The 141,916-nt window shown below is 40.7% G+C and overlaps 13 protein-coding genes across 15 annotated transcripts in view; 10 read left to right on the forward strand and 3 right to left on the reverse strand.

The window, feature by feature from the left end:
- Positions 1–10,603: 10,603 nt before the first annotated feature.
- Positions 10,604–15,640, forward strand: foxn4 (forkhead box N4; the record flags this gene model as incomplete). The annotated part of the gene is made up of 9 exons (XM_079221609.1): positions 10,604–10,683; positions 12,929–13,095; positions 13,729–13,844; positions 13,926–14,036; positions 14,134–14,261; positions 14,388–14,484; positions 14,581–14,788; positions 14,900–15,298; positions 15,390–15,640. The coding sequence occupies 9 exons, from the start codon at positions 10,604–10,606 to the stop codon at positions 15,638–15,640; spliced, it is 1,557 nt and encodes a 518-aa protein (XP_079077735.1).
- On the reverse strand, positions 13,070–37,481 carry acacb (acetyl-CoA carboxylase beta; the record flags this gene model as incomplete). 3 transcript variants are annotated; one of them, XM_079221607.1, is made up of 54 exons in its annotated part: positions 13,070–13,194; positions 17,376–17,520; positions 18,292–18,428; positions 18,714–18,884; positions 19,019–19,173; positions 19,303–19,415; positions 19,526–19,703; positions 19,794–19,929; positions 20,716–20,812; positions 20,903–20,999; positions 21,080–21,200; positions 21,305–21,448; positions 22,351–22,461; positions 22,544–22,664; positions 22,769–22,866; positions 22,997–23,266; positions 23,356–23,478; positions 23,562–23,717; positions 23,845–24,048; positions 24,198–24,353; positions 24,499–24,714; positions 24,801–24,842; positions 25,263–25,319; positions 25,418–25,525; positions 25,625–25,721; positions 25,836–25,976; positions 27,122–27,145; positions 27,773–27,891; positions 27,977–28,066; positions 28,164–28,277; positions 28,433–28,546; positions 28,633–28,757; positions 28,857–28,945; positions 29,041–29,141; positions 29,234–29,422; positions 29,504–29,650; positions 29,834–29,968; positions 30,053–30,203; positions 30,279–30,424; positions 30,508–30,589; positions 30,683–30,786; positions 30,894–31,044; positions 31,709–31,872; positions 31,958–32,119; positions 32,228–32,398; positions 32,491–32,700; positions 32,786–32,896; positions 33,020–33,129; positions 33,232–33,330; positions 33,433–33,514; positions 33,650–33,759; positions 33,866–34,004; positions 34,113–34,245; positions 36,937–37,481. In XM_079221607.1, 53 exons carry the CDS (start codon positions 37,479–37,481, stop codon positions 17,394–17,396), a joined length of 7,293 nt encoding a protein of 2,430 aa, XP_079077733.1. In that variant the 3' UTR covers positions 13,070–13,194; positions 17,376–17,393. The 3 variants fall into 3 exon arrangements, with proteins under 3 accessions (XP_079077733.1, XP_079077732.1, XP_079077734.1); XM_079221606.1 differs by lacking the exon at positions 13,070–13,194 and having other exon boundaries at positions 16,387–17,520; XM_079221608.1 differs by lacking the exon at positions 13,070–13,194 and having other exon boundaries at positions 16,387–17,520; positions 24,198–24,349; positions 24,495–24,714; positions 36,937–37,133.
- A 2,409-nt stretch (positions 37,482–39,890) lies between these two features.
- On the forward strand, positions 39,891–55,056 carry pole (polymerase (DNA directed), epsilon). Its single transcript, XM_079221906.1, has 48 exons — positions 39,891–39,961; positions 40,543–40,678; positions 40,756–40,836; positions 40,943–40,987; positions 41,070–41,162; positions 41,317–41,471; positions 41,557–41,701; positions 41,784–41,864; positions 41,960–42,067; positions 42,144–42,254; positions 42,723–42,808; positions 42,898–43,017; positions 43,153–43,285; positions 43,377–43,490; positions 43,601–43,813; positions 43,903–44,010; positions 44,126–44,254; positions 44,340–44,442; positions 44,582–44,728; positions 44,833–44,978; positions 45,185–45,333; positions 45,493–45,585; positions 45,966–46,268; positions 46,424–46,619; positions 46,807–47,021; positions 47,579–47,681; positions 47,785–47,865; positions 47,945–48,067; positions 48,253–48,462; positions 48,653–48,865; positions 48,961–49,104; positions 49,203–49,343; positions 49,448–49,601; positions 49,778–49,884; positions 50,123–50,299; positions 50,418–50,641; positions 50,811–51,031; positions 51,158–51,362; positions 51,476–51,649; positions 52,003–52,128; positions 52,719–52,848; positions 52,946–53,150; positions 53,231–53,362; positions 53,524–53,717; positions 53,846–54,046; positions 54,139–54,264; positions 54,696–54,785; positions 54,898–55,056. The coding sequence occupies exons 1-48, from the start codon at positions 39,894–39,896 to the stop codon at positions 55,018–55,020; spliced, it is 6,882 nt and encodes a 2,293-aa protein (XP_079078032.1). The 5' UTR covers positions 39,891–39,893; the 3' UTR covers positions 55,021–55,056.
- Positions 55,057–56,807: 1,751 nt separating this feature from the next.
- Positions 56,808–60,335, reverse strand: p2rx2 (purinergic receptor P2X, ligand-gated ion channel, 2; the record flags this gene model as incomplete). The annotated part of the gene is made up of 12 exons (XM_079222425.1): positions 60,190–60,335; positions 59,500–59,635; positions 59,311–59,382; positions 59,150–59,225; positions 58,962–59,058; positions 58,217–58,297; positions 57,917–58,070; positions 57,634–57,764; positions 57,440–57,530; positions 57,298–57,363; positions 57,119–57,196; positions 56,808–56,906 (listed from the first exon to the last, which is right to left on the reverse strand). Exons 1-12 carry the CDS (start codon positions 60,327–60,329, stop codon positions 56,808–56,810), a joined length of 1,221 nt encoding a protein of 406 aa, XP_079078551.1. The 5' UTR covers positions 60,330–60,335.
- Positions 60,336–61,033: 698 nt separating this feature from the next.
- On the forward strand, positions 61,034–72,105 carry pes (pescadillo). The gene is made up of 15 exons (XM_079222995.1): positions 61,034–61,090; positions 61,302–61,381; positions 62,104–62,257; positions 62,569–62,678; positions 62,839–63,010; positions 63,144–63,233; positions 63,489–63,605; positions 63,961–64,038; positions 64,765–64,854; positions 69,846–69,976; positions 70,134–70,259; positions 70,647–70,831; positions 71,101–71,231; positions 71,318–71,485; positions 71,712–72,105. Exons 1-15 carry the CDS (start codon positions 61,067–61,069, stop codon positions 71,784–71,786), a joined length of 1,731 nt encoding a protein of 576 aa, XP_079079121.1. The 5' UTR covers positions 61,034–61,066; the 3' UTR covers positions 71,787–72,105.
- A 1,364-nt stretch (positions 72,106–73,469) lies between these two features.
- On the forward strand, positions 73,470–77,101 carry gal3st1a (galactose-3-O-sulfotransferase 1a; the record flags this gene model as incomplete). Its single annotated transcript, XM_079222191.1, has 3 exons — positions 73,470–73,599; positions 75,643–75,794; positions 75,952–77,101. The coding sequence occupies exons 1-3, from the start codon at positions 73,594–73,596 to the stop codon at positions 77,099–77,101; spliced, it is 1,308 nt and encodes a 435-aa protein (XP_079078317.1). The 5' UTR covers positions 73,470–73,593.
- Positions 77,102–80,819: 3,718 nt separating this feature from the next.
- Positions 80,820–88,795, forward strand: lztr1 (leucine zipper like post translational regulator 1; the record flags this gene model as incomplete). Its single annotated transcript, XM_079222648.1, has 19 exons — positions 80,820–80,971; positions 81,077–81,139; positions 81,211–81,267; positions 81,369–81,448; positions 81,552–81,660; positions 82,118–82,201; positions 82,287–82,344; positions 82,457–82,596; positions 82,695–82,896; positions 82,999–83,109; positions 83,278–83,370; positions 83,470–83,565; positions 84,311–84,485; positions 84,597–84,766; positions 85,673–85,956; positions 86,464–86,613; positions 87,133–87,238; positions 87,364–87,444; positions 87,884–88,795. 19 exons carry the CDS (start codon positions 80,820–80,822, stop codon positions 87,998–88,000), a joined length of 2,328 nt encoding a protein of 775 aa, XP_079078774.1. The 3' UTR covers positions 88,001–88,795.
- A 2,250-nt stretch (positions 88,796–91,045) lies between these two features.
- cldn26 (claudin 26) lies at positions 91,046–91,702 on the forward strand (the record flags this gene model as incomplete). Its single annotated transcript, XM_079222237.1, has 1 exon — positions 91,046–91,702. The coding sequence occupies one exon, from the start codon at positions 91,046–91,048 to the stop codon at positions 91,700–91,702; it is 657 nt and encodes a 218-aa protein (XP_079078363.1).
- A 6,744-nt stretch (positions 91,703–98,446) lies between these two features.
- On the forward strand, positions 98,447–107,799 carry aifm3 (AIF family member 3; the record flags this gene model as incomplete). The annotated part of the gene is made up of 20 exons (XM_079221636.1): positions 98,447–98,477; positions 101,603–101,816; positions 102,561–102,670; positions 102,763–102,872; positions 102,974–103,018; positions 103,106–103,202; positions 103,327–103,439; positions 103,727–103,813; positions 103,930–104,021; positions 104,109–104,239; positions 104,979–105,094; positions 105,192–105,263; positions 105,649–105,712; positions 105,844–105,920; positions 105,994–106,111; positions 106,221–106,319; positions 106,522–106,597; positions 106,762–106,866; positions 107,622–107,642; positions 107,757–107,799. 20 exons carry the CDS (start codon positions 98,447–98,449, stop codon positions 107,797–107,799), a joined length of 1,821 nt encoding a protein of 606 aa, XP_079077762.1.
- Positions 107,800–109,085: 1,286 nt separating this feature from the next.
- LOC306740630 (uncharacterized protein) lies at positions 109,086–121,165 on the reverse strand (the record flags this gene model as incomplete). Its single annotated transcript, XM_079222859.1, has 14 exons — positions 109,086–110,288; positions 110,827–110,914; positions 111,240–111,352; positions 111,459–111,630; positions 111,822–111,967; positions 112,644–112,742; positions 112,848–113,008; positions 113,094–113,234; positions 116,224–116,278; positions 117,097–117,190; positions 117,970–118,081; positions 119,522–119,658; positions 120,711–120,908; positions 121,026–121,165. The coding sequence occupies 14 exons, from the start codon at positions 121,163–121,165 to the stop codon at positions 110,235–110,237; spliced, it is 1,710 nt and encodes a 569-aa protein (XP_079078985.1). The 3' UTR covers positions 109,086–110,234.
- Positions 121,166–125,621: 4,456 nt separating this feature from the next.
- slc2a11b (solute carrier family 2 member 11b) lies at positions 125,622–130,352 on the forward strand (the record flags this gene model as incomplete). Its single annotated transcript, XM_079222860.1, has 12 exons — positions 125,622–125,690; positions 125,809–125,907; positions 127,251–127,411; positions 127,511–127,635; positions 127,755–127,884; positions 127,996–128,144; positions 128,479–128,666; positions 128,831–128,941; positions 129,478–129,579; positions 129,707–129,782; positions 129,888–130,015; positions 130,158–130,352. The coding sequence occupies 12 exons, from the start codon at positions 125,622–125,624 to the stop codon at positions 130,350–130,352; spliced, it is 1,533 nt and encodes a 510-aa protein (XP_079078986.1).
- Positions 130,353–133,774: 3,422 nt separating this feature from the next.
- rbm19 (RNA binding motif protein 19) lies at positions 133,775–140,328 on the forward strand (the record flags this gene model as incomplete). Its single annotated transcript, XM_079221830.1, has 24 exons — positions 133,775–133,810; positions 133,898–134,080; positions 134,163–134,276; positions 134,499–134,528; positions 134,948–135,161; positions 135,537–135,790; positions 135,876–135,935; positions 136,043–136,121; positions 136,238–136,309; positions 136,421–136,630; positions 136,712–136,842; positions 136,980–137,107; positions 137,233–137,329; positions 137,829–137,939; positions 138,064–138,264; positions 138,366–138,435; positions 138,524–138,660; positions 138,761–138,821; positions 138,986–139,065; positions 139,151–139,206; positions 139,376–139,492; positions 139,600–139,705; positions 139,797–139,917; positions 140,013–140,328. The coding sequence occupies 24 exons, from the start codon at positions 133,775–133,777 to the stop codon at positions 140,078–140,080; spliced, it is 2,736 nt and encodes a 911-aa protein (XP_079077956.1). The 3' UTR covers positions 140,081–140,328.
- A 651-nt stretch (positions 140,329–140,979) lies between these two features.
- plbd2 (phospholipase B domain containing 2) overlaps positions 140,980–141,916 on the forward strand; it is a gene marked incomplete at its 5' end in the record, with an annotated part of 4,055 nt that continues 3,118 nt past the window's right edge. The window contains 4 exons of the mRNA XM_079222861.1: positions 140,980–141,182; positions 141,341–141,434; positions 141,516–141,674; positions 141,777–141,877. Coding sequence (XP_079078987.1) covers positions 140,980–141,182; positions 141,341–141,434; positions 141,516–141,674; positions 141,777–141,877 — 557 coding nt within the window. The remainder of the gene's footprint in view (positions 141,183–141,340; positions 141,435–141,515; positions 141,675–141,776; positions 141,878–141,916) is intronic.

Below are 141,916 nucleotides of genomic sequence, written 5' to 3' on the forward strand. Positions count from 1 at the left end.
CAAGATTCTCAGGCAAATGCAACTGGAGAAATGCGTGTTTGTATAAATGTCTCTATGGGGGAGGACGGGGCTGAAAAAAAGCTCCAGAAAAAGCACAAACATGGTCCCTGTAAGTTCTATTGAAATAAGAGGTCTAGAGGTCCTATGTGTCTTTGAAGCAAAGCTCTGTGATTGTGCAGACGAACAGACAGAAGCTAATGATCGCTACAGAGCACACAGAGACCTTGGCTGGCAGCCCGCAGTTCGCTAGAGCTGACACACCAACCAAACACAGCACACTGTGCAAATGGACTCGGGGAGCCCAAAACAGCGGCACATTTAAGAGGCATAGTGGGAAAAATTCCACCAATCTGTTTTGCATTCTCAGCACCAACACTTAGACCAAAGGTTTTCACAGCTTTTGTTGGTTTTGTATTTTTTTCTCTCTCTCTTCTTTGGACGCAGAAGTCCTTTGATTCTCAACTCTCTCTGTAAAAACATTAAAAAAGATAATCCATTGGATCTAATTGACACAAAGCCCTCCTCCCCTTCTCCTCCCCCTGCCTCTATCCTCCGCCTATGGCCCTCATTTCTTCTGAGAAAGGCCAAGTGTTTTTGTCCTGTAAATACCACGGAGCAGAGACAAAAAAGACGTCTTTAAAATGCAGTCTACAATCCATTACACATATTCCCCCTGCATATCCATTCAGTAATTATTCATTAGAAAACATTTAACGTCACAGTGAATTTCACACTAGGCAGTCGAAACACAATAGAGGAGATTTGGCCTATTTTGGGGTGAGGAGTTGGGGAGGGGTTGGTTGTACAGAGGAAGGGGGAAGGCGAAGGAGGGGGCAGGAGGGGAGCAGTATTTGTCTGATCTGAGAACCTCTGAAACGGGGCCGTCTTGAGACAACGGGACAGACTAAATAGTGCAGTAACGGTCTGTGCCCCGCTGCTTGCTGTGACACTCATTTAGTGTGCCCCGAGGGCGAACAATAGAGGCTTGTTCTTAGCAATCCTGTGTTGTAATTTGGACTTCATTACTTTGCTCACACGGGGCCCCATGGAAGGATAGAGGAGGCTAGTCAGATGAGAGTGTTTTTTTCCACCTGTCAGCCCCGCGCCCCAATGCTCTCGCCTCTTCAACAATACCCCTCACCCCGTGTCCCCACCAATAACCCTCACCCGACCCCCTTCCCACAGACCCCAACCTCCTAGCCACCTACTTTAAGCCAATGAGACAGGTGAACAATATCATTGAAGCAACCCTTTTTTGGACGTCAGAATCAATCTGGCGATGTGATGGTAGTGGTGCTGGTGTGGGGTATCTGTGACACCCCCTTTCTTCATGGGAACAAACTTCTCTCGGGGCAGCACAAGCAGACAATATGCTGGGACAGCGTGACTTAGGGATCTGCCATACAGTATTACAAGTAATAACATGAACAGATAAGCTCCTGTCAAGAGGAGGATGAATGAATTTGGGGGTGATGATAATGCTAATGTCTAAGGTTTTCATTCAGTGCACTGACAAAATCTAAACGGCTGCTGTTTTCCATTCAGGTTGCCTTTGATGTCCTGCAGGTATTTGTTTTTAAGGAAGCTGTCTGCAGCATGCACAAGTGTTTCTGCTGACACTGTGCTGGGAAGGCTGAACATTAAATGGGCGTTCTCACTCCAGAAGGACAAGGAATACATAGCTAAAGAAAGCACTTGACTATAGAAAAAAAACGTTTCATATTATTTGTAGCTTTATATAATACAACCCAAATGCACTGGGTTGTAATTCTAGTTAATTAAACAATCGTTGGCCCAATCACATGCACAGCGGAAGGAATGATTATGTAATGAATCCACTAAGCCTTTGTCAGATCAGGTGAATTGCTTTGCTACCTCAGAGCACAACCTATTGTATTTTAATTAAGAGATTGTGCCTCATCTTGGTCTAGAGTGTCAGTGTTGCCTGAGACAGGATGACCTCATCTGCGTGAGAAATAGCGGTAGCTTTAGACGAGGGCGAGGGAACTGCTGCTAGGACACTGCAGTTTACCAACAAAGTAACAGGAAAGTTTATCTCACGATTATCTCTCCGATAGTCATATTTCCATTTTTAGAGCCTTATAACTGAAACGTTTTTACAGTCACTATTGTAGAAAGACTTACTATGGTTTGCCGTTTTTAGAGTTTAGTTTTGAACGGATAAAACAAATGAGATAAAACTTGTTAATTGAGTGAGGTGCTGGTAGGCAAAATATCATTTTAGCTTTTGGGAACTGGCTCTCAACACACAACTCACAAACATAAATTCCAACTGAACTGTCAAACGTCCTGTATCCAATTTAAAAAACTCTTTGACAGCACCTGATAATAATAATATAATATATATGACAACAAAGCTGGTGACAAAATGAACTCATTACAACACAAATTAAAACTCAAACCTGCATTTCGGAAGTTGTATTATTCTGCTGTCAAATGCAGTTTTTCAAAGAGGATCCAAACTGTAAAAAAAAAAAAAAAAATCTCTCCAGAGAATTTAAACATGAACAGCGTGTCCTCCTGTGTCTGCTTGCATGAAGACAATCAGTGGACCTAAACACTGGATTGTTGACAGTTAGTTGGCAAAAGTCCAGCTTCTATAATACTATTAAAAAACATATTTACTGTCCCCTGGTTTTTAGTAGCTCATTTATCCAGTATGGTGCAGTCAAAGTAGTGTTGGTGATGCTGCGTGGAGGCCTGTGTGCACTTATGCTCTTACACATCACCCTGACCAAGGCTCACTGTGGCCGGTGCTTAATCATTCATGCCATGGGAGGTGGGTGGACAAGGAGATCTTACTCAGTGCTTACCTGGGTATCTACTGCTCTACTGAGTGTAACATAACAATACAGAAACAAGATCCAAACCACACAAGTCCAACCATCCCCCTTTCCCTCCCTTTCTCCTTCATCTCTCTCAAGCTCCATTACATCACTGCAACAGTGTAAAAGCCCCCAGTCTCCTTCTTCCCTGCTGGCACAGTCTAGATCGGGTTACTGATCTTTGATTAGATAGATACATTACAACTGATCACCAACTGCTTTATTACTCAGTATAACAATGCTGGTCAGGGGAACGCCATTGTTTTAATAGGCAGACAGAGCTGCCAGTGCTTAGAGCTTCTGTAAAATGCTACTGGGTTGATGCCCAAATGCAATTGCATGTTTTGCTTGGGTGGAAACAATTATCAACTAGTCCTATTTACCAGATATAGACTGTGGGCATAAGCCTGCCGTTGGCTGCTTATATTAGCTGGCAGTCTCCTCCCCTCTGGCTATTTGCACAAGGGTACTGTCGTTGCATCCTGTGCTGAGCGCCGCCTAAAACGATGCGATCGGTTTCAAGAAATACCTTTTTTTCCCCATACCAGTTGATAATGTGAAGAGCTAGACATTTCTTTAGCGCTGTGCACAGTGCTGTGGAGATTGGTATGGCCATGTGAGACTAATTATCAACTAACAATACCTTCAATTCAAGTTCATCCAGTATCATTCAAATGTCTATGCCTATAAGTATATCATTATTTTTTGTTTGATGATGAAGAGGTGACAGGATATGAAGGTAAGGAACGATGGAGAATGTCTGGTAACAAAGGTCCTTGGTCGGACCTGAACCAGAGACTGGGCAATTTGTGGTTTGCATCTTTAACCCAGCATGTCTCCTAAACCTAAAAGGTCTAATGTGGGGGATTTAGGGGGATTTATTCGCAGAAATGGAATATAATATTCATAACTATGTTTTCATTAGTGCATAATCACCTGAAACTAATAATTGTTGTGTTTTCACCAGTTTAGAATGAGTCCTTCATATCTACATAGGGAGCAGGTCCTCCTCACGGCATCCAACAGTAGCCCAGAACAGACAAACCAAACACTGCCTCTAGAGAGGGCCTTTTACTTTTTTAAGTTTTCTGACATGCCTGAAAGGGAGGGGTGAGCGGCGGAGTATCCAATGAGATGCAATCTGCAACATCACCGCTAGATGCTAATATGCTCACAATGCTAACAGATGTTTACCAAGTATAATGTTCCTTATGGTAGTTTAGCATGTTAGCATTAGGGCTGCAACCGGTTGATTATTTTTTCGATTAATCGGATAAAAAAATCTTTTTATCAAAAAAGCGTTCATTTCCAACCCTTTATTCAAAAACAGAAGTGACAGTGCAAAACATCTTCAGAAAGTGCACAAACAGGTTGCTCCTTGAACATCCCTGAGCTGTTAATTTAAACAACAAAATGGACTAACACTAAAAACATACACATCTATGCTTTACATCCGCCAAATGTGAGCCCTTTTTACTGTAATTGATCCCTCCAGAGGCTGCATTTAGCATACCCTGCTTTATCAATATGTATGAAATACTGGGACAGAGGGAAGCTGTACTGCTCCATATAGAGCATCCTCTTCCTTAAACTCTTTCATTCTGGGTCTCTTATGACCACGACGTCACGTTGTTGGCTAAGCCCAACTACGCGATCTCAGAAACGCTGGCCGGCCAGTTGCTCTGCTCCGCTCTTTTTTTTCTTCTCCGCGACTTATTGCCCGACGTAATAATCGCGCGACACAACGAATCGATAATGAAATTCGTTGCCAACACTTTTGATAATCGATTTTTACCGATTCGTTGTTGCAGCCCTAGTTAGCATGCTATAATTTGATAGATTTCAACTCGATGCTCAATCTGCTGACTTACTGACTCACTTGCTGAAAGTACTGAGCCAAGACTTTGTTTTCATGCTATTCGTATCGATAACAATAAAACATAAATGCCTAAACATATATTTAATTGGAGGATTTGGTTCAGGAATTCAAATTTCTTGTGAAGCAAAATGGCCATGTCTTAAAGTAGCTGTGCCTTGTGGAGAGGGTGGGAGTGTGTACTCCTGTTACCTGGCACGCTCCATTAGAAAACACACAGTCCTCAAGGTAACACAGGTGTCCATTTGCTCTGCTCCGGTGACCTAAATGTGAGAAGGGATCAGGTTTCACTCAATATATGGATTGATTAATGCTTGGAAAGCTTTCAGTCAATTGTCTATGATGGTGACCAGTTGAGTGTTCATCAACACATTTGAATTATTCACTCCAGAAAAGTTGTCAAGGTTACCTCTGCCATCGCCCCACCTCTCCGCCTGGCCCAGCAGCCCAGCAATGCTTGTCCAATCTTAACAAGCTTTGTGCTACCCACTGGGCTCTGATTCAGCACGAGACCCGGCAAATCCAATTACACAGGAGTCAGAGAGGTTGATTTTCCCATTATAGATTCCATGCTGAGAATGAGAGCTGATGATAACACTCACATCAAACCACTACTGCCCCCTCTCTCTCTCTTCTCGCCTTCTCATTTTGTTTTCATTTCACTGTTTCCCTCCCTTTATTTCTCCCTCTCTTCCTATCTAATTCCTCTTTTCCCAAAGACCTTCTTTCTTCCCCTGTCCCTTTCTTTGGATCTATCCTTCTTTCATACTCCATTATTCAAATTTTTCAGAGCAGCGTAACGAAGCCCGGGCCCTGTCATCATTACAGACCCAAAATGTGGGTGTCAGTGAGGTTACTTCATACCCAAAATTTGACATTTCTTTTTACTTATATACAATGTATGTCTTGGTTAATAGACGAGAAAGATATGCAGCAATTATGTCATTGTAAGTTCTTATTATGTCCCATTTTGATGTACTGTATATTTAAATAATGCTTTGCATTACACCTGATTTGACCATTTATTCACCCATCACCTGCTTACATGCCAGGAATAAAACATTTGTCAGCTCAAATAACCTCTGAAAGGTCATTGCAGAAACTAAATGCACAGTAATTCAGACAACTTGACTTAAGAGTGTCTGAGTGTCATCCTTAGGGGACACAATGTGCCTGCTGTGACACATAAAAAAGTTTCTGAGAGCTCTTTTGGAAATGAGGCTCTTTTAAACTCAATTGGATGTGGAAAAGAAGAGGACTTTTGCTCCATCTTTACCCTTTAGGGCACTGAAAAGGACTGACCTTGCCTCAGGCCAGAGGCTTTGGTGTTGACACAGGTCACTCAAAGGTCAACACCATTGACCTCTCTAAACCTTCAATATATGTTTTCCTGTGATCCTGCAGGACAATAGAATCATGAAGTCCAGCAGTCTGTCCGGAGAATTTAGTAGGATTTTTGGAGGAGAGAGAATGGTATAATAGGACCTATACAGGGACATTTAAGCTTGACAAATATTGACCAATACCCTGAAAACTCATGGTTTTGAAGTCTGGCAATGGATAAAGAAATATATTTTAAGTAAAACTTGTTATAATACAATTTGAAAATACTCCATCGGAATTAATAATCCTGCATACAAAAGTACGTAAGAATTATTTGCAAAACATACCTTAAGTATCAAAAGTAAAAGTATTCATAATACAGAGAAATGCCCCCTTTGAAAGATATATTATTATACATTATTTGTATATTATTAATATAAGTACTATAGTAAGTATTTTAACTATTTAATATATTATTGGACAGAATAATCTATAACAATACATCATATCGTATAAACTGATCACACATTTTGTAAAAAAAAATTGGTCAAAGGAAAATCCCTCTTTGAGTTGTAGAAGAGTACTATAACTAGAACTATAAAGTAGAATACAATGGAAATACTCACAAGTTCACCCTTATTACACTTATTTTGAGCAGCAGTGCAATAACAACTGTAAACTGCATTACATTTATGACATTAAGTGGGCATCTACAAATCACCAAATAAAACCAAAAACTGTTGACATGGCTAAATATTGCAAGGGAGTATATGTTACTTCTTTTTTGTGATTTGAGGGAACTGGTCCTTTAATACAAGTGTATTATATCATAACTATACCAGTGTTGACCTGCACTTAAATTATTTTGCTGTTCTATTTCAATTTATGTTAGCACACTATCATAATACTGTATCGAAACAAATCCAATCCCTTATTAACTATACATTTGAAAGATGATAGAACAACTTTGATCATTGTTATGTCATGTCTTCCCTCTGTGAAGGTGTAAATACCCCGAAACCTGTTGTAAGTCGTCTCAGACTGACTGGCCTTTGACAGGGCAACCGGAGGCCTGACATTCTGCTCTGTCCTCCTCGTTGGAGCTTCACTGAGAAAACAAAGTCTCTGGCAGGACACTGATGCTGTGCCTTGGCTAAGCATGGCTGTCAGCAGTTTCCTCTGAGTGGCCAGAGGGTCACTCTGGGTGACACCTTGTTCTGGGGGACACTGTGTCTCTGCCTGCAGAGGAGATTAGAGGGAGCGAGCTGACCTCGTTCTCAGATGGGCTGATGTGTTTTTAGTAAACACTTGGTGCAAGACAAAAACACAGGCTACAAACACAGGCCAACCCTCAGGCGGTGATCCCATTGTTTCCACATTACTCCTGAACAGGCATGAGCGAGGGGGGCCGTTCCTGTGTGTTCCTGAGCTGCAGTGAGTCCTCGTGCTCGTTCCTGAATGCATCACACAAGCCATTAGAGTCAATGCAATTGACTTAATGTTTCTAAAACAAATACTCAAATAAAAAGATCAATAAATAAATAGCATTTTACTTTTTAATATCACCATTATGCTAATATTGACTAAAGGCATGCACAAGGACAGAATAATAAAAACACCTAACAACAAAAGATATACAGTAGTTTTTTTAGAAGCTCATGTGGCTTTAAATTGCATAACAAATCATGTAAAGCAGAAAGAGGAAAACTCAAGAAACCTTTACTGGCCAAGGGGAACTGATGACACAATTAAAGTAAATCTTCATCAACACTTACTGTGAGACCCTTAGCTGTCAGTGAGTGAAAGTTAAAGGTCCCACGGTATGTCTAGTCAGTTGCTGCCTGAAGTAACTAGTGCATCAGTAACAAAACACTGCAGAACTGTATGTAAAGGGGTGTGGAGTGCTCTGACGATAGGGAATGTTTTGCATTGTTGCTTAAAACAATACTAAAATTATTAATCATTATAGTTGACGATTATTTTATTGTCAATCGACTAATTGTGTCAGCCAGTTGGATGTTTTTTTTTATCCAACCCCTTTTGCAGGCACATACACAAATTAATGTAGGAATTAATTGTTTTCAGGACCTGTGGTATTTTTAGACTGTGCAGTGGTCATCCTGCTACTCCAATTATACCACCATCATCATCATCCTATTCTTGACCAGTTGCCTTCCACACACAGTATGAGCACACAGATCACAACCCCGCGGGCTTTAGGACCTTCAGGATCTGCTCTCTGAGGATGGTCTTGTTTTTGTCCGTTACGTTCATGCATGTAATCATTGATTGTGCCTATTGTGACAGGCCGATTTACCATCTGTAGGGTCCCATGGGGCTGATACTGCTGCAGTCACTGCAGTCTCCCTACAGACTTCAAGGAATTCCCCTTTAATTTCCGGCTGCAAATTTTAATCTCCAACAGATTTCCCATTTAATAAGTCTGCTATGAAAAAAAAGACCATACCTACTTGTGTCATCTCATTCAGAGCTTCAGACATTTTCACTTGTCGACTTATTCTTGATGTCCTATCGAATCACAAGACAGGTGCAACTGAGATATTTAAATTGGAGGACACCCCAATAAATGTTTCGTTAACCAAATAATGTAAAAATGTAACTTTTCCTTTGTGGGGAGTGGACCCCTGGAGTTCCCATAAGGACCCCTGGGGTGCATGAATTCCCATCTAACTATTTACTCTCAGAAATAGATATTTTATTGTCCTGCATGGGGAACTTTTTTTTAATAAATACTAACGCCGAGAGCTGCTTTTCAACGGTAATCGTCTTTTTGCATACAAAGATACAAAGATGAATCCTCCATCCTCCACCTGGGTGGGTGGGGAGTCAATTAGTCTATCCTTAAAATGTCAGCTCTATCAAAGATGCTTTGTGTAAAACAAGTTATTTTCCATTGTGCATTTCACTCAGTTTTTTTTTTCTTACACTTCATCTTAAGTGAGGAAGTGGAGAATGTGTGATTTCTACTTGCGCGCACGCACACACGCGGCGCGCGCGCACGCACGCACGCACACACACACACACACACACGCACACACGAGAGTGTGCCTTTGCCGCCTCCTGCTGCAGCCTGCCAGCCCCCTGCCCTCCCTACGCGCCTCCCCGGCCCTTTTTCCCACTGCTGAGAGGAGCAGGACGCGGCCACAGCGGCGGGAAGCAAATTAAATACAAGCACTTCCCTTGAAGAAGAAAAAAAAGTTCACACTCACATACACAGATGCCACCACAAGTAGCGACTCACATCGTTTTAGACCTGATCGAGGGATCTTGCTGGGGATAACCTGACAGGAGGAAATAGTGGAGCAAAACGGATACTTATTGTTGATTCTTACTTTTTGTTTTGGTTTAACACAGGTGTTTTTCCTCCCGCTTTTATTGCGCTTAATCTGGTTCGATTTTTTTTCTTTTCTTTTTTAAATACTCTACTACTACTTTTTTTTTTTGCCGTACTTGTCTAAATAGCATCAACACAATTTAGGCCTGAGCTCATGTATTTTGTGTTTTATAAAGTTGTCTCTGTGCCACTGGAGATACACATGACGGTGTAAAACGGACAGGGAGCCTCCTTCTATAATCTCATATCTTTAATCATCTTATAATAAGAGGACTACAATGACTGGATGGAGTACGACCTGATTTGTAATGCAGCAAACTTGTTGGAGGAGCGCACCACGATCGCACCGTGATACATAGTCCCCCCAAAACTGAGAGAAAAATACAATCTCAACATCTCTACTTCTGCACTTGCTGTGGGAGGTGTGCATGGTGTCGCTACTGTTGACAGGCTATATGCATTAACTGCAGCTGTCAAACTCATGGGATCCTCCTGCCCCCCGAGCGACTGGGAACTCTGTTGAAGTCTCCACTGCGCATGTCTGAGCGCTGGACAGCTCCAGAGAGGGAAATTTAAAAACGGTTTTTGGAGAATCAAGTGCAACACAGCGAAATACAGTACGGGACTCTCGACCGGCTCACACGTTCTTCAATATCATCCAAAACAGGTGATTTTTTATTATTATTTCTCTCTTTTAGCATCATAGTCTTTGTAGGGTTGTTAATTTCTATGAGCATATTGGCATTTTAAGGATTTTATTTACTTTAAAAATAATTTCTCTGGAGGCAGGCTAAATTACATTTAAACCTTAGCTAATGTGACCAAACTGTGATGTAAAACAATTTGAATGAATGCTTATTGACAGTGTATATTATTATATGTATTTTCATGAAATGCAATTAGGGGATCAAAAAACTTTCAAACTGTAAAATGGGCTTAAGCAACAACAAAGGCCCACTGATACTATGATTACACTATTCATTTGTTTTTGTGTTTAATGTTTATTGAGACTTACATTTGAGTTTGAAGTGCTTGCTTTCTGTGGAATAAATCATGTGTTTGCACAATTGGAAGAATATTATTAGTATTGTGATCATTACTTATACATAGCTTGTTTATCTCAGTTTGAAGACTCACTGTGGGATGACCTAACGTGTCTTCATTTTATTTATTGTATTGCAGTGGTACCACATATCCCAGGAAATGATCGAAGGTGGAATTACATCCAGGATGTCAGGAATCATTGAGAATGCTGGGCATCATCCTTCTCCACAGGACTACAGGTAAGACTTGTGATTTTAAATATGTTCAGTTATATTAGGGCTTCTAGCGCTAAACAACTTAATTATTTTTGTTTTGCATTTTGTCAAATATATGATGCCTCAATAGATAAAAAAGCCTATTTTGATTAATCAAACCCTTTAAGGTGTTTCCCGAATGGTCACGGTACAAGCTGTCTAACCCTACTACGTTTAAAAAAGGTAGATGGACAGCTCTTTTTGTGCATGGGGGGTTTCATGGAAAAGGAGAGAGAGAAAAAATCCTGAAGAATAAATGATTTTCAGTCTGAATGGATCTGTCAGAAACCATCAGCTCTGTTTACACTCCCGCTGTCGGCACACGGAGAGCCTGAGCCTCTTGGCCTGCCGGCTCGGGGGGAGACGGGCGCTCTGGGTCACCAGTATGCACAAGTGGATCCCAATTAGAAAAGGAGGGAGGAGGGAGAGAGGAGGAGGTGCAATATTTAGTGTTGTTAAACCTCTGGGAAGGCTTGGATGATAAATGGAGACACCAGCTCAACATGTTTTGCATCAGTGAGCAATTTATATGCTAGAGAGAGGAGGGGAGGTGGGAATATCCCCATGTAACATCTCCCCTCCTCTCTCGAGCATATAAATTGTATTAGGTCATTTTAATGGAGAATTTCAACCTTTAGTAGATTTATGAAACTAAGAGTATAAGAACAGCCATAGCAAATATTGTACATAATTAGTTTACTTTATGCTTTCAAAAAATACTTAACAAAAGTGGAAAAAAGTTGCTTTGACATTCAATCAGTTATAGACTCTCCAATTATTATGCTTCAACATTATTTTCTACAGTTTGTCAGAAGTGAACAGGCGGAGAAAAATAAAAAGATTGAGAGTCAGTTTCACAAAAGGACCACTGAACTTCACAGCTCCAGCTGTGAGATCTTGCCACACTAACAAGCAGGGTGTTAAACTTCAAAATGCCACCTGCTGCAAAAGGATGATCACTCTAAATCATTTCCTGGCGCATGCAAGGTGTTCTGGGACGTGTGCTGCTGATTTCTGGCTGCAATGATGTCACTTATTCAGACAGCAGACACAGAGCCCTGACCTCAAACTACATTTGCACCCCCTCTCTGGCTTGGGAGGAGTGTGATGGTTGGGGGTTGGGGTGAGGATAGAGGCTGGAAAGGGACAGGGAAGCAGATGGCATCCTATTTGTCCCTCTTATGTGAGGGCTGTCATTCCAACAGATTAATGCAAGGGCTGTGTAAAGAAAAGAAACGACAGAGACAATCAAGGAAGGGTCTGGGGAAGACAATAGAGCCACGTGCCACTGGGCAGATTTGTCGTTTGGGACACAATAGGTGATCATTTTTCAATAGACAAGGCCAACTGTTGCAGGCAACATGTGCTGCTGTCCCATGTTTCAAATGCTCTCATGTGTTGTTTACTTATGATTCAGCCAATGGTGAAAGGGGAGACTCTGGTCACCTGACACAGGGTTGATTTTTTTATTAGGAGATTTGGTTTGTGTGTGTATGAGTGGGGGGGGGGAAGGAGGGCTCCTACAGACCCTAACTGAAAAGTAGGTGTTGTCATAGCGACCCCAATTACTAAACCCTTGCACAGTAAGTGTGTGTGTGTGCAGGGGAGACTGGAGAGGATTCAAGAGGATTCCTCTCTTTTATTTTCTTCCTTTTTGAGACTGGCCACATAAAAGACTGAAAGGTGATTGGTATTGGCAGTGCGCTGGTTAAACAGAAATCCAATTTTTAACAAAGCATTCATAACATTGTGGGGTTAAAAAGCATTTTTAGATGAAACATAAAATACATCAAATTAAATTGTTATTTTGCATTTATTTTATTTTTTTAATATATTTTTTCATCGCGATCAATAAAGCAGACAAGTATTAATGGGGAAAACAAAGTGCCAGAACTAGAAGAAAAGAAAAACAATCTCAACAGATGATTTACTGTGAATGGAAAGCTTGTTTAATTCCCTCATTGTTGATTAAAACTGTCCCTGCTAAATAACACTTGTAGTTAATCTACTTATGGTAAATCCTGGATGGCATGGCTAATACACGGCCTCACTGAGCAGCTTTCATCTCTGTTTGCCCACATTCAGACCCATTGCAATGGTTTTGACTTTGAAGGACAAAATGTTCTATCAAGTGTTTTATATTTAAATTCCACTTGGTGTGTGTGTGTTTGAGCTGACAGCCGTGTTTAACCTCCCCCCTCTCCCCACCCCTCCTCCTTCTCTCTTGAAGGCTTCTGACCACGGACCCCTCCCAGCTGAGGGAGGAGGACCTCCCTGGGGATCTGCAGTCTCTGTCATGGCTCACCTCTGTGGATGTGCCCCGACTACAGCAGATGGCTGATAGCCGAGGCCACAGTAACGGGTCTTCCCAGGGCAGCTTGTTGGAGCAACAGACAGGTGAGAAGACAGGGAGGGGACATTTCAACATTCAAAAACCGCACCATCTCTGTGATTGGATAGATCAGCACTGGCTGGATTCTTCTGGATTTTTGGCCTCTGCAAATAAAAACACAGTTTTATAGCAAAAGATAATGACCAATGACTGATAAAATATTGATGTTTTTGTCATTGGGAGCTGTTCTTCACCATAGGACAGATTAATCAATTTGGATAGTTTTTTATTAGTTTTATTTATGAATGTTTGCTCATCTTAATACTGTGCTCAACAGATTTAGAAAAACAGCATGACATAATGAAAGTGTTTCTTAAAAGAATATCCAAAGACCTCATACTGAATTTAATTGTAAATTACTTTCAACTCTGTCTCTGTGAAGAAAGAAATGTCAAAGTCAGTAAATGGTACGCTTCCTATACGTGGTATTTCTTTGGTGCCATCAAAAAACCCTAAACATTAAGCCCCATACTCCACTGTATGCTACAGCCAACATCTTCAAACCCAAAATATCACACTATAACTCTCTGGATGAAAATAAAACCAGCAAGAGAAAGAAGAAGAAGAAAAAAGATCTGATGAAGTTTTCAGTGAACTTTCAATGAATCTAACAGTAATCTGGCCATTCTTTCTCACAGCTCAGCTGAGTAACATGTCTGCGATGACAGCGGGTCAAGGCTCCATGCTCCACCTTCAGAGCAACATGCAGCACAGCCCTCTGGGAATCAGCATCATCAACACCCACAGCGGAAGTGTGAGTTTAACAGCAATGCAAAGAAAAATTGTCTGTGTTATGTATTATCTGGTTGATTGACAAATATCATCTGCTTCACAGATGTCTCCATTCTCCATGAATGGGCTGCCGTCTCCAGGATACCAGTGCCCTACCTCAGTCTACCAGCCAACACAGCAGCACGTCTACTCTCTGACCCAAACTGGACAACAGGTATCAAACTCTCAGCTATTTTTTGTTGGTTAACTGGTTGAAATGAATTAATGCAAATTATAAAGTTCCTTAATATTGTCTCTTTTTATTCTTATAGTGTTCAACTGGTGGGCTGTATAGCAATGTCTCTTTCAACAACCAAAGTCTTTTCACTCAACCTCGACTGGCTCCACAAGACCAGGAGCTGCAGCCCAAGTCTTTTCCCAAGCCAATCTATTCCTACAGGTAAGTCTCACTTGTGGAGATAAAATATAATAGCCACCAAATCTCCTGAATTACCTTTAGTGTGTTTCACCTTCTCTGCTTTGAATTACTCTCAAATAAATGTTCTTTTTGGTGACTTCTTTTCAGCTGTTTGATTGCCATGGCTCTGAAGAACAGCAAAACTGGCAGCCTCCCAGTCAGTGAGATTTATAGCTTTATGAAGGAACACTTCCCCTATTTCAAGGTATTATACTCTATAAATATGACAGAGAAGGACTAAAAGAGAAGGTGCGTGTAGATAGAGAGTGTGACTCATTATAAACCACTTCTCTCCTTGCAGGTTGCACCTGATGGATGGAAGAACTCAGTCAGACACAACCTGTCCTTAAACAAATGCTTTGAGAAAGTGGAGAACAAGACGAGCAGCTCATCCCGTAAGGGCTGTCTGTGGGCGCTGAACCCTGCCAAAATTGACAAGATGGAGGAAGAGATGCAGAAGTGGAAGCGCAAGGACCTCCCAGCCATCCGTCGCAGCATGGCCAACCCTGGTTAGAAATTAATTCCGTTAATGGTCTACTCCTAAAAAAAGGGAACGAGTCTTCCAAATCTGACATCACGTTTTAACTTCACTTAACTGAACATCTTTGTTTTTCCTGCAGATGAGTTGGACAAACTGATCACAGACCGCCCGGAGAACTGCAGACGTAAGGCTTTAGAGTCCGGCATGACCCGTCTGCCCAGCTGTCCCACTGGCCTCACGCTGCCCGTCTCAGCCCAGATGCAGCCTCAGCCAATAGTCACGCTGTCCCTGCCCTGTTTACCCATGCACCACCACCACCACCACCAGCTTCAGGCCCAGCTCCACGCTCAGGCCCGTCTGGCCCCCATGTCCCCTGCCCCGGCCCAGACTCCTCCCCTCCACACGGTCCCTGACATGTCCCACAGTCCACTCACCCAGCACCCCAGCAAGCCGCCGGATGATTTCTACAGTGTGCATGGTGATACACACACAGAGGTGGATGCACTGGACCCGAGCATCATGGACTTTGCCCTTCAAGGTACATATATAGGTGTGTAAGTGTTTTTTGTTTACTATATAATCAAAGTGTTGTTCCATCAGAACACTAACCTCTCTACCAATCTGCACAGGTAATCTGTGGGAGGAAATGAAGGACGACAGCTTTAACCTGGATGCTTTGGGTACCTTCAGTAACTCACCCCTGCGGCTATCAGACTGTGACTTGGGAACAGCCAACCTCACTTCTGTCTCCACTGGAGCGAACATGCCGCTGTCAGATGTGCAAGTGACAGGCCTCTACGCCTCCTACACCTCCCAGGACCACCTGTCTTCCCAGTACATGGGCGCGCCAGCCAACAGCAAGCCCATCGCCCTGTTATAAAGCAGCTGGACTGTCTCCTGCAGAGTGTACCCGATTCATTTAACTGGATATCTGTGGACGCCAACTGAAGAAACCTGAGGTCGAAGTCTGATTTCTTTTGTGTTTTAAACGTACAAACCACACAGCTCGTCTACAGTCATCTGGGAACTACTTGGAAAAGGATGTTTGAACATCATTTCACTTGCAACCCACAAGAAAATTGCTCCTTAAGAACTAAAACTGCTGATAAGTAAAGACGTGGCTGTAATTGCTCTAAAAGTGTGTAAGACTTATAATACCTAGCTTTGCCGAGCAAAGACTTAAAGCCTGTATGAGAACAAAGACGATATGGAGATGAACATGTAAGTTAGCATCTGCCAATTTGTCTACTGTTCTCTCTGCGTTTAAAGGCCCTCCCATACTGTAGCTCCCCATCTCTTGTCTGTTGTATTGTGCTAGACATTATTGCTGTGATGTTTTATTTATATTTATGAAAAGGCAGCTGGATAAGGTGATGACTCTATCAATCTTTTGCTGTATATATTTGAATGTTTCAAATTGCTATCTCCACAGAAAAGCTTTCTTTCTTTCTTCCCACTTCATCCCAAAATGCCAATGTGTGCCAACACTTTGAATAATCCAGACTTTACACATTATTCTTTTACACAATGTGATTAACATGCCTCAAAGTCAGATGTATATTATGTTCATTAATTTGATCATGATACAAATCAAAGGGGTGAATAAAAGAAGTTTGTTTTGCCAAAAATATATCAGTGATATTTATTAACAGTCTTCAGTAGAATACAAGACACAGGACAGAGTTTATGTACATTTACATTAAATGTCACTGTTTTGATCAGAGGAGAGGCAAATTAAGCCATTGCTTGGGAAACCACTTTGGCGATTATTGGCCAACCTGAGTCTTAATAAGTACTGCATTATATCAAAGAAATACCCCAAATAATTAAAGAAAAGCTCAGAAGTATTACATAAAGTGTCACAGTATCTCCTATCCTTCTTTACATTGTCTTTGAACACAAAACCCTCCAGCATAGATACACATAAAAAGACATTAAGTGTCAATGAAAAGATGGACGGCTGGGTTGGACGACTGAGTCCATAATACAATTTTTTTTGTATGTCTTCTTCTGTTCTTGATTTACATTTCTACATTACAATACTGGTAAAAAATATTTTTTTATTCAACGCAAAAATATATATTTTTTGTTTGTTTTACTTGAGAATAGATCAAAGAATTGATCAGTTGTCCGAACTACATTCAATTCTCTATTTAACATGACAACAACCACAATCACAACCACCTAAATATTGAGTCTCCCACTTCATGAAGCTCGCGCAACTCTGGCCTCAATTGACTGAACAGACCTAGTTACACAGTCACACTATTATGTGCAAATACAGCCCAATGAAATGTGCGTTACAGTCATAGTTTGTGAATCAGAAAGTTCCTGGACCGCGCAGCTGAAATGACTGACTGTTTACCTCACAAATGTAAAAGACAAACTCTTTGTCTACCTGTCAATCAAGAGTGGAACGGATCACGATGTCCCTGCAAAGACACCATTCAACAGCAATGTTTACGACAGTCAGAGCACTGTAGTGGTTATGGGATCGCTGAGGAAAAAGTCACTTTGTGCCCCAACTATACCCTTAAAAAAAAAAAATCCCATCTCTTTACCAATGCAGTACAATCAACTAGAGCATTGTTTTTTGCTCTAATTAATAACATAACCTGATAAAGCTCTGCATCTTAATCAGTGCTGGTGCTGTCCATAGTTGTAAGCAGATGTGAGAGCTTGGCCCTCTGGGACTGAGTGATATTCTGGCTCATGTGGATGATGCAGTCCATGGCTACGTCTGGGTTGGACTCCACCAGGCTGGAACACAACAAGGAGTAAAGCTGGAGTAATGCAGAACATGCAGAGATAGAGAAACTGTTCTGAGCTGAGCTGCAGTATATTCTGTTATTTCTGCAGCAGAACATATGACTTTCATGCATCTCAGTGAGGTCTCAAATATAGGATGGACTCAACAGCTAAAATATGTGAATCTCTTCGGTTTGTTTGCCATGAATGATTTAGGATTAAGCTATCTGGTCAGTGTAGCTGTAGTGTTATGTTCTTCGGGCCATGAGAGCTAAACATGACCAAACCGATGGAGTGATTGTGACTCTATTGGCTCGTACTTTATCCATTTATGTTATTACATTACATTTCACTGACGCTTTAATCCAAAGCGACTTACAATAAGTGCATTCAACCACGAGTACAAACTCAGAACAACAAGAATAAAGAAAGTACAAATTCTTCAAGAAGGTCAAACTACAAAGTGCTATAAGTAAGTGCCATTTAAGTGCGACTAAAGTGCTACTTTCTTTATTCAAGGTATAGTCGGAAAAGATGTGGTTTTAGTTTGCGGCGGAAGACGTAGAGACTTCCTGCTGTCCTGATGTCAATGGGGAGCTCATTCCACCATTGAGGAGTCAGGCTTATGTCCACAATGTAGCTTTGTAATGTAACATTCCACAGCGAAAATCATTTTCAGATTCATTAAGATGTGACATGTGGCTTTGGCAGTGATAAGATTATTGTAATAAAAATAAGCCCACATCAATAGGTCACAAAATGTGTGTGAGTGTGTCTGCATACCTGCGGATGTGTTTCAAAGTGTTTTCTCTTTTCAGGTACTTGATGTTCTCTCGGATGCCTGATCGTACTCCATCCTCCTTGGTTAAATGCTTCTCGAGCCACTCAACTACTACTTTGTTATTATCCCAGAGGTAGGCCTGGAAAAGCAGACAGTCTCTGATCAGCTTTCACAATAAAGAACTCAGAAACAAAAGCAACCACATATTTTCAGGCCAAGTAGAAAGATATATTAGCTTTTTAAGACTTACAGTACGCAAGTGTTAATAATGCTCATTGTAATTAACAAGATGAAAAAATAGGATTACTTGACAACAATACTGTCACGCAAAAATTCTCCTATGCCCATAAAAAAAAAAGTTTTATAAATTTGTTTTCTTTGCAGAATTCAACTCATTATCCCAACAGCTGTCTCTGACTGTCACCTTGACTGCTCCTTCGGTTTCAACAAACCAGCGTCGAAGCATGGACTGCATGTGTCCATCACTAAGGTCCTTGTTGGCCTGCAGAATCTCACACTTCACCACCTGCTCCAACAAGAGCCGACGCAGACGCCAGTAGAAGAAGGTCCGCACGTTCTTCCAATCCAAAATATCCTGTCAAGAGTAGCATTACTGCCTCACAGTCTCATGTCTTTTTACACAAGTTTATGTTCTGCATCTACTGTTCTGCATCTACACACACATATTGCCAGTCTTAACATCAGAGTGTTCATAAAGTGCACACTCACAGTGATGACACCCTTCTCCTGCATCCTCCCTGGGGTGTCGTGGAGATCTGCAAACTGCACTGCCACCTGGTGGTAGATGGGCAACAGGAATTCCTCCCTGGCTTTGAGCTTTAACTCCAGCTCTTTGCACTGTGTGTCAGACAGCTCTGGGGAAGCTGATGGAAACAGAAGTGAGGGATTGAGCTACTCAAAGACTTGCCAGTAAGGTTATGAACATCCCAGGCATATGGAAATAAAAAGGAAAATCAATTGGTTTAGTGAGTTGAACAAGAAATAGCATTTACCAAGCTGCTCAACCAGACTAGCATAGACTGAATCTAGTCTTCTCATGGTCTTCAGCAGATCCTTCCTCCTAAACTTGATCTCCACTGTACCCTCAGCCTCCAGCACACCACCTCTGGACCCAGAAAGCACAACAGCAACAGGGAGACAAAAGAAAGGCTGGTTATTCTCACAAACACACCTGCTGCTTAGGTTGGGAACTCAATAGAGTATTGCTTTATGTACCTGCTCTCCCTGTCTGCATAGAGCTCCATACACAGTGGGTTGATGGTGGGGTCTATCACCACCCATGATCCTCCTCTCAGCTCAGCATGTGGTGGGATGTACACCAGCACCGGCTGATGGAAAGTACGCAGAGCGTCCACAATGTAGGCGCCAAACTTTAGTATCTGGTCATACATATCTGGAAACAAAATGGGAATAATAATAATTTTTTTTAAAAACTCTTGAATGTAATACAGTCTCTCTGTAAAGTTCAGTATGCATCTGTTACCTTTCATTCCACCAGAGAAGCCCCTCCAGTTGGCAAACACCATGAGAGGAAGATGTTCACGGTTGAAGTCACAAATGGCCTGAGCCGTTTTAAAGGCTGAATCTGGAAACCACACTTGGCCCGCCTGCTGCAGAACCTGACATTTACACACAACAACATGAGTAGAGGTTGTTGAAAAATAAGCGTATGTGACCTTGTGAGATTTGTACACATCCGGTAGAAGGATAAGTCATTAGAACATTTCCCGATAAAACTAGACAGGGTCTGTCTGACAAAATGTCAGCTAGATCCTTTAAACAAACATGATGTGACTTGCCAAGGACATTTAATGACCGGCCAAGAAGTCAACTTGACCTGTACAAGAACGCGGGAATATGAGGTAAAGTAAGAGATATTAAAGTAAACATCTGTCCAGATCGACTTGGGTCGACTTGCTCAAATCTGATTGGTGGAGGTATATAATTCTAATTTCTAAAGAACTTCCTCAGTATAAATATACCAAACTATAATAAAAGAGAATCATTTTAGAAAGTGATTTCTGTCTGGAGGCAGGAAGCTGCGCTAATTCGAGGACTCTTGTGAACTTTTGTTACAGAATTCTAGTGAGCAGGAATTATATGGTTTGGAAACCACATAACTAAATAGCCCTCACGACAGCAACCATACTGACATTTTTATAGTGATAATAATATACCTGGTCATATTTTGACTTTAGAAAATAAATAATTAAATAACGAATGACCAAACCGACTGATTGACTGAGACCACAGACTGCAAATGACCATACAACCCAGGTGGCTTTGCGTGATTATGAGCTTTTGACGTGTTGATGGCATGTTTGTGTGAAATCAGGAACATTAATGTCGCAGTGTGATGTGATGTAACCCGTTTAAATCATAAACATGTGGTGACATTTACTCACTTTAGATTCTGAATCCAGATTTGCTGGATCAGCTGGGACCGTGAACTCAACTGTCCGTGTTTCAACGGCAATGACACCAAGGGGAATTCCTCCTAACCTGTTTTAATTCAACAAAGTTATTAAACAATTTTACTGTGTGATTTAATAAAAGCATATATATATAATATTTGAGTGTAGACAGGTTTACCGCGCTCTGCCCACTACCACCGTCTGAGCCCAAGACTCCATTATCTCCATGAACGAGCCATGGTCGAAGAATCCACTCTGCCAGGCACCTCTCACCGCTAATAACATTAATGCAGACAAAAAAGACCATTAACCAGGCTGATTACTGAAAAGATAGCTTTCAGAGTTGGACACTCACTGGGGTGAGGTCTCCCAGCCAGCATCCAGCGGGGGTTGTACGGTGCTTTCGTAGGAGTATATTCTATCTCTCTGTCCACTGGATCTGTAGTTGATATGACAGGCACAGGGGAGTGTTTGTTCTGGAATGAGAAGAGGAAGAATAGTTAGTGAGCTGAAGGGTCGGTCGGATACTTTTATAGACCTAAAAGTCCCACTACATGAACTTTCACATGTTCAGCGAAACCTTTGGCATGTAGGAGAGCCACTTGAGGATGGTGAAGACGCCCTCAAAGTCATCTGGCACGGTGGTGTGTGTGACTCCATTGTTGTGCATGATCTGGATCCCTCCCAGCTGGTTGTTGGATGTATAGACCTGTCTGCCCAATACCTGCACAGAAACAGAAACCTCAATGACACGGTCAGGCCATTTAGAAAATGGATCACAAATCAGCGGGCCTGCAACATTTAATTTATTACTGAAGTGTTGAATTAATAATAATATGCAGATACAATATAGTTTTTTGGGGTCCTCCTCTCACTCTCAGGTGTTCACCCAAGTCTGTTCTTCAATTAACGGTTTGCCAGTAGGAAGATACAGTAGGCAAAAAAACTAGGCTAAACAGTTAAAATGTAATTAATTATGTTGCAAATACAGTAATTGTACAAACCACCAGATGGCATGCATAACAAAATATCCTTTAACATCCCGGGAAAGCACATTTCTGGCAAACAAACATCCGGAGCAAACCCTGACAGACCCACACCATCGGAAACAGCACTCGGGCTTTGAAAACAATTTCTTCCAGTTCCTTCATGTGATGCCATTGGGCACAAAAATACTTTGTTTCCCCAGAGACGAACATTGGGAAAGAGACGACCGTAAGCTGTCAGTGAATACTTTATTTATTAATTTTGTAGGTAAATCATCTTCACAGCAAGAACACTTGGATAGTCTTATCTAAATCATTAGTTTCTAAAAGTTGTACAATAAACAAGTCCCCAAATTATTTTCCTTCCTCAGTTCATGCGAATGAGCCTGAGATGGAGCGGCTGGAAGGCGGGGTTAAAAGAAACGCTAGTGTCGAACATCCTGGTAATTGTATACTCAGTCAAACTTTTGTTTGCTTCATGCACCACTGAGAAACTTTCATACAAAGATTGTCTCCAACGCTGTCTCCAATTCTCTATTCATGGACGAACCAGATCCAAACAAAGGTGTTTATTTGTAATGACAACACTTCAAATATTTTCTATTCATCAATAACAATGGCATTTGTTAACCAAACTAACCTTGTTCAGAGCACCTGCTCCAGTCAGGATAATGTGAGAGTTTTCCACCTGAATCACTCTCTGTCCCAAACGGACCAGATAGGCTCCAATTCCAATAGCGCGACACGTCACCTGTAAGAGCAGAAAAAGTGACTCACACGATAATGTCCCAGAGGATCACTTTTACTAGGAGAAATCAGATCCACATTCTTACCATACTAATTGTAATAATCTCATCATATGCCTGAGAGGATTCTCCAGCAATGGTGCCAGAACCACGCAGGTTCTCAACCCCGAGACCTTCGTCCTTCCCGATGATATCAGTGATGATGTACCTGTACACAGTGATAAAGACCATAAAGCACCAAATCTCTATTATCCCACAGACACAAGTTAAGGGTGTCAGCCTAAAATCAGCCAAACTGATGATTTGTCGCACCTGGACTCTCCACCTTCCTCTACATGGTGACAGTGAACAGCGTTGGTGGAGCTGATACGAGTGTAGTCCTGTGGTGTCAGGTAGAGGTACTTGATGCCCTGCAGGGAAATGGAAATAACTTGTGATAAGAAATGTAAAACCACACATACATATTGCTCCACTATTTCCTGTTGTCAGTGCCTCAACTTGTATAGTGTAAATATTAGTAGAAACACATGACAAGGTCACCTTGTAGAGGTCAGTGGGGTCAATCCAGGCCACCTGGAACATGTGTTTGATCTCTTCAGCGAGGCCAATGCGTGCTCCACTGTTGGCTGCAACATAAATGCGGGGAATGCCGTCGGTCCGAGCCAACTCAGACGCCCTGAGGAACAGCTCATCCTCTTGAGGACCAAATGAGCCGATCATGTGAGTGATGTCATTGCAGATGACAATGATTTCTCTGCCCTCTGGGTACTCTGGAGTCTTCATCTTCATTCTGAAGGCAACCATTCCCACCTGGTGAAGAATTGGTTTTAATGAGTATCAGCATCAGCACACTGAGAAAGCATGAAGTGACTTGAATGCTTTAAAAAAAAAAGTCCTACATCATTGTCTCCAGGCAGGCGGTTCATCTGCACAAGTCGACCTTCAAGGTCCAGAACCAGCTCGGTGCACATCAGCACGTCTTTTGGGTATTTGTCCCCTGGACCCCACAGCTTAAACAGTGCCTACCGGAATATTTTAAGTAGGATTAAGACATTTTAGGAAAAAAAAAAAATGAAATAAACCTAATTCAAAGAGTTAGCAGTACCTGTCTAAACATCTCAGGGAAGTCATAGACGTATGTAGTCCCGAGGGATTGAGCCTGGAAGCGTTTGGCCTGCAGCAGGTCTTTGGTCACATAGGGAGTGCTGATCAGCATGCCATGCAGAGGACCCTGCTTATCTCTATATGACTGGAACAGGATCTGGAAAGGGAAAAATAAAACTATAAAACAACCACACAGAACACATCTTCTGCTATATACCACATATTTTAGTTACAATTCTTTTCACACAATGCTGGAAGGGGCAAACTCAGTTCAGTGTCCTCACCTGTCCAGAACTTGGGTTGGTGACCTCCTTGTATAGACTGATGTCCAAGTAATAGCCAGACTCATTCGTGAGAAACAGGCGGACAGGAATGGCATTCCCGGTTGGTGTCAGACGGATGTTGATCTTCAGCTCCGCCTGCAGGACCCGCAGCTTCCAAAGGCGGCTGCCGTAGCGCATCACCATGGAGCGAACAGACTCCTCAATCTGAGGGTCATAAGAAGAGGACAAAGACCACTGAGAGATAAAACTGGTATACACAAAGAAGTCATATAAATGTCTAAGTAATCATAACAAGGCATGCAATCATAAAGAATAATACTTGTAGTGGTAGCTTAAACGTGCTGGACACTGACTTTAGAGGGGTCCATAATGACAGTGGGGACGAAGTTGAGGAAGATGTGGTTGCAGTCTGTGCGCACACCAGTGTTACTAAAAGCCACCTCCAACTCATCCATGGCCTCCAACAGAAGACGTTCTCCCTCATTTTGAAGGTATTCAAAGGAGGCTTCCTGGTTGTGTATAAAAAGAGATTTAAATCACCCAAAGCATTGCCACTAACCAAATATTACAAAAAATGTCTTTAATCAAGGAATTACAAGCATTTCACATTGGGTAAAAAGTCAGAAAGCTGTTATTTCCAGGTGCTCCACTAACCTTTGTAATGAGATCAGAGTGGCGGATAATAGCTCGTATGAAGAAGCGATAGTCTGTGACTTCAGCTCCCTCCTGAACACGAGCAGCACCGAGGTACAGCTGCATCTTGTGGTTGGCACAGGGAACGGCTGTCAGGTAAAAGTTCCTCATGCGATTGAGCTCCAGCTGAAACGCTAAAGCCGGCTCCAGATTACGGTAAATACGATCCTCCAGGAACTGAGGAGAGACGCATTTCAGCTCATTAACTAACTGCGATCCGATTATCAACTCTACAATTACAGGTTTTATGAAGAAGAACTTACCCCATCTCTAGCTCTGAAAGTGAAGAACTTGGGGAATTCTCTCTGTTGAAATGACATTAAAATTAAAATAAGTGTATTTACACAGTAAATGTGTACTTGTTTAAAGCAGTTATAATGGGAGCTTTACTGAACAAAAGGAGTGCAGCCATGGTCATATACTTGGATAAAAAGATTTGAACTGCAGCATAATCCGGCTTTACCTCTAATTTATAGATAATACAATAATTCACATGGACAGCTATGAGAGTATCTACATTATTATGGTATATATTGAGTTACATTCTTGAGTAGCCAGCCAGAATCATACATGCAATAGGGGCAACAACATACAGTATAAATAAATAAAAATGTAATTTCTAGTAATAAAAATGAATATTAGTCACTTATTTGCTTTCTTAAACTATTAATTAATGACTAAGTTACCAGTTACATCACAGTACCAACTACATTGTGTGCTTTTACCTTCTGTGCAATCAAAAATGTGATTCGCCTGATTCCATATTCAAAGAGGACAGCTCGCTGTAAAAAAAAAACATCATCACCATTTTTGATTAAATATAAAATAAACAATATCTCACATTCATAAGAATCTGCCTCGTGTTAAGAAGCTAGCTGACCTTTGACTGGGCAAAGGCGGTGCAGGCTGTAACCAGGGCATCATCGTCTTCTGTGTCTGCTGTTTTTATGGATACGTTAATGATGTGGATCGGGTTTTCCCTCGTGTTCTGTAAGGGATGAGGGAGAACTCGGTGGCTTTAGTGATACAGATGAAAACATCCTTTGTATTGATAAGACAGTGACTCTTACACACCCACATCGCTCACCTTGAAGTCCTCCTCAAACGGACTGGAGCAGGACTCTGAGAATGGAGCACTCTCCAAGAGGGGTTCTGCAAAGCTGGTGAGAACTTCATCAAAATTCCTGTAAGAAAAACAGAAACACATCAACATGCAACTTATTTTTGATTTGATCTACACATCTTTTCCAATTATACAGAAGAGAGAAAGAAACATCATAATCAAGTTCAAAAGGGACCTTTTGAAGTCGTCGAAACACTGGAAAGCCACCATGGCACCCATGCGCTGGCAAGGGGGAGAAAAGGCTCCTTCCAGAAAGAGTTCACTGCTCTGCCGCCTCATTATGAAGTGGCTTGATCCACTCACTGGCACGGGAACCCTGAAAGAGACACAGAGGGAGTAAGAGCAGGACTGACCCACTGAATGTTCACATTGAGAGGTTCGTTTAAAAAAAAAAAAAAAAAAAAACACTGAACAGCCAAGAGTACAAATATGCATACAGGGACGTGTGGTCAGGGGAGGCAGAGCAAATAATGGTAAAATAAATATGAATATTTCCCTACTCATCTTTGCTATAAATGTAATTTCTGTATGATTCCAATGATTTTTATAATCTTTTTATAAACTTTTAAAATGAAAAGAAGATAAGGAGGACTTTTACAAGTAAACGTAAGACCTTGCATACACTGCAGTAGGCTATACAGCCTATTTTTATTGAATTAGTATGAATTGTAGAATTGCGATGGCAAGTTAAAAGCACACTGAGGGTGCAGAGGAAATGCGCTCTTTCTCTGAGCCGCTATAAATTGGTGGAATCAAATATGTACCTTACCTATGTGTGTGTAAAGAATGCTGATATTAAATATGAAAAACAACAAGTAGTCAATATGCAAGCTGCCAATTGAATGGTGATTTAAGCTACTCTATTGGGTTCATATGTTTGTAAATGTGACTCTGAAAGAGTCAGCACCTGACCAGCCACGAACCTCACCGCACGTCACTGATGCATACAGAGAGCAATTCAAGCTGCAGTCGGTGTTCTTATGTATTTGACAAAAAGCCAGTATGATCACCCTCATATCTAATTATAACTACACACAGTTGATGGCCATATGTAATGTATTGAATTGAAAGAGATTATGCATTGTTGTTATCCAGAGCAATTGTTACTATATCTGATTGGGAGTTGCAAATCAAGAAGTCTGAAGCTTTAGAGTACAGGCTCTCCATTCGGCAGCAGTCAAAAAAAAAACCCGGCTTGAAGTTTCTAAGAGGAACATGGAACAAATAAAACATATGAACCTCTCAAAAAGCTCAGTATTGCTAAGCAACAAAGAAACATATGAAGAAGCTCTGCTAAAAAGTGAATTAAGAAGGACTTGTTAGAGGAGTCCTTAAGCAAATGTCACTGGTTTCACAGGATAGAAGGAAAGAAGCAACACAGCACATTCTGCAAGCATTGCTGTGAGACATACACACGATCAGGTAGGTGGTCTGGCTGGTTCGGGAGGAGCTTTACTCTACCTGTTGAGAGTAGGGTTGCTCCCTCTGAAATCAGATGATTGACAGGCGAGTATTAGCAGTGGATGATCAAACTGTACCTCTACCTCAAGGCATTATGATTAGATTAAAGCACTAAACAAGATGCTGTGCACAATCACATTCATGTCCAGTGGCTAAAAGCATTCTGCATTCACTATTAGCCATAAGCAGTTACAGCAGCAGCGTATAGCCTCTCCACCTGCACCACTGAACAGGATAAATATTCAATGCATGTTTATTGATCTATCAGGTCAGTGTGATAATGAAGACTGGACGGATGACGTAGCGTAAAATAATGTTTTGTAAAGCCTGGATTCATCCATAAACAGGCACAAAATCAAGTATTATTGTATAAAAGCCCCCACACACTGTGACAACATCACAGCCTCTGACGCTGTCTTGACGTAATATCTGTCCAGTTTTGGAAGTGGAAGTGGTAACAATGTGTTATTTAAAGAGTCTTTTGAGTTGTAAACATTCATGCTCCCATTTATTGCACTCTGTTTATTGTTAAATGTTTATTGTTAAATGTTAAATGTTATGCACCTCCTGCCAGGACAAATTCCATGTATGTGAAAACACACATGGCAATAACTGGTTCTGATTTGAGTTCAGTGAAGCATTCATTTTTACCTGTTCGGATGTGATGATGGCAGCATAAACTGGAAGTCTACAGCGCATGTTCCATCCTGCAGCTGGTGATGCTGGATGCTATTCAGCTCATAGGCGATGTAACCTCTGCGCACATACACCTGAGAGTCCAGACAAAACCAGAGATTATCACCATTTAAGAAATAAAAATGCATATGAAAGAAGGTGTTAATACCGTGACCGTACCTCCAAGGCAGCCATGCAGACAACTTGGTTGGCGTGATAGAAGAAATTGGGCAAAACATCAAAAATTGAGGTTTCAGAGAGAATAAGTTTCTGTGCCAAAGAAGAAGAAAAAATATATTAATTTGATATTGAAGCTGCTCCAGCAAAGGATGATTACAATTAAACGTTGCCACACAATGAGACTGACCTTCAAGTTTTCTGGACAAAACTGGTGGCCGTACATGTCAATGGCTGACAGGAAGATGGACTCCACCTGGTTGTGCCTCAGTTCATATGATGGTAAATGGCACGCAATCAAGACCTATGGCACATTTAAAATTATAATATCAAATCCATACAGATGGAATAACCTTAAAAAGATGATGCTCTCACAAAAGTATCCAACTTGAGGTATGCAGTCTTTCAGCGTGATTGAACACATTTTAAACAAACATAATAGTATTTATCTGACATTACCTGTCTGGCTCTCAAGGCAACCTTTGAGTTCTCCATCTTGCTAAGCTGTGTGAGCTCGTTCAGAATGGCCATGAGCTCATCTGCTAGCATGGAATCCCTTCCACACAGTTGGTCCTACACAGTGTACAAAGTGTCTTTCACTAAAACTTTAGTGTTGAGCATTGCTTGCCTTTAGTGTTGTGGCAGTGTTGAGGCCTTACTATGAGCATTGTGACTAGGATGTTCTTCTTGGAAACCTGGGCATGAGAGAAGATGTACTCCAGCACAGGGCTCATGTCAGGTTTGTGCTGCTGTCGCAAGTTGATAACACACTTGTCATAGTGAGCTGTTTGTGAGAACAAGAGTACAAATATGCTAGCTATGACAAACAATCCATGGTTATGAAATAAATGTACTCATCTAGAGTTCAATGTATTAATTTCACCCTGTTGAAACTGTATCTCCACTTGCAGGTATCTCTTCAGCAGATCAAGAACCACAGACTTCATGTAACCTCGAATTCCACTGCGGTACCTGGACCAGCCACATTTCGACATGTATCAATCAATGTGATATTGTTCCATGTGTTACTGCTGTACAATCTGTATCTGACAAAAAAGGAAACTAACCTTTGCACCAGCTGAACAATACTCTGAGTGTTCATGAAGAACACCTCTCGGTCAGGCTTCCTCTGCAGGGTTGCTGCATGGCTGTCTAGAATATTTGCAATCTGGAATAAACAAAGAGAAACATCATTAGATTACATCAAGAACTTGCACAACTGCAAACAGCAATATGACACCGCACATCGGCGTCACTCACCCTTTGGCTCGGGAACTGGCAGAGGACAGAGGTGATGTTGCTCGCGTACTGAGCCATGACTTTACGGATATCTTTCTCCACACTGGGAGGAATGCGACTCGCCACGCTCGTCATGATCTCCTGGAGTTCCAACAGCGGCAGCGAGGGGTCCCTGAGGGTCTTCATCAGGGTGTCTACCCACTGTTTCAGCTGCAGACGTGAACATGTACATATGATTAACATCGATGACATCATTTAAGAATCTGTCGAGGCAGAAAGCCTGCTGTGTACCTTGCTGGTAAAGAAAGGCTCTTCAAGGCAGTAGCCGGCCATGACTTTCACCAAGTTTTCCAGCACAGAGTGAAACACCTGGTGAAGCTTTTCACCAACAATGGGCAGTGGTTGCTGCGGTGGCAATATGGCCGTGTTGAGCTCCACCTATGACCGGAGGTGAAAGCAGGAAAGAACAGAATACAAATTCAACACGGGCAAAGGTTACAATAAACACTTTTAGTGAGTAAATAAAAGGCCTATATTTTACACTTTTTAGCCAAGAACTGAACATCACAACAATATTATAGTGATTACTAGACACAATTAAGAGAACACAAATTAATTTACCCGATGTATACTGCTGGGGTCATCCAGCTCTACATGTGCCACCACGCAGCCAGGCTCGAGAACAGCTCCAGGTCTCTTGACAAAGTGAACACAACCAGACTGCTGCACTGTCAACGTCATCACCATCTTCATCACCTGAAACCGAAGCGCAAAACAGCCAGTAAATACAAATACTGCATGCCTCAAGAAATCTATTTTACCAACATGTGTCACATTCACCTCAACCTCTGCATAGGTATCTCCTGAAAAAACATGGCCTCCATCGTCTAACACGTACTGCAGCAGTTTACCGGCAGTGGGCGACCTCAGGATCGTGGGATCCTTCTCCTTCTCAAATACACAAGTCTTGTTCCCAACAGTGACGCGATAGCTGTGGGGGATGAGGTAATTAATAATCAAACAAACGAAGAGATGAAACTAGATCGACATATTCAAGAGCTCTTGCCTGTCCACTTCCTCCTTCATGTAGGTGATATGGCTGCTGCCGTCATAGCACAGCAGGAGCCCCCCATCACTCAGCCTGTGGACGTCTATCTCAATGTTGGAGTCGTTCAGTATGATGACATAAGTGGTTGGGGATTGGCGAGCAACCTGCAGGTAGCAGAAGTGATAACGTATTGATTAAAACAAAGAAGAGTCACACAAGCAATGTGTGAAGGGAATAAAGCAGATACCTTGAGGCAGAACTTGACTCCTTCATATATTAGGTCCACATTGACAGAGTTGAGGAGACTGGCTGCAGGCAGTACTTGGCCTCTATGGATGCAGTAGTTTTTAATAAGTAAAATATATAAACATACAGTGAGAATTGTAGTGAGACATTAATAACAGGGGACTGTGTCGACTGACCTTTCCAGTGAATGCAGGTAATCAGACATGCTCTTTTGGAAGCTTGCATCAGCAACATGCAAAGCCCCACAAACAATACCCAGCATGGTATCTGGTCTCTCTGCCTGTAGGAGGAGCATGTAGCTTCATGAAACAAACAAACACCCCCAACTTCAGTGACCAATTACTTAGCCGTGTAATGATTTGTGAGACAAGGTCATTGGTCTCCTACCTGCACTTTCTCTCCAATGAGACGATCCAGCCAGCTGGTGTCGATATCATTGTTTCTGAAGCTTTCCGTCTCTAGTAACTTAATGAGATATTCAACCGTTGTCCGGAAGTCACCTCTAATGGACAGCTCCTTCATAGCCACCACCATGTTCCTGAAGCACATGGCAAACATGACAGCTGATTTTTTGAATGCTAAAACTTCATATTATATTATATAGAAGTCAACCTAAATCCACCACAAATAAATTGCATTAGTTGTACAAGTATATTGCACAGATGTCTTCTAAAATTGCATTATAATAATAATACTTTAATTTGATATAGCACTTTTCAAAATGCTCAAAGACGCTTTACATAGGACAGATACAAACAGAACAAAACAAAAAAATAGAAAGACAATGGAGCAAACAAAACAAACAAACAAAAAGAAAACTGGAGAAGCTGCAACGGAATGAGCCCGATAGTGGAGGGTAGGGAGCAGGGGTTAGCAGGTGAAGGGTAGGGAGCAGGGGTTAGCAGGTGAAGGGTAGGGAGCAGGGGTTAGCAGGTAATGGGTAGGGAGCAGGGGTTAGCAGGTGAAGGGTAGGGAGCAGGGGTTAGCAGGTAATGGGTAGGGAGCAGGGGTTAGCAGGTGAAGGTGAGTTTGAAGAGGGGTGCTATACTATTGGCCAGTCATTGCAGTTTTCAAATAATTGTATTACATCATGTGCAGTTACATCATCATTAGAGCGTAACTGTCTGTTGCCACCTGGAAGCTTTAATTGTTCAAGATTAGATATCAAATAATCATTGGTACTAAAAACAAAAGCGGCTTACGAGATGGCTTCTTCGCGGTTTTCTCCCCAGGAGAAACAGTGTCCAAACTGGGAATCTGCAAATTCATGGAGGCCTCCAGTTGCCCCCACGCTGAAATAACCCCAGACATTTTTACTGCTGCGGAAGTTCAGCTCTTGTACGGTGCCAGAACTGGGCTTGAACCCCTGGGAGAGAGCACAAGGATGACGAGTCAGTGTTGCAAATCAAAAGAACAGAACAAAACGGTGTGTTGGTGAAATGGAGCTCTACCTCATCAGGGTTCTCACTGGTGATCCGTGCAGCTATGACGTGTCCTCTTGGACTTGGCATGTATTCTGGATTCTCAAAGTCAATAATGTTGTCACCCCACGGAGTTTCTCCATAAAGCAAGCGGATGTCCTTCATTCTATGAAGGGGGATGCCCATCCCAATCTATGATAGATGAAACAGTTAAAATGGAAGGATTGGAACCGGCAATACCGGCTATAGTCACATAGTAATTTTGTTCCAAAGGTATGATTCTTCTTCTTTTTGTTTTACCTGAAGCTGGGCAGCTGGCAGGTTTACATCTCCGATCATCTCTGTACAGGGATGTTCCACCTGCAGGCGAGGATTCAGCTCCAGGAAATGGAAACTTCCATTTTCAGAGTAAAGATATTCCACAGTACCTGCGCTTACATAGCCCACCATCTTGGCCAATCGCACAGCATACTGGACCACAAAGAGGAGACCGAAGGTCAAGTTTTAACCAGACAAGTGTCCATTTAGTGGTGAAATAAATACATGCAGTGATGTAAGCTAACCTGTTCCATTTGCTCGAATGTTGAGGAAGAAGCTATGGTGGCAGGAGCTTCCTCTATGATCTTCTGGTGCCTTCTCTGGATGGAGCAGTCTCGTCCAAAGAGAGAGATGGCGTTTCCGTACTCATCGGCCAGGATCTGAACCTCAAGGTGTCTGGCATGCTGAGCCAGCTGCATGACGAAGATAGGTGAGCCGGGTACCTCTGTCTGAACCTGCACTCAAAATAACAAAACAACTTAGCTGTCAGAATTAGACCAAATTAAACTGTGTAAAAAGGGGGTGTAAATCAAATCAAACCTGTCTAAAGAGGCTTGGAAAATCCTCAGAACTTTCAACTTTCCGGATACCCTTTCCACCTCCACCTTGAGAGGCCTTGATGACAACAGGATAACCAATTCTCTCAGCCCCCTGCAAAGAAACACCACATGAAATGTAATTTATCAAAAAGATTCTTCCATAAAGAGAATAATAATGTGGGTGAAAAAGAACACATTTTTAAGATATTAATATGACTTTGTTAAATATACTCACTGCTAGTCCATCATCTACATCAATTACACAGCCTTTTGAGTAGACCAGCGGAGGAACACTGATTACATTGCCCAGAAACTGGTCGTCTTCTTCCCAGTCCACTCTCAGACCTGCAGCAGCACAACACACATGCAGAGAACATGAATACACTGACAAACACTGCGCTACTATACATTATGTGAACTAAGACATTGCAGGAGGAAAATCATCACCTGATCCGCTCCATGGTAGTGTTGGAATGTCAGCACTCTGAGCCACAATAGAGGAAGCCACCTTATCCCCGAGTGCCCACATGGCCTTACTGGACGGGCCTGAGAGGAATACAGTCAGTGAAAAATGAGATCTGAAACCAGTACGAATAAACAAAATTAAAAATGATGTGAACTTTCTGTGGTTTCAAACAAATTTTTTACCTAAGAACGTTATTCCTGCTTTGTCCAACAGCTCAGGCAGTTTGGGATTTTCTGAAGCATGACCCCAACCAGCCCAGACAGCCTGTTCATAGTGAGACACACAGAGGGAAGTGTTAAATGTCATTTACCAGACGTTTATGAACAGGTAGGCAAGGTCAAAGGTCAATAGAGGTTACAGACCAGAAAGAACAAAAAAAAAAAAACAGACAAAGAGTACCTGCACTGGGATTCTTTTCGCAATGTCAACTATCAGCTCTACGTTGGCGTAGTTGTTGTTGTTGGGCCCACCGGGTACAGGCACATAATGGTCTGCCATTTTAATGTATTCTATAAAGGAAACAAGCAACATGTGATGATACGATTATGATACTATTTGATGGGTGATATCTTCTGCTGGGAAATACAAACTGATAAGTGTTGTGTTCACAATGACCTGCATTAGCTTTCAAGTCTTCAGGGGTAACCATGACAACAAAACGGATGGTCCTTTCATTACGAAACATTTCGTAGGACCAGCGACGAATGGAACGCATGCATTTGACTGCAGCTATGCCATTGTTAGCAATCAGCACCTGCAACAGAAAGAGAAACACTTGTGTAGCCTGAAGAAAGACAGAAATGCTGCAATGGTCCTTCAGTAATGAAATACAGAGATAAAACAAAAACAGGGAGGACTTTACTTTTTCGATGACGCGGTTGCCACCAAACCGGGTAACAAACTCTGCAGGAGAGGCCACGGTGAAGTCCCTCTGTAGATCCATCTTTCTGTGTTTACGTCCTTTTTTCATCCAGTGAAGACCAGACATGCTAGGCCTGGAGTGGAAAGGTCATGGTTAGTTGTATCCTCTAATTACACAGCACAACACGATAACCTGGGTGTATTCCGTTCCACATAAAAGCTGAAACAAATATCAAATAATCCAAGAACCTGAACACAAACTATACAGCAGCAACAACAAGGGAGCACTGAAAATCAAAAAAACCCAAGTCAAAGTTCACTCTCTCTCCTCCAGTCCATTTGTTCCAAATAACAACGTACAACTGCTCTTAATCAACTCACGGAAAAAACTAACTATTTATGACAGAAAATAGGCACCTTTTTATCTGATGTTCACCAACAAAAAGAGACAATAGAAAAGGTAAACATGTCATCAGCCTGATGCATTCATACAAACTTTACCACAGCCCAAACACGCAACAGGGTGGGTCCAGCAGAAGTCATGAGTGATAAAACATATATTCAGAAACATTCAAAAAGATCACAAATCAACAGGCAAGCTAGTTTTAGAGATACCAGGCAGTTTATTTAACTATGTTGACATAAACCCAAATGATCAATAGAGTTAACTTGAGTCTCCATGTGTTTCTTTGCAGGGTTTTACAATCACACGTTACATTTCTAGGTTACTGATCATCTCATCTGGTTTACTGACATGTGGACATGTTTGAATTCCTTTATAATTTAAACAACACACATAATAGGAAACATTTTGAACACATTTTGATTAGGTTAAGAACACAAATACGAAGCAACTGTTCCATGTTTTGCAATAACTTAAGATAAAATTACGGACCATGCTTATCAGCGGCCTGGAGCCGTGTTCATTCCAAAGTCTCACTGCAATTGCAACGCAAGCCATCTCATATAAATTCTGTCCCATGTTGAGATATCACTGAGAAACACCTGTGTTGCATCAGTAAACGATATTGTGAAGTTGAAGTGCAATTTTGTCCGAGCCAATATGAACTTTAAACCTAACTCCGGTGCTGTTCTGTTAATAGAGACCGCACCGCTATTTAGATAGTTTTTTAACCAACTTTTGCAGCTCTGCATCACGCAGTGTTCCCATGTTTATACACAGTCTAATCTTTTTCCAGAATACGAGGCAGAAGTTCATTTACACACGTACTTTACCAACCAAAGAGTATCTATTCACAAACATGACGTAGTCTTGTTGGCTTATTTCTTTACTGCTTCATAGTTTTTGTGGTCTTTTTAACACTTCCCTCCTCGAGGGTGCACATTGTCGGAGTGTTTTTGTTTTCTCTCTTCTATTTCCTCAAACTTATGTGTGCCATAAAAGCTCTATTCAGTTACATAGTAACAGTAAGAGCACAAACGTGATCCCCCTGTTCACAAATAAGTATGCAGAAGTTGTTCCGGTATCTATTCTACTTTCATACAAAGTAATTACCCACGGTTCCTTTTTTCTCTGGAGCTGTAACATAAAGCATTTGACACATGCACATAATAAACTATGCAGCAAAAGTATCAAATTACACAGAACGGAATCCAACTTTAAATAGCACTTACCTTCAGAGACATGGGAACAAGTTGAGACCCTGACAGTTGTTTCCCTCCATTATATAGTATCCGTTAATGCCTTTTAGTGGGGAAACTAGAATAAAATAAAAAAACAAAGCACCCTCTACAAAGTGCTTCCTCTCATGTGCCCTTCTCCCCTCCCACATCTGCTGCAAAATATTCTACAGATCCCTGTGACAGATCACAGACTGCTTCTTCTAAATATACAAAGAGGCAAGGCTGACACAGGACACAAGTGTTTTGTTTCTACTACTACTTCATTTATAAAAGAAAGCAACAATTATCCAAGCAAAATCTGGAGCCAAAGTTTTTGGACCTGAAAAGGCTGAAATCTTTGTACACACATGTACAAAAAGATTTGTTTTCTATAAAAAAAAATAAAAATAAAAATGCGATAAAAATATTTCTCTGAACTGCAGAAAGATGCTTCTAAGGATTATATTTGGGAGAGTAAATTATCTTACCTTGTTCTCCTTCATGATGCTTTCCACAAGTCCTGCTCGCACACATAGCTTTATGCATTTGGGTAAATCAATCCAACTAAGCATGTCAAACGGAGCATGTTGCTGTGTGCACCAAAAAACCTGAGTGAAGGTTTTTTAAGTGTCTTTTGTTAGCTGTGTTGTAACCGAGAGTCACACCATAGTTTTCAAAGTCGTTTTTGCACAAGCCCTTGCTCCATTAATAGAGCTGGGGGGTGTTTGACATGCGACAACAGCACAGGTCAACGCCACCCAGTCAGGTGATAAGAAACAGCTTGTGGAGGCAGATCAAGTAGGAACAAAACGACACGTCACCAACGTGGCCACGTGTTTAACCCACATATTTTGAGACAGTAATCCTCTACAAAGAACTTAAAAAACAACTCTGTTTTGTAATATAATTACAGCCCACCCCCCCCATCCCCATTAATGAGAACTAAAAAATGTGGGTCCAACCCGAGGCCACGTTGGTGACGTGCCGTTTTGTACTTGCTCTGTCTCCACCAGCTGGGTCTTACCACCTGACTGGGTGACCCTCAGACAAATATTTAGCGCGAGAGAGATGCTTCCATGTTTATGTCACATGCCAGAGTTAAAACTTCTAGACAAGGCTTGTCACCTTTGTGGAGTGATGAAAACATGCCCGACCCGAGACAGCTGACATTCAATCAATTCTTTAGAAACAAGGTTACTTACTTCATGCCTGAGGGGCTGGACTGTGGCACTGCAGAAGACGCCTGCTGAGTAGAGAATTTGGGGGCGCAGGTTGGGGGCTGAGATGCACCACTTGGAGGTTTAGTGACCAGAGGATCCTCGTCTGAAGAGTTGTCCTCCGATGCTCCAAGAATAAACCTAAGGCGTTCCCTCGCCTCGGGCTCTGAGCTCAGCATTGGCACCTTGGTTTTGGGAGGTTTCCGGGTGTTCGTTCGCAATGATGACTTTTGTGAATTTATCTCAGAGGATGCTTGCAGAGCCTCAGTTTCCACTGTTTTAACTGCAAGACCCCCAGAGGCACTGCTGGCCTGAGGACTGTTATCCTCATTGTGTGTTGAGGAATTAGTAGGAATGAATGGGGGGGATAAGGGGGATTGTGCAGCGGGCACATCTTCCTCGGCTGCAGTTGGACCACAGCCAGACGGAGATTCCTCTCTTTTCGCGGGCATTGCTACCGTTTTGGTATTAATCCTCCACAATATCAACAATATCCATAGGATTAATCCCAAAGCTGCCAACTGGAACATTCACAGACCTCCTCCTGAGACTGCAACAAGAGAAAAATAGACATTATATGACACACAAGAGATGACAGTAACATCTACACTTCATCACATCAGTGAGCCAATTTAAACAGATCATTATGGGATATCTCTCTCACCTCACATGGTAATAAGAGCTTCAGCTGCATTAAAAGTGACTGTTGACTGATACATCAAATACATATTATATTACATTATTATATAAACAGTGACACCATTGTTGTCCACTATCGAGCATTGACAAGTTTATTTTTCAACAGGAAAATGTCTCATTCAGTCTTTGTCAAAATTCACTAACAACCACTTTCAAAGGCTCCTTATTAAAAAGGTTTGTTCACGATAAGAGTTGAAGTAAAACAATATTTAAATACATAATTTCTCAGAGTTATGTATTCTCAAATATCAATGTAAATCAGTTGGATCTCAATTAAGTGCCTTTTTGTGGTAATGCTATGTGGAATATCTGGCTGTGCACTATTCTAGTCTAAAGACATTACTTTTGAGGTGATCAGAGGACAGAAACCGTCTCGGGACAGAGGCATGCTGGGTAATTTGAGATTAGATCCGTGGGTTACTACAACTTTAACAACACTATCTTCAAATCAAGATCGCTATGTTGAACTATACCAGTCGGGTCTGGCACGCTACCTTTCCAAGCCAGTGTCCAGTAATCAGCCTGTCTGTAACAGCTGCCATGAGAGCCAAGTGCGGCTGCTTCATATAGGCTAAAGGTCAACACTGAGGGAATGAAGGGAGAGGAGGGGGAGGCACAAACACACACACAAACAGTATTAATGAGCATCTGAAGCCACAACAATAAATACATAAAAATGAAGGATAAAATTAATATCTGTGTGAAACACTTTTGGATTCCTTATGTCAGGTTGAATCTGTATTTCAAATCAAAATGAAACATATATTAAATCAGAAATGAATGTGAAAGGGACATTCAATACAGAAACATGGAGGCATTTGTCCTCTGTAGGCACTTTGACTTTGACTGAAACAAAGAAAATGCTAAGCTATCACTTTTCAGATGAAGCATAATATTCAAGACCATTTCTTCAGAAGAATAGCATTCAAAAGTTTTCATTTCATGCGTCATATTTGTTTTAAACCTTTGGAAGCCAGTAGTTCTTACAGTACTGATCATTTACATCAAATACTAGTTACTCCACTATATGATAAAGGAAGATAACGGGAGTGGTTACTTTAGCTCCATACTGACCTCACCCGACCGTAAAATGTACACAAAATGTCACAGACTAAATGTAGGCTCATTACCTCCAAACTTAGCTAAACACAGACAAGTGTACTGTTCTTTTCTCACAATACACTATAAACGTAAGTGAAAGACAAAGCAGGATGTTCAAGGAAGTCAATTCGGAGAAAATTGGCATTTAATTTTTTGCAAGACAGGAAAATCCACCTGTTCTGTTAGATCAAACATTCAGTAAATGTTATCAATGACATAAACCTCGGGTTTAAATTATTTAAGTTAACTTTTAAAAGCGGTATTCAGTTGTAAAAACATATTATTCTAATGAGTCTTACCACTACAGAAAACAGGCAGCACTGCTCTGTCATTGTTGTTGTTGTTGTTGTTGTTGCAATAAACACCAAGCTAGTGAGTTAGCTGACAGCCAAACCACTTAACGGTAACTCTGAGTTACTTTGATTTAAGCTACATTCTTCAATGTCTACTACTCAAACTCCGCACAACGTGAGCTGCACCGCTGTCAACGGTTTTACAGTTTAAATAATGTTCCTGACAGCAGTAGGAAATAATGCCACTGCACCTACCTGCAGTCCCGTCTCTCTTTCAGCTTCCCACCACGGTCCACAACACCACCACCTTCCTCCTCGCCAGGATGGTAAACATGTGCAGGGAGGGGTTTCAAGCTCCTCCCAGGAAGAAGGAACCCCTCCGAAGATCGTGTATGTAAACACGGTCAGGCTGTGGTTAAAAACAGGGCGAAAATAAATAACTAATTGTTCGGTCTACAAATGGCAGTTGGTCCCTTGAAACTTCTGCATTGTTCAATTAAAATGGGATAAATGACAGATGGCAAAGATTTCCATGACTTTTAGCTTTTACGTTACCACTAAATCAGACCGTAAAACGGTTCTCCATTTTTGGTCCGAGTGATTTATCTTCATAATACACGATATTTGTTCTTCTTCTCTGTGCTGCTCTCGCGGCAACTCCGAGAACGCGCCAAAATAAGAAAACACAAGCAGCGTCAGTGACAGCGACAGCGACGGAGAAACCCGCAGGTCGACCCTTTGAATTAACGTCAAAATCGGTTTAAATGCGGCTTTGCTGGCACGCTTGTACAAACTGAGCGTGAGTTAATTTTATTTCGCCGTGTCGCAGCCGGCAGACCGCGACAGAAGATGGTATGGCAGAACAGTGGACGGTACAAATCGGCGCGAGGACAAAGTGGAGGGGACCAGGAAAACCAGTGAGTTGATTCCCCGTCTCATTTTACCGTATGCTCCCTTTGAAAGGAGTCTAGACGGACACAGTAAACTCTAGTGATACTCATTATATGACCAGGGTTCTTACGGTCATGGAAAACCTGGAAAAGTCACGGAATTTTAAAATGGTCATTTCCAGGCCTGGAAAAGTCCTTTAAAAAAGTCTTGGAAATGTGTTATATTCATGTGTTCACGACGTTCATGCTTTTAAAAGAAAGACTCTCAAAATATAAGCAGGCATCCATGCAGGCATCTATACAGGCATCTATATAAATCTTTATTTTTTTAATCAAGCTATTGTCTCTCATTCATTTGTGTCATTTAAGGTATACTGTATGCTTTGGAATTATCATAGTTAGTTTAAATACACTTTCTCACTTTTTCATGTTTACACTGAGATTTTACAACATGATTGGTCATGGATGGAAATTTGGTTTAAAGTCATGGAAATCTATGACTTTAAACCAAATTTCCAATCTCAATGGAAATCCATTGGTCAGAATGTGTATGAACCCTGTATGACATGAGCAGCCCGTTGTTTAAAGTATCTGTTATGTGTGTTTAGGGAAGATGCAGCCGCGACGTCGGCCCTCAAGCGGCTGGAGCAGATTCAGTTCACCGACGAGATGGATGCCCGCTTCGGTTTCGACAGGATGAAGGAGCCGGGGGAGAAAACGGGCTGGCTGATCAACATGCATTCTGTAAGTATACACACACACCGTGTCATATCTGGCCTTTTGAGTGTCTGATCCTGAACGAGACACTTTTCTACTTCTAGGCTGACATCCTGGACGATGACAAGAGGATGATCAGTGCTGTGGACTATTATTTCATACAGGACGATGGAAGCAGGTTTAAGGTGTGTTGGGGGAACATTATGTTGTAATAACATAATAATGTGCATACACCTCACAGCCTTTTCCACTGCTGTAACATGTCGATCCTGATGTGTATCCTGTCTGTAGGTGGCCCTCCCATTCAAGCCATATTTTTACATTGCTACTAAAAAGGTAAGACTGTGTTTGTCATTTGCTTCTCATGCCATTTAATCCTTTTCAACAACTTTTTCCTGAAAGACAACTTTACTTCCAGAACTGTGAGAGAGAAGTTACCTCGTACTTGTCGAGAAAGTTTCAAGGAAAGGTGGCAAAGCTTGAAGTTATCCCCAAAGAGGACCTAGACCTGGTGAGAATTTAGTTTTTAGTGTCTTTTGCCAGCGTTAAAGTGTTTCATATATATATATATATATATATATATATATATATATATATATATATATATATATATATATATATATATATATAACTAAAATAAAAGTGTTGTTTAATGTTCTCCTCAGCCGAACCACCTAGTTGGCCTGAAGAGAAGCTACATTAAACTTTCATTCAGTAACACGGACGACCTCATGAAGGTCAAGCGTGAGATCACCCCGGCAGTACGCAAAAACAGAGAGAGGGAGCAGTCCAATGACTCCTACACCTCAATGTTATCAAGGTACCATCCGTCCCATTAGTTTATAAAAAAAACTGTTATTCCAAGTTTAATATTGATCTGATGACACCTTTGTTGGTTGTTTCAGTGCCTTGTCAGGTGGCAATGTGAACTCAGCAGACGAAGTCGGGACGTCAAGGAACCTTTCAGACCAGTTGGACAACATCGTGGACATGAGAGAGTATGATGTGCCCTATCATGTGCGATTGTCCATCGACCTCAAGATCCACGTGGTAAAGAACGGTTCCTGTCGTCCCGATGCTCTAAAAGATACAGATGCTTGTTGTTCTGATCTCGACTGTCTTTATTTCTCAGGCTCACTGGTATAATGTTCGATACAGAGGCAGCGCTTACCCACCAGAGATTGTTCGGAGAGATGATCTTGTGGAGAGACCAGTATGAGTATTTCATTAATGATGTTGCAACATGGGATCTTTCATTAATTCAGCGACTTCAGTAAAGCTTTGTTTTTGTTTTTTGTTCTTTTTTAGGACCCTGTTGTTTTGGCTTTCGACATCGAGACCACCAAGCTTCCACTCAAATTCCCGGACGCAGAGAGCGATCAGATTATGATGATCTCCTACATGATTGATGGACAGGTGAGTTGTATTTCTGATTTGTATTCGTATTAATGTATGTATCAGTGTTACTAACGTTGTGTTTGCTTTTTTTTAGGGGTTTCTAATCACAAACAGAGAGATTGTCTCTGACAACATTGAAGATTTTGAATTCACTCCCAAACCTGAATATGAAGGCCCGTTCACTGTTTTCAACGAGGATGATGAGGTAGATGTACTAGAGTGTCATCAAAGATTGAAACACTTGAAAATATATAATAAATATATATAAACGCTCCTATTTTTCACAAGTTCAATTTAAAGATCTGAAAGACTTTTTGTAGGCACTCAAAGGGCTCATCTTTACCAAATTTCGGCCACAAATTTGTTTAAATCCAAGTTAGTACTACTTCTTTGCAAATCATAGTTCAGAGTGCTGAATACATAAGTGTATTTTTTTCAAGATGAAACAGCACATTTATAATGGTATTTTATTGTGACCAGCCAAGAGCACACTTGGGTAATAGTGATGCTGTTTAATCGGCAACATGACCTTTTATTTTCTGATCTTTTTATTCCAACATATGGGAAATGGGAGCGAAAACAAAAGTGTTGCATTTATATTTTTGTTCAGTGTAAATATAACGCTCTGGTTGCATTAGTGTAATAACATTTGGTGACCTGACTTTGGCTGCAGGCGGCTCTCATTAAGAGGTGGTTTGATCACGTTCAAGAAACCAAGCCAAACATCTTTGTGACCTACAACGGAGACTTCTTTGACTGGTGAGCCGTCATTTGCTGTTTCTATCAAATTATTCATATCCTTTGATGTTTGTCGCTCAGCTCACTCACTGTGTTTCGACTCTTTCAAGGCCTTTCATCGAGACCCGGGCTTCGCTCCATGAACTGGACATGTACCGGGAGATCGGTTTCCAGAAGGATAACCAGGGAGAGTACAAGTCCAGTCAAGCCATCCACATGGACTGCTTTAGGTTTGCACCCCTCTGACACTATTTAAATGTGTGAGTGCAAACTCTGTGTGGTTTACGTAAACCTACACAGAGATTTGTTTAAATGATTTAGATTTCCTAACATCATCCTCCCAACCTGCTTCTCTTCTGTGTCAGGTGGGTAAAGAGAGACAGCTATCTGCCGGTGGGAAGTCATAATTTGAAGGCAGCAGCGAAGGCCAAACTGGGCTACGACCCAGTGGAGCTGGACCCGGAGGAGATGTGCCGCATGGCAACTGAAGAGCCACAGGTACACGAATGGACTTAGTTTTTACAGCTCCGGAAATAGAGAATAACATTTTTTTTTGTTGACTTTTTTCTTTCTCTACTTTTTTTCTCAGACTTTAGCAACCTACTCTGTGTCAGATGCCGTAGCCACATATTACCTGTACATGAAATATGTTCACCCCTTCATCTTTGCTCTGTGCACCATCATCCCCATGGACCCTGATGAGGTTTGTCTTTTGTGTGCATTTGTAAAAAAATAAATATGTATATAAAAGGCTAAAATAATAATAAATAAAAGATATAATGCATTTTTAAATAATCATGTATTTTCTTCCAGGTGCTGCGTAAAGGTTCTGGGACTCTGTGTGAAGCTCTGCTCATGGTGCAGGCCTTCCACGCAAACGTTGTCTTCCCCAACAAGCAGGAGCAGGTCTTCAACAAGCTGACAGATGACGGCCACGTCATGGACTCTGAGACCTACGTGGGCGGCCACGTGGAGGCGCTGGAGTCAGGAGTGTTTCGCAGTGACATCCCCTGCCGTTTCAAGATGGTACTTCTCAGTTCAATTTACAGCTGATTCTTCACTTCACTGCTTTCTGTTTGTTTTAAGCGTGACAGTTTGGTCTGGTGCATTGACAGAACCCGGCTGCCTTTGACTTCCTGCTGCAAAGAGTTGAGAAGACGATGCGGCATGCCATTGAGGAAGAGGAGAAAATACCTTTTGAGCAAGTCACCAACTTTAATGAGGTATACTGGCTTTTCTTTTCTTCCTTTTTAGTGTGTTTCTTTTTTGTTAAGTTTCTCCAATTTGAGCATTGATTTTTACAAGTTGGAAGTTCTAAAATATGATTTATCTTCTCAGGTTTGCGAGGAGATTAAAAAGAAGCTGACTTCCCTGAAGGAGGTCCCAAACAGGATTGAATGCCCCCTTATCTACCATCTGGACGTTGCGGCGATGTACCCCAATATCATCCTCACCAACCGCCTGCAGGTAAAAGAAAAGTCCAAAGCTATACGCACTGGATGAAAAATATAGAAAAGCATGAAATTCAAACCTTCATTTTCTACTTTTACAGCCATCCGCGATGGTTGATGAGGCCACTTGTGCTGCCTGTGATTTCAACAAGCCTGGGGCCTCCTGCCAGAGGAGTATGTCCTGGCAATGGAGAGGGGAAATCAGTAAGTCATTATTGTATACTTGTGTTCTTATGTTTACGACAAAGAACTGATGAGTTTAAAAGACTCAACCTGCAGTGCATCTACCGTGTTCATGTGGAATACAGTAAAAATAAATTCACACTTTTCCCTCCGTCTGCAGTGCCTGCAAGCCGCAGTGAGTTCCACCGCATCCAGCAGCAACTTGAGTCTGAGAAGTTCCCACCGTTTTTCCCCAACGGTCCACCTCGGGCCTTCCACAATCTGAACAGGGAGGACCAGGCCAAACATGAGAAGAAACGTCTGGCAGGTACTCTTCTTTTCTTGCCTTTTTTTATTTTCATTAGGGGTATATAAGCATTCTTAATTACTGGTTACCAAACCATAGTTTGAGCCATGTTGTCTTTGTTTCAGACTACTGTAAGAGGGCCTATAAGAAGACACACGTCACCAAGCGGGAGGAGCGAGTCACCACCATCTGTCAGAGAGAAAACTCCTTCTACGTGGACACCGTGAGAGCTTTCAGAGATCGGCGTTACGAATTCAAAGGACTTCACAAGGTACATTTTGGTATTTACAGTAAATTAAATCCAAATCATCCTCATATTGTATGGTATTTTCAATTCATTACATATTTCTATACGTTATGAATGATTTTTTTTTTCTCCTTTCTGACAGTTAAACATTTGTAATTGCACTATGTGCTTGAAAGTCTTCTTGCCCATTAAAATGACTCGCTGTAAAGTACTTGCTACCTTTGCTCAAGGTGTGGAAGAAGAAACTGTCAGCAGCTCAGGACAGCGGAGACGCTGCTGAGATGAAGCGCTGCAAAAACATGGAGATCCTGTACGATTCTCTTCAGCTGGCTCACAAATGTATTCTGAACTCTTTCTACGGCTACGTCATGAGGAAAGGGTAGGAGTAAACTACAGTTTTCATCAATCAAATATATTCTTGCTTGCACTGTTACATGAGCTCTTAAGCCTTCGCTGCCGGTGAAATTGGGCATTCCTGAGTGATTAACGGCACTGTGCTGCAGAGCTGATGTCTGTGCTGCCTTCGTGTTTCCATCAGGGCGCGCTGGTACTCCATGGAGATGGCTGGCATTGTGTGCTACACTGGAGCCAACATCATCACTCAGGCCAGAGAGCTCATCGAACAAATAGGGTGAGCGTCACACCGATAATGAGATACCTCATCGCAAAAATTACCTCTTTGGTCAGCTCCAACTCAGGAAAGATGGAGCTGGAAAAGATCCACCGCCTTGTTTAACAAACGTATTATCAGCAGTTTCTTGCCAACATTTGGGCTTGTATCCAGCGCCTGCTGTATCGTTCTTGTCTGACTCTTTTGCTCCGATCCCATTTACTTTAGTAGCAGATGTTGTTTGTATTGCGGGCCATATTACAGTTGCATGACTGAGTTATCTTTGAATAGCGCGTTCTTGCCTGATGAAATCACCAAACTTCCTAAAATGTGAATTAAAAAACAATCCATTTCAATTTGGCACTCACCACGTCTGTCCCTTCTACTGTTCTGCGACTCAGGAGGCCCCTCGAGTTGGACACTGATGGTATCTGGTGTGTCCTGCCCAACACCTTCCCTGAGAACTTTGTGGTGAAAACCAGTAATGAGAAGAAGTCCACGGTGACCATCTCTTACCCGGGGGCCATGCTGAACATCTTGGTGAAGGAGAGCTTCACCAACGATCAGTACCACGAGCTGATCGATCCTGCGTCCCTCAATTACAACATCAGGTCGGAGAACAGCATCTTCTTTGAGGTGGACGGACCGTATCTGGCCATGATCTTGCCTGCCTCCAAGGAGGAAGGGAAGAAGCTGAAGAAAAGGTAAAGCGCGAGAGGATTCTGTTTTTCTGTGATTAAATGTCATATTAGACTGTCCCATCTGGCTCGGATGGATTTTTTACCAACGTTGGTGAATGGTCACAGTTCAATTTAAAATGTTCCATAGTTATGATTGAAGTCTCCTCTGTTAATTTTAGGTACGCTGTGTTTAATGAAGATGGCTCTCTGGCTGAGTTGAAGGGTTTTGAAGTGAAGAGAAGAGGAGAGCTCCAGCTCATTAAGATTTTTCAGTCGTCAGTGTTTGAGGCTTTCCTCAAAGGAACCAATCTGGATGAGGTGTACGCCTCTGTGGCCAAAGTGGCTGACTACTGGCTAGATGTTCTGTACAGCAAGGTAAAAACCTGTGATCAAAATGTATAAAACAACATTCTAGTATTACACGATATTCACATTATGCTTTCAGACATGTTTTGTGTCACTTAGGTTAACCAGGCCTTGAGCAAATATTTGAAAATAAGTATTGTATGCAGAGAAGGTGTTCTTAACAAAAGCTGATTTATTTATTTCATTGGTTTTCCAGGCTGCCAACATGCCAGATGTGGAGCTGTTTGAACTGATTTCAGAGAATCGTTCAATGTCCAGAAGGCTGGAGGACTACGGAGAGCAGAAGTCCTTGTCTATCAGCACAGCTAAGAGACTGGCTGAGTTCCTCGGAGACCAAATGGTGAAAGATGCTGGTCTGAGCTGTCGCTATGTCATCTCCCGGAAACCCGAAGGTTCGCCTGTCACTGAAAGGTGGGACAACAGCTCTGAAAATACACTTTTATTACTCAAACTCTTACACAAGACGTTCTTTAACATTGTATAACTTCTGTAAAATGTCTACCCGTTGATATCAAAGTCACGATGTGTAAGCAGGTTGAAAGCGTGACAGATTCTAGGTGTGAGTGGCTGTTTGTGGTCTCCATGGGTCTTTTTTTTTTTATGGTGGACATTTCGACTTGTCGTATTAGGAAACGTAGAGGTGTTCCCTTGTCCATAAGTGTCCCGGTTAGCCATGATGGCAGTCATGAAGATACAACTTCATCCACATGCTTTAGCCTGGCTTCTCCCGGTTTTTCCATCTCTAGCTACACTGTAAGTTGTCCAATAAGGCCACAAAATGTCTAAACATGTACAAAAACTACTTAGTTGAAAAAAAAACACTGCCATGATAATAGATCTGATAAATTTTCTGATGTTGATGGATCAAATAAAATGATGTCAGATGGTAAATGTTTGTGGAGAACAAGCACTTCGTGAAATAAACGCTTTGTGTTTAACACTCATTGATTTGTGTCTTTCTCCATCAGAGCCATTCCTCTGGCCATCTTTCAGGCCGAGCCCAGTGTGAAGAAACATTTCCTTCGTAAGTGGTTGAAAATGCCCAGCCTGCATGACTTGGACATCCGCACTGTGAGTTTGTAAACAAACATTTTATGGACTTGAATGCACTTCCTTTAAGTTGTCTTTGTGAATTTACTCTGACATTAAAATGTCTGTTGGTGGGCCTTTTCAGATTCTTGATTGGAGTTATTACATAGAGCGGTTGGGAAGTGCCATCCAGAAAATTATCACCATCCCTGCAGCTCTTCAACAGGTAAAAATCCAACACATTTCATTAATCTCAACCTCTACCCTTGGCTGATGTATAGATAATAATTTAATTGTGTCATCAGGTGAAGAATCCGGTACCCAGAGTGAGGCACCCAGACTGGCTTCACAAGAAACTCCTGGAGAAAAATGATATCTTCAAACAAAAGAAAATCAGCGAGCTGTTCACCAGTGAGGGCAAGAGACAGGTTTGTTCACCTCACAGCTAAATGTTCTGTCAAACTGTCAACACAGTCTGATGTCAGAAACCCGAGGGATGTGCAGATGTTTACCAAGCTGACTTTCCTCTGGTTAGAGACTGTGTCTCCAGCCACTAGCACATCCTGTGCCCCCAATATGCACCGTTTTTTCTGAATGGCCTCTTTTCTCTCAGGTGGCCCATCAGCCTCTTGAAGCAGGCCAAACTGCGGACATAGAGGACTTTGGTAGGCCAGCCAAACCTCTGCAGCCAGCAATCCTCATCAGCACCAAGCGTAAGCGGGCCTCTCAGGGAGAAGACAGCCAGGTGGAGTCTCAGGATGTCGAGCTCACTCAGTCCTGGAGAGAGATTCTGGGGCCGCCCCCACCTATGGGAAAGACACGGGTAAGCTAACGGCAACAAGCACAAAGTGTTGCCTGTTGGGTCAGATGATTCCTCTTCTTCAGGAAATATTCTAATATTCTTATGCCGTCTGAACATATTGGACATGACACAGATATTTTGAGACAATTTGTTCTCGTATTCCCGAAGATATATTGCAAAACGTTCAAAGAACGATTGTGTCTGTATACAGACGGAACGGCTGGTGTGGCTGCGTTACCATAAGAAGAAGTGGGAGCTGCAGCTGAGACAGAGGAAGGAGAGAAAGAAGAGGAGGAGGCTGCTGGATGGTGAAGCTCAACCCGTAGGAGGAGGAGTGATCAGAGATGGCCCCACCACCGGCCTGGGAAGCTTCCTCCGCAGAACAGCACGCAGCATCCTGGACATGCCGTGGCAAATTGTGCAGGTGAGGGAAAGTCACCCCATTATCATCCTCAAGTCAGTTTAACAAATACCAAAATCCAAAGAAAATCCTCTAATCTTCTCACTTGTTCCTCTCAGATTGCAGAGACTAGTCATCCTGGTCTGTACAAGTTGTGGGCTGTGATTGGAAATGACCTCCATTGCATGAAGCTCAACATCCCTCGGGTCTTCTATGTCAATCAGAAAGTCCCAAAACAGGAGGAGGGAGCCACGTACAAAAAGGCATGCAATAAGAAAATGTAGTAAAAAAAAAATGCATTTCCATTTTTTAAATTGTGTCTCATTAAAAAGGTTGACCAAATACTTTTTCCCGTCTTCAGGTGAACCGCCTGCTGCCTCGCTCCAACATAGTGTACTACCTTTATGAGTACTGTGTACCAGAGGACATGTACCAGGAGCACATCAATGAGATCAACGCTGACCTGTCTGCTCCGGACATTGAAGGAGTTTATGAAACACAGGTATCATTTATACACCTCCAGGAGGTTTTCATAACCTCACTCATGATGCTTTTTGTGTGTGAGTCCAGCTTGTATGTTATAGTAAACAGAATGCTCTCTTTCAGGTCCCGTTGCTGTTTCGTGCACTGGTGCAGCTCGGATGTGTGTGTATGGTCAATAAACATGTCGTGAGGGATCTGGCGGGCAGGGAGGCTGACACGTTTGACCTGGAGCATCTGGAGAGGAGGTCTCTGGCCCAGTTCAGCTACCTAGAACCTGGTAAGACCCGCCTAACACTGGTCATTTTGAATTGATGTTGCGATGATCTTATAGGGATTATTGTTTTTTTTATTGACCATTTGCCTAATATTTTGCCGTTTAATCATGTGATCCTGCACATTAACTTTATCTGGAACCAGTTTTACAAGGTGGTGTTATGTTTCCGCTCTTCTCAGGGAGTGTTCGCCACATGTACCTGTATCATCACAGTCAGGGTCACAAGGCTCTGTTTGGCCTCTTCATCCCCTCTCAGCGCAAAGCCAGCATCTTTGTCCTGGACACAGTAAGAACAACATGTTTATTTCTTCAACATGTCTTTATTTCTTCCAAGGTCATCGTGTTGCCGTTTTGACTCCTGTCAAGTGAGGTTCCTCCAGTGCCAACAAATGCATGGCGTCTTTAGCGAAAGCTTAATCGTAGATTTTGTATTTACCAAAGAAGAAATAAATCCGATATCGATGTATCCTTTTCCAGCTGGCAGAAAACAATCCTTACGGTCTGTCTTTATTTTACCTCCCAAGGTCAGAAGCAACCAGATGCCCAACCTGACTAACCTCTATACAGTCGAGCGCATTGCTCTCCTGGAGAAAACGAGCGAAGAACTCCTGCCTCCAGAGAAACACAACTTTGAGGTCCGAGCTGAAAATGACGCGAAGGCTATTAACCGCGCCCTTCAACGCATACTGCTAAACTACAAGGTAAAACACACTGGAGCGATTAAAAGACCTAACTATCTAATCATTACATGCACCCATATTGCTACTTCTGTTCATATGGCTAAATCGTTGATGTTCAAGTGTCTGTTGCCGTTTACAGGAGGAGCGCCGCGGGCCCACCCTCATCGCGGTGCAGTCCAACTGGGATTTGCGGCGGTTGGCAGCAGGGATGCCGGTGCTTGAAGAGTTTCCCGTCGTTCCGGTACATGTGGTTGATGAGATCAGCTATAACGTGCTGGACTGGCAACGGCACGGTGCCCGACGCATGATCCGCCACTACCTCAACCTGGACAGCTGCTTGTCACAGGCTTTCGACATGGCCAGGTACAAACCACACACTGCTAGCTCTGTGGATTTCATCTTCTCTACCAACACCCCAGCATGCTCTCTTTGTCGTCTAAGGAAGTCTATTCTCAGTTTGGAATTTGTGCTGACAGCATTCAGATTTTGTTTCAGGAAACATTTGAACTCATCCAATGTCTCTTGCTCTCAGGTATTACCACTTACCTGTGGGGAACTTGCCTCAAGATGTGTCCATCTTCGGCTCAGACTTGTTCCTGGCAAGACATCTCCGGAAACACAACCACCTGCTGTGGCTTTCGCCCACAGCCAGGCCCGACCTCGGAGGAAGAGAGGCCGATGACAGTCGCCTGGTCATGGAAAGTGATGACAGGGGCTCTGTGGAGATCAATGCTCAAGGATGCTATTCCACAGGTGCTCACACACCAGGAACACACTTAATCTGCGTCCAAGAAGACGCAAAAGCTCATAAAGCAACTGTATATGTTATGAAGCGTCTTTCTCTGTCTTTATGGACAATCTGGTTTCCGTTTCTTTCAGTGTGTGTGGAGTTGGACTTGCAGAGCCTGGCCGTTAACACCATCCTCCAATCACAACATGTCAATGACATGGAGGGTGGAGCTAGTCTGGGGGTCAGTTTTGATGTGATCCAGCAGGCCTCATTGGAGGACATGATGTCGGGGAACCAGGGAGCTAGCGCTCTCGCCAGCTATGATGAGACTGCTCTCTGCTCCAACACCTTCAGGTGTGTAAACATCTGTTGTATATGACTATTTAAACCCACATGCATATCGTCTAACAATACAGGTGGGGCAAGGAAACATATCGTGTTTTAATCACCTTGTATTGTATGAGCAGGATCTTGAAGAGCATGGTGGTTGGATGGGTCAGAGAGATCACGCAGTACCATAACGTGTACGCAGACAACCAGGTGATGCACTTCTACCGCTGGCTGCGCTCCCCCAGCTCTCTGCTCTACGACCCCGCACTGCACCGCACCTTGCACAACATGATGAAGAAGGTGTTTCTACAGTGAGTGCCACATCGTTCTCTATACTGCAAAAAACATCTATTGTTTATTTTGTCACATATGTTGTCATAGTGGTACATCTTTTGTTTGATGTATCAGCCACCTGTGAGGGCCAAACTATTAATTTAGTTTTTGATTTGCTGCGCTGTCCTTGAGCTGTCAAATATTGTTGTCTGCTTTTGAATTGGATTAAATTTGTGATCACTGTTGGGAATTGTAATAAAATGGTGTGAATTGTGATTCTAATCATGATGCTTGGATCTTTTTATATATCGCATTGATATATCTCTACCTATTATATGCGTAACGGCAACACTGTCATTGTTTGCTAATCATTCTCTTATTCTGCTGTCAGGTTGGTTTCAGAGTTCAAACGTCTCGGCTCTACTGTGGTGTATGGAAACTTCAACAGGATCATGTTGTGCACTAAGAAACGCAGAATAGATGATGCCATCGGCTACGTGGAATACATCACCAACAGGTCAGACATTTACCCTCTGGAGAGAGGGTGTATAGATATTTGCATTATGAAGGAATGTAATCACTAGATTTATGCAATTTTATACTTATAAATGTCATACTTATTAAAGTAGTCCATATTTGTGTTAGGTTTGTCTTCAGTAGTTTGAAGTTAAAGTCGGAACACTAAAATCAGAAGAAAAACATAATTACCCATTAGAACAGTTAGCTGTTACTCATAGATTGTATTGCGGTCTCCATCATGGGAAGTGAATACTGTAAAGTAAACCTAAAAGTGGAGAACCGTCCATTAGACTAATGGTAGGCCAATATATAAACCGTAAATAGTGTATCTTAGGGAGATTTTGGTTACTGAAATATTGCTATGGTTAACACCAAACGTTCAGCATTAAAGCAGCATTTCTGAACTTAATCATTTTAACTGTTTGGCAAATATTGCGAATGAGTATTACCTGTGTTTAAATTATTTTGAAAGTACAGTAGTCATCCCTAAAATTTCTCAAAAGTTGTTTTTGTTTTTTTAAACCTGACTTTTCAGTCTCTCGTCATATTGTAACTGAAAAATGACCTCCCTGGCTGTTTCTCTTCTAGCATCCACTCCAGGGAAATCTTCCACTCTTTGTCCATCTCCTTCTCCCGATGCTGGGAGTTTCTGCTGTGGATGGATCCATCCAACTACGGCGGTGTAAAGGGCAAACTGCCCTCCAGCATATGCGGAGAGGTAATTTTAAAACTGTAACTTCTGCCTTACAATATATTTGCAATGTTTATTGTAGCAAAAGACAAACTCATTCCTCCATGTTTTTTCTTTTTACCAGGAAGCAGCCAAAAAGAAGAAAAATAGCCAGGTTGAGGGAGGTGTGGAAGGCAGTGAAGATGAAGACGAGGATGAAGCAGATGTTGAGGAAGATGATGGTGACAGAGAGACGGAGGTGGAGGAGTTGATTGAGAGCAACTGGAACATCATGCAGTATCTGCCCCAAACTGCCTCCTGCCAGAAATACTTCCTCATGATTGTTTCCGGTAAAAATACATCTATACTCAATTGATTTTTTTTGGTGTTCTCTTTCTACCAATTCTTACGCACAAACTTTCCACGCCAGCTTACATTGCAGCGGTCTATCAAAGCATGAAAGAGGAGCTGAGACGGAACGCTCCTGGAGCAACGCCAGTCAAAAGACGTGGCGGCAGCCAGGCTTCCCAGCAGGCCGTGGGGGATTTTAGTGCTCTTCCTGGTAAGATATTTTGGCTACTAAAGAGTTCCCTTGTGTTTTACAGAAACTCCATATTACACTCATTAGAGTCGCCACAGACAAGTGTCGATTGCACTTATACACTTTTAATTGTATTTAGATCGATTTCCTCTCAGATGAAATGTTTTTTCTCTCCCCCACAGGAATGATCTCCTTCTCCCAGGAATATGTTGCCAATGAGCTGACACAAAACTTTTTCACCATCACTCAAAAAATCCAAAAGAAGGTGACTGGTACCAGGGGTGTCAACCAGGCCTCAGAGATGTTCCCCGTCCTGCCTGGATCCCACCTGCCACTCAACAACCCAGCACTGGAGTTTATCAAATATGTCTGCCAGGTATATTACTAAGTACTCCAACTTACAATATTACTAAGTACTGCAACTTGCAAAGCTTTTTTTCACTTGTTGCGTGACGTCATGATTTTCCTTTCACCGTACGGCAATTCCATCGTTTGTCTGTCCAGGTCCTTTCCCTGGATGCCAACATTGTGAACCAGGTGAACAAGCTGAAGAGAGACCTCTTGCGTCTGGTGGACGTCGGAGAGTTTTCAGGGGAAGCCCAGTTCTGTGACCCCTGTAGCTCCTACATCCTGCCAGAGGTCATCTGCCACCACTGCAATTTCTGTCGTGACCTCGACCTTTGCAAGGACCCATCTGTGGCACAAGTGAGAGGAGGAGCATTAATATGCTGGCATAATATTTAACGCTGTTGTTACTCCTGATTCCAGTTAGATAAACCGTTATTGCCTCTCCTCAGGATGGATCGGTTTTGCCTCAGTGGTTCTGCTCCAACTGCCAGGCACAGTATGAGACTGAGTGTATTGAGATGGCTCTGGTGGAAGCTCTGCAGAAGAAACTGATGAGCTACACTCTACAGGACCTGGTAAGTGACACTTATGTGTGTGTTTTTTTTATACAGAATAAATTACTAACTAGATAACAGTTTGAGGGTTGTCCGTTGTCCTTCATGGTTAATATATACACCATGAACTGTAATGTGTTGTATGTCACGCCCCTCTCTCTCTCTCTCTCTCTCTGTCCATCCATCCATGTTTTCTTTCTGTATATACAGAATACTGTCACTATCAAATAAGGCAAATGCAAAAGAAATCTTTGTAGAAAAAAACAGCTTATTGAAAAGGGATTCTCTGTTGTAAAGATTTAGTAGGGCAGTAATCTTATTGGTACCATCAGTATCAAAACAATCATTTAAAATGTTGATTGAAGAATTCATTCATGGTCAAAATATGTAATACAACACTTAATAATTTAGCTGAAGCTGCCTCACTGCTAAAAAAGACTTTGTGATTTTAGGTGTGTACAAAATGTAAAGGAGTGAAGGAAGCAAACATGCCTGTGTACTGCAGATGTGCCGGAGACTTTGACCTCACGTTCCCAATCAAGGTTCCTACTCTCAAATTCATTACATCAATTCAATTTAGTGATAATATCATTTGATTCTTCCCATTTTACGTTGTTCTAACAGCTGTTTTTGTCCCCCTCTTCCTTTTAAAAGAGCCTATCTGAGCAGATCACAGTGTTTCGCAACATCGCGTCCCACTACAGCATGACCTTCCTGAAGGAGACCATTGCCTGGTTGCTTGAAATGAGCCCACAGATCAAGCAGAATGCTCAATGAATGTGACCTCCAACCCTCCCTACTAGGCAACCACTTCTCAATCTGGAAACAACTCTAGTCGGACACTTTTTATGAACTTGTTCATCTGCCTCGACGATGACTGATTGTAATCAGAATAGGTTTAAAGAGAAATATATGGACTGTATATATGTTTTAAGTCTTGATTGTGCCATAAAATTATTTCATTTTGTGACTGTTAATAAATATTGTGTTTTAACTGTAAGGAAATCTAAATGCTTTCATTGCTCAGTTATTTTACTCTGTGCTGTAGAAATGCACTGCAGTTCTGCCTCAAATGAACAAGCACAAACATCTTGAGTGCCATTGGACCTTCATTAATTAGCCATCACGTATTTCCTCCCCATTTGGCTGCTAATGTGTCGGTTGTGGCTTGTGACCTGAACTACTTTGACTTGACCCCGTCCATTTATTGGGACTACTCACAGAGCAACACGAAAAACACATGTCGGATGCTAGATGCTTTATTGCAAATTGCTTTGTTGTTAATTTCAAAGATAATTTAGGTTCTCCGGTTTTGAGTTTTATGTTTGAGAAGGTATTTAGAAAATCTGAACCTTGAAGTCCGACAATTTTCACAGTGGGGATATGACACGATCAGGTGTTTCTGGCTGGTTGTGAACTTTGCTTTTACTGTTGCTGAATGTGAGCATCTTGTTCACTGAGCGGGTCTGGATCGTGATCTTAACCCATGCACGTCCTTCGCTGTAACCTCGTTACCCCACAGATGACGTCTCCCAGACAAGTAATCACATTTCAGACTGATCTCAGGCACAAGTAGATCGGCTCTTTAGAGCGTCTCACTGACGATGATGTACGTGTAGGATGACGGACAAAGAAGCACTGACTTACTGCCATTACATTTTCAATTGTTATTAAAAACATCTTAGAACAGACAGCCGTTATTGAGCTTAGCTCTGGATTTGATTAAAACAACCACTATGTTGAAGATGGATCATTATATGAATTTGCAGCTCTTTACAGGTCATAAACAAATTCCAAATGGCATGCGACTGTATCGTGCTGCTCCATCCATCATGGCAGATATCGATCCATTAGACCTTTGTCTTAAGTCATTTTTCACCACTGACGTTTGTATTGCTCTCAGGCATCCAGACGGATTCACTCTTCCCACAATCTTGTTAGAGAAACCATTTCATGGGAAATATCAGTGTTATTTGATTACTGCTCATTGCTCTCCTTGTGTGTCTCCGGGCTGTTTCCTCCTGTATCTATCGTTATCCTGAACACAGGAGGTTGAAAGACAAAGGAAACGAATCAGAACGTTATGGTTCTTCAAACATATTTTAGTTTGTAATAATGCAGATTTATAAGAGCAGAGGTCAAGGTTTCATGATATAATAGTATAGTAAAACCCAGTATGAACGTGAGTTGATAGAAGACATTTATTGCACTGAATGTCTACAATACACTGATAAAAATGAGCATAGTTTGTAATGTTCCTCAATACGCCAATGTTAATGCATGTCATTTCAAGTGAAAGAAACAATTAACTTCATTGTCACACACGACATTAAGGTTTGAAATGATATATGAGCTGAATCCATTGCACAGGCAGAGACTTTGAGATGACCAGCCTCCTTTGTCACTGGTACTCTGTCAGTTCATTTCCACTGACAACAGCATGGTGGCCGCTGGCAGCCCATAACTGAGCTGCTGCACCTGAGGAACCACTCAGAGTTGCTCACAGTCAGCTGATGTCCACATCGGCAGGGGGGACTGAGGGGACTGAGGCGACTGTGACAACGTTACAGGGGTACGCCATCTGACAGGTCTGAATGGTTTGAGCCGAAGCTGTTGATGTAGCTGAGTTCTGTGGAAAGAGGCACTGCGGGCTCCTTGATAACCTGTGGAGGACACACATCCTTCACTTAGTGAGCCAGCATGCATTTCAACCATCAATAGTTTTACTATAAATGTATTCAAGTACATTATTGTTACCAAATGATGTACATGAATACATTTATATTTGTGAAAATGGATTCTTGAGCTCATTTTTTAGAGATATTAAACCTTTAATGAATGTGTTGAGGTTGAATAAATGATGCCTTTTACTCACCTCATCAAATTTTCTATCACTATAGACTTCATTCTTGTCAATACAATTCAGCAGGATCCAGTCACAGAAAAGGGTACACTAGAGGGGCGACATGAAAAGAAATATCCGATTGTTTTGCAAAGAGCGACAGCTTTCACTTTAAAGTCTCAAGATAATAAATTAACATAGGGATGACTCACGATCCCAACTGAAGTCATGGCAGTCACCATGCTGATGATGGTTGGGATGGGACTGAATTTACCAGCCTGAAAAATAATGACATGTAAATAGCATAATGACAGCCACAGTACAATGGAAATAAATGACAGAGTTTCCACTTACATGTCCATGAACTATGACATCCAGGCGGATGCCGTAGGCCTTGATGAGTGTCCGAAACTCTACCCCATCCTTACTGTAATATTTGGCGAACCTGCACAATTACACAGCAATTGTAATGGTTAAGGCTGGGACAATTACCAAAAGCAGCTTAAAATGCTGAACAGAAATGGTTAGTGTTGGGTGTTGGAGCTCACCTGTAATAGTAACCAGAGTTGGCCTGATCCTTCCGGAGATCAAGACGACGGAAGGAGTATGTGGGTTTGCAGTGGGAATAATCCAGATCCAGGTTACATTTCCAGTTGATGAAAACCCCTATCACTCCTCCCTGAACAACAACACACAATATCTCTTCTTAAGCTATACTACATTGTCACAAAGTAGGCCATTTTTAACACATACGTCTTTAAAATATCATAGCATATAGTATGCATTGTTTAAAATAAGACATCTGGGTCTAAGAAGACATATTTTACTCACAGTCTTGCAGAGCTCAGTGAAGTTCTCCTTGGCTTCAATTGCGATGTAACCCAGCTTGAAGTTTGGACAGTAGGGCTCTTTCTCTTCATGATAATGACACTTATTGAGGTATTTCTGCATGCCACGCTTGGTTGACGCACCTTTGATATTTCCCCTGCCAAGGACAAGAACAGGAGCTCTTCTGAATGTCTGCAGCTCTCTGTGGCTGTGTGTTTGTGTGTGTGTGTGTGTGTGTGTGTGTGTGTGTGTGTGTGTGTGTGTGTGTGTGTGTGTGTGTGTGTGTGTGTGTGCACACTCTACCTCTGCACTTTAAATCTGGGGAAGTGGATAGAGTTCCTGATGAACACTGTGAAATTGATGGCCTTCATTAGTGGTGGTTCTCTGTTGAAGACACCAAATAATCAGAGGAATCTTGTTTCTTCCATTATCAGTTGGTTTCAGTTTAAATGTTTACCACCATTTTGTCCCCAAATGCCTTTTCTGTTGTGTCTTTCTCTTTTATTACAACAGTTTTTTTCATTGTTGATTCGGTAATTCAGTCAAAAAAAAAACTTTTACTCGTGTGGACTATGTGCATGTTGGTTACTGTGCTGTACTTCCCGATTGGGGACATTGATCTTTACTTTGTTTCGACCATCTTACTATTTTGACAGCAAGTCTATACTTTTGTGAATCCCGTTACTTTGTTTGGCCCAACCATCCATTGGTACTTGGCACAGACACCCTAAAACTAGGGCCCATCATCCATGGATCTAACTATCATTTGTGCAAGTGGTAACAACCTTTTTGACTTGCAACCCCCCAAGCTTTGTCTTGTGAACTCATCATTATCTCACAGTTGTACACTCATCTGCATAGTGATGCGAAATAAATCTCTTGAATAGTACAGTATTAATATAGCTTTGTAATCTTTTAAGGTTTTACTTATTTTGTTCATAGTTTGAGATATGTGAGGACTTTTCTCCCATTCCTTTTTCCTTCGGATTCTTTAAAACATGTGCTTGAACGTTCAACCGTGGGGAGGATTATCTCCCATTTGCCTTACCTTACTACAGCATACTCCTCAATAGGACACCAAGTTTGGATCTCACAGGTTTTGAAGGTGTGGTTGTAGTACTGAACACATCTGCCAGTCCTTTTGCCTATAAGAAAGTGTTTAAAACAGCTACAAAATGTGGCAAATACAGACCAACAAAGCTTGACCAATGGTTTTGTGAAGAGTAAAAGCAGTACCATGGCCATCAAAGTCCACCTCATCCTTCACACAGTCAGAGTCGCTCGTACAGTTGGCATTGGTAACATTGAAATACTGAAGTGAAATAAGACCCATTACAACATTGTATGTTCTTGCATACTAGATGTTATTGTTTAGAAAGCTTTTGTTGACCTCTCACCTCTGCGCAGTTTCCTTGCTTCTGATTATAGGTAACTTCTCGTCTCAATATTGTACTAATCACATCACCACCCTGTGAGGAAAATGCCACAAAAATACTATTAGTCGGTAGGATTTACTCTGGCGTGAGGACACAATGATGTTGCCAGAGACTTCCTTGATTGTTTTGCAGCATTTATTCTGGACTCACCTCTGAGGGTCGAGCATACTCCACAGTGTCCAAGACCTCATCGCCATGAACTGCTGTGCCTTTCATGAGCGTGTAAACTGAGCTCTCTGGTCGAGTTTCACTATCTTGGTAGGCTTTCTCACTTATGAAGACATACCTTCAGGATGGTAGAGCAAACAGATGCAACATCACATTTTCTGTCATGACGTTGATTTGTATTGGAGGTATCAGATTACTCTGGCTCTGTTCAGCCCTCTATGCCAAGAGAAGAAGAAAATCTGATGCAATTCAATCATAAAACTAAAGTCATCTAATCTAATAAATAGCTTCGGATTTGAAACAATGACATGATAATCATATCTTCACAAATTCAAAGTATTCTAAATTCAAACAACATGTATACTAATGGACATGGAGTTAAATTATTTAGCCCATCAATTGTGTCTCCATCATTATGTGGTTTGTTTGTGCAGTTAATTGCAAATGAGAAGAACATTTAAAATCACATTGCAATCAGTATACACTCATTTTTTTCACAAAAGCATATTACTGACAAAAAACAATTGTATAGTTCTTCAATCCTAAATGAAGCATTAGAACAAACACATGATAACAAAATATGAAGGAAAATTAACAAAGTGAAGTTACTAAAGCCTTTTTAGTTACATAGATTGTCGTTTTAGCATGCAAGTACACAAACATGAAGCTTACCAGATGAAATAGGTGCTCACAAGAAACTGAACGCTTCTGTATATGACTCCAAGAGTTTTGTTTTTAACCACCATCACCTTTGGTGTCTCATAGTCCCAGAAACCAAGAAAATAGTCCTTTATAAAGTCACGCAGCGCCATGATGAATTTATGAATATGAAAGTCTAAATTCTCTATAATTCAGTCTCCACGCTCTTTTTCTTACTCTCTGTTCCTGCTCAACTCCAGACTGCATCTCTATCAAGCATCCCTGCCACCAGCAGAGAGGGAGGGGAGACGGGGTGGGGTTCAGCTAGTTGAATCATGCATTATTTCACATCCCTTTATTCTGATGAAAGCTTTATGTTGTTTATTAAATCATCATACTTAAAATCTGAATAGTAGAAAATATGTATTTTATTATGGTATGATTATAATTTGATACCCAAGATTCCTTCCTCATTGACAGTGTTTTTGTACATCTTGTAATGAGAAAAACATGTTTTTTAATGACATTTTTAAGTAAAGAGGTAAAATGGAACACCAAAGTATGGTTTACATGTTGCATTACCTTGTCATTTGCAAGTGTCTTCATCATTTCAAGTGTTGATTGTAAAAATTTATTTTACAATCAACACTTGGGACTATGAGACATGGATGTGCGCGCAAGCAGTACCACAAATCAATAGCAAAAGCGAGCATCTTTTTTAAAGACAGGCGGACAAACGGGCCACCCCACAGCTGGGTCCTTCACAGCCTTCTCTGCTCATCTGCGCATGTCAAACACGTGCGTCTGCTTGGCTTGGACATAGCGAACGTTGTGTTCCCCTCTTAACTACGCAGTTTGTAGACAGTGCTATTACTATTTGTATACTACTTACTATAGATACTATCTGTAAATGGGAGGTATTCAGAAGAAAAAGGTAACAGTTGTTGTCAGGCTCAGGCACGTTAACTCACTTAGCAACGTGGCTAATGTTAGCTAGTTAGCTAACGGAGTTTGTTTTTCTTAAACGGTAACGTTTAATCTGTTGGTTAGCGATCAGCGTTTTAGGTCAAAGCATTTAAATAACCCGACTATGAATTCAAGTAAATTAATGTATGTTAATCCGCTCGTCTGTCCTTGTTTTCTAGTATGAGAGGGGCTCAGTCACCAACTACATCACCAGGAACAAGGCTCGCAGGAAGTTACAGCTGAGCCTCCCAGACTTCAGGTAACCTTACTGTGTTGATTGTATTGTGTAGTTGGACGAAATTGATACAATCATAATGCACATCATTTGATACACACTCATTTCCCAATGTATTTGGTACACATGGTTAACACGAGGACAACAGTTCTGCAACATTCTACCGTCGTTACGGTCTATATGTTTATTTGAACATGTCTCTGAAAACATTACAAACTCAACTTTATAGACTTCAAAAAGGTAGGATGTAGTGTAAGGCTGTTCAGTCAAACTGCATAGGTTTTTGCTCTGTTGCGTCAATAAAGGAAGATGTATTCTTACAATTACTAAATGTTGTGAAAATGTAATGGAAAAATAATTTATTGACAAAATAACTAGATGGACATTTGTGTTTGAGACCAATCATGTGAGATGCCATAAAACAGGCATTACTGATTTGCATTCTCATACAACCAGAGTTGTGAAGGGGGTTTTAACATGCCAAAAAAATCTCTAGATTTAAAATTATATATATATATAATTTTAAATCTAGAGAACATCACAATTTATAGGCTGAAACCAGATTCAATTACATTTGTTTGATAATGAGTCATCATTTTTAGCCTTTAAATGTTGTATCCTAACACATTGTCACAACACCTAAACCTACTCTTTATTAAGCACATAAGATTGTTGAGAATTAGACTGGCAGGTCACACCCAAACGGCAGGCATGTCACAGACAAGTAATCTTTCTCCAATTTTCAGGCGACTGTGCATCCTTAAAGGCATCTACCCTCATGAGCCCAAGCACAAGAAGAAGGTGAACAAGGGATCTACGGCCCCGAGGACCTTCTACCTGCTCAAAGACATCCGCTTCCTGCTGCATGAGCCAATCGTTGGCAAGTTCAGAGAATACAAGGTATCACATTCATATATTTCCTATTATTCCTATAATTATATGCACATGCTTGTGAGCAAGAGTTTGGAAAAGGATAGTAATTGAACTGTTTAATTTAATTAGTGTTGTCAATATATTACTTTCTATACAAATAAACAAATAATTTCTCACTCAATGGAAATCAGTCTTAGTCTTTTGAAAATGGTCAATTTCTGCCTCATAATTGTAATTTGTTCTTTGTTATAGGACGTTCTTGTTTCCCTGAATTTTCTCTCTCCAATAATGTTAGAAAATAAACACTGTCTTATTGCCATAATATTTTATCCAAACAGGTTTTTGTACGCAAACTTAAGAAGGCTTATGGAAAAACAGAATGGTCTGCTGTGGAGAGGCTGAAGGAAAACAAGCCGGCCTATAAATTGGACCACATCGTCAAAGAAAGGTAAGGCAGTTTACTATGCTATTTGTAAAAATAAAAAGTCTGCATTTGTATATATTTTAAATTACTAATTAATTAATTCCATTTTATAATTTTTTTTTAGATTAATATATAATAATAAAAAGTTCAAGCATGTCCTCACTGCTGCTCCTTTTTGTGGCAGGTACCCCTCCTTCATTGATGCTCTCCGTGACATCGACGATGCGCTCTGCATGGGCTTCCTCTTCTCCACCTTCGCCCGAACAGGAAAATGCCACGTTCAGACAATCCAGCTTTGCAGACGCCTCACTGTGGAATGGATGAACTATGTGATTGCATCCCGCTCTCTCAGAAAGGTGCCACCTGACACAGCACAGCAACCATCTTTATTTGTTTTACATAAACATAAAAAAGGGCGGTTTAGTGATATGTATTGAGTTCATTGACCTCTGTTCTGTAAGGAACTAAACTCTTGTCTGCTCTCGACAGGTTTTCATCTCCATCAAGGGAATATACTACCAAGCTGAGGTGATGGGACAGCTCATTACATGGCTGGTGCCATATCAGTTCTCCCATGATGTAAGTGAATGATGAAATACCATCCTTATTGATTATGCAAACATTAAACAGTGACTTATTGTTAAAGGATTTCACTGAAGGTTGACACAGTTCTGATGGAGCAGAGTTACTCTTTTGTGTAAATAGCGGCTGTTAAAAAGAGTTCAGACTTCCCTGAAGTCTTTTTGTGCTCCAAGGATTAAACATTATTCTTAAGTGTTTGCACTTGTGTTCATTAATTTTACCACAAGTTAAACTTTTTTCTTTTCCTTTCAGCACCCAACCGATGTTGACTACAGAGTAATGGCAACTTTCACAGAGCTATACACCACTCTGCTGGGCTTCATCAACTTCAGACTCTACCATTCCCTCAACCTGCTCTACCCACCAAAGGTATCTTGGACTCTGAAACAATGTCAAGGGTTTTTCTCTATACAGGCACTTATTATTTTTAACGCCTTATTTATCTTACAGTTAATTGTCGGTGGTCAGTATGGACAACATTTTTGTTTGCAATAATTGTTACAATATTATAGTTATTGTTACTCAAATGAACTAAAAATGTATGTTCATCACATTAATTCAAATAGTTATATATGGTCTAAAATATAAATATTGGGGAGTATCTCAAATGTTAATGGTTTGGACTTCATAACCGTTTTGCTGCAGGATTAAAGGATTTGTTGCTACGTGGTCAGTCACCTGTTAGTATACCTGCACTGTGTTGATGTAATCCCTCTTTTTGCAGTTGGACATAAAAGCCGAGTCGGAGCTGAAGGAAGAGGATGATGAGGACTATGCCATGAATTCAGAGAGCTACCTTGAGGTGAGGCTCCTTATCTTGAACCATTTAAAGGATCCCTTAAACCACTCCCTCTTACTTCTAGTGGTGTTTTTTTAATATCCATTTCCTACATTTTACTACTACTATTTTACACCTACAATTGGATGGATATTGTTTACAATTTTCATTGCACTTACAATGGCATGTAATCACAGTGGAGTAACCAGGACATTATTTCTGAAGAAACGCACTGCTCTGGGATTTTAGAATATCTTTTTTAAACTGAGAAGTAAAAAAACTAAATCCACTCGCCTCCATTCTATTGGGGCAGCTACTGTGAAAAGATTAATACTATGATGAAATATTTACATTGTCTGTAGGAACTCTGCCTTGTTCTTTATGATAACATCTAGTGGTTTGATTGCATTTCACTGCAAGATAGGACATCCATTAAACCCGATGCAAAGCGTGTTTCTACACACCAAGGGCATTTCTAGCAGCAATGGCAAAATACATTCATTAACTGGACACTATTGTCCTTCCACTTCCCCACTAGTTTATTTTGAAGTGATAAGATAATAATAAATAGGGTACTACACTTCTGGACATTATCAAATATATTATGTAAACTTTTAGTATTGCAAATAGTTGTTTCTTTAACTAAACTGTTAACTTTTCTATCTGGTTATTCACAGTAATGTTTAAGTGTGCATGTAAATATCAAAATTAGGGATTGTTGAACTAAGCCGATATTTTGTTGTTGTGCAGAAACTGTCCGCCCTGAGTACCAGTCTTGCACGGGTGGTTTCCACTGAAGAGGAGGAGGAGGCTGCACTGGACAAGTTCCCTGACGAAGAGGTAAGAAAACATTACACTAAATCTGATTTTAGTATCAGTATCTTATCTGTTGAATAGAACATTGATGTCATGATAGCAGTGGCGATTCTAGAACATTTTACATGGGGTGGCAGAAGGTGGCAAGTTGAAATTCAAGGGTGGCATCTCTCTCACTCTCACTCGCACACACGCCTGGTGTATATGTATTTATTTATACAAATCCAGATAGTGAAAACAGACAAGAGCAATGTCATGCCAAGATTCTAAATATTGTTACAAAAAGCCAAAAACATATATATGTCTTTTTTAATAAGACTTAAAACACTGTCATATTACATATATTTACATATTCAGCAGCAAAACAATTCAGTTTTATTTAATTTCACAAACAATTGATGTATATTCAATTCTAAACAGCAGGTCATGGAGCTAAAAAAAGAACAATACGGCGATTGCCATGTTCGACAGCAAATCGTCTCACAAACTCATCCAGATCAAGACACTTAGCACGTGCTGACTCTATACTAAGTATAGCTAGACTTGACAATCTATTCTCAGCCATGGTAGAACGTAAGTGATTCTTGACCAGCTTTAGAGTTGAGAAACTCCGCTCACATGAAGCACTGCTAACGGGTAAAACTACAGCTATTTTACACAAACGATGTAGTTCAAAGAAAACAGTCTTAATGGGATCCAAAAAAAGTAATAGTTCCATGAGACTAGTCGGTTTCTCCTTTTTTGCTGTTCTATCAACAGTCTCTTAATCTGACGCAGTTCAAGCTTAACATCTTCTAAATTTGTCCCATAGGAATTTGCCAACATAAGAACAGCCTCCTCACTGAGAAAGCTAGAACTTGATGGATTAAAAGCCTCTATGCCTTTCATGATTTGACAGTTCATTTGGGAAAAACGCCTTTCCATCTCTCCAATCATGCAATCTATTATGGAGTAATAGACTTTAACTCTGAAAGACACTTTGCTATCTGGTTCTGTGTGCTGTCCTAGAGTGGATGTAACAACACTACACTGTAGTTTACTTGCTACCTGTCTTGCTCGTTTACAGGTGTGCTGTGATGTAGGGATGCTGTTACTTTCACTTATGTTGAGTATTTCACCCCAGACAGTCTCAAATGAGGCTCACTACAATATTCTCTGAGAGTCTGTTGGAGTGTTTCTGCCAACTCAACGGCTTTTGTTAGGTCAACTTTTGTTGACTGGAGTGTGTCTGACAAAAATGTAGATTCACTTAAAATCTTTCTGAACCCTACAAGACATCCAATAAAATTAAGATCTATCTGATGCAGAATTCCTCTGGCCTCCACAGCTCTATCTGGGTTGTCTTCATGTGAAATGTCTTCAAGGACACACACAATAGCAGGCAACCTATCCATTACATTCCGACAAGCTACATACCGGCACGCCCATCTTGTATCACTAAGACGCTGAAGCTCCCTTGGTCCAGCACCTTTAAACATCTCTTGTTGCACCTTCAGCCATTCATCATGAACATACGAGCCTGACATAAATACATACAGACGTTCCAACAAAGAAAAACACTTTCCTGCCTCAGATACAGATTTCACACTGTCCACTATCACTAGGTTTAAACAGTGTGCACTGCAGTGTACATAAAAAGCATGACTGGCTACATCCCTTATTCTAGCCTGTACACCTGAGTGCTTCCCGCTCATAACGGCTGCTCCATCATAGCCTTGCCCGACTAAGTTTTCTTTGTAATTCAAGTCATGCCTCTCTAGACAGTCAGTTTTTTTCTGTTAAACCTGCAGCATCCAGCCTTTCTGCTTCCTGAAATTCTAAAAAGCTCTCATGCACCATGCCGTTATAAAAGTACCTAAGAACAAAAGACATTTTTTTCTTCTCTTTTTTTATTCCATCTTTGGTTTAATCTACTATGACAGAAAATTGTTAACTTTCTTTGACCTCTTTAATAATCTCATCCCTGACCATCCCTGCTAAAATGCTTATCATTTAATTTTGAATGAGGCTGCTGGTGTATTTGGCATTCTTGGCTTGATCTTCTAATCTCGTCCTTACTAACTGGTCATGTTTGCTTATGAGTTCTAAAATCTCAAGGAAATTGCCCATGTTTTCTGAGTCAGAAGACTCCCTATGACCGCGCTGGGCAATATTCTGGGTTGCTGTCAAGTTATGGCTTTGGACCTATCCGCCTCCCCACTTGATAGGGATTGGTGCATCTACCCGGATTTAAACGGGGTTTCACTCAGAATGACGACAATTTTTTCCTTTTTTCTTTCTCCTTTTATTCTGGAATCAAGCTACTGCAGTCATTTTCATTCGCGCCATACGGCAACGAAAGAGGTGAAAAACCTTTGGAGGGAAAACAGAAAACCCCCATTTCAAATATGCCAGCAAAGAAATCTTTCCAATTTGCACCCGTGCACAAAACCTACCTTCACCACCTACAGATCCCCAGCTGTGCTTCCACCAACATGTACATTGCAAACAATATAACGAGACACCAGACAATCAACCTAAGACAAACTCCCCATTTAACCCCAACGATATCTGTCCCAAACAATTCACCCCTGCACAAGTGAGTGAGCGCGCTGCGGAGCCCCATGACGTCGCTGACACTCCCACACTGGCGGTGAAAGTGAAAGTCAGTCAGTCAGCGTTCAGAATTTGCCTCTTACCGGCTGCCTCTCCGGACTTGTCGATGCCCCGTTATTGCCGCAGATCATCTGCTTTGTACTCTCTCTTATTTTTTGTAAGACACAGTATTTCACCTATTGTTTTGATGTATTTTTGATTGTCAATTATCTATTTTCTGCTTCCATCAATACTACCATTGATGTGTTTTTGTCCTTCCTCCTTTTATTTTCTTCCCATGCAAGCATTGCATTGACATGGTGCTCAGATTTAGCATGACGACAAAATCCACGATCCTTAAATGTTGCTTTTTTCCAATTAGAGTAACCATGACCATTTTACTGACGTAAAAACGCTCTTGAGGACATTAGGTAGAGAAAGATGCCTACAAGGATAGCAATATGCTGCATCTTTAGAATGCGAGTACTGAAGTCATTGATGTTCTTGGTACCACTCTACGTGGAAACTTCTCCAAGCTCCACCCTGGAGAGTTCTGGGGAATCCCTGCCTGCTTGGTTGACTTGGGCTGTCACTTCAATTTTTTAGATGTATCTGGAACAAGAGAAAACAGGTTAGAACAATTTTACAGTGAAAATAAGTTGACGTAATTCCTCTACAGAAATCACACTGATTACTTTGTTTAGGTGTACTATGGACAGGGTAAATACCTAAGTGTTTTGTTTATAAAAAATAGCAATTGCAACTATATAAATTACTGTTTTATCTCATCTGAGACATACCATGTGGACCTGTTGGACTGATTGTGTCCTCTGGGGGTTCTGGGCTGTCTTTCTGTGGCTCCACCTCTTCAGTCTCCCTCTGGTTGACTGACCTTTTCTTGAAAAAAGTCCTGATGTCCTGACCTTTTCTCTTCATTTTGGGCCCTGAAACTGCAATATTACTAGTGGTTTAGTTTTAAAGAGGATCTGATATCTGAATAGTGCCATCAGTTTGATTTATAATTAATTTAGTGCTTGCATTTGGATGGTAAGTTAAATAGGCTATGGTCTAATGGAGTCCATTAGATGTGTGTTAACACTTGCATTTAGTTGTTTTCCAAGTCCAACTTTGCAGTTTTCTTTTCTTTTTTAGAGAAATCATTCAGAGCCCACAGCACAAAATGTTCATGACATATTTCCCTTCATAATGACAAATACTTTTCTAAATGGCCAATTGAATTTCTAATTAGATTCAATGGCTTGTTCTGTATGTATTAGGTTATCACATACAAAATAATTCATACCAAAGCTAGACTAACTAGCTAGCGAAAGATAGGGTGGACAAAAGAACGCACACTTTTTACTGTTACTGAGTTTACTGTAGGCTACATGACGGAGTACCTTTTTAAAAACAGCCAGAAAAGGGCTTTTTGTGAGAAAACGGTTAGTGGTATCTAAAATCTGATTTCGGGAATAGTTAGGTTACATACGTAAGGAAAATAAAAACTACTATAACATTTTCTGTCAGTCCACCATACTGTACTAAAGACATTGGTTAGCTAAGCTAACAGTGGCAACTTTAAGGCTAGCAAGCACAAGCAAGCCGTATAGCAAGCTAGCTACTGTATGCTACCGACTTTCGCAAGCTAGCAATTAAATAAACGATTGAAATTACAACGGAACTGTCTATCACATATGACCACCCATCACATTTTCTTGATTCACAATTCAGCAGTACTGTACCTTCTTTCATCACTGCAAGCCTACAGTAGGCTTGTCTCCAGTTTGTTTTTGGCTTCTCTCCCTCTTCGGGAGATGGGCAACCACGGGCAACCACGGGCAACCAAGTGAGCAAAGCGGACTCATGGACTCAACCATTTTACTTAAAGATTTTAGCTTTAAAAGTTACCAAAGAGATCAACAACTTAAGTAGCAAAAATATAATACCATTCAATAAATGTATATTATAGGAGACACTTCTGACAACCGGGGTGGCAAACAATTTTTTAGGGTGGCAGCTGCCACCCCGGTGGTTTCGCCACTGCATGATAGTGATATAAACAGTTGACAAACTAATTGGTCTCTGAAGGCAGAAGTGAGGGTTCACATGTTTGTCAAAGCTTCTAGAGGTGTGAGACTGGGGACTACAGCTTCATGTTTGGTTGCCACGGACGAGATTATTATCAAATTGGGAAGCTTGTTGTGCCCAGTTCCAGTTGTTTCTCAAATTGGCAACTTTTCAAAAGCCCAGAAAATATCGGTTTGCAGATATGATCTTCCCTGAAGCAAACACATGTCTTTAAAAAAAACAACTTCTGTAACATGTGGACAACATTCAGTCAGACATTGCGTAACTGTGACTTCAAAGAACTTCACAAAAACGATGGCTTTTTAATCCTCAAGCCTTTACTAAACATGTTTTCTTTTATTGCTTTTTGTCAGGAGGACTTGAAAAAGATGGAAGCCAGGGAAATGGAGCAGAAACAACAGGAAGCTCAGAAAAAGCTTTTTGAGGGGCTTAAGATCTTCCTCAACAGAGAAGTACCCAGAGAGTCACTGGCTTTTCTCATCAGGTGAATAAGCAGTACAATTCTGCAGTAAAACTTGCAGAAAAATCAAAGGCTTTTTTTTTTTTTTTTTAATAAGAAAACATTTGTAAACCATCCATATAAACCTCAACCTGATGCACAGCCAATCTTTTATCTTCTGCGTGTTGCTGTTGCCTTCCAGGTGTTTTGGTGGTGAAGTGTCCTGGGACAAGTCTGTTTGCATTGGCAGCGCATACGAGGTGACTGATGAGACCATCACGCATCAGATCGTTGACAGACCCAACATCGACAAACAGTATATCAACAGGTAAAAGAAGGTTTTTCTTGACTTCCAAACATGTAGAACACATCACACCCTTTTTTTTTTTTATATAGCGATTTGATAAACCGTTCACTTCTATGTCCTAAATGCAGGAAGTCTCTGATTAATTGTGCTCCGCTTAATATTACCATACCCTTTACAATGCTTCCTTTTAGAGGCGTCTCTCCGCTCTCTTTCCTCAAAGCAACTCTGTTCTTTATCGTGTTTGACAGACCCTGTCCTCTTTCTTTATTCCGCTCTGCATTTTCAAATGGTCACGTCAACTCCATCTTGTCGGCTAACTCGCGCACATATTTCTTTAGCAGCAAGGGAAATCCTCTCCATGTATAGTAATGAGATATGCAAGATTTACCATGAAACTATTTGTTTTAGGTATTACATCCAGCCCCAGTGGGTGTTTGACTGTGTCAATGCCAAAATCCTCCTGCCTGTGGAAGACTACTTCCTTGGAGTGACCCTGCCACCCCACCTCTCTCCCTTCGTGGAAGAGAAAGAAGGAGACTACGTGCCCCCTGAAAAACTAAAGATCATGGCCTTACAGCTAGGAGAAAAACCTGGTATGAACCCAAGCATTTCTCTGATGTATCCTCTTTCATACTGTGCTGTGCTATTCCGTTATTAATGAAACCTCTAAAAACAATAAGCCACACCTGTAATAACGGGTGCATCATAGAAGAGGAATACATGGGAAATCTGTTATGTTGTGTTTGATATTTGTGACTCATTCAGATCAATTTATAGAGTTTTGATGATAAAAGATGTATTATAGTCATAATTCAGAGACCATTGAATCATCATTTAACATTTACACTTTCTTTCATCACAGCCCAAGAGGAGGAGGAGGAGGAGGAGGAGGAAGAGGAAGATGACTCTGAAGAAGAGGAGGAGGAGGAGGAAGATGAAGAGGTAGATGAGAAGACTCTGAAGAAGATGGAAGAACAAAGATCCCAGGGCAAGGTAAGACACAAGTGTCCCTTTTCCTTGCCATCTGTTTTTAGAAACCGTTTTTAGAAACCTTTCATTAACGCTTCTCTCTTTTTCAGTCTCTGCCCGTCAAAGTGACGGCAGGGAAAGTGAAGGTTGACAACCCAGCACGCTTGGAGCAGGAGGAGAAGGCAGAGGAGAAACGTCTGGCCATCATGATGATGAAGAAGAAGGAAAAGTACCTCTACGACAAGATCATGTTCGGAAAGAAGAGAACAATCCGAGAGGTTTGTTCTATTTTATTGATTGAATATGGAGTCCCATTTGGATAATACTGTTTGGATGGATAACATTCTTACAATTTTAACAATGGATCTTCTATTATCAGTATCTGACATCTTATCTTGTTAAACAGCATTCTATAGGGGTAGTGTGTAGAGTATATTCAAGTCCAGTGATGACCCCGGAGTTCACTGACTTCTAAAATGTCTTTCTGCTTTCATTCTCTTACAGACTAACAAGCTGACTGCCAAGAGGAAGGCCCACGATGATGCTGAAAAATCAAAGAAGAAAAAGACCAGAAAATGATTCATCTGATGATGTGGCAGACCTTGTGTATTTAAATTCTTGAGGTAGAGAGTATTACAGGTTAACATGTCCTAAAACCTGTAAGTGCATGAGGGAGCTTTGAGTGAGTTCCGTGCACTGTGATGTGCATTGGTCGTTGCATAATTTCAAACTGAAATGCAGGATGTGGGATATGCTAATTGTGTAATTATTATTTTAACAGTGACTGTTTGACCGTATGTTTGTATGAACTATTCTACATTACACAAGATATTTCTTACATTTTATTGTATAATCTGTACTTTAAACTGTCTATTAAAGTACAACTGCGAAGTGTTAAGCTTGTTACTTGTATCTTACAAAAGTACGATTTCTTACTGGCTTTGTTAGTGTGTTTTACACATTGCACCCCTGGGTGGCATATTCAAGATCAAGCAAGCAGTTAGTCTTTACCTAGCAGATGAGTTCCCGTTGCGTATCTCTTCCTACAGCTGTGTAGGGATCAGAAAAGATACTAAAATAATGTGAAAATACAGTTTGTCCCAGAAGAATACAACTGTCCAGTGGGCACTGTGCCGTTAGTGTGTTGAGGGATTTGTCCACACGTGAACAGTGGGTGTTGATGACGAAGGAGCATGGGGCCCTCTGCCCTCTTGAGATGCTGCTGTGCTCGTGGTGGGCCAAAGGCCAAGCCAGTCATGCCCCGCTCTCCTCAATCGCCTCATTCAGTTTGTATCACTCCCTGCCTTCTCTCACCCTGATCTACATTCCACGCATGCCCACCCAGTCCGGTCCTCAGCCTGGCACTCTGGGTGCCTGCGGGCTAAGGCACACCCTGCTCAACAAAAGCAGCAGTGTCATGGCTGAGCATGTGGAGTGTGGGATAAGCAGCACGAATCCTGCACCCCTTCCAAGAATCTGGGCTCTCAGTGAGGAGAGGGAGACGGTGCACACGTAATGGATGAAACGTTATGACCACACACTGCTGCATCCTGTCTGGCAGAGCCAGATGGACTTGTTAATCAGGCTTGAATGTTCATTTAATTCTCTTGAAATGTCTGCTGTCTTGCACAAGAGATTGCCTTGATAGTGGCACTTTAACAACTCTTATAGCTTGCAGGTCAAAAAGTTAAACTATTGATAGCTTTTACTTTACATAAAACTATAGGATTAATCATTTATTAATTTAAAGTGACAATCCATGCTGTGTAGGCTCAGTGTGTTTTAGATAACTAATCTGTCCATAACTCCTGTATACATCCTTTGTATAGACAGATTGCTTTATTAATAAGCATTTCAGACAAAACAGGCAGAGTGGTTTTGGTCTTGTGGCACAATTGGAGCCTTTGTGCGTTTTATGCCATTTTCACTCCACCTATCAGCTTGCAGCTCAGACTCCAGTGTCAACAATCAATAGCCCTCTGTGTGTAATCACAGAATGGCGACTATACAGCCTCTCTCCCTTTCCCTGTCTCGCGCCCCTTTTTCATGCTCTGACAAGTGCACGCCCCTGACGGAGACACTGACGTCACAGGGACTGAGATGAGTCTCCCTGCAATATCTGTTTTGAAGAATTGAAAGTTCAGTGGGAGGCGGCAGGTGCTCATGCCGGGAGGAGGAGTAGCCAGACGAGTGAGCGACGTCGCACTGCGCGTGAGATGAAGGGAGCGCGGGACAGTGCCGAGTCTGAACCAGTATGCGTATTTCAGATCAGACATAACTGCTGTAAGAGGGGGGTCAACTTTAATTAGTCATATGGGACGGGATGCAAAGGAAGAGGACCATGCAGTTGGACAAGAAACGCTTACATTAGTTTCTCTTTGGACTTATGAGGGTAAGAAATCCTACTCCAGACTTATGTTTGAATTGCTATCTATCGAACATTATGTTGTGCTTTTTAATATTGATAATGGTCTAGAAAAACCAGATCGTTGATACTTCCAACACTGCCAGTTATGTTAATGCAGCCAAAGAAAACAGTAGAAGATAATCCTAACTTTACTTTTTAAATAATATCACTCCTGATCCACTGAGTTTATACCAGAACAATACATCTGAGAGTTTTGTGTGCACACCCATAAAAGTGCACACCCATAAAAGTTCAGGATCAAATTGTCTTAATGATTAATAGGCTGCAGCACATTTCATTATAATAGGAGAGAGAAAACAATGTCACTGAAAATTCACTCATTTGCAGGCTGAACCGTTCCACCTGAAACTAGCCTTGTCCTCAAATGTCTCGCAACAGAGTGGCTTCTGATGGCCGAGAGAAAGGGCTCTCACATGCCTCCATAATAGTCCCTTCATGGAGTCCAGACAAAGAGCAGAAATAGCCTTTTTAGCTGTTTGGAGAGTGATGTATATCTAATGCTCTGATAATAAGATTGAACTAAAAATGTAACTCTACACTAGGACCAAGGTGCACATAGTAACTCTAGTCAACATGAAGGCTGAAGAATTCTATCTCAGATAACCCAAAGCTGGACTGAATCAAAAAATTAATAATAAATGACACACCGGACACCAAATGAAGGACTTAATACTTAAGGCTAGGCTGGGATTCATTCTGGATCTCTCAAAAAGTAAAAAGGCTACAGTGACTATTCTTTGTGGATTCATTAAACATGTTAAACTCTTTTTTTACGAACATTATCATGGAACAAAGTATTGTAACTTCAGTTGCTGTCACTAAAAGGAGAGAAATTCCTTCAAACACCATATCAGATTGTAGGCAACACACCGAGCTCCAAACACAGAAAGATACAAATTAAAAAAAAAAAAAAACGTGCATTTGGTTGAATTTGAATTATTTATCTCTCCAATTATTCTCCTCACGTCCACTCAGATTTATCTTGTGATCCTGTGGATGGGCCAGATTCAGGTAGCAAAGACTATTTATTTTCTGTTTTTACAGATTTTACTTAAACCGAACTGCATTTCTTTCTCTGGCAAAACTACATTTTTCATCAGAGTTTTTGCTGATAGAAATTGTAAAGAAAAAGGGGGAGAAAATCTGGAGAATTAAATAAAAACACTTCAATTTCAATGCATAGGTATTTATTAAGTCTAAACTCAGCAGTAAAAGCTAAAAACAGTGCACTTTCTCAAACACTGCTATCTCTGTATTAGGGTCCCAATTAATTTACATAATGCTTTAAATTCCAGGTGGTCAGGGTCACTTTTCTACCTGTGTAAGTGAGTCAGCAGGAGGCTCGCCTTACGGCAGACAGCAGGGGGGAATGCAATATCACTTTCCACAGTTATGCATTATTTATTTTATGGGGCAGCTGAGTAACACTGGGTCATTGTAGGCCACAAGTATGTCATTTTCTAGCTCACCATACATTCAAAGTACACCCTATGTTTAAAATGTTTTTGAAGTGGACAAACAAGAGAAATTAGGTGAAACTGAAACTTAGGTTTAACTGTGAAACTGTTTCAAACACACTGAGAATGCACCTCCCTGTGAGGACCATTACTTGTCCACCTGATGACAGCACCAACAGAACACTTACATCACCATGTTGATAATTCAACACCACACTGTTATATTACAATGTTATGCTATTGCATTGGATTTCTTTATAGTTGTTTATGTTATTTTCATGTTCATGTCATTGTGTCTACTCCAGCAGAAACCGGAAAACAAAGATTGTAATCTGTAGGGTCACTTTATACTTTAATTTATTTCAAAGTCATCATGTGAATAAATCATTCAAAGTGGTGTCATTGTGTCCTCAAAGCTTGCCTTGTAACAGAGAGTACATAATACAGAGGTTTTACTGTATATACTTTGAGAGTATAATAATAAAATGTCTGGTAGAAAATGTGTATTATAGTGATAATGATGATTATGATGAAGTTCTGTGTTTTTAAGGTAATCCCTTTGTTCTGCTGGACCATGGCTGGCAAGCCAGGGAGGCAGTGGAGGTCCATGTGCAAAGGCCTGGTTCTGGGTACCCTCCTGACCAGCTGCACGATCCTGCTTTACTGCCTCTCCACTCCGCAGATCCCCTTCAGTCACCTCGAGTAAGCACTGGTGTACATACGATCTAGAAAACACAATGTAAAACAAGCAGTGGGTCAAATTTCTTAAGCAATTTTTAAGCAATGTGTTTGGGGTTCTAGCCTCTCAACAGTGATGGTTTCCAGCACATTCATCATCTGAGTGTTTTCCTCTCTGTAGGGTTCCAGTGCCTTACTCCTGTGCTCACCGTCCATCCCAGCTCCACCCTAAACCAATCACAAACAGCTCACAACAAACCACTGGCCAGACCTGCTCTCCTAAAGTAGATATCATGTTCATGAAGACCCACAAAACAGCCAGTAGCACCCTCCTCAACATTCTTTTCCGCTTTGGTGAGAAGCACCGACTCAAATTTGCCTTCCCGAACAGCAGAAATGACTTCTTCTATCCGTCCCTGTTCCAGCGCTCCCAGGTTAAAGACTACAGACCTGGAATGTGCTTCAACATTATCTGTAATCACCTGCGCTTCAATGCACCCGAGGTGACCAAGTTGCTACCTGTAGACACTTCCTACATCACTATTCTGCGAGACCCCGCAGAGCTTTTTGAGTCATCATTCCACTACTTTGGCCGGCTGGTGCCTTTTACCTGGAAGATAGCAGGTGATGACAAGCTGACTGAGTTTCTACGTGAGCCCCATGACTACTTTGATCCAAAGGGCTTCAACGCTTTCTACCTCAAGAATCTGCTGTTCTTCGACTTTGGACAGGACAACACTCTGGAGCGGGAGGATCCGCAGGTAGAAGAGGGAATCAGATCCATCAGTGACCGTTTTCAGCTGGTCATGTTGGTGGAATACTTTGAGGAATCACTCATCCTGCTCAAGGATGCCCTCTGCTGGGAGATGGACGATGTGCTCTTCTTCAAACTCAACGCCCGCAAGGGGTCCACTGTGTCTAAACTCACACCTGAGCTGAGGGCCAGGGCTCTTGAGTGGAACGCTGTTGACTGGAAGCTATACCAGCATTTCAACCTGACTTTTTGGAAGAAAGTTGGTGCATATGGATGGCGGCGAATGGCTGAGGATGTGGCAGAGCTTAGGAGAAGAAATGCAGAGATGACGTCCATCTGCATTGAGGGGGGTCGAGCTGTAGAGGCTGGCAGCATCCGAGAGACAGCCATGCAGCCCTGGCAGCCCATCGGAGAGAAGTCCATAATGGGCTATAACCTGAAGAAGAATGTGGACAAGGCACATAGCAAGTTGTGCCGAAAGATGTTGATGCCAGAGCTCCAGTACTTAACAGAGCTCGGGGTGAACCTGTGGATCACCAAGCTGTGGGGCCGTGTCCGAGATATCATTAACTGGTGACTTGATTGTGAGCAAGAGGGGTCAATTCAACTCTGACAGACTGTATTAAAAGAAGAGGAGTCTGACTGTGTGGCTGATACAGTGAAAGGTTACAAGGTTTATGTTACATTTCAATCTTAAGACCTGTCCATTTTGTTGAAATGCATCCACATTGACTTGTTTGCATTTCTTATGATTGTGCGCTGTAATGTATTCGATAGGTGAGAAAATAAATACTGTAGACCTCACAATCTACAATACTGAACCAGTTTACAACACACAGATGAGGCTTAGTATTGTTCTCAATATTTGTGAGTTAATTTTCAAAAAATGACACGTTCTTACTCTGAGCTTGTTTTAATGTAGCAGATGAGTGAACAATGAAGGCCAGGGCTAATTATGTGCCAATTTTAATGGAATAAAGACAAAAAGGCTGTCATCCCTGCCAAATTTCAAAGATTGTTTGAAGACACGGAGAGAATGCTACTTTGCTTTGAGCTAAATAAGGTCAAACTCTTTGATGTCTATCTCCCAAAGTTAAAACAGTTAAGTTTTAAGGGACTGATAGCCCCCAAAGTAAAATACAGATGTGAAAATTGTGAATGTAAGAACTATACCTCACTTTACTGTCTAGTATGGAGGACAACATCAGACATACTTTTCTTAATAGGGGAGCAAATACAGACCTTTCTAATGGCGCCCGTTTTTACTTGTCATAACGGTGAAAGCACATCCAGGTGTAAGTAATAATGCTAACGATCGCTCTGTTCCCAGAGCTGCTACATGTAAATCAAATGTAGAAAAGGTCACGAGAAAGGGTCTGAGCAATAATATGCAAAGAAATCAATAAATTAAAAGTACAGCACTATGCAATCAATGATAATAATAATTTCCATATTAATTTACTTGTCGTTAGTTCTTAGAGCATATTATACATTTTGCATTGAGTTTGGTGCTCTATGATGTAACATTTTCGCTTCTTTGCAATTCTGCTGATATCACTTCGTAAACGCTCCGAGCGTTCGCCCTTGGCAGGTGTCTAGCATGTTTCTGGCTGGTACATTGGTGATGTGGTGAGACTGTTGCATAGTGAGCCACGCTAATCATGTCTAGAAGGCACTTTGACTGCCTGCCAGTGTTAAACACCACCTACATGTGTTTACACAGCTTTGTGACTACAGTGTACAGAAGGGAATAATTACATTGAGAAAGATATACATGTTTTTCTTGTTAATGCACTGTATTACTCATTTACTTTTTAATATGCTTTCATATATATATATATATATATATATATATATATATATATATATATATATATATATATATATTATGTGTTGTGTTTTGTTTGACCTGTTATGAAATAATAATGGGTTTAGTTATATATTCATGTATCTGTAATTTACTGATTTTGTCCTCCATACATTTCTCCATTTTTTTTCTTGGTAATTAATGATAATCGTTTTATCCTCAAAATGAAGTGAACATTACATGTAATATTGCAAATATGTAGATGTTTGTGATTCATAAACTTGACAGCTTACTCTCAATTGGTGACTGTTTCATCCTTATATTACTCTATGTATAGAAAGTAGCAATATTGTTATTAGTTATTTGTGCATGAATGTATATGGCATCCCGACAATCTCATATTTAAATATTCTTATATTTAAATGAATCAGCAGGTCCCCTGCGGACGCATGAATTAATTACTGTTGGATTACTGAAAGAGCCCAAGGAGGAGTGAGCGTTTCATCTAAAAACTGTATAACCACAACAATGTAACACTGTTTGGATACAAGGATATGTTACATTATTGTATCATATTATCTATTGGTCTATCACTATGACAAACCTAAACATATAAATACTAAACTCTAAGTTTGAACCTGTACGCTTGACAGACAGGCCGACCTGTTCATTGAGAAACTTCTCTAAAAGACTATAAATTAAAGGTTACAAATTGGGTTTCAGAGTTATCTACTGTATAGCATTGTGTGGCTGCTTGGTTGAGCCAAGGCATTCATATAAATGTGTGCAGATAAACTGATCAAAACAATAGGTATTTTTCACAGTAGACATTTTGTCTAGTCATGATATTAGTGTTACTTATAACATTAATGATGCGCTGTTCAATTCAAGTGACCCAATAAGCTGTTATAGTGGTGTTGTGATACATTTTTCTTTAATTTTTAAGACTCATTTAATTATTTACACGTGTGTTTTTTCCTACTGTTTCCTCGTTGAAAAAAATACATATAAATGGTTCCTCATACAAATATCTGTGCGTCTTCACTGCAGTTTTGTCTATTAGTAATTTTTACAGAGATGTTTTGACTTGATCATACTGTAGCAGGAAGAACACAGGTGGAATAATGTTAACGATGGCTAAGTGAGATGTGAGAAGACATTGTTTTCTTTTAGTTCATCAGCCATGGGTCTGCCATGAGCTTTAGTGAGCTCAGTGAAATATTTGTTGCTCACAAATAAGAGAAAGCTTGTGTGCTTGGAGAGGAGTCAAAAAGTTAACACTCCTCTTCACCTGCAAAACACTCCTGATCAGGGAAACGACATTTTGAGTGGCTCAATGTTTTTTATATTTGGTTTGAAACTATTCCACTGATGATGACATAATACATCAGGATAACTCTCATATACATTTAGATATACATTAAACATGCACATGCGCACGCACACACACACACACACACACACACACACACACACACACACACACACACACACACACACACACACACACACACATGCTTTAACCATGTCCAAGATCAAATCAACTACAAAGGCCACAATATATTTTTCAAATATCTAAAGATGGAATAGAACATTTAGTAGCATGAATGTATCAACATCTAATAATGCACCCTTTCTAAATGGTGTATTAGTTGTAATACTTCCTCTATAAGTGGTTAATAAATAAAGATTTTTTAAATAATGACATTTGTGTTGACAGCCTGTGAAAACACTTGACCGATTATTGTCAAAACCCTTTGTAAGAGATATAGATCATCCAAATGTGCCTGATGAGCAATGCATGTATTAGACAAGGAGAACCCGCATGACCCTAAATATCTTTATCAACATGCATAACTGCTGACCTCATAGCTTGTTGGAAAAATAATAACTTTGTGACCCTTTATTAAAGCCTACAGACGTTTGTATCGTGTTAAACTGATATACTTAACGGTACACTTTGTTTTTTGGCGATGAGGGTTAAATGTTGCTGTTTTTTATACAGGAAGTGAAGTCCTCACCCGTCTCGCGCTCGGGGGCGTGGTCGGCCGATTTATTGACAGCGCTCTTGTTTTGCTAGTTGCACGTTAGCCTTTGTGTCGGGCGGCTTGTTGCGGACTCATTCACTCCGTATGTTTACTAACTTAGCTGAAGGATTGAACCGGATACGAGAGACATTGTTGCGTAGCCTTGGTGTCTGCCGGTTGACGGTTAGTTAACTGTTGCTTGTTGTGCGAGACGTCTCTCGTTAGCTCGTCAGCGAGCTATGCTGCTAATTTTAGTTTTTAGCATCGCGTGGAGCGAACGCTGAGAACGAGGAAGACCGCAATCCTCTCACGTGAACAAAGAGATTTCAGTTTGATCTAAAGGTTGATATACCACTCAGATACATGGCCGCGGGAGAGCTGACCTTTAGCGATGGCGTCGGCTCCGGACGTGTCTGCAGATGAGTGGCCCTGAGAGGAGATTCAGCTGGACGAGTTCAACAATGTCCTTAAGATCAACCAAAGTGGCCCCGAGTGTTGATTTTGATCACAGTTGTTCCGACAGCGTGGAATATTTGACGCTAAATTTCGGCCCATATGAGACCGTTCATCGCTGGAGAAGACTCCCTCCGTGTGATGAGTTTGTTGGTGCAAGGTAACATGTTGACAGATGAGTAGGTGCAGTTTACCTGACTTCCACCGGCTTGATCTGCATATGTTCCTCATGGTATTCATCCCGATCTTCGTCTGCTCTCTTCAGGCGCAGTAAGCACACTGTTGTGGCATACAGGGATGCCATTTACGTATTTGGGGGAGACAATGGGTGAGTATAATGCATGCTTCATACTTATTGTCCCCACAGGACATGCGTTTATATTTCCTGTCACCCATTAGAAAGAACATGCTGAACGACTTGCTCCGTTTTGATGTGAAGGACTGCTCGTGGTGTCGGTAAGTTTGCAGTGATTCACGATTTCCACGTTAAATACGCAATTAAATGAGTGACAAACTGTGATATATGATGTCTTGCCTTGGTATGATATTTACTACAGAGCCTTCACCACTGGAACTCCACCTGCTCCCAGATATCACCATTCAGCTGTTGTGTATGGCAGCAGCATGTTTGTTTTTGGTAACTTTCTTTATCAGCTTATGTTCCTCAAAATCAGCCATTCATGCTGCACATGTAAATAAGGTGATATTGATGCTATATTGATGGACTTGATATGTTTCAGGGGGCTACACTGGAGACATCTACTCCAACTCAAACCTGAAAAACAAAAATGACCTTTTTGAGTACAAGTTTGCCACAGGGCAGTGGACTGAATGGAAAGTGGAGGGGAGGTAAAGTGTTTTTAAAGATCTGTGTTCTAGGATAGCTTTTATTTTACAGCATATCTCTGACTAATTATTTTTAGCTTGTTTTCTTAAACACATGTTATATTACATTATACATATTTATTCGTGTTTTTATTTATTTATTTTTGTAGTAAAAACATCATTCATTAAAAAGCACATAATCAGCTGCAGATTTTCAGTTTCTTAAATTTAAGCTTATTGAGAGCTTTCCTTTGTGCAAGATGGCTGTTTTAACTTTACATGGCAGGGAATAATGTTTTCTTCTTTTAAATGGAAACAAAATTACTTTTGGGATGCATGATGGGGCATAACATTGATTTGGAGATCCGTTCAAATCAACCTGTTCCTTTTCAAAACATTATATTTTTGGTTTGAATCTTTTAAAAAAAACAGCTAGTTGAATTTGAGAATTCAGCCCTCCTAACCATTGTCTTTGTTTCAGCTTGCCAGTAGCTCGGTCTGCACACGGGGCCACAGTCTATAGTGATAAATTGTGGATATTTGCTGGCTATGATGGGAATGCCAGGTATGTTTAACTTTTTATTTGCTTTTGTCACAATCGACACTTTGTGTTTGCATATAATAATGACAGATATTTCCCCCATGTGCAGGCTGAATGACATGTGGACCATCAATCTGCAAGATCGAGAACATGCCTGTTGGGAAGAGGCCAGTATAATACACTTCAATAACTTTAACCAAAAACACATTAAGAGTACAATGCTCACCAACACTGCACTGTATGTGTTAACATCTCTGTTTCTGGCTTTTTGTCCATCAGATCGATCAAAGTGGTGAGATTCCTCCATCTTGCTGCAACTTCCCTGTAGCCGTATGCAGGGACAAGATGTTTGTGTTTTCTGGTCAGAGTGGAGCAAAAATCACCAACAACCTCTTCCAGTTTGAGTTCAAGGGCCACATGTGAGTACACTATTTTCTTGAGCCTACGAATTTACCTCAGTCACTCATCCTGTAGTTGCCAGGGTTGCATGGGACTAATCTTTACTCCTTCTTCTCAGGTGGACACGCATCCCGACCGAACACTTACTGCGGGGCTCCCCTCCCCCTCCACAGAGACGTTACGGTCACACAATGGTTGCCTTCGACCGTCACCTGTATGTATTTGGAGGTGCGGCTGACAACACTCTGCCCAACGAACTGCACTGCTACGATGTGGACTCTCAGAGCTGGGAGGTCATCCATCCCAGCATGGACAGTGAGGTATGAATTTACAAAGGGCTGGATCAATAGATAGAAGTGGTTAAACGATATCACAAATACGTAACAAGCTCAATTATTGCTTTCACCTTCCGGGGCCCTCAGATGCCCAGTGGGAGACTCTTCCATGCTGCTGCTGTGATCCAAGATGCCATGTACATCTTTGGAGGAACTGTGGACAACAATGTGCGCAGTGGGGAGATGTACAGATTCCAGGTAAGTGTCCAACTAATTCCGTGTTAAGCACTTGCTCTAAATATGTTTGCATCATTTGGACACTGTGGTCAAAAGTCTTTCCTGTCTATAGCCAACTGTCAAGCTAGATTCGAGATTAACTCTAAAAGTTATATAGTTCTTGAAAATGTATGTTTCTCCCTCTTGCAGTTTTCCTGCTACCCACAGTGCACTCTCCATGAGGACTATGGCAAACTGTTTGAGAATCGTCAGTTCTGTGATGTGGAGTTTATTCTGGGCGAGGTGGGTTTGCTAAGCCTCTAAACTGCTGATGAAAGGTGACATTTACATTATCCAACTTTTTGGATAAGCCTGTTTGACTCCTGTTTTTGTTGTTTACAGAGGGAGGAGAGAGTCTTGGGGCATATTGCCATAGTAACTGCAAGATGTCAGTGGCTACGAAAGAAAATCCTGCAGGCTTGGGATAGGCAGCGACAGGTCAGAGCACACTTCATTTCCTCTGAGACAAGAGGAGACTGTCGGTGTTGTCAGAAGATATTAATATACATTACTATTTGAAAATCAGACGGAGGCATTTGTAGTTCATTTCACTCAACTATCACACAGACTGAAGACTCATTTAAACAATGTAATAAAATTAACATTTTAAAATTCCTAGATCTTTACTCTATTATCACAATACTGATATTTTTTTGTACATAACTCAGTTTCTCTTCATCATTCAGATATTAAGGGGAAATCAAGGGATTATTTACGGTATCAGTTTCCTTCATCACCATCACTTTAACTGCGAAGTGCTGTAATTTGTGGCACTCAGTGTGTGTGTGTGTGTGTGTGTGTGTGTGTATATGTATATGTATATGTATATATATATATATATATATATATATATATATATATATATATTCAGAATTTATGCATCAGAATATATGTTTGTAATTTTGTAAAATTTTAGGTGGAGGCTTCAAATAAGTCCAGTTGGCTTTTTGTCTCTTCCTGCACTGTGATATGCATTTTCTGTGATGATTTTTTGTTTTATTGTTTGAATTGTGCAAAATAAATAAAAAAATAGGTAAAAAGCTTTTGCCTAAAACTAGTTTTACCCTCACTTACCATGACATTCTGTTAACCTTTCTGTTCTGAAAAAGCTGTTTATGAAGTATTTTGTCCAGTTGTAACGGTAAGAGGTCACTGCTATTGTTGCGTAATCTGCTGTGTGCAGAAGGCTAAACAGGAGAGCAGCGAGGAAAGTGACGAAGGGACAGCTGGAAGCCCAAGGGATATCCCAGCAGCCAACAGGCCGATGCTAGAGGTATCCATCAGAGAAGCGGAGGCCCAGCCTTTTGAGGTCTTGATGCAGTTCCTTTACACGGACAAGATCCAGTACCCACGCAGAGGTGCCTCTACCTTCATGGTTGCTCTGATCCGTCTTTAGATTGTAACGGCAGTAATCCCCAAGAGAGACAAGAAAAACTGATAATTCTTTCTTTCTTTGTTTGTCTCCATAGGTCATGTGCAGGATGTTCTTCTAATTATGGATGTGTACAAACTGGCCCTTAGTTTTCAGCTTTCCCGCCTCGAGCAGCTGTGTGTGCAGTACATTGAGGCATCTGTCGACCTACAGAACGTTCTCAGTGTTTGTGAAAATGCCAACAAGCTGCAACTGGACCAACTCAAGGTACGTCTGCATAACTGTTAAAGACTCATTTAACACCTGCTGCAAATGTCATTGTTACTGCCCTTCAATGTTTACGTTAAGATTGTCTTCAGTATAGGGCTGCAACAACGAATCGATAAAATCGCTAAAAATTGGCAACGAAAAGTGTTGGCAACGAATTTCATTATCGATTCGTTGTGTTGCGCGATTATTACGCCGGGTAATAAGTCGGGGAGAAGAAAAAAGAGCAGAGCGGAGCAACTGGCCGGCCAGCGTTTCTGAGATTGGAGTGAGACACGAGAAAAGCTGAGGTCGTGATCTTCTCAAAAATAGAAGATCTTTGACGAGTCGAGTCTTGGCCAATCAGCGTCTTCATGTTCCTCAAACTTGTTTTTAATGGAAGCTAGTCAGCTTGCTATTACGTTAGCTAACGTGTTTGGGTTGTGTATTGCCGTTAAAGTTCCGTTATGTTCCGTTACAGTTCAGTCTTGCTTGTAAAAAAACGTAACGTGATGAAACATGCCGTCACCCCCCGGTCTGGTTCAGTTCACGCTGTCACTCGTTAACGTTAAACCGGCACACATGTAAAGCATAGATGTGTATGTTTTTAGTGTTAGTCCATTTTATTGTTTTAATTAACAGCTCAGGGATGTTCAAGGAGCAACCTGTTTGTGCACTTTCTGAAGATGTTTTACAATGTTACTTCTGTTTTTGAATAAAGGGTTGGAAATGAACGCTTTTTGATTAAAAAAAAATGTTTTTATCCGATTAATCGAAAAAAATAATCAACCGATTAATCGATTATTAAAATAATCGTTAGTTGCAGCCCTACTTCAGTACAATAAGTGTTAAACTTTCAATCAACAGCACTCAATAGAATAATCATCTATTCTTACATTCAGGCTAACAATGTATTTCTTCCTCCAGGAACATTGCCTTAATTTTGTGGTGAAGGAGTCGCACTTCAACCAGGTGATCATGACGAAGGAGTTTGAACGTCTGTCCACCCAACTGATTGTGGAGATTGTGCGACGAAAGCAGCAGCCTCCTCTCAGGTTGTACTCCGACCAGCCTGTGGACATCGGGACCTCACTGGTCCAGGACATGAAGGCTTACCTGGAGGGAGGCGGCCTGGAGTTCTGCGACATTGTCCTGCTGTTAGACGGACAACCACGACCTGCTCATAAAGCCATACTGGCAGCACGATCCAGGTAGGGACAACACAGTTTTTTTGATCTGTTGCATACACATGCAGCAGCTAGAGCAAGTTATCAGACCTATTTAATGATGGCAAGCTCAGTTTTTTCTATTCAATTAAGTGAGTGTTTGTGTGTAAATTAATTAAAGAACAATCATCCTCCCTGCGCAGGCTGGTTTAACTCTTAATGGCAAAAATGTGTCATTATTTAGACAATTTTCAAAAATGCCTTAGTCCTTTGCTTTTATTTATTTATTATTTATTTTGTGTTGTGAACCAATGTAATTCTATATTTACGTCAACCTTATGGAAAATGATCATGATTATTTTACTTGAGCATAAATGTATGTTTTTTGTTGTTGTAAATAATTAGAACATTTAAAAGTAAGCCAGTGACCTGCAAGAGATGCATATTGTACAAACATTTTAGGGACCAGGCCTAATATTATCTCATCATTGTAGTTTGAGACATTTCAGTTGAGTGATTGACACTTTTTAACGTTTATATTTTTATACTTAGTTACTTTGAGGCGATGTTCCGCTCCTTCATGCCTGTGGACGGTCAGGTCAACATCTCCATCGGTGAGATGGTTCCCAGTAAACAGGCCTTTGAGTCCATGCTGCGTTATATCTACTATGGCGACGTCAACATGCCTCCAGAAGATTCCCTGTATCCTTCTCAGATTCGGATGGCTGGTTGTCAGCTGATCAGCCATGAGCGTTGAGCGACCGAACAGTCTGTGAAATCCGATTTTGGTTTGCTGGTCACATTCTCACACGTGTTACAGGATGTCAGATGCGAGCGTCTGACCATCGCTTAACATCGGACGATCTCTGTCCACATCGAATCTGTTAGATATGCATTTCTGTTACGGCATGAGAACAAACCTTGTATTTATCAGCTGCGTGCAGGAGGGCAGACTGGAGAAGTAACCACCTAAAAGATGGGTCAGTAGTACTTGCCATCATCCTACGTTTGTACTTTTTAAACGGAAAACACACATTTTATATTGTGATATTTTCTGGAAATTACATCAATGCAAGAAACAAAAGCATGTAACATGTTGCATATAACAAGCGGGTATTTCACTGTCTAAATCACATAACGGTTCTGTGATAAAAGTTTTGTTTCCCTGAATGTAGCACAGAGAGAAACATTTTGTTCACTTCCTTAACCTGTGATGAACAGTTATCTGTTTGCTGCACCATATTACTACGGGTTTTCAAACAACAGGCTGCAGGCTTACTGCAAGCAGAATCTGGAGATGAACGTCACTGTGGAGAATGTCTTGCAGGTATTTGTGTTTTCACCCACAGGGGGGGAGCAGTGACCTAATTTTACAATGTTGTCCCATACTTGAAGACATTTTCTTACGCAGAGTGAATCATTTACTCACGCACTTTTTCCTCAATACTTCAGATTCTGGAGGCAGCTGATAAGACCCAGGCTCTGGACATGAAGAAGCACTGCCTGCACATTATTGTCCACCAGTTCATTAAGGTGGGTGGGCTTGTATCCGGAGCCCTGGGGGTTTGCTGCCCACTCACTGCAGCTGAGCTAACCCTGTAGGCTAGTCTCCTTTGCGGGACACTGACACCTTTGGCCTTCTAGTGATCACCCTCCATCTGCTACGTAGAGAGGAGGCTGTTTACAGGCCGGCCGGCTGTACAAGCACCTCATCAGATTGCAACGGGGGTCATAGTGCCACTCTGATTATTGTTTGTTATTCAAAGAAACAGCGAAGTACTCAATTCTCACCCTGCTTCACTGCAGTGTTAGCTCTATTGTCACTGTTTCTGCTTCTTTCTGTTTATCTTCCTTTGTTTGTGCATGAGCAATCAAGTGCTGCTTATTCCTCATTTGAGTCTGTTTGACTCATTGTCTTGTCTTAATTTATGGCTCATTCTTTCCGTATTTTTGCTCTCCTCCCTTCCCAAAGGTATCCAAGCTCCCCAACCTGCGGTCTCTCAGCCAGCTGCTGCTGTTGGACATCATTGAGTCTCTAGCTACACACATATCAGACAAACAATGTGCTGAGATGGGCTCCGACATTTAGGATGACGTCGAGAGCTGGGCTCTTTTCTCCTCTCACAGAAGCCATACATCTCTGCTCAACCTACTTCTAGTCATTCCCTTGTCCCCGATGCGCAGTACTTTTCTTTATGTTGGCCCACACATCTCCAGACCCGCATACTGATGTTGGCTTTGATCCACGTTGTATCAAATTGCTCTCACTCTGCATCTTAATGAGGCGTGAAATCAATGAAGAAACTACATTCTAGCTCAGTTACAATTTGTTAAATTGTCTAAGAAAACCCCCTTTATATGTTTTAGTTTGTGATTTATTTATTTTGATTACAGAGGAAAGGTTAGCAAGGTTTTATTCTGCTCAGTATTGCTGCTGCATTTTCTTTTATAGATATGCAGTGTACTGTAATAATTGGTACTTGTGACAGTATAGAGGATCAAGTCAAGCCCTCAGCTGTTTTCCGCTCAGATACATTCTAAATCACCGAAATGCAACTTCATCAACGTATACTATTAAGTGGATTATTACTCCATACATTCATTACTTGTATTATTCTCAACTCTGACGTAGTTATCACGCCTGGATTAAATATGGTACGGAATCATAATCTTTATATGAAAATAATTGGAATGTATGTCGGTCTTAAAGCTATTTGTTTCATTTAATGTTTTTTTTTATTGGCAAACATCTTTGTAATACTAATCACCTCTTACCAGTACTAACAGACAATCCCTGTATATCTACAATATATAGCAATGTGTATTTAGTGACAGTATCAGTATGCTGTTATTAAATATTTACCCACATGGGTTCCATGTATTTAAAGCCTTAATAAATCTTATAGAAAATGAGTCTTGTTGTGCCGAGTCTCTGTGGGCCCCTGCACTCTGAACTCTCGTGAAGTACAGAGTTCACTTCATACCAACTCAAAAGTCTAATTTCTTAGAGCTTTTAACATGCCTATTTAGTGGTCTGTTATGAGTATACTACGTTATGATGTAATTTAGGTTTTTGGCACAATACTCTCGGCAGTAATCATAATATGGTAAAATGTGCCAAAAGTGAGCTTCCTATAGAAGATGAGGTCGAAACATCATTCATTATGAATACGCCCAGTATTTCTAATGAATGATGTTTCGACCTCTCATCTGGCCCTGTTGTCGGTATCCGACTGAGTCTTCATAAACATACTAGACCCTCTGACCTAATTTACTTTTAAGCTACTTTTTATAAAGGACATATCATTTTAATTTTCATACTTATATTTGGGATTTTCTGCACTGATTTACACGTTTTAATGATCATCCTGTCTGAATATACCTGTATTCTACTTCTGTTTGAAACACTCTGTTTTAGCGCATGTCTCTTTAAGCCCTTCTCCCGAAAAAGCCCAGTCTGCTCTAATTGGCTTGTGAGAAAAATATGATGCACCTTTGCAAAGTTAGTTTTCAAGCACTGGGTGGAAATCAGTAGATGAGGGGCTGCTGTGGATCTGTGGTCAGAGCGGTTCATCCTTTAATCAAAAGATTAGTGGTTTGATTCTTGGCTCTGCATGGTGAAGTGTTCTTGAGTGAGACACTGAACCCCACGTTTCTCCTAAGTGCAGAGTTAAAGTTCATCAAAGTATCTGTAGTCATGTGACGATTAATTTAAGTTCACAAAAATTCTAATAAGCTTGGAGCTGACCGGAAGGGGAGTCACATCTGAATATCTTGTTGAATCACTGACTGGTTGGAAGGCACTACACATGCTCCATACACCTAAATGTGTACAAGCACTTAAAAGTAAGTTTTTCATATACACATGTCCCCATTAATCCTATACTTAATCAAGCAAAATATTTGTATCTGAACTGATACAGTTTTTTCCAAAAGTCTCACAGTGGAGTATTCACAAATATGTGTATCTTGAATATTTACACAATTCAGAAATCTTAACAAAGACTTACACCCAAAGCCATTGTAACCTATACGCTATGTGAAAAAGCTGAAGGTCAATCCTTGACCTTCCATCAAATTAGCCACATCCTTCAGGGGTTTTAGTTTCCACAGATCTATGGATGATAAGGTCAGACAATGCACCTTGGTTTGAGAGGCCGAATTCCTTCAGCTTTTGCAAGGTTTTGCTCTTGCAAAGATTTTTGATAAACTCAAGTGAGCAAAATAAAAATGTAATAGGTTCATTTTTTTAATAAATTGAAAATACTAACATATTTACCTTTTACAGTAGTCATGTCATGCCAACCCTAAACATTACAACTACATTGAGATTAAAAACAGAAAGAAAATGGTGCATTTTGGGAATAATTAAAATTGGAATATTTGTAAGTTATATAGTAATTGTTGCTCTAGGGATTGAGAAACAGGTTGACCTAAATGCTGAGGCAGTAGATGCAGTTTTCTGTTAGCTGCCATTTGTTCTGTAAAGACCCTCAGTGGAATTCAGTGTGTTGGACTCTTTTGGACTCTGTTGTAAGTACCGCTGCAGTGAGCACAGAGTGCTATTCATCGTCCAGATACTTGAGACACAAGGCCAATCGAAAGCTCCTCCTTTGATTTCCTTAGAGTGTAAATGTCTTAACTAAAATAAGGACCAAGTCTCATCAGGGACATCAGTAAAACAACTCATCTGAAATAATTACAGCCTTAAAAGATGGTCTGAATAATAATAAAAAAAGAATAGGCCATTAAAGTAATGCCTGGAGTAGCTTTTAAGTCTTCTTCTTTTTTTGTGTGTACCTCCCGCAGCCAGCCTGCTCATGTTTCATTCATTTAGGTTCACTTGTGTGCACACAGCCCAGAATCCCGCTGGACATATTTGGTTTCATCTAAAAACAGAGTTCCTTGTTCACTGGAATGATATTGAACACTGAAACAAAACAGTACGTCTGTTGTCACAGTCCTGGATTATCTCTCACTTATCAGGTGCATTTTATTAAGGGAGCTGGATAAGTGGGCTGGCCCGGTTGGTCCTGCTACCTCAGCAGGTAGGACGGGCCACATAGCTCTGGATCTCCCAACCTGTTACATAGACCTGCACACTTGAGCAGGAATCACAGACACAGTGCAGAAGATGGCTTTTCTAACCCCTATAATAATGCAAAGGACTGCACTCTTTGTGACGTTTGGAGGTTTGGTCACTTCTCTGATCACCACCTTCCTTCCACTGTGGAAGACGATGAACTCTGAACTTAACGAAGTGGAGAACTGGTACTCTGGACTCTGGCACGCCTGCCTCTACACAGAGGAGGTAGGAGTCCAGTGTAAGGCCTATGAGTCCATCATGGGGCTTCCGATGGACCTGCAGATCTCCAGGGTGCTCATGTTGGTGTCTGTAGGCACTGGAGGTTTCGCTCTGCTGGCTGCCTTCCCAGGTCTGGAGGGGGTTGGGATGTGTGTGAGGCAGCCCGGCCTGAAGAGAAGGCTCCTCATCCTCGGCGGGGTGCTGTCCTGGGTGTCGGGGCTCACCACTCTGGCTCCCGTCTCTCTTGTGGCCTACACAACTGTGGTGGACTTCTGGGACGAGGGTTTCCCTGATGTGATGCCTCGCTGGGAGTATGGAGAGGCGATGTTCTCTGGATGGTTTGGAGGTTTGGCTCTTGTCATTGGAGGGACTCTCTTTTTTGTCTCTGTGTGCATGGTGGACTACGACCAGAGCCCAGCAAGTGTGCCACACAGCCCGCAGGCGAAGCACCGGACAAAGCACTATCTGAAGACAGAGGTTTTATAGATTTCTTATTGCCAAATGTGTCATCTGAACATTCATATACTTAACATGGAGGCATGTGGAGTGATGACATATAAGAATAACACTTCTGACTGACATGGCATGACCTCTACATGTGTTCTATTTGTTTATTTCTAAGTCAAATTGTACACATTTCCGTAGCTCTGCTTGTCCTCAGTTTTCACCAACTATTAAAGTAATGTGACATAATAACAACTGTAGTAGTTTTTATTCCTTTAAAGTTGACAGAGCCTAGATAAATAATAAAGGTAGGATTTATTTGCCAGTAGACACCTATTGCACGTAAAACCTATCTTTACATACAATGAATAACAATATTTAAAAAATAAGCTCTTTGATTTTTAGTTCAAACTAGCCAATCATTGTCTTTTACATTCATTAAAGTGTAATGTCAATGTATTCTAGACCAGTTAAGTCACAGTAGATTATTAGGCCACTGATTCCCAAATTGACTGACTACTAGTCTTTTAATTCAAGGAGTACCGACACAAATCAAAGTTACTATTGTTTTCTGGTGCTTTGAACAGCTGGTGGTACATCAGTGATGCTCTCAAAAATGGGCTTCAGATGAGACACAAAAACTATTTCACACAGGCCTATAGACTCTTTTTAGTTACAAACAATCTGACTGTATGTATGTGATATATGTGTGAACATACCTGTGACATAGAGTTGCATTTGTAATGATTTCTTTCTGTTGATTTTGATTTTAGAAGTAAGTTTGAAGCATAAAAATCTGGATAATCTTTCAACCCTGTAGCTTCTAAATATAGAGATGGAACCGTACAAAATATAATGTTAAGTATCGTAAAAACAACAATAGCTTAATGTAAAGTCCTAATAAAAAGTACATTAGGATATATAGCATTGCACTAAGTAACTGGCTTCTCTCCAGCCCTGTGCATGTGTCAGTATTTTACTAATAGAAACCTGATCAACTGAGCCCACTATCGGGCGAGGAGTGAATAGTTTAACAGGAGCTGCATTCCAGTGCTGCAGCTCATCTGTGTTTTGGAGAACGAGCTCCTCTTAGTCCTTAATGCACTATTTGGCTTTGGTACATTGCTTTACATTGTGACGATGACAAGTAATTTGGACATGTTTTGTCCGTTTTTGGACGTCATATGAGGATCGGTTTGTATGAAGTTGTGTCTAGTTTGTGTTAACATGCCCGTTTGCTTATCGGTCTCTCTGTTTGGATCTAATTAACAGTCGGGTTGAATCTACCCTTCATGTCAGCTGGCATAAATGTTTTGGCAGGCCATAATTTTATATATTAGCCTATTATTGATTTCACCATCTTTTGCCTTGATCTGGGTTTTTGGATGCTGCAGTTCTCTCCAGCCCCTGCAGAAGAGATCCCCCCATAATTCAATAAAACTGAGTGATCTATCAGTGCCTCCCTGAGACCCTGGTCAGTCCTCTTGTTGTACATGTGCACACCACCCGCCCTGGCTTCACTCCATTGTTTTTACATGTGCTTGAACACATGCAGAGAGCAACACAAACATACTGACAATGGAGCACATGTGCACGTGTCAGCTGTCAGCACACAGAAATACAATCAGTCCATGTGGCCAGTAGAAATCTCATCTGATAAATTGTAATTGTTTTCATTTTTTTCTTCATTTGGACACATTAGGGAAGCAATATAAGGGCTGTTACTGCTGCATCCGAACTTTCATCCTGTGTCCTTAATTCCATAGAAATGAATCTGAGATTATCGGGTGAATGACCTTGTCCCCGCAGTTATTTAAAAGAGAGGCACAGTTCCTCCCACAGTGAGAGCATAAGGAATGGAAATATCTTGGTAGCTCATTTCTATAAGACTCACTATACCTTGTTAATCCTGCTCCCCCCTACCCCCTGACTGAAACTGGGATTTACTGCACCAACTGCACTTTAACTCTTTAAATCTCCCACTGCTGCACACACTGAAAGAAGTGCAGCACACAATAGCTGTTACAGTGCTTTATAGTTTGCAATAGACGGAGGAGTAGTTTGTATGCCTCCTGGTGGGCAGTACAAATGCACTAAATGTCAATCTGGTAAGTCTTAACAATATCTCATGTTAACTCTTGCAGCATTCAGCACAAATGCGCATCAAGCAGGCAGTGTGATAAGTGGGGGAGTCAGACCAGTCAGTACAGTGGGGAGGGCAGCAAGTCTTTGATCAGGATTAACTGGCAAGTCAGGTCTTTGACAGAGAGAGAGAGAGAGAGAGAGAGAGAGAGAGAGAGAGAGAGAGAGAGAGAGAGAGAGAGAGAGAGAGAGAGAGAGAGAGTTTCATGCTGCGTTAGCATCCCCTCAGCAACTCCATCAATACTGCATACAGCTGAGAAACTGGCAAAGGTCCTCCGTGCTGCATTTGCAAGCTCGGAGAGCAACTCCCACGACCGGTCCGCTCAGTCTGCTGCTGGAGGGGGCTCTCTGCGAGGGGCAGCGCGCACTTACACACTCAGTCGAGACTCTGCTGCATCGAGAGGCATAAGAGGAGAGCAAAGGACGATACGGAAGGACGCCCGGACTGGGAATACTCCAGTGGACAGAGCCAATCCCGGAGAGAGACAGGACTGGGAGGACACTCGTGTGCTAATATGCTACCGTGCTCCCCAGGGGAGGCTGAGCATCAGCGAGTTTGACAGGATTTCAGTGCACCTGCTCCATACACACTGGTAAGCTTTATGCATTCATTTTACAGTCAGGGAAATATAGCTGTTTTATTAGTTCCCAATATGATGTGTTGATGTGATGCTCTGTATAGTCACACTTACTTTGCCTGCATTTGTGCACTTTGGGCACATGCAGTAGGCTACTTGTATGGCAGTTGTTTGATCTTCCCTGGAGACTAAAGAACCATGGTGGTGCATTATGTCCAACTTAAATTTTTATGGATCCGTCCTGCTACACACATGTAAAATAAGAGCATCCTCAGGGCTGATTAAGTTGACATATTACACCAGTAACTCTTTATGAACAATATCACATCGTAAATCTTACAATCTATCAGTTTCTATCAAGTTGTGTGTGTGTGTGTGTGTGTGTGTGTGTGTGTGTGTGTGTGTGTGTGTGTGTGTGTGTGTGTGTGTATTTGTTTGTGTGTGTGCATGCTGAGAAACCGGTCAATAGCAGAATTGTTATATGGAAGCACGGCTCTTCTGTGGGGGTGTACACCCCTCTGTACGCCACAATTCTAGTTTTCCATGACATCATGGAGAGGTTATCGCTCAAAGCAGCAGCAAAATGACCTGATAGACATGGTGGTGCCATTGTTAACCAGCTTTAGCTTTACAGACAAATATAATATACATTATTTAAAGTTTGGGACACCTTTTTGATGTTGATTTGTGAACTCGTTTGAGTGCCACACTAAACAATGCCAAATGAAGATATGCTCTTTGTTTTTAGAGCCATATGGTATCTATCTATTCTACTAAAAAATGTTCAATGACCTCAGCTCCCTGTTATTATTATATTCCATCCATTTCAGTTTGTAAACACACTTTAGATACTGTTTGTGACCTTATGAATCTGTTGACAGCTCTCCTAATATTGCCAATAAACACTACCAAATTTACCTACAAGCAAACAATACAAACATTTGTAGAAACTAGGCTCAAGAATGGTGTGAATGAACTAACTCACAATGTATGATTGTGTCATGTACTAGAGCGTCTTAATGGAGATTGTGGTTCAATGTAATCCAGTCTTTGTTCTTTTATAGTTAAGGCGATGGAGTAAATAGAAAGGAATCAAAAGCTTCTTGGTATTTCGGAAGGACATGCTGGTGACTCAATGGACGAAGGTGTACAAATCTAACCTCAAACATGGATTATATGTCTGTCTCCTTCCAATGTGAACAATAAAAAAAAGAAATACAGACATTTATTTAATTTCAAAGACAACAATTTCACACACATGTCCTTTATAATGAATGCTTCCTTAAGCTGGCGGTAAGCACAACAGATAACCTAAGAGTCTGGGGAGGGAGCACTTGAGCTCAATGGTTGGATTTACGCAATCAGGGGATGATTCCTTATCTTTGTATTTCACAAACCAGGAAAACATGCAAACTGTGAGTGAGGGAAAGAGGTGTGGCCATATATTAAGAGTGCAGGTAGATTGTTGCCCTTTATCCGCTGAGGACCAGAGACCTGCCAAGCAAGTGTTTACATAAAACAGACCACAAATTGGGATCGTTGGAACCAGCGGGTCTTCTTTCATTCAGGTGCTGCTGCAAGTCCAGTGTTTATTGGAGGATCACGTTTGTCCTTGTCTGGAAGGATTATGGTACATTGGCTGTATCTCTGCATTACAGAGTGAAGGTCTTCAGCTGGGAGAGAAGCTGAAGATATAAGAACAATGTCACTTTTTGATCCTCATTGAAGAGCAATAACAGCTCTCACTGTTTACTGTTGGAGAATGATAGATGTGACTTTGGTGCTCAACATTCCTGCTTTTTTCACCCACAGTCATTTTATAGATTGACCTCCTCGCCTCCAACCAGGAGCTGCCTTTTTCTAATTCTCCCCTCCAACATTCCAGTAGCAGGTATTACATTAGTAGGGAAGTGAGTGAAACTGACAGCTTGTTTGCAGGCAGGATTATTAGCACTGCTGGGGGACAGGCCCAACAGCGACAGAGCGAGATCTGCGTCATATGTTGTGAGGACCAAATCTGCTTAACCTACTTTAGTTTTGCACAAAATATGTTGGCGCTCGCTGGAACTACAACTCTTTGCGATTCAATTTAACCACCCCATTTTCAGTGGCGAAAAAAGAAGTGGCAACATGTGAGAGTGAAGTCTGCTCTCTTCGGGAAGTGATTTGATATGTTGCTCGCTGTATTTAGAGAAACACACAACTTCAAAGGCTCTGCTGTGTATGCCTGTTGACAAAATGCAGAAACTGTCAGTGCTTGGCCCAGATATTTGGATGCAAAGCGCCAAAATAAAGACCAAAATGACAATTGTGGGGGATGCTCAATTTGGAAAATATGATATGATGTTATAGCCAAAAACATTATCATAGGCTTTCATGTATTTTTTCGACTTTGAAATATGTCTCAAACAAACAGTGGTGAAAGAAGCATTTAGAACATTTAAATAAGTGAAAGAACAAACAGAGCAAAGTAAAAATACTACTAAAAGCAGCAAAATATTCTGAAAGCATCAAAAGCAAAAGTATTTGTTCTGCAGCTCAATGTGCCCATGTGACTCATAATATTATAATGTAACATTTTTAGATTGCTGATACTGACGCATCCGTTTGACTGTTGTCTCTAGAATGAGGTAGAGCTAGTTTTAGATACAGTCAAGTTAGTCCAGTGTCCTCAAAGGTTCACGCAATTAATCTGAGGGCTCATAAAATTATCAATGAGAGCGGAAAGAAGAAAAAACGTATCACAAGGGAAAGCCAAAAAGGTTTGGAATAACAGATTACATCTTTGACAATGTGTTGGAATTTAATTTATTTACTTGAATTAATCTGCAAGTCACTTAACTATAGCAGTCAAATAAATGTAGTTGGGTAAAGATTGCGATATTTTACTTTGACAACATTACAAGTACCTCAAAATTATACTTAAGCACAGTACTTGCATTAATGTACATAGTTAAATTCACCCACTGCAACAACTCGATCTCAGCTGCATAGTTGAGGCCAGTCCGAGATCTTTCCATTTGTTCTAAGCAGTGCTCCATTCAACACTGCACACTTTTTTTCTGATGTTCAAGGACATTAAGATGTGCTCAGAATATCAAGCAGTCCTTTTGGTTGCACCTAACAAGGATAATTTGGTGATGGACTGCACCATGTTGAGCGAAACACCTGCTATCCCGGGTCCACCCAGATTCATAGCAGCCATCACTCGGTGATTAACTAACTACTGTATGTGTGGCTGAAATACCAGAGCTGGCAGAAATGTGAGGGCAACGTGGCAACAAAACAAGGGGATTTTGAAACTCAAGGGGCCCCTGCCTCCCTTTATAGCGCAGTGTGACGAGAAAGTTAATAGGTGTCGGAGTGCTGTTAATATTTAACAGTTCACCATGCAATATGCATGAACAAAGAACAATGTGTATGGAAATGTTCCTAAAAAACACAATTGCTTTATTTTTACAAGCACTAGCATGTTACATACACACACATACACACACACACACACACACACACACACACACACACACACACACACACACACACACACACACACACACACACACACACACAAAATAATCTGGCAGTCTAATCCTGACTTCAAACACTTAAGAGTTTTTCATGATAACAGAAACACAATAATTTACTACGTCTGATTAGAAGACAAAGATAGGACCATTCAAAAGTATGGAGACAAATTGAGGTCAAATGTTTTGTCAATCTGAACGACAGACTTGTAAATGAAAAGCTACAATTTTCAACTGAAAGCAGTCAAGATAAAACAATTCAGCAGAGAAACTTGTTATTTCTTATAAAAACTCTGAAATCATGACAACATCCGTCTGTGTGACTGAGGGTTGTTGACGATGTCTTTCCTTCTCTCCATGCAGATTATGTGGAGGAGCTGACGTGTGCGATGGCCAGCCAGGACCTGCAGGATCTCATATACACAGCTCTGTGTTATCGTTACCTCCCAACAAAGCAGCCCAGCACGAGAATCTGACCGCACCTCCCCTCCCTCTCCCCCTTCCCTCCCTCTCCCTGGGTGTCCCTCATTCCTGGGCCCACGATGGGAGGATGCTTCTCCAAACCCAAACCAGGTACCCGACATGTTGCCCTCGGGCAGGTTACCAAACAAGTACAACAAGCAGCAGATGTAGGCTAACTGCAATACAACACATTTCAATGTTAAATTAAAAAGGTGTTGAAACACCTCCACAGGGGTTTCTTTGTGCTGTCGTTGTACAAGATGGCATAACATAGTGTGGTGTTTATGTTATTTTGTCCACCCCATTAGCTGCTTTCCTGCTTTTAGTATACCCAGTATACTAACGTGGTTGAAATCTTTTTCACACTATTGACAACAATATTTCCACTAATTGATATTGAAGTATCAGCAAAATATCTAAAGATAAACCATAATCAAAGCTGCATAAGAGCAAACTCTTTGTATTTGTAGAATAAGAAACTAAATTAACTCATTGTGTTAGTCTTGCTCAACATCATTCATTGTGGACAACAGACATTTGTAGAACAACATGATTACATCAAATAATCACATTTTTATTATTATAAAAGTTAAAAAATGAAAGCTCAAACCTGCTGTGTTGTTTGCAGCTACTACCTTAGTTTTAAAAGAAATGTAGATTTAAGTTGAATTCTGATGAGTATGTAATGTGAAATATGGAGAATGCAGAGATATCAGTGTAATTATTTTACAAATATGTACCACCGTTACTGTATTTTAACAAACGGTTTCATAACATGGCCGTCCTTCTGTAATAACAGACATATCAAATTTGATTTTGCTTATTGAAATACTTTATTGTTTATATCCGTTATTCATTTGTACAATGTCAGTGAATGTAGCTGAAGACACATGCATTAATATTTTACTGTTTCCATGGAGAAATCAGTTATTTCTTTTCTATTTTTAAAGATATATTTAGGGACAGTTGGTTCAGAATGACTCATATTGAAAGCTTCAAATCCTGTTCCACATGTCACCTCATATGCAGCCTCATCTGTTTGCCATGCAGTGTTTAGTGTGGGAGGAATTGTGATGCTCTCTGCGGCATCTTTGGTTAAGAGGAGTACATACTGAGAAAATATAAAAATATGACTGTGTGTGTGTGTGTGTAGCCATATCAGTGTTAGCATGGATTGGAGATTAGCAATCTTGCTTTACTGCTGTTTTGCAGGTGCTAATAACATACTGTACTCATGGGATTAGGACACCTTAACCCCCTGTGTGATCTATATACATGTGATTGAACAGAGGCTGTTGATTGTAATTTATTAGTGTCTACTAAACACTAACAATCAATAACAAATTAACAGGGTTATCATATTAAAATATCTTGGCAGTGAGCGTTTGTTTAGTTTCACACAATGTTATAACATTTTTTCTAGAGGAGCTGCTATCAACAGAACATAGACTCCACTTATTAGAAAATAAAGCAAAGCACCTCATCTTTTAGGTCAGTTCTTAAAGATTATTAGAATGGGAAACCATCTTTTGCCAATCCTAGAAAATGTTCGTCAGAGAACTCACAAGAAATAAAAACTATAAGACTATCCTTCTAGCATCAAGTTAGGGTCAGATTACACAGACAGACAGGAAGTTACTCAAGTCAAACTCATATTTAAGGTATCTCGGCTTTATGATTCTGATGACTGATACTTTGGTGGGATTCAAGATAGAGCTTGACCAAGTCTAACAGTATAGTTGTATAGTATATTTTAAGTCCCATAAGCTTAGATAAACGTTTCATACCATCACCATTAAATTATCAAAATAGTTGTTATGATTTTACCATCTACATGAGATTAATTGAACTAACTATCCAGCGAAAAAGCTTCTCCAAACGTCTACAAAAAAAAAATATATATATATTTTTGACTTTTTCAGAAAGAATAGAACGTATCTTACTCTCAGTAATCTAATCTAAATGATCCTACTAAAGATACAATGTGTATGTGTGTATAATATATATATATATATTTGAGTCTAAGTGGCACCGTCACAGGATGTACGAGGGAGAAATGGCACATCACCCTCCTCATTTGCATCAAAATGTGAAAAAATGCAGAACAATTAAAGAAACTGTGAAATTATAGACAGGGATTTAAACAACATGTGTTTACTCAAAGCTAAATGCTTAATAAAACATCCTTGTTAAAGCTCTAAAGACCAAAAAGATCAAAAGCCTTACAGAAAACATTTCGGTACCAGATGACTTCTTTGCACTGATCAGATGAAGCATCAGTGTGGTGATGTGCCATTTAGCAGCAGACATTATAGCAGCAACTAAAGATTCTCTTCAGCTGTGGAAAGCTTTCTCTTTCTTTTCTCCTGCAATTGCACTCACTTTTATGATTTTCCATTGATTTTAATTAAGACTTGCTCAGCAGGATAAAATTCCAGCCAGATTACTGTGTAAGAACCGGATGATCAGCACATTTTTCCAGCCGAACAGATAAAGCCTGCTACAGTGAAAAAGGAGTTACACAACCGTTTCTTAATGTTCAGAAATATAAACCCAACAGCAGCGCATCAGTAATCATCAAAGAAAACGTAATATCTCACAATTAATTTACACCACTCTGTAATTGTTGGTTTTCTTTATGCGGCAAAATTAAGAATATCCACAAAACAGTGTTGTTGTTGTTTTGTTGAAGCCACTTTAAAGAAATGTTATTATTTCAAGCATTATCCTGTAAAAATCTATATTTTCCAGTTTAGTCAATTCATTTAGAAATATATAGACTGATAGGTGGATGAGTATGTTTGTGCCATCTCTGGTAAATCTGGTATCAACAGCAACAATGTAAAAGGATGTTTGGCAATGCTCTGCATAGGAGCGATATGGTGCTTTGCATGACTGTTTTCCTGCTGTTTAGAAGACAAAATGCGGTGTATTTTAACAGTAATGAATAAATCAGGATTAATGTTGAATGATGCCTGTAATTTTACTCGCTAGAAGATAGAATGAAAAAGAAAAGAAACAAGCGTGGCCTTATCACCTGCTTCCTGTTTTCATTTGTTTCAGTTGTGGAGATGTCAGACTCAATTTGTCCCAGAATTGTAGACATCTCTCCTAACTGAAAGGAAAATCTATTTGAAGGATTCACAGCATCATTGTACTGCAGTCATTGTGTGTTGCATGTGATCAGTCATGCATTTTCAGCCATTTTCTAAGGGAGATGTCTTTGTGTTGTGCAGTTGAAGTTAAAGTGGAACTCTCTCTCCTGGAAAAAGAAAAAGAGGTGGACGGGCTGTCCCCTAATGGCAAAGCGAGCCCCTTTGCTGACTGTAGACCTAACGGTGCCCTGGGACACGGCTCTGATGATGACTCCACACCGCTGCCCCTCTACCACAAATCACGGGACTACGTGGAGGCCTCCGTCTGTCACGTTAAAGACCTGGAAAACGGACAGTAAGAAAATTAAAAACACAATTAAAAAAATATATATACACCCAAAACACACACGTACTCATGCACACATGCATGTTGAGGTAAAGAAGCTGTTATGATGTACATCAGATGTCGCTCAACAATCCAGAAGGATATAAATTACATCTTAAAGGGATAGTTCACGCAAAAACACAATAAAACCAAGGATTCCTTTATTGACTTATCAGAGATACATCCGTTTATACAGTATGTCGGCGAATTAGAAAGAAGACAATAGAGTACAGAAATAATGTTCAGACCTACTGTAATTGAACTCCCTCGGTAATGTTAGGAACACAGCAGCATCTGTAAAGTGTTTTAACATTAGCTAAAATTAGCCATCATAAGCAACTGGTCATACCAGGCCGAATATATTTATCTGTATAGCAGCAGAAAAAACCTGAGTGTATTGAATTGTGTTTTATTGCTAATAAATTTAACCTTAAACTTGTAAGTGAGAAGATAGTGTAATTTCTCCATATTAACTATGGCATTCATCCAAAATACATGATGGCTTTCATGATTGTCATGTCGCTGTTCTTTAAATTCCTTTGGCTCTGTGTTGCTACCAGAGTGTAGCGTGGACAGATGAATGTGAATTTGTAGTCCTGATGTGTTTTAATAGTGACATTCTTCTTCCAACTTGTTTTTAACCTGTCAAAACAGCCCTTGTCTATGCAATCATAAAACAGTGCACGCACCCTTTTGTTTTCGTGTGTTTGACAGAATGCGAGAGGTAGATCTGGGAATTGGCAAAGCGCTGTTGATCAAAGAACACGGGGAGTTCTCCGCCATGGCCCACAAGTGTCCACACTACGGAGCACCTCTGGTCAAAGGTGAGTCTCATATGTTGAGGTTTGATTTTTAACATTTATTGTGAAATTTGACATCCTACATTTGACATCCTTGTTATTTTCTGTCCTTCCAGGGGTGTTGTCAAAAGGACACGTGCGCTGTCCATGGCATGGTGCATGTTTCAACATTGCAACGGGAGACCTGGAGGACTTCCCCGGGCTGGACAGCCTGCCTACCTTCCAGGTGACCTTCCTCGCTGGTGCTGTCGTAACACATTCCCTGCCTTATCATGTCTCTAAGCACCATCAAAAAGTGTACACATCGCTCATGTCTGTTTGCTCCAGGTCAGAGTTGAAAAGGACAAGGTGATCATTCGCGCAAACAAGCAGGTAATCAGAGAACGAATGTGGAGAATGTTTGCAGGTAAAGAAACGAACCATCTGATTAATTTGAGATCTTTTTAAAAACATTTCCAGGCTCTTCAGTCGCAGAAACGGTCAAAGCCCATGGCCCGATGCTCAGCAGTCATTAACTCCAGCACAGGCTTTAGCCATGTTCTCATCATCGGCTCAGGTCAGTCTGTTTTTGTCTCTCAAACAACGAGGATCCAGCTGTATTTGACTCTTATTAGCAGCGCCACCCTTCGCTGTCTCTCTTTCAATATCAATGTCTTCTTTTATGGTGAACGCATGCGAAGGTCCAGCAGGTCTGGTGTGTGCAGAGACACTGAGGCAAGAGGGCTTCACCGATCGCATCGTCATGTGCACCATGGACAGGCATCCTCCATACGACAGGCCTAAACTGAGTAAGGTTTGTACACGGACCCTGAACACATGAACTGAGACAGAACTAAACTTTGCCGAGAAAGTTACGTAAGAGACTGCAGTGGTGATGAAACAGCTGCACTTCACAGCAACAGTGATTTAAAGAAAGTTTTGCATGCAAGTTTGCCGTGAAAAGCTTGAAAATTATTAGCATGAATTGGTTGTTTACAGTTGGCCAGCTTTTGGAAAGATTGCTTTTGAATTCAGAGATTTCTGTTTAATTCAATGTAATTATTTGATTGATGTACTCAGCACTAACTTGCTGACCTTTAGTCCTTAGACAGCACAGCAGAGCAGTTGAAATTGCGCTCACTGGACTTCTTGCAGGATCATGACATTGAACTGCTCATAGAGAAAGAGGTGAGCGGTGGTGACTTCAGATCAATCGATTCATTAATTTGATCCAGATCTATCGTTTACATTTTTCACAAAAATCCAACATATAAACCTGTGTGACCCTGCCATGTTTGCTTCAGGCTGTGGCGATAGATGTGAAAACACGTTCTGTGACCTTTGAAGATGGTTTGAGGATGGAGTACAGGAAACTCTTTATTGCTACAGGAAGCCAGTAAGGAAAAAGAAAAACCTATTCTATTTCATGACAAAAAAACAGCTGACATTATGAATCATAAATGACACCCGATTTCTTCCAAAGACCCAAACCAATGGTCTACAACGGAAAGGACGTCAAGAACGTGTTCCACCTCAGGACGCCCGAGGACGCTAACAGCATAGCACGGCTAGCCAACAACAAGAACGCTGTGATTGTGGGAACATCATATGTTGGTGAGAAAAAGATACATTCTTCTCATTTGTGCTTAACCTTTAAGATTAACCTTTAAAAGCAACTTTTAAGTGATCACATTAATCTAATTGATCCCATGTATTAACAGACAATTAGAGACAAGAATACACCCTACATTAGCTCCATTGCATAAAATACATTACAGTTCACATACAGTTCACTCAGTGATATTTTATTCTGCAAAAAAAAGCATGTGGAGGATACATTTTTATGTGTGTAAAATGTTTTACAGATCCAGTGACAACATCTAATACCCAGCATATAAATATATACATTAGAAATTGTCTTAAATGCAAACAAAAGAAAACTAAACTGGAATCGCCTGTTGCTGGTAGATGAGGTTCATCAGAGAAACTATCTGGTACAATTACTCAAAAGGTGTTTGCTCACCTCGGCTTCGGTACTGCAGCCATCTATCATCTACTCTGAGACATCTTAAGATTCCCCTGGAGCGCCCTTACATTGAAAAGTAATTTAAAATAATATATCGACATTTATTCTGAAGTTTATTATCAGTTTATTATTATCAGTTTGATTAGTACTAGCCCTGTTGACTGTGAGAGCCAGAACACACGATTCACATCATTTTCATTCAGTGACCCTTCACGTCTGGAAGCATGTTATGTTTTTCCACTAATTTATTCAGATCTTCTTTCTGTGTCATTTTGCATTAATAACTACATATATGAACTGTGTGCTGTTTATTTGTTGTGTTGGCAGGTATGGAGGTGGCTGCTGCTCTAACTGACAAAGCCCACTCGGTGTCTATCATCGGGATTGAGTCAGTTCCCTTTAAAAAAGCTCTCGGGGAGAAAGTAGGGAAAGCCATAATGAAGGTAGGGACACAGTTATGAAGCATCTCCAGAATACTTTCATTGTAACTCCACAAGAACAAGTAGTTACTGTGTCTGTGCTGTGTTTTGTTCTCTTCAGCTGTTCGAGGTAAACAGGGTGAAGTTCTACATGCTGAACGAGGTGTCAGAGATGGTTGGCCATCATGGACAGGTATTCAGAAAGTGAGAAAAACAGCGTGACGTGATGCTCAGCAGCACGACCCTCTCTTGTTTAATCCATGAAGAAGATGAGTCGGATAAGAAACACAAGAATATTAACCAAAATAAAAACTATTTGGTGTGCGTGTTCACTAGCTCCTGAAAACTGTGGTGCAAACAACCTCGTAATTAATATAAAGATAATTATAAACATTTTGATTGAAATGCTTCAAGATGCACTCCCTGTTACTACACAATGTACACATGGGCAGAACATTGTCTTCTGTTTTGTGTGTGTATTGTGTTCACTGCATGTAGGACAACATCATTCAAAGTAAGATACTGCATCTTTAGTGCAGTAGTATGGCCTGGACATTTGTTTTTTCCTGTTTCCACAGCTGAAGGAGGTGGTACTGAAGAGTGGAAAAGTCCTGCGGGCAGACGTGTGTGTCATCGGAGCAGGTAATGTCCAAGATGATGCACAATGTACCTTTCATTATCTGTAGTGACATACAATTAAAGCAGATGACGAAATTCCCTTCTGAAAATTGTAGCAGCTCCATGTTTAACCTATTTCCTCCAATGTGTCTCAGGAAGTATTCCTGCAACAGGCTTCCTAAAACAGAGCGGCATCCACATGGACTCCAGGGGCTTCATCACTGTTAACAAGGTATTTTGCCAGATGCCTGAAGCCGGAGTGAAAGTGTTTCATTGTTGATTTACTCCTCTAAACTTTCTCCCAGATGATGCAGACAAATGCTGACGGGGTTTTTGCTGGAGGAGATGTGGTGGTGTTCCCTTTCCTGCCACGCAACAACAAGAAGGTGAACATCCCTCACTGGCAAATGGCTCATGTACACGGTGAGTGTGTCATCCTGACTGCATATCGAAGGCTGTTTTAAATTACTGTGATGATGATTTACGTTCTTAAAGACGAGCACTTAAATGTTCCTTGTTTTCATACTGACAGGAAGAGTGGCAGCTCTCAGCATGATGGGCAGAGCCGCTGACATCAAAACTGTGCCTTATTTCTGGTCAGCCATGTTTGGGAAGACCATACGCTATGCAGGTAGATGTCTCTCTTTAGTTTCAAGAGTATTATTAAGAGGCACACAGAGGTTGAACAATAGCTGAATATTGCTGTTAAGTGTCGTGACCACAATGCCATCTAGCTGTAAAGATATAAATAAAAGCCTAACTGAGAGCCTGCATTGGACTGTTTTTCTGTATGCTGTTGACAAGTCCATGTGTACAATCTTCTATTTGTGAAGGTTATGGTGATGGATTTGATGACGTTATTATACAAGGAGATCTGGATGAACTAAGATTTGTGGCATTTTACACCAGGTACGTTTTATTTTTCACAACAATCTTAAACAAATAGAAAATATGGCTGAATATTTGTTTTTAACTTGTATGACCTTCTCTCTGTATTTGTGAGGTTATATGTCATCTTAAATTGTGACTCCCTGTCTAGTTTCTCATTGTTTTCTCCTTTGGTTTATCTACAGAAGTGAAGAGGTGGTCGCTGTTGCCAGCATGAACTATGATCCTATTGTATCCCGAGTGGCAGAGGTCTTGGGATCCGGAAAGACGATTAAGAAACGAGATGTGGAGTAAGTCTCCCTCCAAGACTTAAATCTGGTGCCGGTTACAATTGCTGTTATGTTCTTTAGGTTTCACTGTGAAGAAAACAAGACAAATGTTATCACTCTGACAGAAACACATGGGATGTTAATCACATGGAAAGCATTATAAGACTCCAGGTTATTGAAATTACACATCAGAGTACTACATAAAATAACACTTTATTTTACGTGTTGTGTAATTTTCTAATGATTTCTGTAGACATTGTCTGGAAAACAACAATGTTATTTATTCCTAATTATAGGGAAAATAGTTGAAGATAGTATAAAAAAGGTTCTGTACATAAGGTACCCACTAATTTATTTGTGTTTTTAAAGAAGAACAATACAATTATATAATGATATAGTTGCATAGTTTTGTAGAGCTTATGTTCAGTTATTAATTTCATCGAGGAATTGCTGGCTTCACTTTACTTTAACCCACCTATAGAGTATTTATAAGCACATTTAAACAAAAAAAATGCCTTTATAAAATTCTTTATATCATACTATTTAAAAAAAACATTGTTTCTTAATGTATTTGTCAACAATTATTAACCAATACATTAATAAACACTTTTTATAAAAATTAGCAAAATGGATGTGGAACATAAAGTGTTACCATGCTGATGTTATTGCCTCTTGTTGCTGCATTACTGTATTGTTATTGCATACATTTATGTCTGTTTTGTTCCTCATGTCTCTCATGTCTTTCATTTCTAAAAATGCAAACTCAAAATTTGAAGGATGTTAGCACGGCTTGGCAAGTATGGATAAATATGTGCTTTTTCTATTTTAAATTTCCCTGATATTGACCATGTGCAGCAGAAAAATGAACACGTATTTGTGTGTATGACTCACTGTTGGTTTTGGGTTTGCAGGACTGGAGACATTTCTTGGTTGAGCGACAAAGGCTCTCAATGACTTCACGTCGGAAGGACAGACCCGAAGTCCACTGGACAACTCAATATGGACACTTATGGTGCTGAGAAACTGAGCAGCTATCCCGGTCTGGACACACACACACAAACACACACACACACAACACACACACACACACACACACACACACACACACACACACACACACACACACACACACACACACACACACACACACACACACTCACTCTCCTGAGGACGACACTGAAACTTGCTTTTGTTCCTGAGAGACGCTTAAGGTGACAAACGGAGCCATGCACGGTCTGAATACATTGAATCGTTGTGTTGGTGGGTCTTTCATGACAAATTTCTCAAACAAAGCAATACTGGATTCAGCCTCTGTGCTGCTGCAAGATGTATCTACCTGTACACTTTGTTTATAAGAAGCCACGCCAGGGATGTGCATTGGCATTTTTTTTGTACAAATAACATTGTATATAGATATAATCCTGAATGCACTGTTACAAGATAAGAACATACAAATTGAACTGAAGTTTTAAATGGCAGGTTTGGTTGTATGCTAACATTCAGGCCTTAGATCTGCATGCTATAACTTACTTTGATGGATGGATCAAAAATCTGCTAAAAACAAACTGCAGAAGATCCTTGAATGCAGCTTTAACAGACCCACTAACACACACACATGCAGCTTTAATTTGTGATAAATGACAATTTCTAGAATGACCACATCTTTGTATTGGCTGTCTTGCTACTGTGGTGGATTGCACAAATTAAATTACTGCATTAGTGCATCTATAATGCATGCACAATAGATTAATGTATTTTCTAGAGAATATTACCCCTTTAGACAAATCCAACAGAAGTTTAGGGTTATTTTGATAGCGGTCACCTCCATTGGGATATTCTTTGTTACTAACTCAGGGAACTGAGGTTTGTCACCTGGACTTACAGGCAAAATAAGCAGAAATTAATTTATTTGCTTACATACTTGTAATTTCACCATTTCTCTTATGTTCATTCAAAATTGCTTGTAATGGGTATAAAGTGGATGCTTGATTACATCCTGGTGTGCCGATGTAAACCCTGACACACAAGTCAACTCAGCGTTTTAAAAAGCACCCTTCTTCCTGCAGAAAAGCCCGGAAAGGCATTTTTATAACTAAACTTTTAAATAAAAGTCTTCCAACAATAACTACTCACTGCTTTACATAACGTCTCATTCTCATGTTACTCCACCTGTTGTTTATGTGTGCGATCTTCAGTTTATTTAAACTAGGAAAACAGTAAACAATCAGTCGATTGAAAGTCAGTCGAAAATGTTTATTGGTTTTAAAGGAAGTGACATTGCATAGTTTGCAGGAGTTTCATTCTTTGAGTCGGAATTACTAAAAAACATCTAGTCAGTTGAGCCTCACTTTCATACAATAAAAATATTTTGAGAAGAATTACACAGAAGAGATGAATTCACATACAAGTTTCACAAATGTATAAATGAAATATCTCTAATACACACAATACAAAATGACACAGTGTTCACAATTAAATTGCAAACAGCCCATTGAGGTTTTTCTACATTATTTGGGTAAAAAGCACCTTGAAGACGAATAAATATTTCTATAAAAACTGGAGTGAAGGCATTACATGGTGTTGTAGTCCTAAAACTATATTTGAGTCACACAGCTCTGTCGACAGCATACAGGGTTCAGCGTTCATTAACAACTAGGAGATACACATCAGTGCAGGGACATACTGTGCACCAGTTTTACTATTCTGTTGTAATAAAGTACCTAAATCACCACTTGACTGTGGTACTATCAAATGATAATAATTCATCAATGATAATATCAGCTGGCTGCACAAATCACACAACAAAACAAACATGGACAGAGACACTTTGGAGGCAGGAGAAAGCTACTTATGGGTATGAACATTTGACAAAATGTCAGTCCATAGTGCCCAAGTGCGCTCACAGCATTGGTTTGTAGTATGGCTAACAGTCAAACACAAGTGTAGGACATTCTACCACCTGGTACAGACAACATGACTTGTGGACTTTGACTACATGACAACATTGAGAACTGCGGCCAGACAGTTTTCTGGCAGAAAGCACCTGAAACTTACTCATGAAGAAATTAGGAAAAAAAAAGGTTGTAAACACTTCTTTCTGGCATCAACTGTTATGGACTACAAAAATTAAAAAATAAATGATTCACATTATGAAATTGTTTTCATCAAATGACTAACAATCACTGCTTTTCCTGTACTAACTAATAAAGGCACTTTATCTTTAACGGAAGAGATGATAAATGTTGGCATAGATATCTGCTGCATTTAGAGGTCAGACACGCCCGACAGAGAGGAGAGAAACCTGATCATTTGGTGGATCATCATCTGCTTAAAAAGTCCCACTGATTCCACTATTCACAATAATGTAAACTGTCTTCAGCTTACCCGGGTCAGAGGTCATATTCTGCTGCACACTGCTGGAGGTACCACTCATAGAGTTTCCCCTGTGGAGTCAAATCAACTGTGTGAGATTCACAATTCAAATGTTTCAGATTTGACAAATTAAATGTAGTTAGTTAATCAATTAGATATTCATGAAATATTGGGATAAGTTATGGTCTGCTTTTTATGTTGCAATAGCCATTCAGTGTATTTATATTCTGTCATAACTTCTCTATATAATAGTTTTATTGCTAATGAGTCTGCCATTCCTGTGCTGGGTTCAAATTGACTTGTTATGCATGAGGGATTCACAGGAAATGATGCTGCATGTAATCCAGCATCACCCTTTGTAATTATTTAAAATGTATATCTACTGACACATTACCACTTTATATAGTTGTTGTGTCAACGTGTTAGCAGTTAGCAATAAAGTTGTGGTCTGTAAATCCCCAAAAATGAACTGAAAGGAAAGATAGTTTATCATTTTTCTCTCAGTGTCTTAGGACACCTTCTGCATTAAACAAAGTTATTATACATGTTATCACTGCGGCTTTAACCTCTGTATTAAACGTGGCATAATTGCACAAAATAGAATCTAACCTTCTTAGTTTTGACGATGTCCTGGATATAATCACTGTACTCTGCCATCGTCCTCTTCTCTTTCTTCGTCAGAGTCTTATTCCCTCGGCTGAGAATGAAGAACAACAACATGAGATCACAACAACAATCACATCCTCTGGGTTTATGTGTGTGTAAATGTGTGTGTAAAGCTCTACTTTATTTAGCCATTTCTCTGAGGGTTTAGTTTAAGTACCTTGGTTAACATATGGACCAAATGGTCATGTGCATGTGTGTCAGGCTGCAATTTACAACTAATTTCATTCTCAATGAATCGTTTGTTCTACAAAAAAAATCGCAAACCTAAACCCCAAAATGTCCTTGTCTTCAATCCAAATCCATGTTTTTTTTGTCCCCATGTGTTTATGTTTGTATTGTACATTTGTAGCACTCACCCTGCAAAATACTTTGCTAGGACAAGCAGGAGGTAGCAAAAAGCTCCAAAAATGATGACACACACTACTTGTCCATCTTCTGGTATCCAGTCCCATAAATACATCACTATTCCCTGTGAGACACATTGAAAAGACACTCAGAGAACCAAGTACAATGGAATTTAAATGTATTGCAATGTTATTTATTCAGATATCAGCAGTGTGTCTCTCTGGACTTACTGTAAAGATGGAGAGGGTCCGAGCCGGTCCTTCACCTAGCAGCTCATCTAGCTGATCTTTAGAGAAGGTGTTCGCAATGAAACTGAGGACGAAGAGGACTGGGAGGAAAATGCCCTGAGCGCCACACAAGAACGAGTGAAGACGGACGCTTTTGTTGTGAGTGACATCAGCCCTGTGTGCACACGCAGGAAATCTGATTTAATATCTAATTTTCTGCAGCAGATAATAATATTGGGTGACTCTTATCTCCATATACACAATATATGGTTTATTTGCTCTGAGATGCCACCTGTCATTTTGCCTCAGGATAAATTAGATTTGAACACAGTACCACATGCTGTGCTGTAGGCTGAGAGGTCAAACCTGTCCTGCTCTAGTCTGCTGTTGATGGTAGAACAAATAAGGTCACAGTCCTTCTCCAGCTGATTCAAAGTCTTTTGAACGGCCTGGTTGATGGTCTTCTCGATGGTCTGACACACCCCATCGATCTGGTTCACACAGCGGCTCGGCTAAACAAGACAAAGGCTCATCAGTGCATGCATTTATGAATGATTGTACAAACATGTGCGGCTGTGCAACGCCAAGAGGGACGGTCTGGACTGTCCTGAGGGTATTTTGACTGACAGCCATGTGCACTTAGCAGGAAGTAAAGCTACACTTGCTCAGCGAAAATAAAATGGAGGTCGGGACTCGGGAGGTGTGCACACATTTACCATGCAGAGAGCAGCTTTGTGGTTGTAGATCACAAGATGGTGGGTGCAGGAATAACTCAGGACTGGGGCTGCCATTGTCAAAGGTGGCTTATCAGAGGCCATGGTTTACAACCCCCTTACCCCTAGAGTGGGTAACTCTACTAGTCATCATATTGCAAAATGAATCATCCTGTTCCAGCCTCAAGAGCCACCAGGAAACCTAGAGTGGAGAATTTACGTTCAAGGATAATAAATGGCAGTTCAGCCCCCAAGGATAGCAGAGAGCTTTTAAATCCAGACCCAAGACCAGACCTGGACTGTTGAAGGAAAACACCACAAACAGCTCCAATCTCGTGTTAAAGGGAAACACTACATGTTGTTTTTAGTTTGTAAAATGTACAGTTCAAACTAAAATCATGATCATCAAAAAAAAAGAGACAACAATCCTGTTAAATGTCCATCAGGGAAACATATAGCCGGCTCACAGTCTTACCCTCTGTGGATTGGGGATGTATATTGTAGGCATCTCAAAACCACATTTATTGAGACCTGGACGGCGACACAGCTCCTGGACTATCTGCATCATCACCCTCTGCAGAAGTAAACACATATAGGTCATATCTTTAGGATTAACTTGACCTTTCTGGTTGCAAATCTATCGCAAACACAAAAAGGAGCCGTATATTAAGTGAACTACCTGTCTGTCTGTTTCCTTCCCAGCTTCATCTGCCTTGCTGAGGTAGAACAACAGTTTGTCTCCGCATTTCTCACTCAGCTTCTCTACAATGTTGAGCGTGCGTTTGCAGAGCGCCTGGCCCATCGGGTCAAAGAACACAAATACCAAGTCGGCCTGTTCTCCTGCACAAAGAAACAAACACACAGCCATTAGGGAAACGCAACAGCTGTAGAGAAGATGGTAAAATGTACAGCTGCAAAGACATACCCAACCATGTGATGGCGCTGTTGACGTCAAAAGGGTAGACCATGTCTCCGTCCACCAAACCCGGTGTGTCCACAAATGTCACCAGACTGAACTTCTTCTGCTTGGAGGTGGAGATCTCAGCAGAAAGATAATCCATAACACCTGCAATATACAAATGCTGAGTGAGTACAGGTGCTTTCTTCATAAATATAAATTCAAAGTAGTTCATTTATTTGAGTTGCAAAGAAAGACATTTCCTCTAATAGCGAAATAATTATAATGTGGAGCACTGCAGTGCGGTCAATACTTGGAAACCTGAGGGAGGCCAGTGACACCAAAGATCAGAAACGCAGTCGACGTTTTGTGCATTTGGAATACAAAAATATATCTTCGCATCTTGGCCCTTTGACCACTTTTGTACCATTCAATGCAGGATTTAAGTGACAAATCAATGAGTATTTATAATTCAATTGAAAAAATGTTCAGCATCATCTGGTGACATGCACATACACATCTGAGAAAAAACACCCAATGAATTTAGATTTAACTCAAACAGCAGACACACCCTCGCGGATAAAAACGTATATTTTAAAACAGGAAGTCTCAGTTTTCTTATCGTCTGTTGTCATGGTTACACACAACAGCTCTTCAACTGGCAGCTTTAGCGCGGGGCGTGGGACATAAAGCTAGCCAGTGAAGAACGACTGTGAGGCAACGCGCTGTGAGGTTACCATGAGTGTCCACCACAACCCGAGTCCACCTCAAACTCCCCCATCCTCCCCTCACACACACACACACACACACACACACACACACACACACACACACACACACACACACACACACACACACACACACACACACACACACACAGGCCTGGGATGACACTGAGGCTGTTTCATAAGAAGAGGCAGGTGTTAACAGCCAGCACAAATCCCATCCTTGTGCTGCAGCGAGCAGGGCCACTGCTGCTGTGGCACATTAGCATTCCCTTATGTTTCTCTTAGATCAGCATGGACACAGTATCACAAATCCTAGAAGTGTATTCCCACAGTCTCGCAATATCAAGCCATGATTATCGCGCCCCAAGGTGACAGGATGACTGTTGCTATGGTCGGAAAAACGTCATATATATATGCAGATGTTATCAAGCAGCTTCATGTTAGATCTCTATGAGGCGGCTGGTCTATACCTGCCTTACACGTGCATGCATCTTACTAGAAATACAATTATGTAAGTGAATCAAATAGCCTCGATTCAGACATATTCGTCCACTCTATTTGAAAAAAGTCTTCTGATACTCTGAGAAAGGTGAAAAGGAAAACGACAGTGATACTCGCCGATGGGTGCTAAGTTCCTCAAGTGACTGTAACTGAGAAGGCTACACTGGAGATCCTGTGCACGAGGAAAAGGGCAAAGGCTGCAATAATGCTGCATCGACCAAGACTAAAAAAGAACTTGTTGGACTGAACAGACGCAGTGCAAATACACCTTGAGGAAATGACTAAACAATACGGCCACAAATATTTGTGGTTTAACAATATTGAGCCATTGTAAACAGTTAACCCCCATGCAGCAAATAGTCTAAACTCTTGACAACAGGTTGATAAAATAAGTACAAACACATCCTTTATGTAAGTCTACAACAATATTAATATTATCCAAGCATATCCCAAAGAAGATCAAACTATAATCGGCAGCTTCTCCCACATAAGGATATATGGTGCTTTTCTGATGAGTCATCCTCAGTCCCTGTAACAGGTAAACAAGCGCCTGATAAAGTGCATTTCCAGAGGCGGCGTTGAATTCCCAAAGAAAAGCCGGCTTGCGTTCCGACAGCAGCTCGTTGGTGCTGCTCGGGGCCTGCGGAGTGAAGCTGCTGCTGGGCTGTGCCGTCTCTAATGGCTGTGACATTTATCAGCAGCTCCTCCTGACTCCACTGCACTGCTGTCGATGGGGCGTGTGACTCACGAGCCATACCGCGAGCGCTCCGGTCCGCACCCAGTGAACCCTCACTCTCCACACACTGTCAAACACATGCACATACATTACCGCCCTCCCCCCTCCACACTGATGCTCCCACTCAGACAGCAGGCACACCCAGACTTCCTGCACGACCACCTCAACATCCAGAAGCTTCAGGTCGCTGCTGACGCACAGAGAGCCGGGACCAATTGTCTTCAAACAATATGCCACTAATTACGTCTCTTTTGTCAATGTGACCGTATCTGGACTCTCATAACTCAGAAACAAAAAGGCACAAATGTGATGAAATGGGAACTGGAGTCTGGTTTGATTTTTAAATAACATGTAGTACGTCAATGAGGTGACTCAGCGCTGAATCATCACGCTGAATTACCTAAACTGATAACCGAAACATATAAACAACCAGTGGTTACATTTATGAGCGACAGAGGATTAAAACTGAATTTCAGTTGAATCGGTTTATTAAATAGCTAAATTCCCAACTTCTGAATTTAAACTGAGTCCGTAACGTACACTTAGATTAACTTCAACAGCTCCCATTCAGAAACAGGCCACACAGCATAGCACTATCTTAAACCTCAAAGGAACCAATCTGTGGCTGCAGCTCGTGATTATATTCAACTCCTGCGCACTATTCCTAATGCTGCTTCCCCCTGCTGTTCCAGATCATTTTAACACTTTATCCTCTCTTTGATGTTTCCCATCTTAATGCCAGCAGAGGAAAAGAAAATCAATAAAAAAACACAATCATTTGCATCTCTCTATTGCACAAAAATGATGATAATGACTAAAATGTCCCGGTATTACGAAGAAGTTAATGATCATGTGTTGAGCACTAAAACTGCGGGGCTGATCTTAACATCGCACAAAAGGAAGAAATATTTCATGCTCGTTTTATTATCAAGTGCAGGGAGATGCAGCACCACTCGGATTACATAAAACATGTTGCAAACTGTTCTTTTGTGTGACATATTTAGAAATGTGATGCATCTCATTAGAAACAGAGCAGAATTTGCACATGATGGTTAATATAATAACATAAAAATGTATTTCAGTTCAGGATAAGTAACAGTATCACTACATTATCAGAACAACTATACTTTTAATAGTGAACTTTTCAGAAAACGATTATGACTTCATAATAAAACAAGAAGAAAAGGCTCACCTTTGAACTCAAGGAGTGGTCGAAAGTGAGGATAGAGATGTAGCGTTGCATTCCCCTGTGAAAGAGTTAAAAAGACAATGTGAGAAATAACCTGATAAGACAAATATAATCTGCAGTTTTCTGAGCTCCCGTTCGCTACAACAGAGTTTTCTCTCTTCTCAGTACTTGGCACCCAGTCTTCTAAAAGATGCTGCGCTGCAGCTCAGTATGCTGGCTTTAAGCTTTTTCTGTACGTAGTAGATAATCCTTCCACTCTGCAGTCCTGCTCTGTAAATATATTATTCATCTTCTTCACCTTCATCACAGCAGGATATGCACAGGGAGGCAGAGGAAGAGGATAAGAGAAGACGGAGAGACAGTTGTCTCCCGAGCCTGTTTATATGCTGCAAAGAGGCATCCTCTGTGTGTGTGTGTGTGTGTGTGTGTGTGTGTGTGTGTGTGTGTGTGTGTGTGTGTGTGTGTGTGTGTGTGTGTGTCAATACAACAAAGCCCCTCATTGGAGCAGCATACAGAATGAGAAATCGCCACGGACTGAGGGAGTGCCCCTCCATACAAGCTGACATCCAACACATCGCTTCATCAACCTTTATGACCGGCTGCAGCTTCCCTTCTCACTGCTGAAGTTAGAAATGAAAAGATCTCTTATCAACAAAACTGAGAAGAACCGTCTGAACTCGAAATACTGATAATTAAAAAACTGATCTGGAAGTGAATTATAAAAGCATTCAAATGAAGCATGCCGCACAAAGCTGGCCGTATTGATGGTGTTTCCCTTTTTAAGCAGTAGTTGGTACTTCTGTTAAAGGGCTCTTACACACGTTAAGTTTTGCAGTATGAGAGCTGAAATGTTGTCCGTCTTCATGCCGTTCTTACCGTCAGTGATTCTCTTTTGCGACCACTTGTGATGAACGTAAACCCCTGTGTTTCAATGGCGACACCCGCTTTCTGTATGTGCTCCTCCGCATACCTAAAATGAGGCATCAAATACGATTCTTATCTTTGATATTGCATTTAGAAGTGCACAAGATCAAAAGCAACAACAACTTATTCCGGCATTATAGGGCTGCAACTACTGTAATAATTATTCTATCGAATTTGGCGTAGTTTAGTTTTAAATTTCAGAAAATAGTTATTTATCGTTGTACAAAGTGATGTCTTCATATTGCTTATTTTATCTCAAATTCAAAGATATTGCTTTTATATTACATACAGAAGGAAAAGCCAAAAATCTATTTTTAAAGGCTGGAAGTGAATGTTTTGCATTTCGTCAATGTGTTTTCTGTCTATCAACAAATCAATTCATTGTTTGATCATTTCAGCACCAACTAATTCCAATAAACTAGTCTGGAGCCTGTTTCATTTATTTACACCTCAGGTGGTCAGACAATAAACTACACAATGTCAAATAGGAAAAAATCTATTTAAAATGTACAGCCAGCCAGATAAAACTGCCTTGTATACTCAAATGTCTTTGTATTAAATATAAATGTGAGAACTATTAGGACTAACATATGTAATGTAATACATTGATACAATAAAAAAGAATAAAAGTGGGGAATTGAGGTCCTTATTTTCTGGAGATTTATTCTTCAAATAGCTTTTGTTAAAACACCCAACTGGTAAACAAACAAGACATATTTGTGTTTCCCTGTCAAGGGAAATCCTACAAATCCACATTTCCTGTGTCAAAACTGCCGAACAGCATTCAAAGTAAAATTATGATACTTCTGTTTCACTCTGTATTACCAGTTAATGAAGGAGCTCTTCCCTGCAGAGTGGTTACCCATTATCATCACCACGATCTTCTTTCTGGGAGGAAGGAGTCGGACTCCGAGGCTGCTGGCAATCTTCACCAGGCCTGAACACACACACACACACACACACACACACACACACACACACACACACACACACACACACACACACACACACACACACAGTAAGCAGGGCATGTAGAAATTACAGAGGCATCATCACAATGTACTGTGTGTGTGTGTGTGTGTGTGTGTGTGTGTGTGTGTGTGTGTGTGTGTGTGTGTGTGTGTGTGTGTGTGTGTGAGAACAGGGTGATTTTGAAATTGCAAATAAGAGAAATTAAATGGGTAGATATTTAATTGGAATAATTCAGGCTGAAATAATTAATCGATTTGTTGAACATTAGAGGCTAATTTAAATAATGATTCAGTCAATATTAGCGAAAAAGGTCAGATATTCTTTGGTGCTTTTTCTATTTGACATATATCATCATAAACTGAATATCTTTGGGTTTTGACATTTGAAGATGGCGTTGTTTTCTCTGGGAGTTGCAATGGCTTTTTCACAATTTTTGGTCATTTAATAGATTAAAAAACAACTGATAATTCAGAAAAGAAATCAACAGGTTAATCGATGATGAATCATAAATTGTAGGGAAAAAGAAGAAAGAAGACAGAAACAAATTCCAATATTACATTAATAATGACCAAATTGCTTTGGAATTTATTTGGGATTTAAGAATTAAGAAATATTATAAATGTTGTTGATGAATGAAAGCTCAAATGTATTACCTGGCCTTATTTTGTGGGTTTAACATACATGTACAATCCCTCATTATTCACACTTAATCTACATTGAAACAATTAATTATGAATGAAGTGATTGTCGTCAGAGGGGCAAGTTCCTGTTTCTGTCTCCTTTATTACACAAGAGTAAACTAGTATACTGTAATAAGACACATACTGCAGTAACACACCTTAAAGTGCTGCGCAAACATAGTTAGTATTGAAGACCACACATTTCTCCAAATATTTACCAAGACTATAACACCAATGTTCTCGTCTGTAGCCCATCTTATCATACTGTGAATTACAGACAGGTCTGTTGAAGCCCATTCCCTCGTGTTAGTGTGACACTGTGCGTAATGAAACCTGTCAGTTTATTGGCTGTACACAGTCCGATAGGCGCTGTCCTCCATAGCTGCAGAGGAGCCCCACCAGAGCTCAATGTCATGTGTTTTACACTGACAGACAGCTGCTGCGGACATTAACCGAGCAGCGTTTTAGTTTTACCTCCAAGACAAACTTCAGTCCCACGAACCACTGAGTTACATAACCGCACAACTATGCGTGCTAAATTGGATCTGCTTTACGGTACTAACTTCGCCATGACGTTGACTCATATTAATCCGCGTTGTTGATTATTTACCGTTTTCGCTGTCGACATATAAACTGTGGCATTCTTTCAGTATCCTCTCACTCGGCGTGGTGATCGCAGACTCCAGAGGGTTTGCCACCGACCGGGGCTTTCTGCCCGACATTACTGACACAGCTGAGCCACCAGCCGCCTCTCTGCTGTCTCCTGACAGTCAGCGGAAGAGTTTCAGTGTTGCACAGGGGCTCTCGTGTGCGGATGAAGCGCCCTCGTGTGGCCAAACACTGACAGGACACCGAGGACAGGCTGAACAGACAACAGGTCACTTTTTAGGGATTTGAAAAAAATTTGTCTGCCGGTTTTATTATTTTTATTGGAAACATGACCAGGACTAAGATGGCTGCATTGAAGATGGAAATCAAATGATGTTGTTGAGGGATCACGTACCAAAAAAGGTTATGTAACCATGCTGCACTGCTTCCAGACAATCAAGGATCCTATAAAAGAAGGTCATTTATTCTACATGCAGTTAAGTGTAATAGAGCATATTTGTTTTATCAATAAGTAAGCACCTATGAAACTGTTCATGATATTTAATTATATTCACGAGGGCTAACTTTAGCCAGCTGTCTAAATATTGCTTAGTTTGTCAGGAGGTGGCGCTAATTACCAATTTTATAAATTTATAAATATGGACCTTCGTACCATTTATTTCTATGTCAATTAACTAAATAAGAATTTGCTATTTGTTTAGCAAAGCTCTGTAGATATTCCCTAAATTAATTTGAGATAAAAACCGTTGACTTTAATAAGAAATTCTCCTCTTGGAGGCGTAAAAGCCACAGAAATAGAGCTGCGGTGTTGGTGAGTTATAGCTAATTATACAGCCTCTCTAGCTTAGTCCCTGTCATGACATATGTGTGTGCAAGCTGATAATGTAGGCTAGATGACAAGCACACACGTAAATCACTGAGGCGAACGGTCAAGCGTATATTTACCTAACTCTGACAGACCATATCATTAAGTCCAGCCAGTTATAATCAGAGCCATTAATACGTTGATCTGGTTATAATTGCGGTCTGGTCAGCGGTGATAGATTGGACCTGCCTGGTTTGTTTTTGTATGATGCAGCTATGTTGAGTGAGCTGAATACATTTGTTGACAGAGCCAAGAACTGTTCGGAGACCAAGTAACAAGGAAAACCAGCATGCACTCTAAAAAAACAAACATCAGTCAACATAATAATATTTTGTCGAAGTATTTCTTAATCAAAGGGGAAACAACACAGATATGATGGGTTATAGTGGGACTTACCATGTCACCACATTCACTTTAATAGAATGGTATCAAAGTCTGACCTCAATGCAAAAGTAATATTCTCCCTAAACAAGGGCTTGTTCAGGGAGTTGTTCACCAGCCTGATGGCCTGCGGGTAGAAACTGTTTGTCAGTCCCGTGGTTCTGGTTTTCAGACTCCTGGAGCATCTGCCTGATGGCAGGGACGAGAACAGTCTGTCCTGGTGCTGTGTTCTGTCCCTGATGATGTAGTGTGCTCTCCTGATGACCCCGGTGGAGTGAATGTGAGGGGAGATGTGATCCTGAGATTAACTGTGCAGTTTGTATCACACGCTGGAGAGCCTTCCTGTCCTGGGAAGTGCAGTTCAGGTCCCATACATAATGTTCTGCAGTGCGTTGTGAGACCAGGTGAGGTCCTCGCTGATGTGAGTTCGGAGGAATTTAAAGGTTTCCACCCTTCCCACCTCTGTCCCAAGTGGTATGTGCTGCACCCTCTTCCTCCTTGGATCAATAATCATCTCCTTGGATTATTATCCTAATCACATTAATTAGAATTAATTTATTATTATTAAATCACTGGTTAGTTAGTTAGCTAGCTTTATATTTCCTCTAATTTAAGTTTGAATCACCATTATGACATCATCACCATCTTATAGCTGCATTATCACCACAACTGGAGTTTGGAGCAGTAGATTTCTCCAAAAAATGAATTAACTAACTAAATTCTCTATATTATTCTTGGTACTCTTCAGTAATTATTGAGAAGATCATGTATTTTCCATGATGTATTTGTCATTGAGCTGAATGACAAAGACCAGATGTTTTGGAGTACAATACATATCAACAGTTAAAGTTGACATGAATTCAGTTTGCTGCAAATGCCTTTTGTTTCTTCCTGTAAGGACAGTTGTTGATCTTCTGTTGTGTCCTTTTAACACATTCAATTCAGTTTATTTTGTATAGCCCAAAATCACAAAATACAAATTTGCCTCAGAGGGCTTTACAATCTGTACACAAAGACATCTCTGTCCCGGGACCTCATATCGGATCTGAAAAAAATCCACAAAAAACAGAAACAAACCTTTCAGGGGGAAAAAAAAGGAAGAAACCTTCGGGAGAGTAACAGAGAAGGATCCCTCTCTCCGGATGAACAGAAGTTCACATGACTTTCTGTGTTTTTCATTTCTGTTCTCACTCACTATTTGTTTTTTTTTATTTCTTCCTGGGGTCAGTGTCGCTGCAAAGTAAAAACAACGTAAAAAGCAGAATACTTGGAATTAAAGAGACAAAATGGAACAGACTGTGAATATGTTTTTGATATCAAAAAGGTTCATAATGCAAATGTAGTTGCAGTTTCCTCAAAATAATGTTATGTGTGTTACTTATAGAGTAAGACACAGAAAATAACCCTAACCACTTCCCTCCAGTGGTTAGTGTCGCAGTGGGTGAGATGGTGGACAATCCTCACGATGTTTCAGTTCCACATCTGTGGACATTCACATCACAGATCTACACCTTTCTGCCACTGAGTTATGTAAATCCCTCCTAAGTCTCAGCAGAAGGATGAATGTGAATCATCAGTTACGGATGCACAATTCACTGTGTCCTAATGTCTTCACTCTCAAAACAATTTTCACTCAGATGTTCTGCTCACAAGCACTCATACCTTTGCATAACAGAACATAGAGAGAGAACACACTAAAACAATGCTAATTATGATAGAGAAAGAAGATAATAATAACCAAATTAAACACTGAGAAATGCTGAGAAAAGATAATGATCAGAAGCAAACTTCAAGCTTGTGCTTTTTATTTCTTGCGATTGCAAACGGTGTAAATGTTTTTAGATTATCCAAATATAAATATAATACATTTGTGTTTGCCACAAAGCCTAGTTTCTGCCAAAATCCAATATCCAATGGAAAAACCCCATTGGCTTTTTGTCGAGGGAACCAGTGCGATGCTAACTTCTGTTTTGGCCCACAAAAATACTTCATCCCTGCAGCACCATCACCGATTAAAAGATGTACTAATTCCTCTCTGAAATTAAAAGAGAAATTGGAGAAAAAAACTAAATACCTCAGAACAGTGTTTGAGAATATATGTAGTTATTTTCCACCACTGCTATCACACAGAAAACCTGGATTCTTACTTACTTATCAACACTGCATAATTATTTTTCAAAATGTTATGTTATGCTCTTGTAGTGTCAACTGCCCACCTGTGACATCAATGCTTTATTAAGGTAATTTTTGGTCAAAAACAAATGAGGGATTAACTCAAGTAATGGCTCAAGTAAAAAGAAAGTCCACCCAAAACCAATGTGTGTAGTGAACATACCCAGAATCTAGGCTACATAAAAGACACCAAAAATAACATTGCAGTAGTGAAAAAATATTTATAAAACATGACATTTTCAACAGACAAACGTGTATCCCCTTGCTTCCTTTCTTAAATGTAACACTAGTTTTTTATAATCAACCAGAAGAAGAAATGCAGAGATTAAGAAAATTTTACAATTTTTATTTTCCCTTTTGGTATAATATAATGGCCAATAACACATAAAACACTTTGTCTTCAGTTTTACCTAATATATCAAATAAAGACTATTCCCTTTGAGTGAGACTATAAACAAATCCTGGTACTGTGGCTAATATTATTGACTTTAAGGCTTATAAGACTTTTTATTAAAATGTCAATATAACGATAAGAGAGAGCAGCTCAAACATGTTTTTGTTTCATATGACACATAAATTAGGTTTTACTGAGAAGGAGAGCTTCTCACATTGAATCACATGATGTTCCCTGAGCTGCTTCAGTTATTACCACATGAGTTCTTCTTTTATCTGCTTTGTCTGTGGAGAAGCTCCAGGATCGGTCCGAGGACGACATAATCACCACACTGTCTGCTACTCACACAACTGCATTGTACATTTTTAGGGAATAACAGGAGTGGGAGTAGGGAATGTGTTGATTCTACTTTGTGGTAGATCTTCACTTTCAGGTTCGAATGGCCAGTATCTGGCAACACCAAATTCCTTGAGACTCTTGCTGGATTAAATGCTTTTGGCTGGTAAACTCTTTGCACAACAGCATGCCCCTCAGAGTGGTTATGAGCTGATATTGGCAGCAATTAAGAACAACTGAAGTTGAGTTGAGTTTATAAATGAGTTGTTCTGTTATTCAGATTCAGATTCAGATTCAACTGTATTGCCCTTGTATTTCTCTCACACACACACACACACACACACACACACACACACACACACACACACACACACACACACACACACACACACACACACACACACTTGTTCACAGCCCCATATATAAAGTTGTACACATTTCAAACTTCAAACCAAAAAATCAGGTGTTTGTTATGGGAACCCATCTCTATGTGCCCATCACCCCCACGTGAAGCACACCTTCCAGACTAAACAATGTTTCTTATCTTCTCACTTTCCCCCTAAATACACCTTTATTGGACCAGGATCACTAAAGTAAGGGTTTCTTTCTATATGGTATTATAGGATTTCTAATAGACTGACTGAGAGTGACTGACTGATCTGGCACATGGATGAGAACATCATGACTGTTTGTAGGACTGGATTAAAACTTGGTATATTACGTATAATGTCCCATTCAATTAATTTAGACAACAAGGGCTGCATATTATTTTTGTATTTGTCAGCAGACCATTCTTAAGCCTCAGCACCAGGCAGGAATGTGCGTTAACCAGTTCACGACTGTCCCCTGCAGCTGAGATCATATGCTGCACCTTGCAACAGGCTGCCATTATGTTAGTGCTTATAAATGAAGTGGAACACCCATTAGCGATTGTCCAGTCAAACATACAGCAGCTTCCAAAAAATGAACTTCAATGAGGAGTCTGCGCAACCAAAGAAAAAGGTGAGTTTTAATTAAAAAAAAACGTTTTGACACTGAAGTTTACGATGGAAATGTGTTTTGAGGAAAATATGTTTCTGAAGGGATTGTAGGTTGTTAAGCTTGATTAATGGTTAATAAATTACTTTTATTGAAGGTTCAGAACAAGTCTTGATCGCTGTAGGTTGTGAAAAATGTAGAATATTACGGTGCATTTAATGACCTTTGACAGTTTGTCCACTGAATCTGTCAGTCTGAATGTTCAGTTAAAAAGGTTAACGAAGAAGAAATAATGGATAATGAATGCTGCAGATGTTCACGCCACTTCACTGACTGCTCTTCTAATGTTTGAAACATAGGGGGAGTCAACACATCATGTTTCTGCTCCGATTTAGGCACATTTTGTGACCACAAAAAGTAATTTTACGTCTGTTTCTATCATCTTATAGGCCTATGTTGCACTTTCATGACATTTAAGATTTATGTTGAAAACACTAGTTCATAATAATAATAAAGTTATATATTGAGTTGTTAACTCTTTCTTTTTTTAATCTCTCTCTGGCCTCCTATATGGCTGATAAACCTCTGGTGCTGTTATCTATATTTTTAAACTGTACAGCACTTTGTGACCTCTTTTGTCAAGGAAATGTGCTTTATAAATACAATTATTATTATTAGTATTATTATATTATTATCTACACAGAATGGACCTACATTTAAAACTTTTCATAATTTCATCACTTTCATTTTTGGGATACAGTCAGTTTTGCGTACCAGCTTCTCTTCGCTCAGATTGATGTGCTACTTCACTCTTTCAAAGAATTATAAAAGCAAATTGAATCTCCCATTTTGATGCAGCTACAGTGTAATGCCGCAAAATCACTACACGGAATAATGGAGCCGATTATCTTCACCTCGCGTCACATTATGACAACAGATCACTTGTATCTTCCTCAGGCTGAGGGATACAATCATCCTCCCACCATGATTTAAGTCTTCTGTTGAGAGCAAACTCTTTACATGAAGGATAGGCTATTCTGCGCACAAACGACAAACAATATTGGACTTTGAGCAAAACATCAGCAACAAAATGCCAACAGAATTTGCGGATGAATATCAACCTCTGCTTATTAAAGAACCCAAAGATAAGCAACCAAAGGTACGTGGTTTATAAAAAAAGATTTTAGATGACAAAACTGTATCTGTAGAAGCAGTGGGGTGCAGCTTTCTGTCCCCGGTTACATGTAAACACTTGTTTTGTATCTGTTTTATTGCAGTTTCCCAACAGATCACTTCTTCTGGCTGCCTGTGCTGCGTGTATTGGGGGAACCTTTCAGTATGGATATAATATATCTATCATCAATGCTCCCACCACGGTAACAACCCTACTCTGTGTTTTAGTTTTCTACCGTTACAAACCAAATATTCAGTCAGTATTGCACATAAATGACATCATCAAAAGACATTTATAACACTAATATACAATAGGCCTACAGATCCACACACAGAGAGTGATGCCTGGTAAATATGTACAAATATGTAAGGGATACATCTTCACAAGATTAAGTTTTGAAAACAAAATGTGTTGTAACGCTTTTAATTTGGCTTATACCTGGAAAAATAATGACCATCCCATAATGTTTTTATGCCATGGAAACTTTTAAGTAATTAATATTATACCAATAACACGCTAATAAATAAATAAATATGGTACACATACACGTGGCAATTGTTTGTCATTCTAATCAAAACTAGGACTCAGGAATAACTCACCGAAATGATATTCTTATGTGAGCGCTCTTGTGTTTGTTGCCCCTTTTACTCATGATGCGGTGCACTCGGCTCTGTGGACCGAGTGAATGAACGGCCGGATGAGTTGCTCTGTGTGCCTGTGACAGATCAGATTGCCAGTTTCCAGCCAAATCATAACTTTGCAGCACAGTTAAGGGTGCATTGCACTCTTTGCCGGTTATTTGAGAATTATACAATGTCTTTTGTCTTATTTGCACATGTTTAACCCTCACCCTGTCAAGGTATTTACCATACAAGGACTACCGACTGGGGCCCAGAGACCAGAAACATCCATCATAAATGAAACAGTAGTTTAACTAAAGTCATATGAAGGAAAGAAAACACAGACAGCCCTAATCCCCTTGATAGTGTGTGCAATACTTTGAATTAGGATCCATGGCAAACATTTCATCTTTTCAATTTAATAAAACTGCATTGGCTGCAATTGGGTCCTTTTTGACTTTTTACCCAATATCTAGTTGTTGTTTTTTTAAAGGCACTAATTGAAAAAAACTGAAACTGAAACTGAAAACATGAACTCATTATGAACATATTGATTTACAAATAATGAATATAAATGAAAATTATAAACTAAAGCACCTGTGAGATGTGATACCTCTGGGTCGGCAGGGACCCTAGTTGGGAGGATGAAGGTGAAAAAAGCTTCGCAATCCTTTTGGGAGTTTACCCCTCGGTGTTGTAAATAAGGTTTCAGATTTCTTTTGGGGATCCAGCACATTAATTCAGAACAGTGAACAGACAGTTTCATTGGGACTACTCAGTCGGTGCCCATGATCAGGAATTCATTTACCTTCAGCCAATCAGAACTAAATGTTCAACCAGACCAATCTTTTTTAATATTTTAGTTCAGGCAGCCATTTTTATTTCATTTGATGAATGTGCATATTGTGTTTTTGTGTATCTCTAGCATGTGCAGAATTTCATCAACCAAACCTGGAGGGATCGTTACCAAACTAACATATCAGCCGATGCTCTCACCCTACTCTGGTCCACTATTGTGTCTATATTCACCTTAGGAGGACTTGTAGGAGTGACAGTCGGTGGGACGTTGTCTGTAAAACTGGGGAGGTATGGACAAGAAAATATTATGGCATATTTTGGCAAAACTATCCTATTTTCAATATTGTATTTCAGTTATAAATCTATCATGTAATGTTGCTTTTCCAGGAAAGGGACGCTGTTGGCCAATAATATATTTGCATTATTGGCTGCTCTGCTGATGGGTCTGAGTTACCATACAGAATTGTTTGAATTACTCATCATTGGACGTCTTCTCATTGGATTGAATGCAGGTAAATAATTCAGAAATACATTTATACATCCCAGTGAAACACATTTTCGCATAATATGTAAAATAATCTTGATAAATATTAGATTTTAACGACAAATTTGTCCTTTTTCATTTTTACAGGCATTGCCATTTGTGCTCAGCCTCTGTATTTGGTGGAAATAGCTCCAACTGCACTTCGTGGTGGCATGGGAATGGGAACTTCTATTTTCATTACTGGTGGGATCTTGACTGGACAAGTGATGGGCCTGAAGTAAGTACATTCTGGGTATATTTGATTTTCACACGAAAAATGTCACAGAATCTGTGTTTGCATGTTTTAATTGTAGTGATTTTGTTCAAACATATCTGTGTGATTTCACAGCGAGGTCCTGGGCAAAGAAGAGTACTGGCCTCTCCTGCTCTCCACCACATGTATCCCGGCCTTTCTGCAGCTTCTCATCCTGCCCTGGTTCCCAGAGAGCCCGCGCTACCTGCTCATCGACAAAGGAGATGATGAGGGATGTAAGAAAGGTACGTTTACACTGCAGCTGCTGAACATTTATTTAATTTTCAAAATCTGTGTGACATTCTTTTGCCTGAAAATATTGATGTAATGCAAATTACACCAGAGTTTAAAAGGTTGAGGATTCCCTTTGTGTCAAATCCCTATAGAGGCAGCGAGTCCTCAGCTGTGAGTTCAAGCATGTGATAACATTCCAGTAACGCTACGAGATGAAATAAAATGATTTGACACAGGACATCTTTTGATCAGATTCTCAAAAAGAGACCCTGTAGTGTAGCCTGATCAGTTGAGAAGAATGATGTATGCAGAAAATCTCCACGCTGGTCATGTGTTTGTCGGCAGCCCTGAAGCAACTGCACGGTACAGCTGGCTATGATGCCGAATGGGAGGATATTGAGAAGGAGAGGAATAATTTTGTGGATTTCCAAGCCAAGAAACCCTGGCAACTCTTCACCGACCGTAGTGTCCGCTGGCAGCTTCTTACCATCTTGCTGCTCAACGCTGCACAACAGCTGAACGGCATCAATGCTGTGAGTACATGATGATATACCTGTTGTCTTCCAATGTCCTCTGTCTCCCACAAAGTTAATTATATCCCTCAGTGACCGCGTTGACAACTGTTAAGACATTAAAACACCAATAAAGTTTACTAAAATATTTTTTGCAATATGTTTTGTGTCCGTATTTCCTGTAGATTTACTTCTACGCAGATTACTTGTTCAGACAATCTGGTATTCCCATTGATAAAATACCATATGTGACCGTTGGCACTGGTGCCTGTGAATGCATCACGGCATTAACGTGTGTAAGTATGAGTATGAGAAAATTCAGATGTTACATCAAAAATATTAGGCAGATGCTTTCAGCAAGACAACAATAACATTTGCACACAACCAGGTCCAACAATAAATGCTGTACATACACCGTAGGCTGTGAATATTTTTCTTAAACCCAAGCAAGTATAGTTTTTTTGCCTACAATTAACCAAACTGCAACTGAATTCTGAAATTGACCATATTAATAAGACTGAAAATAAAAGGTTAACTAATTATCAAAAACCACAAGTCAAGCGTTGGGCAAAAGTTAGAAAAGTTCAAACAAATCTGAAATTGCCAGACACCACTTTGGAAAATTGTCTTTTATAAAAATGAGAACAGCAGAAGAACATGTGACATGAAACGTGTTGTAAAGTAAATAAGTCTTGGTAAAGCATAAACTAACATTTGTTTGAGCAGGATTTTTTAGAGCTGACAATATCCCATGAAAGGTCAAAGTAAAATGTCAGGAAAGGTTATGGCTGCAGAGTCTTTTTGGTCTTATGATATGCTGTGTATCTCACAGGGTTTGCTCATTGACCGCCTGGGAAGGAAAGTGCTCATCATGGGAGGATACACACTGATGGGTATCTGCTGCATTTTATTCACGCTGACGCTCTCTTTTCAAGTAATTAACCTCAAGACCAGAATTTGTAAAACATTTATTGATATTTAAACTATTATTTTATGCAATTTATTGCATTTGACTTCTACTTTGTGCTAACATTCCTTTTGTGTGATTATCTTTCTCTCAGGATGCTAGTCCAGTAGTACCATACTTGAGCATGGCATGTTTATTTGCTTTTATCCTGAGTTTTGGATTAGGACCAGGTAATTCACTTTTTTCCCCTCCATTGAAGTTATTCTTTAGCATCTGCTGTTGCTAAACGGTTATAACTATCAGAGATTTCTTGTGTCGTTTCTTCTTCTGTGAAGGTGGCGTGACAAACATTTTGACCAGTGAGCTGTTCACACAAACCGCACGCCCGGCAGCTTACATGATCGCTGGATCATTAAACTGGTTGAGCTTCTTCTTCATCGGCCTGGTCTTCCCTTTTATTGTGGTAAATATCCAAAGAGTATATCTTCTTGTTCAAATGTTTTATCATTATCTGCTACATTTTACATTAGGAGACAAAACTTAAATGCTTGGATGTTTGAGAGAGTTGGACTCACTCTGGTTATATTCTGTTTTTATTTGCACAGCTTGGGCTGCAGCAGTACTGCTTCCTGGTGTTCTTGGCCATCTGCTCCTTAATGGCGATATACATTTTCCTTGTCATTCCTGAAACCAAGAACAAAACCTTCGTCGAAATCCAGAATGAGTTCAAGTCCTCCAGGCACAGAAAGGCCCACAATGTTGACATAGCAGGGCCAATGCTGTTATCAACTTCTACTTAAAATATTACCCATGAGTAACTATCATTAGGATGTATAGTCCACACACACTCACACACAACACAGTAAATCACGATAGAAATGTTTATAATACTGTAAATGATGGTACCTTACTCCACAGATGAACTGGGTACTCATTATTGCAAGTCTTTAGTTCACTTACCACTTATCAATATAAATTGAAGTCATCCTTATACTTTAAGTAATATTTGGTATTATAACTTTCGCTTTGTACAACTTTCATGAAAAATGCTCTATTTAAAATTTTCTAACTTTTTGTGCCATTTCCCCTGCCTGATATTTGACATCAGTGTGTCATGTGACCTGGGCCCCATTCCTCAAACCTGTCTTACTGAGTTAGCTGGATCATTTTCAGGATAAGATGACTCAGGTCAGGCTTTTCGGTTCAACGAAGCAAGTTTGGAAAAATCACCATAGCAACACATCCAAATCCTTTTTCAAAATTTCAGTAAACCTGCTCCAGCGCAGGTTTACTGAGAGGATATTAGCTAGATTAGTTTTATAGGGAGAGAGTTCTTCGAGATCGCCAAGATCCGTTCTCACATCATCATGACTTCCTGTACGAGCGCTATCGATTCTGCCGACAAGAAATCATTTATTTACGAGACCGTGCATTGAACACCACAGGCGCAGCCGAGCATCGACTGTCTCACATACTGTATGCATAGCCTGGATCACAGACTGGATCACAGGCCTTGTGCATTTTGGTGACTGGTACATGTAAATACATATATACACATGTATAGTACATGATACATACGCGCATACAGTACATATATCCTCATAAGTATATATTAATTTGTATGCTACTGCCAGCAGTCACATTTAAATAAATATAATCTGATTGATTGGGATGGTGACGCACTTAAAATTAGCCGACACATTCTCCCAAAACTTACGCATTTAACTTGTCTGATATTTTGCCATGCTTATGTCGGCAGCGGTGGTGGTGTTAAGCTGCGTTCTTAGCAAAAGCGTTGCGAATATTTGCAATGCTTTTGATGTGAACGCAGCTTTAGATTTTGCCATGAATATGGTCTTGAACTCCTCATATGCGTTCATGATCATCTCCTGCTCGTTAGCGGAGAAAAAAGAGGCTCTTCCTTTGAGTTTATTTGCCATTGTACTGTTAGATAATCATGGATTCAGTGATCGACTCTTTCCCCTTTTGAAGCAGACGGGCACACGCAATTATCCTGATGACTGACATCTGGTTTGAATTAACGAGAGTGTTTGAGCGCGGATCAGCTTATGAGAAACCGAGATAGCCTGACGTCGATCATGGGGGTAATTTAAGTTGGAAAATAGGACATTTGATCGACTTAGTTGAACCACATACGAGGAATGGGGCTCTGGAGAACAAAGGGTTTATTGATTTGTGTGTCAAGTATGTATTTACAGGGGTGGAAAAGAGATGGTAATTATTGGAGAATAGACAATACTTGTTTTCATTTTACATGGTTACTACAAAAGAGCTCATATGACATCCCAACAGTAACTATTTAATTATGAACATGTGTGGCAAACAACTGCTCTAGTTATACTACAACAGCATAAATGTAGGCTGCTCTGCCATTCTTGCCTGTTTTAAAAATAAACACATGAATAATGTTGAATTGGACATTAATCTAAAACAGAATATCGGTATATCTGCCTTAGTGACCCATTATAGGCTTATATGTATGTCCTTCTGGGACATGGATGAAGGCAAAAAGTTACACATTCCAGGTTTTAACCAATACATTACAGAGTTGCAGCAAGTTGTTGTCTCAGTCAGGAGCATATAGACCATGCCTTACCAGATTAACACAGGACACAAATAAACTGTACTTTACTGTACTATCCACCCTGCTTTCTTTCAAGTATTCATAGCAAACTTCACATAATTATATTTCTCTTAGCTCCACAAACAGTACGCTTGTGCTGCAATTTTTGACACAAGTCACACAATCAGCTGATGGAGTAATCGCTGTGAGACTTAGAGACTGAGTTTATGAATGAACCGAAGAGTAAAGAGTGTCTTCCTTACTGAACTTACGCCTCATAAAGGCACAAAAAGCCTTATTGATATAGCCTTATATCTTATATTGTGAGGCCAAATTATAATAAAAATCCTATTTATATTATAAATGTGTCTTCAGTACAGTGCTCCTGAGATTTATATATAATTAAAATGTCTGTATGGCCCTCTGGATAACTTTGGTCTTATCAGAAAGATTGTAGCTGACCCCTCTCACCCTGGACACCGGGCAGTCAGGCTCATCAACAGCGCCCGGGTCCCCCACTGACTGACTCTGTCATCCCCAGAACAATTTCCTGCTCGTCATTCCCCTGCACATCCCTTCATACTTCATATTTAAATACACTTTGTTTGTCTGCAGGAACTGAATGTGCAGGAACTGAATGGTGTAAAGATGGGCTCAATACTTAATTCACGTTACAGTGCAACACAAATAATACAACATGTTGCCAGTGAGATGCAGAGCAACATTGTCAGTAGCATAATAGCATCATCGACTAAGTTAGCTGCCCTAATTGACGAGGCCTCTTCTTTAAGTCACAAACCTGTCATGACAGTTTCTGTTAAAGCGTCAATTCAAGAAGAAAGCTCTGAGTTCATATTCCTTGAACTTGTTGAACTAGAAAATCAGAGAGCAGATGGCATAGAGCAGGCTTTACTCACCATTCTTGGTCCCAACTTCAAAGTTACACATATGTTTCTTTAACAAGCGCTTTCTTATCTGTCTCCTGTAACCTTCAACTCATGAATCTGCCGTTAACTTGTTCCTTTTTGTGCAGCAATAAATACTCAGAAGCGTAAAGGTTGATTGTTGGATCTCATTATTTTAAACATCTCATTCAAAGCTTGTGAATAGGAGTTGTGTAATTACACCACATTATCAGGTGATGGAGAGTAGTGGAGGAAGTATTGGGATGCTGTACTTAAGAACAACTAACAGACAAATATTCCATTACAAATAAAAGTCATGCTTTGAAAACAGAACTTAAGTCAAAGTAAAACTGGAGTAGTATTCAAAGTATGAATTTGCATGGAATAAAATAATTAAGTAAACATTATTTAACATTTATTTGTTCAAGAACAATATACAGTTATTTTATTTAGATGTTTAAAAGAAACGTTTAGGAGAAATAATTTACTTTCTTGCAGATTCTTCTCCACACTGCAGTTCTCCAGTCCAGCAGATGTCGGAAACGTACGTATACGGAGAAAGAGGAGACGAAGAAGAACAAGAACAAGAAGAAGAAGACGACGAAGAAGAAGAAGAAGAAGAAGGCTCCTCCCACTCAACATGGCGGCCTAGAGAACCGTCCACGCTCGTTTGTTGACATATATATAAAGAACACGTTTGTGCTGTGTTTGTGAATTTACAACAACTATAACTATGTCGAGACTCATCGTTAAAAATCTCCCTAATGGGGTAAGTAACCCGCCAGGATGTCAGCAGACAGTTTGTTTAGTTTCAGCTCGGATGAAGATGTAACATTACTGTGTGTATTGTGTGCAGATGAAAGAGGAGAGATTCAGGTCGATGTTTGCTGACTTCGGCACGGTAACAGACTGCTCTCTGAAGTTTACCAAGGACGGAAAGTTCCGCAAGTTCGGCTTTGTGGGTTTTAAAGCGGAAGACGATGCGAACGGAGCTCTGAAACATTTCAACAAGAGCTTCGTGGACACATCCCGAGTGACGGTACGGCTGCACGGCTCAACATGTGCGTTGTTGACGTTGTTGTTTGGCCATATGTGAACTCCATAGTTCTCATGTGTTCCAGGTGGAGATGTGTAAGGCTTTTGGAGACCCCACCAAAGCAAAAGCCTGGAGCAAACACACCCAGAGCTCAGGCCCGGACAAATCCTCCTCTGCTGCTGGTACTGACAGCAAAAAGGTACCTACAGACGCACAGTTACATGCAACTCTGAGAGTTAACATTCACAGTGAACAATACCAATTTCACATTCACATCCACATTATAAACACCTAAAATCGTCTCTATATTACCTTCTGGATAGCCACTGAGTATTGCAGTTATTTTAGTGGAGAATAAGGTCGTTAAGTTCTGCAGCACTGCCCCGTCTATAAAAGTGATTTCTTTTGTTTCTGCTTTCAGAAAAAGGAAACCGACTGCACACTTGGAAATGTGAGTACATCTGACCGTCAGCAACTATGATTGTTAAATGTTAATTCTATAAGTATCTGAATGTGAATGAGATGGAACCAAACCTGGGCTGCCTATCAAACATCAACGTCTTTGGTACCAACCAAAATGTGCACATTTTTGTACACAGTTTTTAGAATGATATTGACTGTAACGACAACAACGAAGGAAAAACAAAAAAAACAAAAATCCAGCCTCATTAAAATAGTTAAATATGGACATCTCATAGATTTGTCAGGCTGTCATTATTGTTGTGTAATGTTGTCATGTACTTGATACTCACACTTTTATCAATGTCTGCCCTTGATATTTGATTAATTTTTTATTATGTGTTGTATGAGAAACTGTTATTTATGTATTTAATTATTAAGCTCTAATCCTTGTGCGTCCACTTGTTTTAGCTGGAAGAGGATCAGGGGTTCAAGGAGTTTCTGTCAGTGCATCAGAATCGAAGCCAAGCCCAAACCTGGGCGAATGACACTGTGCAGCAAATAACCGATCCTGACAGTGGACGGGCGAAGGCTCATGGCAAGAAGAAGCCGGCTTCGGATGATTACCTCAACTTTGATTCAGAAGAGTCAGAGGATGAGGCAGACAACAATGAGGAAGATGAAGGTTGGTAACGGTGTTCCCTTTTTTGTGTAGGTCAGTCACCTTTTCTGGCATTTCAATGCAACTTTGTAGTTCTAAAATGGGAAATGTGTTTGACTTAACGGTCTCAAGAGGAGCAGTTGGTTCAGTCTGACCTCTGAGACTTTTCAAGTGTCGATTGAGATCCTCAATATACATGGTGAATTAAATGCATACATGGTGTGTGTGGGAATGAGGTTGCAACAGATTAAATAATGTGTGGGTTACATTCAATGAAGAGCAATTAATACATTTGCCACTGTTACAAATGCTTCACAAGCGTAGAAATATACAGAATGGATAGGAAAGGAAAAATAGAAGTGCAAAATTGACTGGTCTCCGTATTGTTGTTGCTTTCAGGTGCCACTAAAGAAGCACTTAAGTCTGACTTGTCAGATATGGAGTACCTGCGCTCAAAGGTGGCACAGACAGACGACACAATGGAGGAGAGTGAAGAGAAGCATGATGGTGACGAAGATGAGGATTGCGGTCCCATTCAGCACACAGACAGCGCCTACGAGAGCGGTGACAGAGACAGTGTGTCAAAGACCAAAACCTTGGTTTCTTCTGAGGATAAGAGGCAAAAAAAAGAAAAGAAAACTGCCAAGCAAGAGGTGACTGTTTTAAATTGACACATTAAACTCTACTGTACAGCCCAGTATTTGTTTTCTGGTTTATACCCACATCTGTTTGTTGCAGATGGAGCCAACGACAGAGTTCACAGTGAAGCTTAGAGGAGCCCCGTTCAATGTGAAAGAGGTGAGTGAACAAGAGCTTCCTGGTTTCACAGGAGCAGTGATGATATTGCACATTTTGTATTTTAGTGTCTGCATTTATGACACAAATATTTTCGCCGTGATCAATAGCAACAAATCCGAGAGTTCATGACGCCACTGAAACCTGTAGCTATCAGGATTGGGAAGAACGACAGCGGAAATAGAACGGGTATGTTATTGAATTCATTTTATTTTTGTCATAGATATATCATCCCGTATATCACATGTCTGGTGGGTAGATAGATGCACTGTATGCGTCTTATGTTGACTGTATGTGTGTTTCAGGTTATGTATATGTGGACTTGCACTCTGACGAAGAGGTGGAAAAGTCTTTGAAGAAGAATAAAGACTACATAGGTGAGAAATAAAATGTCCGATGTCCAATTTGTTAGATTATCACTCACCTCAAGGTGTATGTGATGACGCTCCCTGGCTAACTGTGACATAACGTCTGCCTGCGTTTGTCAGGCGGGCGTTACATCGAGGTCTTCCGTGTGGATGCCTCTGCGGGTAAAGGCAAGAGAGACGGGAAGGAAAAAGAAATTGACAGGAACTTCACCAGGGAGCTTAAGGAGGATGAGGAAGAGGAAGATGTTGCAGAGTCGGGTCGACTCTTCCTCAGGAACCTTCCTTACACCTGCACTGAGAAAGAGATCACAGAGCTATTTTCTAAACATGGTGAATTAAAAAAACACGTTCATACACATACAAGTTCACACATTCTTTTCAGACGTGATAATAACTTTACAATCTTTACAGGTCCTTTATCTGAGATGCTCTTCCCTATTGACAATCTAACCAAGAAACCTAAAGGATTTGCTTTCGTAACATACATGATACCAGAGAATGCTGTGACAGCTCTGGCTCAGCTGGACGGGCATATATTTCAGGTATTTGTTCTCCAACTGATGATTGAGATACATCTGTACACCACAGGACCTCTACTGGCTTCTGAATTCAGTAGTACAGCTTCATTTTCAAATGAAGTGGAGGCCGATTAGACAAACTCATTCTCACGTGCTTTTAGGGCAGGATGCTTCACCTGCTGCCCTCCACACTGAAGAAGGAAAAGACAGACCCTTCAGATGCTGGTGGTCCTGGCTCTTCGACTTATAAACGGCAAAAAGATGCTAAAAATAAAGCTTCTAGTTCCAGGTATATGTAGTCACAATAACCTTTTGCTTTCTCTGAATTTACTCAATGAAGATTAAATATTTTTGGTCTAGTCCATTACATGAGCCCTCCCTCATTCATCTTATTCATTTAATGTTACCTTCTAGCTCCCACAACTGGAACGCCTTGTTTCTGGGCACAAGTGCCGTGGCAGATGCCATTGCTGAAAAATACAACACCACAAAAAGCCAAGTCCTGGACCATGTGAGTAATGCTGTATCCTGTTCTTCTACATGAATGTTCTTCAACTCCAGCATTGGTGGGTGTTCAGATGGAAAGCATTCCTGCATTAAAACATTGGAAATGCTTGAGGTACCAGTGAGAGGATGAAGTACTATCCAAGTCCAGTTTGAGTTACAGATCCATGGGTTTGAATGTTTTTTTTCAGCTACCAAAACACTTAAAAGGGATTTATAAAGTTAAGAGGAATGATTTTTACTGCTCTGGAAAGTCATTATGGCGGACATGTTTTATCTTTAAAGATGCCATTCATGTTAAAAACGTATCTACCAAGAATGCATGCTTGCATGTATTCAACTGGTCGAAGCAGGACCTTGCTGGATGACGTGTCATTGTTTTGGGGAAAAAGTTGAGCCAGGTTAAACCTTTTTGCTGGACGACTGTTGACTGCTACATCTACATGTGAATCATTAGGCAAACTGAGCAACAGTGTTTAATGTTTATTTATACTTCTCTGGTCCAGGAGTCAAAGGGAAGTCTTGCAGTGAGGATGGCTCTGGGTGAGACCCAGATTGTTCAAGAGACTCGGCAGTTTCTACTAGACAACGGTGTCAGTCTGGATTCCTTTAGTCAGGTATGCTGAACACACACTCCCAATTACATGTTGCTAAATTGTCTATAAACATTTGAATGTGCCTATAATACAGTTACCTTGGTTAAGATTGTTTCCTGCGTGTTTCGTTTGCTCTGGTGTACAGGCGGCAGCAGCGAGGAGTACAACTGTGATCCTGGTGAAAAATCTTCCAGCTGGAGTGACGGCGTCAGAGTTGGAGGAGCTTTTCTCACCTCATGGCTCTTTGGGCCGAGTGCTGCTGCCGCCCTCAGGCCTCACCGCCATCATAGAGTTCCTCGAGCCAACTGAGGCGAAACGAGCTTTCACTCGGCTAGCCTACAGCAAGGTGTGTGTGTGTGTGTAGCTTTGTACCAGCAAAACCTGCAGCATATGTTTGAGGCACTATAAAAGTGGTTACTGTACTGACTGTATCTCTGTAAACCGTAGTTCCATCACATCCCACTGTATTTGGAGTGGGCACCTGTGGGGGTGTTTTTGGCAGCCAAACCAGAACCAGGTAAAATCACTTAAACACACTCGTAAACATACAATACTACACTTATTTTTGTGGAATAACCAAAATGTTTTTTCATCTGTCCTCCAAGTAGTACAAAAAGAGGATGCAATGACAGAGGAAAAGAAAGATGAAGAGGAGGAGGAGGAGGAAGAGGAATCTGCTCCCGGTTCAACACTTTTCATTAAAAATCTTAATTTCAGCACGACAGATGAGAAACTACAGGAGGTGGGTTAATTCATAAATTCAACCCTCAGTAACATTTGGTAATACTGATATGAGGGTTTAATCATAGCATGGTTAATATTGTTTTATCTGTTTGTTGCAGACGTTCTCCAAATGTGGCAAGATCACATCCTGCACCATCTCCAAGAAGAAAGATAAAACAGGTACTGTACCAAAGTTCTAAATGGTTTATTTGTACACATGGGGTTCTATTACGAGATAATATCTGTGGGTTTTCTCGGGCTTTCTAAGAGCAGTCTGTTTTTTATCTTGTTTAATCTCTGAAACAGAGTTGGTAATCACCTTACAATGTTGGTTTGATTTCCAGGCAAGATGTTGTCCATGGGCTATGGTTTTGTCCAGTATCAGTCAGCAGAGGCAGCACAGAAAGCCCTGAGGAAACTGCAGGTACCATACTATACTCCTTCTAGTAACCTTCCTCTACAACCTGGTCCTTGACTAAAGTGTGTTCTTTGTCTCAACTCTCCACCAGCACTGTACTGTAGATGATCACCAACTAGAGCTGAAGATTTCTGAGAGAGCCACTAGGTAAGATGTGCATTAGAATGGTTTTGGTGTGAAATGTGCTTGAGAAAATTGCCAATGTGTTCATATTTTAAATGACTAATTGTTTGTAGGGCAGACTTAAATTTGAAGTGTGGCATGTAAACCTTACTTCTGTTGTCACTGCTCACTCAGTCGTTTCCACTATGTGCAGGAATACTGAAGTGTCAAGGAAGAAGAAGCAAGGCGAGAAGAAACAGACAGGATCCAAGATCCTTGTGCGAAACGTCCCCTTCCAAGCGACTGTCAGGGAAATTCGGGAACTCTTCTGGTAGGCATCGAATACAAACAACTGTTTTTGTATTCCCACCATGTGTGGAGTATGTTTGCAGCCAGATCATTGAACAATAATATTATTTCTTTTCCCTGTACTTTCAGTACCTTTGGAGAGCTGAAGACAGTCCGTCTTCCAAAGAAAGCAGCTGGTTCAGGGAATCATAGAGGCTTTGGCTTTATTGACTTCCTCACCAAACAGGACGCTAAGGTCTGTGTTATGTGAGCTTTCAGACATGTATTTAGGAAATCTAACGCCCTCTAGTGCTGATCATGAATGTATGCACCTGTTATCTCCATAGAAAGCGTTTGCTGCTCTGTGCCACAGCACCCATCTTTATGGGAGACGCCTCGTGCTGGAGTGGGCTGATGCTGAGGAAACGGTAGAGACATTGAGACGGAAAACAGCGGAACATTTTCATGGTAAATAAACAAACTCTTGTAACAACATGAAGAAATTAAAACGACTGTGCTGTTTATTGATTTTATTCCTCTATATTATTTATCCTCCATGACAGTGGCCACCAAAAAGCAGCGAAAGACAGATATTATGGAGACGATGGAAACTGGAGGTGGGGAAGACTGAGTTCCCTAAACGTTATTATCTCTTTCGAAGCCTGGACTCTGACCAGCGATCCTGTGGTTTTCTGTATGCATAAGACCGAACAAAATAAGGACCTGAGTAGCGTGTGCAGAAGGAACTAATTATGATGAATTTATCAACTTTGTGGAACTTCTGGATTTCTCACATTATTTCTAATTGTATAGAATGATGCCTCAAAAGAAATATGATTGGACTGATGTTAGTTTTTCTATAAAATTGTATTTCAAGTTTTAAAAGTCTTGTCTCATGTTGTGGCCTGTTGTACTTCTTCTTCTAATTGTCGTTCGGTCTAAGACCGTATCGATTCTCCGTTCTAGATAGATGTGTACTTTATTTATCCCCAAGGGGAAATTAGTTTGTCGTAGTAGCAAGTAACTTGCATAGAAGACACAAAAGACGCACAAAATATCAGCAATGCAAAATACTCAATATATACAACAAAACAGTAGAACGTATTAATTTAGGAAATTAAACAATAAAGAAAGTGCAAAGTATATGCAGTGTATGTAAGTATGTACAGTGACTAACTAGACAACAAAAGCGGTGCAAGGGCTATTGATGTTGACGTTGACTCAATTGACAGAGGATCTGGCCAGAGGTGACTTATTATAAAGTCTTATAGCAGTGGGCAGGCATGTTCTCCTATATTGTCCTTGTGAGAGCGGAGCTGGATTCTGCTTTGTCCATTTTGCTGGGGGGAAAATGAGACTTAGTCCCTTCCTGATTATCATCTGATTAATCACAGTAGATCATATATAAATAGAAAGGATTACCTAAAGTGTGTGTGCGTGTCGCACTCAGTCTTTTATTTTGAAAGTGCCTTTCCTGGTATTGTCAGGTGAGACATCACGCGCGTTATCATGTGACTTGTTCATGTAAACATGGCGTCCAAGCATAACAAGACGTTTGCTCGCGGGAGTTTGAAAGCGGTTTTGTCCCTTTTGTGTTTAATGTGTGCGTGTGTTCGAGCTGAAATACGAACCGCTGTTATTAACAAACAAACCGGAAAGCTGTCTGTTCTTGAGGGATATCGAGAAGATTTTGTGGCTTGGGCAAACTTCACTGATGACATTACCACATCAGGGTGAGTTCACTTTCCTCAGTTTTTTTGAATACTTCTTGGTACAACCTAAGTATGCCTTCTCTTCACCATCTCCACAGTACAGGCAATTATTCCTCATATTAGTGCAACCAATATGGAAAACGTAAAGCACACAGATAATTTGTATGTATTCTTTTCAGCTGGTCTTTCTTGGAGATCACTACCAGCAGTCGGTACAATGACAGTATCCAGGCGTATGCAGCCGGTGCAGTGGAAGCTGCAGCCACATCTCCGGTTAGTTTATACAGTCCTCTTGGTGCAGTCTGAATGTTTTATTTACTAACTGTAATCTAGTGACTTGGTGTCTGTTTGTAGCTCATCTATAAGCACTGGATGAACACTCTCCTTGGTTACTGTGGGGCCTTCACATCTGTATCTGGTTACTGTGATCGCCTCAAGGCTTTCATCACAACTAATTTACAGTGGGTTCAGGAGCAAATGGAGAAGCAGCCCAGTTCACCCTACTGGTACCAGGTACTCAATGAACATTTGTAGGATGAATCATGTCCTTTTCATGGATACAATCATGTTAAAGGCCTTAAATAGGATGTTTCACAATCAGTTCCTCTTTGTCAGGTCCGTCTGGCGCTGCTGCAGCTGAAAGGTCTGGAGGACGCCTATAATGACGACATGTCATTTCCAATAGGGTCGTTCTCCCTAAACCCATTTGGCTTTCTGTAAGTGGTTACAGTATCTCCATGTTTCATGATCAATGA

Source organism: Taurulus bubalis, assembly GCF_910589615.1.
Source record: "Taurulus bubalis genome assembly, chromosome: 8".
NCBI lineage: Eukaryota > Metazoa > Chordata > Actinopteri > Perciformes > Cottidae > Taurulus > Taurulus bubalis.

Bases quoted from the DNA above. Each gene is read 5' to 3' on its own strand.
- pole (XM_079221906.1), top strand. From the start codon at position 39,894: ATGGTATGGCAGAACAGTGGACGGTACAAATCGGCGCGAGGACAAAGT. The intron at 42,068-42,143 runs GTGAGTTGTATT...GCTTTTTTTTAG, and splicing joins CCTACATGATTGATGGACAG to GGGTTTCTAATCACAAACAG. The intron at 54,265-54,695 runs GTAAGTGACACT...TTGTGATTTTAG, and splicing joins GCTACACTCTACAGGACCTG to GTGTGTACAAAATGTAAAGG.
- pes (XM_079222995.1), top strand. From the start codon at position 61,067: ATGGGAGGTATTCAGAAGAAAAAG. The intron at 69,977-70,133 runs GTGAATAAGCAG...GTTGCCTTCCAG, and splicing joins TCACTGGCTTTTCTCATCAG to GTGTTTTGGTGGTGAAGTGT. The intron at 71,232-71,317 runs GTAAGACACAAG...TCTCTTTTTCAG, and splicing joins AACAAAGATCCCAGGGCAAG to TCTCTGCCCGTCAAAGTGAC.